Raw genomic sequence first — 144,179 nt, 5'->3', positions numbered from 1 at the left:
TTATTGGCTATTACTATCAAAAGTGAACCAAGCCCAGGCCTCTCAAATCTGTTAGCTGATATATTAGCGACACCCCTCCGTGAAGGCATAGTCCTGGGTGAGGGAGAAAGATAGTGAATTAAGTGAAGGGCTACTGGATAAGGACTGTCATTAGCCTATCTGGGTATTTTGTGCCTTTGGAACCTCCGTAAGCCCAGTCTTGCATTTACATGCTACATTATTGGTTGAAGGCATGCTGTATTTGTGGCTGGGAAGGTCAGGTAAAATTGTTCAAGATGGGTTAATGACATGGTCACCTGGTTTCCCTTGGTGTCAGACATTTGCCATCTGTCAGAACCTCATAGCCAGCTGGGAATTGTCTACTGAAAGAATGATACCTGCATAAAGGAGGCTGGCCTTGCTCCAGAATTTGGGGCATGCTCTGATTGTATAGAGACATGCCTCAAGCTATATGCAGCATCCTAATGCCCCAGGATCACAGGCAGTTGAGCCATACTACTGTAGCCTGTCCCACTTAGAGAGATTTCTCCTACTCTAGATTTTACTTGTAACTGATAGCTTTGCAGTTTACCCAGAAGTGTAATAACCATATGCCATCTCTAATATGTAGGAGGTGCTAGGGGTCAGCAAGCTGCCCTTCATTTTCAAGGGGTTCTTCCAACATGATGTAGATCAGGGCTTCACAGGCTTTTCTATAAAGGGCCAGAGTAAGTGTTTTCAGCTTTGCATGCCATCTATTCTCTGACCCAGTAGCAGGAAAACAGCCATAAACAATACATAAGCAAATGGTCATGGCTGTGTTCCAATAAGACTTTATTTACAGGCCAGGTGCAGTGGCTCATGCCTGTAATCCCTGCACTTTGGGAGTCCAAGGTGGGTGGATCACCTGAGGTCAGGAGTTCGAGACCAGCCTGGCCAACATGGTGAAACTCCGTCTCTACTAAAAATACAAAAAATTAGCTGGGCGTGGCAGTGCATGTCTGAAATCTCGGCTACTCGAGAGGCTGAGGCAGGAGAATCACTTGAACCCAGGAGGTGAAGGTTGCAGTGACCTGAGATCATGCCACGGCACTCCAGCCTGGGCAACAGAGTGAGACTGTGTCTCAAAACAAACAAACAAACAAACAAAAAAAGACTATTTACAAAACCAGCTAAGGGGGTGGATTTGGCCTTCAGGCCATAGTTTGCCAACCTCTGCTCTAGACCTAAGAACATCTAGGGACTCTGAAGCAATCAGCACTGTATTCTAGGCTAACTTATCTTCTGTCCTGTCAAGCAACATTTCTTACCAAGACATATAGGATCCTTTCCATTTTCTGGTCTCCAGAAATGGTTAGCATTATGCGCATCAACACAGGAGACCAGTATGTGACCTTGGGAAGGTGAGATGGTCCAGGATGCCTGCAGCTTAGATTATGGCATAGAGCTAAAGAGTCAAAGGATCCTTGAAGTCAGACCATGACATTTAAAAATTTTCCCTGCCAGCTGAAAAGGAATTCAATCTAATGATCTGGGTAGATAGAAACAGAAATATGCATTAGCCAAAGTGTTAGCTATATGGCAAGTTTTCCTGGTTATATTAATCTGATCCAGTAAGAAGACCACATCTGGCCCTCTTGTAACAAAGTTACCAGTCTCAGCAGTTCCTCCAAGGCAAGCAGTTCCTCTTATATTTTGGTAGAGAAAGAAACTTCCATCAGCTTCTGTTTCTTACCATAACACTTAACACCGTAACCCATAGAGCAAATATGCCACCAGATAGCAAAAACACCTCCCCAAGGAGGGAAGGATCAGGTTAGATTTGGTAATCACCATCATATTTGGACTGTCCCTATTGGCCCGCTCTTGGCTTAGACATCAATTTCTGTTCTATTCCTTAATCTCCAGAATATAGGCTGATTTTTTACCTACAGAAATCTGGCTTTCTCAATAGAAGACTGAGTGAGTAGCAGGTGCCGTGAGAATTCATGGCCTGTGTACTATCCAGTAAGCACAGTGTCCTCACTGTGAGGACACTGGCAATGGCTATTTGTGTTTTTTAATTTTTCAGGATCCTTTTGAGTGAAGAACAGGAAAATTATAAACTTTTTTTTCCCCAAACAAAAACTGAAATGATAGTTTAAATTGTAATTCTAGGCCAGGCATGGTGGCTCACACCTGTAATCCCAGTACCTTGGGAGCCCAAGGTGGGTGGATCACCTGAGGTCAGGAGTTTGAGACCAGCCTGGGCAACATGGTGAAACCCCATCTCTACTAAAACTACAAAAAATTAGCCAGGCGTCATGGCAGGTGCCTGTAATCCCAGCTACTGGGTGGAGCTTGCAGTGAGCTGAGATCACGCCACTGCACTCCGGCCTGGGCAACAAGAGAACAGCAACCAAAAAAAAAAAAAAAAAAAAAAAAAATTGTAATTCTAAAAACCATAGATTAATAATAATTACACCCAATTTGTTTCCCAAACCATAACTATGGTGTTCATTTTGGCAGTTAAAAAGGAATTAAGCCAAGTGTTGGTGGAAAATATTTTATTTTAAAATAAAGTAGATGGCTATTTTGGTGTACAGATGGGCAAGAAGAATTCTGAGTTCATTTAGGAGGCAGGGAGCACTGTTCCTAGAATAAGGCAAATGTGGGATGACTCTTAGCACTTTATTTTTAGTCTGTAGTTCTAATTCTTTCCTTGATTTTTTTTTTTATTGGACAGTTGAAAAGAGATGCATATTCTTCTACACAAGCCTGGAAGTGAGACTGTAACTTCAGAATTCTCATTTGTTGTCTTGCCTTGCTCTTATAAATGACTCATTCCTAATTGCACTCTGAAAATTTATGGGAAAATTCAAATAATTGAGGAATGAACTACCAATAAAAACATTTTCATTCCATCAATTATAGTTCTTGTATTTCATTGATGACAGGAGGCAAATATTTGTATTTATTGATGACTAAAAAGTTATAGCAAAGAAAAATCTTTTTTCTGAATATTGACAGAAAAAGAAGTCTTGGGTTGCTATATTGAATTGAAATGATATTTTTCTTGTTATCATGCTTTTATAAAGCCTGTTGAGCTGCCTCTTCCCATCCTGTATCTGTTTTTAAATCATCAAGTGCTTAGTGATTTCTAAAAGAGTTATGTATTCAGTGTTCTATTTATCCTAGTATTGGTGTTCTCAATCTGTAACATGGTAATGTCTTACGATATTGATACCTAAATAAAAGTTGACTTAACTGATCAGTTTTTATTTGGATTCCTCCTCCCAGTGAAATGATGAGCTGGGGCTTTGTAAGGATCTTGGCTTCATACGGTGGAGAAACGGGAGACTATGCCCTGGAGAAAAGGGGACTCTGCATATTCCCTACCAACAATAAACTAGTAGTAAGACTAGCAGGGCAAGGGCCAGAGCCTGTAAATTACTAAGGCAGAAAACCATGTGGCACCCTATTCATGGAACCACCAGGTTCAGAAGGTTTACCCTGGGTGCATTTTCATATTCAAAACTCTAAGGTAGACTCATTACTGAGCTTAGTGTCTGGCACAGGGTGAGTACTCAAGTTTATAAGGATGAATGAACCAATATAACTTTACATAATTTTCTCAGTTGGTTTTATAAGACTGGATCTAAATATAGAAGGCTCTAAATAAGAGAAAAAGAAGTTATCTGTAATTTGGGACACATTTTCCTGTCAGAAATATTTTATATTAAAGATACTGCAGTGCCTGTGTCATAGCCACCTTCCCTCTTTTATTAATTTTTTTTATTTTATTTTTTTTTTGAGATGGAGTCTCACTCTGTCACCCAGGCTGGAGTGCAGTGGCCCGACCTTGGCTCACTGCAAGCTCTGCCTCCCGGGTTCACGCCATTCTCCTGCCTCAGCCTCCCAAGTAGCTGGGACTACAGGTGCCCGCCACCGCGCCCGGCTAATTTTTTGTGTTTTTAGTAGAGACGAGGTTTCACCGTGTTAGCCAGGATGGTCTCGATCTCCTGACCTTGTGATCTGCCCGTCTCGGCCTCCCAAAGTGCTGGGATTACAGGCGTGAGCCACTGCGCCCGGCCAGCCACCTTCCCTCTTAAACAGGCCCTCCCTAAGGAGGAAACAGTCCCACCCTGTGATCATGGTGGAAATCAGCAGTTATAAATTGTGTATGATTTTAAAACATCATGTGCATAAACGAAGTATAAACCTTAAAGGAAAATAGTGTTACATCAAAAAAATTGAGAGTTTTATAACAGTATATCAGTAGCGTTTGTCACCAGCAAAGAGCTCTAGAAGTACTACACATAAGTAAAAATGTGAACACTGCTACAATGATCAGAAGCACCTACAGCAACAAAATATCTAAAATAGGCAACAATCATCCCAGATGAGGTGGACCTCTAGCTGCAAGCCCCAGCAACTGACGTTGCTGAGATGCAAGTTTGGGTCATCATGAGTATCCCTTAAGCTTCCTTAGTTGTCAGCATCATGGGCAGCCAGGGGTAAACAGTGTTCTCTGCAGTTTGTGCATGAAAGGTATTCTCCCTGATTCTTTGAAGGCAGTTTGTTAGACAGGTGGTCTTCATGTTCATGTAAAGAAGAGATTAGATCACATCCTGAGGTAAGTTCTCAGTTATATGCTCTGGTTTCCTAGAACGTCTTCCAAAATAGAAATATTGGGAGTCTCAATTTCTTTTCAAGTACCTCCATAATACACTGGTTGGTAGTTTTGTTCTAAAATCAACTTCACAGCCCCTTCCACCCCACCTTGGTATAGTGCCTGAAGTTCCCACCTTCAAAGATTTGTTTCTCTTTGTGTTATGTCACTGCATCTCCAAGAAACCCCCAGTGAAAATATGACTGGTGCTGGAAGTCATGACATCAAACTCATTCTCCATAGCCACAGCTGGCCTTAATTATCATAAATTAACAGATCACTCTAAAAAGGGTCAGGGAGAGTGGAAACAGCTGCACATATTCGATTGAAGGCTGTAAATGGGAAGAAATGAGGAAAATGGGAATGTTATCTCCGTGAAGTTGTGTTGTGTTGTGTTTTTGAGACAGGGTCTTGCTGTGTCACCCAGGCTGGAGTGCAGTGGCGTGGCCGTGACTCACTGCAGCCTTGACCTCCCAGGCTCAAGTGATCCCCCACCTCAGCCTCTCCAGTAGTTGGGACTTTGGGCACTTGCCACCACACCCCACTAATTTTTTTCATTTTTTGTAGCAACAGTGGTCTCTCTATGTTGCCAGGGCTGGTCTTGAACTTCTGGACTCAAGCAGTCCTCCTGCCTCAGCCTCCCAAACTTCTGGGATTATAGGTGTGAGCCACCACAGCCGGCCTGGGGTGGAGTTTTAAGGGACTCTAGCCTTTGGGAGGTAGCTAGAGAGCAGTGGGTCCATGAGCACAGGGCTAAAGGGATAAGTCAAGCTGAGGTTAACTAACGGAATTCACACTCTTTACTAGACCATGTCACCAATAATTAATATTGGTTACCTTTGGTAATTGTTCATATTTTGATCCAGAGCTGCATTAAGAGCCGTCATCTCAAAAGTATTAAATCATATTCGGTTAGATTTGGTATGGATTATTTTCTTTGAAAATTTGGTGATCCAGGTATAAAAGATAATTATCCTTTCCTGTTACTAACAACAGAGTGTGTTGTATGGCTAGCTGGTTGTAAAAGTATGTTTAAATAAGTAATATTTTAACATATATTCATGGTTCATATAGGATTTTAAATTCGTGGGTTGGACACCAGCCGGGGATATGAAAGACACATACAACAGGACCCTGTCCTCACAGAGTGCATGAGGTGTACACATAAGCACACAGCAGTTAGCACAGAGGTGGCTGTCAACACCTCAGCTGAACTTAACAGTTAATTGTCCTGATGTGTGATAGACAATGACTGTGTTGGTGGCATGGAAAGAAGAGAGCTCCCTGGGTTGGATTTGTCAACCAGGAAGCCTCTGTGAAACCTTCATGGAAGTTTTCTTGAGGGAGACTTACTCGTAGGGTTTGGGTAGGAAGAAAGAGAAAAGACTTAAAAGTATATTGAATCCTGGATATGAATGCATCTTGACTTGGTAAGTATGATTATTAAAATTTTTCATAAAAGCCCCCAAAAGTATTGTATAACTGAATGGAATCTAACTGGACTGCACTTTAAAATAAAAAGAAATTAGACATAGGTGGAAGAGCTGAAGGACTAGGTCATTGGTCTTTTGTCTTTTGTGAGATCTTTTTGTTGTTTTTTTAAAACAGAGTCTTCTTCTGTCACATAGGGTGGAGTATAATGGTGATCACTGCAGCCTCGACCTCCTGGGCTCGAGTGATTCTCCCACCTCAGCCTCCCAAGTAGCAGAGACTACAGGCGTGCATCACCTGCATGGCCATTTAAAAAAATTTTTTTGTGTGTGGAGACAAGGGTCTCACTATGTTGCCCAGGCTGGTCTTGAACTCCCAGCCTAAAGCCATCCTCCTGCCTTGGCCTCCCAAAGCACTGGGATAAAAGTACATGAACCACCAAGCCTAGCTGAGATCTTTTTTTCCTTTTTCCTTTTTTCTTTTTTCTAGATATGACCTTAGGCAAGTCAATTAGGATTTTCTTCTTCTTCTTTGAAAGAAGGTCTCACTCTGTTGCCCAGGCTGGAGTACAGTGGCATGATCTCGGTTCACTGCAGTCTCAACCTCCCAGGCTCAAGCAGTCCTCTCACCTCAGCCTCCTGAGTAGTTGGAACTACAGGCACATGCCACTACACCTGCTAATTTTTAGATTTTTTGTAGAGACAGGGTTTTACCATGTTGCCCAGTCTGGTCTCAACTACTGAGCTCAAGCAATCTGCCTCCCTCAACCTCCCAAAGTGCTAGGATTACAGCCTTGCACCACCATACTCCACCATCAGTTAGCCTTTCTAAACCAGTTTTCTGGTCTAAAGCCAAAAAGTTTAAATCTTCGCAGGATTTGTGTGAGTGTCAATTATGTTCATCTGGCTCTTTTTTTGTTTCTTTGCTCTCCTTCACTCCTCTGTCAGATTCTCCCTGTCACCCTTGGGTTTTCTAATCTTCCCATATTTAAATATAAAAATGCTTACCATCTTCCCCACTTTGTTTTTCCCTTCATCTTCTGAACTCTTCCAGACACCTGGGACATCTCCTGTACTCTGTACAAAGAGTAGATGTTTGTTTCATTGGTGAGAACGTTTTTATAAATGAGTATATGATTGCTTTGTGGGATTTGAGATAATTTAAAGTGTAGTATACCTTGCTGTGCCAAGATTAAAAATTGCATGGCAGAGTTCACTTAAAGGCAATCTTCTGTTTAGATAACTGGCAAGGTGCTAGCACAGGGATACTATATACTTCTCTTAATATGTTATTTCTACTTAAAGGAAAGTACTGTTATCAAGCATAATATCCATGTCATGCTTCATTCACCTTCAGACTGAGTTTTATTTAATGATTGACTTTCTGAGTAGCTTAGGTTTGATTTTGTTTTTTGGTGGTGTGGTTTTAATTTGAGAGTGGAGACGGGAAGGACATTTTGTGACTTTATAAAGCAGCAGTGATTCTCAATAATTCCCTTTCAGCTTGCCACTGGCCTCACTTTGGACTCTTTGCTAATTTTAGCTAATCATTAACAGCTAAGAAATGCCCATTTGTATATTGTTTGTTGCTAATTAAGCCTGATTTTATCTAGCAGCCTGCAATAGCACAATCTCCCTCCTCCTCCCCAACTGTGGAAGCTATTGAGCTACAATGTTACTGTTGTTGAAGAATTTGAGTTACAAGAGTATTTTTCATAATGGCTAATTACTAAATTTCTTTCTGGACTTAAGGAGGTTAATATGTTTCCAGTAATATTTGTGTGACTCTACTGAAAATGAGCGTATTTCAAAATATGGATACATCCTGTGAAATTACTTGACATAATCAAGTGTTTGCTTCTGGAAAACCAGAGTGCCCTTAAGAACGTGCTATTTGGAAGGAAAGCAAAGACTGCCTCTAATCTGTCCTATAGTTGAAATTTAGTCTCATAATATAATAGCTATTTGTGTTTCTCAATTCTTAAAGCCTTTAAATTAGTTTGAATTAAATTCCTGTTAAAACATTTAGCACTAATATAGGCTTCTGCTGAGAAAAGTAGTTGTTTTCTTGGTACCATATTTTTGGTACCATTCATTGTATTTTTGTTATTTTTTTAAAAAAATACATATTCTTTGTAGAAAATTCAAATATAGCAAGATATAAAGGAGAAAGCCAAAGCGCCCCCAACGTCCAAAGACAGTTCTCAGTAGTTAGTGAACATCATTTCAGTCTGTACATTTTACAAATATGGGATCATGCCTACGTGCTATTTCACAAAATGTATTTTACTCTCACCATTTTATTATGGAGATACTTTCACATCAGTGAGACTATCACCCTTTTGAAGGGCTGTAGAATATTCCATCACAAGGATACACCATAATTTAATACCTGTCTTCATCAAACAAATTTGGTCGATTTACAGTTTTTTCCTGTTAAAATACTCCTGCAGTGAATCACCTTTATATCTGCCAGCTTTGTACACTGTCCAGTTTTTTCTTTAGGATAAATTCCTAGGAGAAAAATTGCTGTAGCAAAGGATGAAAGTGGAAACTATTTGGATATACAAAAACAGGAGATGAAAGCCTGGCCCTCAACCCCAGGAACTGCCGGTTGGTTGGTTGGTTACAGGTCCCTCTGGTTTTCAGTGGTGTAGCCACCACAGAACCAGGAGCCATAGTGATAAGATGCCAGCTGGTGCCAGTGTAACATAAACATAGTGCTGCAATGAAGAACTGGTACAAACCAGGAGCAGAGTACAGCATCTACAGTCTCTGACATTTGCAAAGTCAAAAATGATGGTGGCCCAACTGGATGATATATACTTTTCTACAAATGTGAACTATCACTCAATGAAAACATTCCCTCAGTATGCTGAGCCCTGGGCCAAATACTATACAAACACATGGAGAAAAACTATTTTCACAGCAGCTGTGCTTTTGGTGGTTGAGCATTGTGCTTATAAGTGAAAAGATATGGAGATTGTGCAGGACCTCAGCAGCCATCCTGCTAACCTCCTGATTTTATAGATGAGGCTGTTGAGATCCAACAATGACAATTCAAGTGCGCAGAATCATTTTGCTAGAAACACAGCAGTGACAAGAGGAACCCAGATCACTCTACTCCCAGTCCTTTGTTCTTTCTAGTAGGCCATGAAAGACTTTTAGAGAAGCAGCGCAGGGGCTGAAGACATAGCTTTGGAGTCAGATGGATTTAGATTAAGATCTTGGGTTCACCATTTTCTATGTGACCTTTGATAAGTTACTTAATATCTCTTAGTTTTCTTATCTGTAAATGAGTATATTACCTTATAGAGTTATTAAGGAAATTAAATAAGATGATGTTTTAAAATATTTCAGCATAGTTCCTGGAAAGGTAAGTACTTAATAACTAATAAATTAATAGTAGCTATTTGGTTAGGGATACATCCTAAATCATTTGGATTCTAAGATCATTGGATGTTAGGACTGAAAGGGAAGAGACCTTTGGTCATCTAGTTCAGTCATTTTGTTGTACAGATAAAGTCCCTTAGAAGTTAAGTGACCCTAATTGAGATCCATAGCTCCTCCATACAGAGCCTGGCTTCATACCCAAGTTTCCCAGTTCCTTTGAACTACATTCTTTGTGTCCTCCTAAGATGAATGAAGCCAGAACTGTTTCTATGCGTTTCTCATGAAATTACTTCTAGGAATGTTCTGGCATCTGGCATAAACCTGCTTTTCATGTAGATTGTCACCATAGGTGTATGACCTTTTTTAAAGCCCTTAGAAACTAAGATATATCAAATAATGGCTTAAGAGAAAGTACTTGTAATTTAGTCATCTTAAACTCAAGTTGGGTTGATTCCCTGTGGTTTTTCTAAGAAATCTTAAAGTTTTGGTAATTTTGCTCCTTTTTTCCCTAAGACCCTGCCTTCCCTAAAATCGAGAAAATCCCTCGATTTTCTCTCAAAATGATCCAGAATAACTTTCTCAGGTATTAAAAATGAAAAGTATTTCATTTTGGATTGTGGTTGCCTTTTTACTACAGCATTTCTATTATTTGAGGATCTGTGTGTTTTCAGAATACATTATATAAAATCAGTCCTTACTTTGAAGGAAAACATCACACTGATCTTTTGCCTTGAGGCATTTAGAGAAAATATTTACAACTTATCACCCCCAAGAAGCTTTTACTCTTTTTGTTTGTTTGTTTGTTTGTTTGGAGACGGAGTTTCGCTCTTGTTGCTCAGGCTGGAGTGTGATGGCATGATCTCGGCTCACTGCAACTTCTGCTTTCCAGGTTCAAGCAACTCTCCTGCCTCAGCCTCCCGAGTAGCAGGGATTACAGGTGCCTGCCACCATGCCTGGCTAATTTTTTGTATTTTTAGTAGAGATAGGGTTTCACCATGTTGGCCAGGCTGGTCTTGAACACCTGACCTCAGGTGATCTGCCCACCTCTCCCTTCCCAAATGCTGGGATTACAGCCATGAGCCACCCCATCCAGCCCAAAGCTTTTACTTTTGTAGGAGCAATGAGAACTATTGTATTACAGCTAGAAAATCACACAGGGCAAGATACAATGGAGTGCTCAGTCATCAAGCCTGGACTTCAAATGGTAAGGATTCAGAAGAAAGAAATCAGGAAAACCTATAAAAAGGAAAGCAGTCCTGATCTTAGAAAAAAGTATAGCATGGCATATCACAGCAGAGGCAAGAAAGGCTGACTAGGACCAAGGAAGACAGGACTTTATACATGGATGTGTCTACATGTGTACATGTGTATAATGAGAGATATATCAAAATTTAAGAAATCTTTCTACCCATATCTTTTCCAGGCTTTCCAACTTTCCGAATTTCACATCTCAGCACCTAAGAACTTGCATGGAATAGATACTCAGTAAAACTTAACTGAATTAAATCATATTTTTAGGGTAACAGCTCCCTGACCCTGCCCACACACATACACCTTCCCATCTGTGACTCTAATGTTATTTGTCCATCTTCTTGCTAACATGGGAACTGCATATTCCTCTAGATTTCCCTATTGCAGGGAGCAAGAAATAGCACTGCCTTCAGCTGCAAGCCCAGGTTGGAACTAGTTTCATCACTAGGGTAATGCCCAACAGTCATACCCACTGAGCTGACAAGACTGACTTCCCTTCTATTCTTCCCGCACCACCCCCCCAACTACATACAGTATCTAGGTACTATAATCGGCAAAAAAAAAAAAAAAGTTTCCCATATAGCTCTCAAGTAATAAATGTCAAATAAATTAGGGGTAAGAGTGACAAGATTTGAGATTCACTGAGTTAATGCAGTTCATGAAATTGTATTTCTCTGCTACATAAACCTGATTAGATAGGAATTATGAATAGATATGAAGAACATTTAAGAGAATGATTTAGTTTATCTTTGAGGGATTGTTACCTGTACAATATGATCATTATTTTATCTCTTTATTTCATTCTGTGGTATACAGTTTCTGTAAGAGAACAAGTGAAAATATTTTCCCCCAGTTTTTCAAGTGTTTATTGAATGGAATTGAAGTTTCACCAACATGTTATGTTTATCACATTGTTTTGTGTGCCCACCACTGAGTAACCTAGGGGGATATTGATCCTAATTTGAGAATAAAATCCTAAGCTATTAAGGCTCTATTTTCCTGGTCACCTAAAAAGCAGAATGTTCATCTTTGTCAGGAGTCAAAGTGTTCTACATTAGGGGCTCTTGCTTTCCTAAGAGACCATTTCTGATGTTCTGTGATACTTTAATGAATGCCTGAAACACTGGATACGATCATAGGTTGTCAGTCATATTTTCTCAAAGGAAACTCAATAATCACACATACTGCTTTCCTTGGTGATATTGGGAATGGTATGAATTTCATCTGACTCTGATTATTTTCAGAAAATAGGAACGCTGTAGCTTCCTATCTCAAAAAAGGGGAGGGTCCGAGATACTGTAACTTTAGGGGCATCCCCCCCTGCACATACATGGAAGGGCAGCACAAGCATTCTTTGATGCTATCAAACATAGTGAAGAAACAGATGCTGTGAACAGCCCTTACTGTCAAGTACTGATAGGTGTATATTTCTAATTATTGGGGTGAAAAGTGAGTATCCAGAGTACTCAAAAGAGATTACTCAAGTATTTCCTTATAAACATCAACAGTTTTAAAGTCCAGCTGACTACACTGGCTCAACTCAATATAGAAAATTAATAAGTCCACAAAATACCTTCTGGCTTTAGATTATCAGTAGGATAATGGCAATTTGAGCTTTATATTATCCATTGATTACTTATATCACACTATATATCTGGCAGGGAAGGGATGGAGACCTTTACATTTGAAAAGAAGCTTTTTAAAAATAGTAAAACAACTTATTTTAGAATCTTCTTGTATTATCTTCAATAACAGAAGGAATGGAAGACAGGGTGGTGATGGTATATCCAAATATATTTAAGTTTATGTTAGAGCCAGAAAGGACCCAAAGCAGTCACGTGCCTGCCTTCTGCCCTCTGCCCCATCTAATCAACATTCTGCAGAAACCACACAAGATTAAACTGGTAATAGTCTCAAGCCAAACATTTGTATGTGTAGTCTAATAAATTAACATATTCTTATATTTTTTTGACTATGTCTTTGCATTGTCCTTTTCAGTTATGTTTTTTTTCCTTACTGAAAGCTTCCTGTCCTTTTCTGCTACAGGATTATAGCTGGACAGACATCCGCTGCCCCTTTGAAAAACGAAGAGATGCAGCATGCGTGTTTTGGGACAATGTAGTATACATTTTGGGAGGCTCTCAGCTTTTCCCAATAAAGCGAATGGACTGCTATAATGTAGTGAAGGATAGCTGGTATTCGAAACTGGGTCCTCCGACGCCTCGAGACAGCCTCGCTGCATGTGCTGCAGAAGGCAAAATTTATACATCTGGAGGTTCAGAAGTAGGTAAGGACTTCTTAAGTATTTTGGTTTGGGGCAAATGCTTTAAAGCCAAGTATCTTGGCTTTCATATTTAAATAAACAGGTGGTATTACTTGTCCAGATACTTTCTTGGTAATTTAAATATGTGTTTGTCACATTTTAGAGCTCATCTCCCTGAAGGTTTATGTCATTGCTTTACAAACCATTAAATTACAGAACTTTAGCTTCCTAGATTAATGGCCCATTTTTTATCATAATGGAGCATTAATTGACATTATCTGAATTATAGTTCTAAATTATTTGGGCTACATAATATTATTTGTCTTAAAGATTTCAGAGTTCAACTTATAGACTCTTTAAGAACTCATTACTATATTCAGGCTTTTAAAATTTGTATTATTTTTGCTTTTTATTAGAAAAAAGAATGCTCTTTTTCATTGTTTTATTCTTTAAGTTTTTAATGACTGTAGTGGTATTTATGCTTATTGAGCAGAATGGGATGTGGGTGTGGATATAAAAACCTTTCTTATTGGATAGTGTGTTAGTGTCCAGTAGTGCTCTTTTTCTAAATGAATAATTTTTCTAAATGAATATTCTAGGTGCAGACTAGACACATAATAGCTTTTGTATGCTTTCATTTTCAAGTAATTTCTTTAGCTTAAATAATGGGCTAATAAAGAAAACTAGGAAGACCAAGTAAACGGTTATACTTTTGGTGTGCATACTTATGTTTTTACCCCCAACTATATGTCAAATGAAAACAAGAAAAATCATTATTTCCTAAATGTAACCGTTTCCTCTCTTTAAAAGCATTCTTCACAGACTGTTATAATGTAGAATATTTCAAATACAATAAATCCTAAAGATGATAGAGGGTAACTGTTCTGTGGTACTGCAGAAAACTTCATTTCTTCAGACTTTGCTAAGTGTGTTTTTAGCTTGAATAATAGTTTTTTTTAATCTACTATATACTATATATTTTCCCATAGTGTCCACCCCTGAACCTACCAAATCAGGAATGTTTAAAAAGTTAAAAATAAGTTATTTTTGGTCATGACTATTGCTTCTTCTAGTTGTTATTTTCTGATCTTTACTTTTCACAGACCTTAGTTGCAACGGAGAATTATAAAGGTGTTGTTGTTTTTAAATCATTTGATATTAGCCCAGAATGGTGGGGGATGAGAAATAGTTTGGTAACTTCTAAAATTTTTTGTCCTTGGGAAGGAAAAAAAAGCACTTAATCTTTAATAATATCATTTCTAAAATTTTTTATTGAACTCCTACAGTGTGTAGAAGTTTCAAAACATGATGAATGTATGTTTTGCCTTTAAATTGTGTAATGAAAATACATCAGAAATATACATCAATATTTTGAGAATATACTCAAGCAGGGACCAGTGTGATTTCAGGATATACCACACTAACTGAGAATAGTTAGTAAGTATAGTTTTGTTAATAGTGCTGTAGCTATTCCAGAATATTAAATAAGAATATGATCAGAAAGTAGTTTTCATATTTTAAGGTATGGGTCTACCGTCTGTAAGGAACTATTATGCTTTTCCGCTTTATATAAACATTTGAAGTATGGATAATTCCCGTCATGCGTAATAGGGCTTGAAGACATATATAAGGCTTCTTCTTTAATTTTTCTTTTGAAATCAAATTTCTTTTTCTAAAGTTTAATTACCAATAAATAAGTATTTCCAACAGATCCTTCTAAGGATGTTTTCCAGGGTCTATACAAACAGGATTATTAGCATTTTCTTAAACTATTCCTACACTTCATTGTTGTTGTTGATTGAGTATGAAAATGGCCGTATGACTCTAAATTCTTCCTTCCTTAACTAATAAGATCTACAGTCAGTTCTCTCCAAACCCCTGCACACACTAAAGTTAAGCACGATGGGGCCTTTTTCTTTTACAGGAAACTCAGCTCTGTATTTATTTGAGTGCTATGATACGAGAACTGAAAGCTGGCACACAAAGCCCAGCATGCTGACCCAGCGCTGCAGCCATGGGATGGTGGAAGCCAATGGCCTGATCTATGTTTGTGGTGGAAGTTTAGGAAACAATGTTTCTGGGAGAGTGCTTAATTCCTGTGAAGTTTATGATCCTGCCACAGAAACGTATGTATCTATTTAAAACTTATTTTATAGTTAATTGTATCCTATAAGCTCTGTAGGAGATGTCAAAAGACCAGAGGAATCCAACAGAAGAATTTTGTCCTTGAGGTAAGAGTGTATATAAACTTTTGAGTGTGCTAGGGTCAGTGGCATGTTTATGACCTGGACCTTTCCTTATACCAGAAATGGCTTGAACTTACACCCCATGGGAACCTCTTTCTTTCTGGTTCTGCGTGCAATAAATGCCTATGAATGAGGTACATCTGATTGATTCATCAACTCATAAAATGTTTTTGTTTGAGCGGTCAGGAAATGTAGAGCAGGAGGGGGGAATTTATGATCAGCAATAAATTTTTCCTTAAGTAGAAATATTAGATATTGGCTCATGGCATTAATAAATCATGCCTCCCTAGTTCTTTTTAGGTGTAAACTTCCTAAGTATGTTTAGATTCATGTTTATTAAATAAAATTATTCTTAAATCAACTGCTTTTAAAAAGGCAAAGTGTGTCAAAAAGGTATAATGCTAAAGAAATAACTGGTTAGCCAGTTTTTCTTGTAGTTAATGATGGAACACATTCAGTGTAATTAATGATGGAACACATTCAATGAGGCCAAAGGAAATGTGCTAATCATTGAATAATGGAGAGGGGACGAGGGCATGGGTTGTGAGTAGTGACATTAAAGCTGATGAGGACATAAAACAGATGATACCCTAGTCGTACCTTTTATGGAAACATCCAAAGAGCTTTGATAAGAAAAGTCACTTGATCATATGGCTGGATTGCCCATTGTTCTTCCCTCACTAGAACAAGTTACTGGGTAAATACGTTCACTAAAATGTTATGCCAGAGTTGCATCAAAACTCTCGTGCTTGAAGTTTTATATTTAGGAAATATTGCCAAACTACAAAACATGGAAGTCTTCAACTCCAGCTACTGCTTTTTATAAAATTAAGAAATAAGAGGCCAGGCATGGCGGCTCACGCCTATAATCCCAGCACTTTGGGAGGCTGAGGCAGGCGGATCACTTGAGGTCGGGAGTATGAGATCAGCCTGGCCAACATGGCAAAACCCCGTCTCTACTAAAAATACAAAAACTAGCTGGGTGTTGTGGCACGTGCCTGTACTCTACTACTGGGGAGGCTGAAGCAGGAAAATTGCTTGAACCCGGGAGGCGGAGGTTGCGGTGAGGCAAGATTGTGCCACAGCACTCCAGCCTGGGTGACAGAGCAAGACTCCATCTCAAAAAAAAAAAAAAAAAAAAAAATTAAGAAATAAGAGCTTAATTATAAAATATGATTAATTATGTGCATTTATCTATGATTCCCACATATTTTAAAAGATTTAAGGAAGCATAATCAATAACTTCTTTCCAATGCAAATAATAGAAAAGCAAGTTGTCTTGAAATTTGTCTTTTGCTAAAGATGTTTACCAACTTTGCTCCCTTTTATGTGAACCTCTACCTTACTTCCCATAAACCCTAGGCTCAAAAAGTGTTACAGCATACTAGTTGGAAAACTGATTCATTCTGCTGTCTAATTATTTTTTATTTCTAAAAAATCTCTTAAAAGAGAAGCCATAACCATAAAAACTCCAGCTTTCTAAATTTTTACATCTTTATTCAGGCACTATCAATGTAAATTAATGTTGATTTTTTACTTACTTTTGTTCAAAGTAAAAATATAAAGGAGTTCTGCAGCTTCTGTATTTTTTAAAACTAGGTGAATATTCAGTTTCAGGAATATTTAAAAACTTACAAGACCTAGCATTTCTTTCATTTTATATATATTGAGCTTAAATTTGAATTCTCTATGTTCCCTTCAATGCCCTTAAATTTTCACAAATGAGAAGCTAGTGTGAATATAATTATCCAACTCTCAAAATAAATGTTATATTATTTCCTTTTAAAAATGTTACCTAGTCCAGGTGTGGTGGTTCACACCTGTAATCCCAGCACTTTGGGAGGCCGAGGCTGGTGGATCATCTGAGGTCAGGAGTTCGAGACCAGCCTGACCAACATGGTGAAACTCCGTCTCGTCTAAAAATACCAAAAAAAATTAGCCGGGAATGGTGGCGCGTGCCTGTAATCCCAGCTATTCAGGAGGCTGAGGCAGGAGAATCGTTTGAACCCGGGAGGTGGAGGTTGTAGTGAGCTGAGATCACGCCATTGCACTGCAGCCAGGGCAACAAGAGCGAAACTCTGTCTCAAAAACAAAAACAAAAACAAAAAGTTATCTAGCCAGCCAAGTTATTTTTTATAAGAATTTCTTCCCAATTTTGACATTTTAAGTGTTTTATAATTAGAATGTGTTTAATTGGAAGCTGAAAAACTAAGCCTTATGGACCATAGAAACACAAATAACACATGTTGTCACTCATGTGGGAGCTAAAAACATTGATCTCATGGAGATAGAGGGTAGAATGATGGTTACCAGAGGTTGGTTAACAAGTACAGAAATACAGTAGATAGGATAAGTTCTAATATTCAGTAGTACAGTAGGGAGACTATAGTTAACAATAATTTATTGTATATTTCAAAATAGCTAGAGAATTGAAATGTTTCCAACACAAAGAAAAGATATTCCTCTGCAGCCACATGGGAGGCCTGGGTTCCCTCCCTAGCCCAGAAAGAAACTAAAGGAAAGCTAAATGTTTCAGGTGCTGGATATCCCAGTTACTCTGACTTGATCAGTACACATTGTATACACGTGTCAAAATATCGCAGGTACCATAAAAATATGTACATGTATTATGTATCACATTTTTAAAATCAATTTTTAAAAAGATGGAGAGGAGCAGAAGCTCATAATAAAGTAACAAACTGAAGAAAGAAAGAAATTATGTCTGTGGAGACAATGTGACACAGTTTGAGCAGTCAGAATTTTAAGAAATGCTTTTTTCTTTTTTTTTTTCTTTTTGAGAGGGAGTCTCGCTCTGTCACCATGCTGGAATGCAGTGTCACAATCTCGGCTCACTGCAACTTCTGCCTCCCAGGTTCAAGCAATTCTCCTGCCTCAGCCTCCTGAGTAGCTGGGATTACAGGCGCATGCCACCACACGGGATAATTTTTGTATTTTTAGTAGAGACGGGGTTTCACCACGTTGGCCAGGATGGTCTCCATCTCTTGACCTCGTGATCTGCCCGCCTCGGCCTCCCAAAGTGCTGGGATTACAGATGAAAAAACGCTTCTAAACATTAAACTTCAGATTGCAGATAGCAGGGACCTAGTATGTACTTTGCATGTGAATTATAGGAGGAAGGGGAATTTGTGAAAATTTTTTTCTAAACCTTCAGGAGATTTAGATATACATAAAGACATGCTCTCGCTGGGCGCGGTGGCTCACGCCTGTAATCCTAGCACTTTGGGAGGCCGAGGCAGGCGGATCATGAGGTCAGGAGATCGAGACCATCCTGGCTAACACGGTGAAACCCCGTCTCTACTAAAAATACAAAAAATTAGCCGGGCGCGGTGGCGGGCGCCTGTAGTCCCAGCTACTCGGGAGGCTGAGGCAGGAGAATGGCGTGAACCCAGGAGGTGGAGCTTGCAGTGAGCCGAGATCGCGCCACTGCACTCTGGCCTGGGAGAAAGAGCAAGACTCCATCTCAAAAAAAAAAAAAAGACATGCCCTCTTTTTATATCATTAACATTATATTTGGAGAAGAAAGTGGTGTGTAAATGGAATTTTTCCAAGTCAAATGCTATGTTTAATGCATGATGATAGCTGAGTCTATGAATCTCACTACGTGCAGGGCAGTGAATAACTAGTTTTTACTGCTCTCCCACTTCCAAGCTGTATGCCGGTCATTTCACCTGGATGAGCGTGTGTGTTTTTCCTAAAAACAGGAGCCATGTGGTCCACCTCACCTTAATAGAGTCCTTTGAAAATGAGAGTGGTGACTGTCAAACCATTTTTAAAACAATACATAAATGTAAGACAAAAGAATTGTTAATATTTCAGAATTAATCATTGTGCCTTAATTATAAAGTTAATTTATAAAGTTAAATTCATCAAATTGTTTTTTGTTTGTTTGTTTTTTGAGACGGAGTCTCGCTCTGTCCCCCAGGCTGCAGTGCAGTGGCGCGATCTCGGCTCACCGTAAGCTCCGCCTCCCGGGTTCACGCCATTCTCCTGCCTCAGCCTCTCCGAGTAGCTGGGACTACAGGCGCCCGCCACCAGGCCTGGCTAATTTTTTGTATTTTTAGTAGAGACGGGGTTTCACCGTGTTAGCCAGGGTGGTCTCGATTGCCTGACCTCATGATCTGCCCGCCTCGGCCTCCCAAAGCGCTGGGATTACAGGCGTGAGCCACCGCGCCCGTCCGGCCATCAGATTGTTTTAAAGAAGAGATATAAACAATAATTATAGAGAGTTACACTTATGCCAAGTTTTCCTTTTGTTGTTGTCCTTACTGTTGTTTGGCGTCTCTTGGTTTAAGTTAGCTGCTAAAAGCACAAGCCTGTGTGCCAGTACCACCTTCACAATCACAAATGTCAGACTTGGGAGTGTATGCAGAAGAAGGTATTAAATCTCAGAAAAAAATAACTAAACTCGATTGTCTGTGTATATATGTATAATGCTGCAACCTGTGAATTAATATCCTTTAACACTTGGGTCCACATTTATATTCTCAGTTTCATTATTTGTATAATAGTGGCTGTGAACAGAGCAACATGAGGTGTTAAACTTGACAGAATGATAGTACTTCTTTGTTACCAGAGCAGCATAAAGTTCTTAGTGTAGGTTTAAAGATGGACATGTGAATAGTAACAGATACTATTAATTTCCTGATTGCCTGAGGCCCATTATAAGTTTGTGTTTTACTTACGCATATATAAATAATAATTAAAGCTATGTGTGATAGAACTAGTTCATATTTCCTGCCAGCAGAGGTGTGAAGAAAGAAAAAAGAATTATTTCTTTATCTTCTAAGTATCTTCCTCTTCTTTTTTGTTCCCATATTACAAGTTTTTACGAACCTTAGGAAATGGATTTCCTCTAAAAACATGTTTTTTAATAGATATCCTCATTTTCTTATATCCTATGAGAATTGAAAGGAATAAAATCCCTGTTTTCCCCATGTATTAATAAATTACCCATAATCATTGTTAAACTTTTGTTTTCTACCCTTCTAGACATTTTGTGTGTGTATGTACACATATGTGAGTAGTAAATGAGCACTTAATTAGAATAATAGACCTTTCTCATTAGTATGAGTTCTTTTACTTCCTGTAAACAAGCACACTAAAAACTTTAATTTTTTCAGATGGACTGAGCTGTGTCCAATGATTGAAGCCAGGAAGAATCATGGGCTGGTATTTGTAAAAGACAAGATATTTGCTGTGGGTGGTCAGAATGGTTTAGGTATGTGATGTTAATTCACTGTTCCACTTTCCTGATGAGTTTGCTGATACTTCCTTAAATTATTGAAGCATTTTTAAAAATCTAGATAGAAGCAGTTACCATGTATATTATTATATCTATTTTTATAGTTTCTGGGAATTAACATACTTGATAAAATATCTCAGGATGTTAAACATTCTTGTTTATGAAATGTCGCAGTGGTCACCAGTCATTGTGACAATTTTAGATGGCTCCTATACATTCCCAGATACCTCCTGGGGAATGATGTCACACCAGCTTAAGAACTATTGAGCAGGCCGGGCGCGGTGGCTCACGCCTGTAATCCCAGCACTTTGGGAGGCCGAGGCGGGCGGATCACGAGGTCAGGAAATCGAGACCATCCTGGCTAACATGGTGAAACCCTGTCTCTACTAAAAATACAGAAAATTAGCCGGGCGAGGTGGCAGGCGCCTGTAGTCCCAGCTTACTCGGGAGGCTGAGGCAGGAGAATGGCGTGAACCCCGGGGGGCGGAGCCTGCAGTGAGCTGAGATCCCACCACTGCACTCCAACCTGGGCGACAGCGAGACTCCGTCTCAAAAAAAAAAAAAAAAAAAAAGAACTATTGAGCAATAGAAATATTTGAACTTTAAAAAACCTTTAAAAACTTTTTAAATACAAGTTTTAAGGCTTGTATCCAGGTCCTAAATGGTAAAGTTTCCTAAATATTGCATGAAAATATTGCATGAAAATATCATTGCATGAAACATTGCATGAAAATATCAATATTGTATTTTTAAATGACTAAATTTGGCATTTTGTTTTCATAAATAATAATGTACTAAAGAATCTCAAATAATTGTCTTAAATGAAAGGGAATCGAAACTGAATCTAGACACAAGCTTCAATTTAGTCAGTACATTTAAGCATCACTTAAGTGTAACAGATAACTTATTTTCCTTCTTCTGTCCCTGTCCATTGCTATTTTCCATAAAGTGCTAAAAGATAGGAGGAAAAAGAAAGACATTTGAATAATTATAATCAAAGTTAATCAGAGGGGAAATCACTGATCGGTTTATTTTGCATTTTTCCAGAATAAATAAAACATGTTTAATTTTGTAGAAAAAAATCAATATTTAAAAAGAAATATTAAATTTCTATTGTGTTAAAATAAGAATTTAGGTGGTGGCTATGTGGACATTCACTGTAAAATTATTACAATTTTTCTGTGTGTTTGAAATTTTTCACAATAAAATATAGGAAAAATACAAAAAGTTATTACTTTAAGAAACCTTAGAATTGTCCATATAGTTTTTCATGTTGTTCATGTTTTATTCTTTTGAAGGTGGTCTGGACAATGTGGAGTATTACGATATTAAGTTGAACGAATGGAAGATGGTCTCACCAATGCCATGGAAGGGTGTAACAGTGAAGTGTGCAGCAGTTGGCTCTATAGTTTATGTCTTGGCTGGTTTTCAGGGTGTTGGTCGATTAGGACACATTCTCGAATATAATACCGAAACAGACAAATGGGTTGCCAACTCCAAAGTTCGTGCTTTTCCAGTCACAAGTTGTTTAATTTGTGTTGTCGATACTTGTGGAGCAAATGAAGAGACCCTTGAAACATGAAAAATAAGTGGACTTCAGACTCATCAGAGACTCTAAAATATAGCCACCAGTGCTTTGTTCCAGGAGTTTGGTGACAAAGTTTTGGTTTGGTGTTTTGGTAAAGAAAGTTTCAAGGGAAATAAGATTCCTATAAAATAGATGTTTCTTTTACATGGATTTCCTTAATTCAAAGATCATATTTTAGCTGGCCACAAGATCAAGAACATATCTAGCAAGAAAACTTGAAAAAGTATAAGCATTTGTTAAAAATATGAATTTCTTGAATGAATTTCACATATGTAACTATGATTTTGGCAGAATGGAAGATTGGCTCATCAGTGAAGCACAGTTATCTTAGCTCTAGATTCTATTTTCATGCATCACAGAAGTGCTATGTGGTTAGGTCAGGTTGTGCTCAGTCAAGAACTAAGAAATAGTATGAATTGTAAGTCAAGATGGGCAACTCAGATGGAGCAGCTTAGTCTCACATAGTTTGCTTGTCTTTATTTATTTTATTTAGTGCCAAATGTATTCCATTTTAAAAGTAAGCCAGAGTGAGTCAAGGCATATACACACTTTCTCACAAAACTTCCTAAACAGATGTGGGGGTTTAATGTGTCCAGCTCCTCATGAAATATATTCAATCCACTTAAATGTATTCCATCTTTTTAACATAAAATGTAAAGCTTAGCACCCATCATTAATTTATGTCTCTGTTTTATCCAGTGGGTAGAAAAGGATTCTGCCTCTTTAGTCCTCACTGTTAAATAAAATCCAATCATAGTAAGTGATTAACTAGCAAAAAGTAAAGCTATTTATAGCAAATTTCTAGGTCATTAGAAAAGCACTGGTAGTTGTACAATATCAGTGTTGACTTTGAACTTCTGTAAAGAGATCATGAATTCTTTTCCCTTAGCCAAAACATGAGATATTTAACCTAGTTGTCTCTAAAAGTTTTGTAATCATGAGTTAAATATATGTCATCTCCTATTCATTGCTTTTATGTGATCAATAAATCTTTTACAAACCCAACTACTCATTTCCTTCCTAGTAATACTTTGCCTTTTTTACTGTGTATGGAATGAACCATGTAAAGCTGTCACCATCACTGTTTTTATCTGATAATATTAAATATTTTTTAACTTAAAATAGGCAACTCAGTTTATTTGTTCTTCAGGTATGTTAGGTAATGGTTGTTTTTAGAATTTGTGAAGCAGTGTCTCTTAATTTTCGGTTTTCTTTATATAGAGGTTATAATAGTCTTAAACCCTAAAAATGTTTAAATCAAAAAGGAATTAGGAAAAACATAATGATAGGTATATTTCTATTTGTGTAGGGTTTTTAAATGTACAGCTTTATTAAGATATAATCTACATACCATACAATTCACCACTTAAAGTATACTATTCAAGCAAGGCACAGTGGCTCAAGCCTGTAATCCTAGCACTTTGGGAGGCCAAGGTGGGTAGATAATTTGAGGTCAGCAGTTCAAGACCACCCTGGCCAACATGATGAGACCCCATCTCTACTAAAAGTACAAAAATTAGCCAGGCCTGGTGGTGTGCATTTGTAATCCCAGCTATTCAGGAGACTGAGGCAGGAGGATTGCTTGCACCTGACAGGCAGAGGTTGCAGTGAGCCGAGATCGAGCCACTGCACCCCAGCCTGGGCGACAGAGCAAGACTAAAAATAAATAAATAAATAAATGTATTATTCAGTGGTTTTTAGTATACCCACAGAGTTATGCAACCATCACCACAATTTTAGAACATTTTCATCACCCCAAAAAGAAATCTTGTACTGATTAGCAATGGTTCCCTATTTCCCCCAACGCCCCTGTATTTCCTAGGGCTACCATAACAAACTACTGCAAACTTGATGGCTTTAAAGAACAGAAATTTATTCTCTCACAATTCAGGAAGCCAGCACTCCTAAATCAAGGTGTCAGCAGGGTTAGTTCCTTCTGGAGGGTCTGCAGCAGAAACCACACGTGCCTCTCCCCTAGCTTCTGGTGGTTGCCAGCAATCCTCAGCATTCTTTGGCTTGTAGCTGCAGCACTTCAATCTCTGTCTCTGTCTTCGCATGGGCTTTTTCCCTGTGTGTCTCTGTATCTTCACATGGTGTTCTTATAAGGACAACATAGGAGCCAGACACAGCGGCTCAGGTCAGTAATTTAAACACTTTGGGAGGTGAAGGCAGTAGGATCACTTGAGGCTAGGAGTTCAAGACCCTGTCTCTACAAAAAAATAAAAAGCAGGTGTGGTATATACCTGCAGTTCTAGCTACTCAGAAGGCTGATGTGGGAGGATCACTTGAGCCCAGGAGTTCAAGGATGTAGTGAGCTATGATTGTGCCACTGCACTCCAGCCTGGGTGACAGACTGAGACCCTGTCTCATTAAAAAAAAAAAAAAAAAAAAAAAAGGCTGGGCACTGTGGCTCACGCCTGTAATCCCAGAACTTTGGGAGGCCGAGGCGGGTGGGTTACCTGAGGTCAGGAGTTTGAGACCAGCCTGGACAACATGCCAAAACCCCGTCTCTACTAAAAATACAAAAATTAGCCAGGTATGGTGGTGTGCACCTGCAGTCCCAGCTACTCAGGAGGCTGAGGCAGGAGAATTGCTTGAACCTGGGAGGCAGAGGTTGCAGTGAACTGAGATTGCGCCACTTCATTCCAGCCTGGGTGACAGAGCGAGACTCCTCAAAAAAAGCAAAATACAAACAAAAAAAGGACAACATAGGGCCCCCAATCCAGTATGACCTTATTTTAATTACACCTATAAAGACCCCATTTCCAAACGAGGTCACATTCTGAGCTTCTGGGTAGACGTGAATTTGGGGAGACGCTGTTCAACACAGGAAACCTCCCAAACACCACAGCCCTAGGCAACCACTAATCTTTCTGTCTCTAGATTTGATTATTCTGAACATTTTTAGGAGGGTTTTCAATTTTGCACTCTATTGGAAAATGTGGCTAGTTTTTTTTGAGAGTGAAATATCCATTTATTATTTTACAATATAGCTCTATAATTTGACAATCTCCTATGTAGAATATACAGTACCTGTTTGAGATATTTTAAGTACACTAGCATTTCCTTTTAGGCTGTGTCAATTGACTAGAACACACTACAGTAAATACATACACAGGTTTGATGTGGATTATAATGAAGTGGTTTTTTTCCTTAGTAATCTGTATCATAATTCCCAATTAGTGTCTTTTTCTGCCTTGGAAATTTCTACAGAATTGTCAATATCAGGATAGTGGGTAAAAGTACACCCACCATACTGACAAGCACATTTTCTATTTTGTTCCCCAAAACTTCCTGTCCTGTAAAGTGCTCTGCTTGCTTTTTAGTAGACATTTGATAATGTTATATCCTTTGCAATGATACTATTTTGATGACAAAGTAATTAAGTTTATGCTTTCAAAAAGCACAATTTGGTCACAAAGGTTTAGCATCTTAAAAAAATTGTTGCTATTTAAAAAAAAAAACAAAAACATATACTTGTGATGTTGTGGCCCAGCTGGCAAAAACTTGACATATCGTCCCATGAAAATTTTGAGCCATGAATTATTTTGACATGACAATATTGCTAACAAAATCAAAATCAGCCGTTTAATAAACAATTATTCCACCAAGCAGTCTATATTCCTTTTGCCATATATACTGTTAACAGCAAAAATTTTGGATTTGCTACATATGCACGGGTAAAGGAGGTATTTAGAGGAAATTTTGCTTTCTAAGGTTATACCAAAGACTTGAGAAAATCCAATTTACTCCCCCATGGCACCAAACTAGCTCTCACTGAGAGTCATTATTTGGATTCTCAAGTCCACATAATCTGTCCTTTTAATGAAAGGACATTTTACAGGTAGCATCATTCAGCATTTGATAAATCCTTCCTTTAAATATCCTCCTCCCTCTTTACAGTTGCCTCAAAAGACTTTAAAAAGCTTGAATCCACTTTTATCTTCCTAACCTTCCTTCTTCCCAAGATGATTCACACTACTTTAGAAAAAATGAAAATTTTATAAAAAAAAAAAGTCTGTGCTGGGAAATTGTTTGAAATGTTGCCCTTATTAACTAGAAATCTTTTTACTCTCCAGAGCTTTACGCCCTCTCTCATAACAGATTTAAAATGGGGTTCAAGATCTACTTTGAATCTTACGGAAATTCCTTCAGACTTTATGTTCTAACCCTCTTTAATTTGTTCACACTATCTACGTTTTCCAAGAGTACTTTATTTCTATAATTGTTCTTTTATATAATATGCCGTTCTTGTTTCATGTTATCCTCTCTGACGATATTTTAGTTCAACTTTTGCAAATATTTTAGTGTTTTTGTTTCCTCTAACTTCTTTTTCTGTTTCTTTGCTTTGCTCTTTCCTGTTGGCATCTGCCGTCAAATGTCTAGTCCCTGACTGTGCATTTGTATTTAAAATGAGACATTTGAAAATTGATAATTCAGGGGTACAAGAGTGAGCTTAATCAATGAACTTCATTATATGAGGAGGAGACGGCCAACTATTTTTGTTGCTGGTCCATAAGAGATCCATAGGTATTTTTCTGGGATGTTTGACTCACCATTCAATAAGCATAAGCCCTCTCTGTACCTGATGTCCTAGAATCTGAAGTGTCTCTCATTCCTTTTTATTGGGGAGGAATCCTATCTCCTATCAAGTTGAGACAGTTGCCTCATCCAATTGCAAGGGGAGGCAGCGTATTTTTACTCTGCCATCTTGAAGAAATCAGAAGTTTCCTTCCTGTAACCCCACTCTCCTGATTTCCACCTATACCCATCACCAAACCGATCACCACCAAGTTCTGCAAGCCCTAGGCTCTCATTGTCTCACACACACTCCACCTAGACAGTCTCAATCGGCATTCTGGCCTTGCCCCTCTCTACCTTCACCAAGCACTGGGCTTACCCTCACTTAAGTTTCAGCCACCACTGGTATTATTTTAGGTATTTGATCCCAGCAAAGTCCTTACAAATGCTGACATTTGCAGGAATGACAAGTCAGTGGCTACAAAGCAATACTGGTTAACACAAGGCAATAATAAAATAAACATACTGAGGTTAATGAAAGCCAAGTTTCTTGTTATCAGTGGAGTTAAAAATAGAGGAAAATGAATCATGTGATTTTGGATTGAAATTGGAGATTATCAGTGTGAACTCAAGTTTTTTTCTTTTTTTCATAGTCTTTGACATAGAAGGCATAATAGTTTTAATATATAAAATATAGAAATGTTTGATGTAAATGTTTATGTTTGTTTATACATATGTATTTCCCAGCAATGTTCATGACAGCAAAGACATCCCAGTAGCAATAAGCACATTAAAGCTCAGATCTTGGTTTCTAAGCAGCACCAAAAGGACCCCTGGAGAAATAACTGATTTCAGGACTGGAGTAGAGAATGTAAAAATGAGCCTGGAACATCTCTGGACCAGAAAGTAAAAAAGTGCTCAAGTAATCACAGGGATTTTTTTTTCTCCTTTTTCGAGTGCAAAGGAGCTTAAAGGGGCTCCCATTGGCCAAATTGGAGATGATTTGAGTATCAAAATAAATAATGATAGTAATGGATTATAACCCATTGAATAACATTGGAAATCATGAGTCCATATTAATATGAATAAATAAGTGAATGAGCTAAAAGTTGGATGAACAATCAGATTTTTACATACTTTCGAAGTACCTCCCCACAAAATTCTTATTAATAACAAAAAGGAAAAGAATAACTTTATGGTAGAGCAGCTTGGCAGACACCACCTTAAGCAAGTAATCAATTGAGCATTACAGGTAACAGGACAAATTGAAATTGTACACAACCTGCAATGTGAAAACCGCAGCATCACTTCTGTGATAATCCTGACAAAGATGCATAATCTGAATCTAATCAAGAGAAAACATCAAACAGACCTGCACTAAGGAACTTCTACAGTATAACCAGCCTGTAATCTTTAACAGTGTCAAGATCATGAAAAGGAAAAACAAAAAATCTTCCAAATTGAAGGAGACACAAGAAATATGGCTAAGCAACAATGATTCCGAACTGAACCCTTTTCCTCTAAAGGACAATATTGGGAGATTTGGCAAAACATAAATGGAGTCTAAGGATTAGAGAGTAGTAGTGCATCAGTATCAATGTCCTAATTTTGTTGATTGTGTTTTGGTTATGTAGAATGCCCTGGTTTGTTTGTAGAAAATATACAATAAGTATTTGGATGATGGGGCATTAGGTCTGCAACATAGTCTCAAATGGTTCAGGAAAAAAGTTCTTTGTACTGTTATTTGTGACTTTTCCATAAATTTGTTTCAAAATACATGAATTGCATTGATTAAAGAAAATAAAAAAGTAGTTTGGACAAGTAGTTCCCGTCCTGCAGATTCTGCTGTCTTCAAAATCCAAACAAATTACATGAGCAAGAATGATGGCTCACTCCCAGCTCAATAATCCTAAAACCACCAGCACAAACCTGTAATCCAACAAAGTCAGATTTATTGACTTACTGCAATCAAGAAGACTGCACACCAGAGGAGCTGTGGGGTGTCTCACCGTACAAAATAAAAGGTAGTTATTTTATGTTTTGGCGAGGAGAGTGAAGTTTAGGTGAAATTTAAATGAAATCTGAAAGCATAGCTGTGTGTAAAGGCATTAACATCAGGTCTGGACGAGAATTGAATATAGGGCATGTTTCCTTGGAAACTGCAAAGTTAAGAAAATAATAGAATGTTTTCAGAACCATTTATCTGAAGCTCTACACCTGGGTAGAAACTGAGGCTGCTTCTCTGCGTCAAAGAGACTTAGATCCTCCAGGCAAGGATGGGACTTTTCACTCGTTCTGATATAATTTCAAATAGCAACGTTTATGTGGACTTGAAAGAACAAGGTTTCGGCTGGGCGCGGTGACTCACGCCTGTAATCCCAGCACTTTGGGAGGCCGACGCGGGCGGATCACGAGGTCAGGAAATCGAGACCATCCTGGCTAACATGGTGAAACCGTCTCTACTAAAAATTACTCTACTAAAAAAATTAGCCGGGCGTGGTGGCGGGCACCTGTTGTCCCAGCTACTCGGGAGGCTGAGGCAGGAGAATGGCATGAACCTGGGAGGCGGAGCTTGCAGTGAGCCAAGATCGCGCCACTGCACTCCAGCCTGGGCGACAGAGCGAGACTCCGTCTCAAAAAAAAAAAAAAAGAAGAAGAAAGAACAAGGTTTCTCAGTGTGTAGTAAGAATGTACTACTCACTAAAAGGGGTAATACTTTTCCGTTGCAGTATGTCCTAAGAGAAACATTGTTTCCTCTTAACGTCACGTCCGGCTTTATTTGACTCTGTTATCCATCCAGATGAAAGGTTGGGCAGTTTGTTACTTTCTCGACCGGAGCTAAGTTTTACTGTCTCAGCAAGAACGACTCAGTCTCTGAAATCATAGCTAATTCTCCTCTGAGGGCCTTGCTGAAGTTCTGCGTTTGCTTGCTCCGCTTTCCTCTCATTTTGGACCTCAAGCCTTCCTGTAGTCCGAGGCCCTGCACCGGGGTCAAACGCGCCTCCGGTCTTCACGTAACCGTTCAAGCATCCCGCCTTCCCAGGACACACTCAAAGCGTCAGAGCGGTCCGCTCTTCTCAAATCCTATTGGCTCAAGTCCACGCGTCTCATGGCACTTGGGGGTGAGGCGGAAAAAGGCCTTCCCCAGGCGCGAGAAGATGACGTCACAGTAGCCCGGCCGGGCTCCGAGGTTGCCTGGGGCTCCCTGCCCAGTAACTGGCATTGACCGGTGCCGACCGAAGACCCCCTCCATCAGCGACGCCGTCGCAATGGCCATTTGTCAATTCTTCCTTCAAGGCCGGTGCCGCTTTGGCGATCGGTGCTGGAACGAACATCCCGGTGCCAGGGGTGCGGGAGGAGGACGGCAGCAACCGCAGCAGCAGCCTTCAGGTGACTGTCCTCTGAATCCTCCGCGGTAACCGAGCCGGCAAGGGCCCGCCGGCGGGGACCGGGCGTCCCGCGTGTGTCCCGGTGCTGGTGACCCCAACGTGCCCGCATCGCGGCCTTGCCGGCCCCATTGGGCTCTGCACAACGTTTTTAAACCGAGGGTTTTATCTACATATTATTCAGGTGCTCCGTTTTTATTGAGCTTCTGAGGACCTGGGTTTGGGCCTGGATGCTTGTGCGAAACTGAGTTTTTAAATCGGAAGTACCTATCGAAACTACCTTGTAGGTAAATGCCGTAATTGAATATAATTTTTACTAAGTTGTTTTTTCGAGGGTGAGGCTAGCAGCTTGGGTCAGAATCAGGACTTCATTTTGGAGAAGTCGTGGACTTCTTTGAAAAAAATCTAATAAAACCGGCCAGGCGCAGTGGCTTACGCCTGTAATCCCATCACTTTGGGAGGCTGAGGCGGGCGGATCACGAGGTCAGGAGTTCGAGACCAGCCTGACCAACATAGTGAAACCCCGTCTTTACTAAAAATACCGAAAAAAAAAAAAAAAGCCTGGCGTGGTGGCGCGCGCCTGTAATCCCAGCTACTCATGAGGCTGAAGCAGGAGAATCGCTTGAACCCGGGAGGTGGAGGTTGCAGCGGGCCAAGATTGCGCCACTGCACTCCAGCCTGGGCGACAGAGCGAGACTCTCAAAAAAAAAGAAAAAAGAAAAAAAAGAAAATCTAATAAAACCTATAGAGCCATACCGCAAAAATGCACCTGCTCATAAATTTGGGGTAAAATTGGGAAGGTGGGACGCCCAGTTAAGGGCTCTCCGGGAGGTGAGGAAAGAAGATGTGGGGGCCACGTTGCTGGGCCTAGATCATTGTCAAAGCTTTTTATCTTAAAGGAAAGGAGAGATTAGACATGAAACCTTAGAACAACACAAGATTTTTAAAGATCGGCTTAATAATTAGGTGCTGTCTCCCTTCCTTCCCCTCCTTTAGGGCTATTCATCTGACCTTTATTTTTTTATTTTGAGACGGAGTCTTGCTCTCTCAGTCAGGCGGCTCACTGTGATCTCCGTCTCCCAGGCTCAAGCGATTCTCATGCCTCAGCCTCCCAAGTAGCTGGGATTACGGGTGCCCGCCACCACGCCCTTGATAATTTTTGTATTTTTAGTAGAGACAGGGTTTTGCCATGTTGGCCATACTGGTCTCGAACTCATGACCTCAGGTGATCCGCCCGCTTCTGTCTTTCAAAGTGCTGGGATTACAGGCGTGAGCGACTGCAGCAGGCCTCATCTAACCTTTAAACCTTGTATTGCATGATGGTTTCACATCTGATCCCACTTCAGGGAAGACAGTCCTTTTATTTCATCCACAATTAATCTAGTGAAATATTTCAGACCGAAAATTAGGACTCCGGTCTGTTGAATGTGAGTGTAAACAAAATTTGGCAGACAAACTGTGTATTTAGCTCCCAGAAACAAATGAATGTTTCTGGAATTGTAAGTATGAAGACCAAAAGCGATTAAAAAAAAAAAAAGGAGGAAGTGAGTTTCTTCAGTTGTATCATCCCCCAGTGAATGGAACTTTAGAAGAAGATACCATTAACTCCTACTTGAAGGATCTGGTCTAGCAGTCTCCACTTTTTGTTTGTTTGTTTGTTTGTTTATTAGGGTGGTTTAGAGTTGCAGGATGAACTTTCACAACTGGGCATGTGTGTCATTCCAACTTTGAATATATTTAATGGCTTATCTCCTAATTCAGTCAGAAAGAAGATGAATTACCTTAATCTTGGCCCCAACTAGGAAGTGACGAGTAAATGAGATTGCTGAAGTGATTTTAAAAAACAAAACAAAACCAATATATAAAGAGAGGAGAGATTCTTTTTGGCTCATTTTGATATTTATTAAATATTGGAAAGCTCACAGAGGAACTACCTGCATTTTGTTCACATGTAAATACTATATATAATCTCTCTGTGAAAATAGGTGTGTAGGTGTTTGCCCAGAGAAAAGACTGCATCAAATAGACTTAAGCATCTGTCCAAAAACAGAGGGTAGACTCTAATCTTTCATATTCAAGAAACTTTAATTCAATGTCCATTTTTCAGCCTTTACTACAATATAGGGCCTGGTGGGGGAGCAAAGAATGATAAAAACACAAGTTTTTATCCTGAAGGAGTTTATGATTTATGATGCATGCCTTCTATCAACTTAACTATCAAGCAGTTGTTTATTTAATAAGCTTTGTCAGCTGAATTTAGTAATAGATCACTATTTTTCTATATTATTTTCTTCTCAATCTCAAACAAAAATGCAATTGGCCACTATGTGATTTGTTGATATTATAACCTAACTACTGTATATAAATAAAAAATGAAGAGATTGTCATTTAAAATGAGTTTAAATGTAGTGCTTGTTGAATCTTTCTATAATGTCTAGACATACTAAGATATAATACAGATTTTTGAGATTTAAAAGGACAGTTGCTGGGCACAGTAGCTCATGCCTATAATCCCAGCACTTTGGGAGGCCGAGGCAGGTGGATCTCTTGAGCCCAGGAGTTTGAGACCAGCCCGGGCAATATGGCAAGACCCTATCTCTACAAAAAGTACAAAAATTAGCCAGACATGGTGGTTTGTGCCTGTGGTCCCAGCTACTCAGGAGGCTGAGGTGGGAGGATCAATCGAGCCTAGGAGGTTGAGATTACAGTGTGCCAAGATCATGCCACTGTACTCCACCCTGGGCAAAAGAGTGAGACCCTATCTCAATTAAAAAGAAAATAAAATAGAAAGAAAAGTTGCTAGTAAAATTATTTTGTTTTATTGTTTATTTTAGGTAATAATAGACGTGGATGGAATACAACTAGCCAGAGATACTCCAGTGTCATCCAGCCATCCAGTTTCTCCAAATCCACACCATGGGGGGGCAGCAGAGATCAAGAAAAGCCATCTTTCGGTTCTTTTGATTCTGGAGCTTCAACTAACAGGAAGGAAGGCTTTGGATTGTCTGAGAACCCATTTGCTTCACTTAGTCCTGATGAGCAGAAAGATGAAAAGAAACTTCTGTAAGTGAAAGCTTTCAGGAAAATTACTATCCATTTGCTTATGTTTTTTCAAAAGCACCTACAATCTTTGTTTTTTGTTTTCTCTTTTTTTGTAACATTTTTTCACAATACAATATTTTCTTTAAAAAAAGAAATAATGCATTATTTTTAAATCAGAGTAAGCAAAAAGAAGAAAAATCACCCACAATCCTATCACTCATAGATAGCCACTCTTTTGCTATGTATTACCCTAGACTTTATTTCACTTAAAAATATATCATCTTTCTATAATAGTAGAGTGCCTTCCTAGGGATAATTACGATTTTTCCACTTCGTGTTGATAACACTATATTGTGAATATCTTTCTAAGATTAGTCCTGCTTAAGTTCATTCTAACTTACAAGTCCTTTACAAAGTATGATGTAATTTAGAACAACTTGTGAACTTGGAGGTCATTATACCATCTCTCTTATTTATTTATGTTGAGACGGAGTCTTGCTCTGTTGCCCAGGCAAGAGTGCAGTGGTGCAATCTCAGCTCACTGCAGCCTCCGCCTTCTGGGCTCAAGCCATTCTTCTGCCTCAGCCTCCCAAGTACCTGGGATTACAGGCGCCTGCCACCACGCCAGCTAATTTTTTGTGTTTTTAGTAGAGATGGGGTTTCACCATGTTGGCCAGGCTGGTCTTGAACTCTTGACCTCAAGTGATCTGCCTGCCTCAGCCTCCCAAAGTGCTGGGATTATAGGCATGAGCCACCATACCCAGCCGCATATCTTATTTCTTTCTAAAACTTTTACTTGGATTATCCTATTCAAACTGATCTCATTTGATTTCCTACATTTATTGTGGAGTAGATACATGACATTTCTTGAGAATATTTATGGTAAAATTTATGGCTGGTGTCAAAACAATGCTTGGCTATCTGTAATGTTCTCTCAACTCATGGTGACCAGGATGGAATTTAAATGTAATTGGTTAGTCTTTTACTTCTCCTAATTAAATCAGAACCAGTTGTAGACATTTCGAGCCATGTACCATATACAACCGATTTTTTTTAAGTAAATGAACAAACAAAACCTTCCTTTCTGCATTTGTTACAATCTTAAATTTAATACAGTTTTCTCTGTGATAATTCTCCTTTTATTGACATAGTTTAAGTAGGGAGAAACTTTAATTTAGAGCCGAATCTACCCATGGCATTACCACAGATTAGTTGTATGGATGTGGGTCTGTTTCCCCTGTTGCAAAATGTGAGAATTAGATAAAATGATCTCTGAAGTCCTATAACCCACTTTTAAAATATTATGATTCTGTATCACGTAAGTGGTACTTTGTTCTTCCCAGTTAAATGATTATTGATGTTTGTGATAATTAACAAAGAAAGATTAAAGTTAATATTTTAGATTTTAATTCCTAAAAAAAGTATGGTATCTGTGATAGTATTTATGTAAGTACATTGGTTAATGGGTCAGTATATTGGAACGCCAAACTCATTAACTTCTCTGACATTATAATACTATTTGTAACCATGAAATATAGTTTACACTTCTATAAACTTGTGCTTTAAAGAACACTCTTCAGAAAATATAATGGAAAAGATTTTGAACTATGTATTTACTAGAATTTAACTTTTCAGTTGTGGAAAATCATTAACAATAAATTTTACCAAGCAGCTAAGAAGATCCTTTACTCTTTTTTTTTTTTTTTTCTTTTTTCAGGGAAGGAATTGTAAAAGATATGGAGGTTTGGGAATCATCAGGGCAGTGGATGTTTTCTGTTTATTCACCAGTGAAAAAGAAACCTAATATTTCAGGTAACTGAAAAATTGTGCATTTTTAAAATGTGTTCTAAAACTATTATTTTCTAAAACCAAAAGAATGTCAGATAAAGAAATCAACCACCAGCTTAGCTACAACTAGGAGAGTTTGGACATTGTTTAAAGTATTTGAGTATTCTAGCCAAACTTCATAATTTAGAGATTAAGGTTGGAGAATATAGTCTTTTAAGACATATAGTTCTTGGGAGAAAACATTTAAATAAAGCCCAGGAAGAGACTCTACGTTCTTGATTCCCTGTATGTACAACTTTGGAACCTCAGCTTCCTGTTGTGAATAGAAGAGTCACATCCTGCCTGTCATTAAGGCCTTGGCTGCCTGGTTCTGTTCTTTCTTCCCTGTCTTTCATTCTAAGAATAGTTGTGTTGAAACCTGTTCTGGAGATAATGTTTAAATGTGATGAGGCTTAGCTGGGCTACAGGGATAGCAATTTTTTTTTTTTTTTTGAGACAGAGTTTCACTCTTGACCCCCAGGCTGGAGTGCAGTGACGCGATCTCGGCTCACTGTGACCTCTGCCTCCCAGGTTCAAGTGATTCTCCTCCCTCAGCCTCCCGAGTGGCTGGGATTACAGTTGCCCGCCACCACACCTGGCTAATTTTTGTATTTTCAGTAGAGACGGGGTTTTGCCATGTTGGCCAGTCTGGTCTCGAACTCCTGACCTCAGGTGATCCGCCCGCCACAGCCTCCCAAAGTGCTGGGATTATAGACGTGAGCCACCACACCTGGCCTGGAATAGCATTTGCTTTAGAATATTCTTTTCTCTCTCTCTCTCTTTTTTTTTTTTGGTCCATAGTCCCTAAGCCCTTTCTGGGCTGAAACCTAGACTATCCCAAGCCCACTCTGGGTGCTCCTGGGCCTCCATCCTTTTGAGGAAACAGTGGGTACCTTGCAGATGGGAGCCCTTGCAATCAATATCGCAGAACCTTGGGATCTTTCCTCTGTCTCAGTTCTAGTTGCTCATTTTCTGTGAGCATTTGCATTACAGCGCTTCTTAGTTATTTATTCACTTGTCCATTTAACAAATATTTACTGAATTTCTTTTGTGCTAAGTGCTGGGAATATAGTGATGAGCAAGACAGACAAGATCCCTTCCTTATGAATCTTACATTCTTGAGAGAGGAAGACAATAAGTGATGCAAATAAACTAAGATAATTTCAGATAATGATTTTTCTATAAAGAAACAACAAAGTATTAAGCCCTTAATCAGCTTAAGTATTAGTACTTGAGTATTAATCCATTCCAAATTGAACCTAACGCCTGTTGCCCTAAAGCAGTGGTTCTTAAAATGTGGATTCCTGAATATAGTTGCCAGATAAAATATAGGACATCCAGTTAAATTTAAATTTCAGATAAACAGTATTTTTAGTATGTGTACATGCCATGTAATATTTGGGGCACATTTATACTAAAAAAAGTATTTATTGTATATCTGAAATTCAAATTTAACTGCGCATCCTGTATTTTTATTTGCTAAATCTGGCAACTGTATTCCTGAGGCCCTTTTAGGAGTTGCCTAAGTTCAAAAATATTTTCTGATAATACTAAGTGATTAATTGCCATTTTTCACTGTGTTGACATTTGCACTGTTGGTGCAAAAGCATTGATGAGTAGAACTACTTGCATCTTAGCATGAATCAAGGCAGAGGCAATAAATTACTAGTAGATGTCACAATAAAAAATGTTAATGCCATTTGAACTTAAGAACTTCCTTTATGAAGAGATAAAAAGTATTAATTTTGTTAACCCTTGACCCTGAGTACACACCTTTTTAGTATTCTGTATGACAAAATGGGAAGCACACACAAAGTGTGTCTGCCCCATGCCCAAGTGTGATGGTTATCTTGTGTGATTGTTCAAGTTGGACTGAGCTAGCCACTTTTTTCAAAGACAATATTTATTTGAAAGGAATGACAACTATGGTTATTTAGAAGAAAACAGTTGATAGTGTGTATTGCCAACGAAAAAAATTAAAACTTTCAAGCAAAAATTGGAATTATGGAAAACTTTGTCATCATGAGCATGATGGCTTCTCAATACTTAAAATCTCTTCTGATTAAACGGATGGCAACATTCACAAATGTGAGGGCCACACGCAGCAGCTCATGCCTGTCATCCCAGTGCTTTGGGAGGCTGAGGTGGGAGGATGGCTTGAAGCCAGGAGTTTGAGACCACCCTGGACAATATAGCAAGACCTTGTCTCTATAAAAAATACAAAAATTAGCCTGAGTATGATGGCATATGCCAAGACTCTTAGCTACTCTGGAGGCTGAGGTGGGGGGATCACTTGAGTTCAAGAGTTCAAAGTTATGGTGAGCTCCTATGGTGCCACCACACTCCAGCCTGGGTGACAGAGCAAGACCCTGTCTCTTTAAAACAATTTTTTGGCCGTGCGCGGTGGCTCATACCTGTAATCCCAGCACTTTGGGAGGCCGAGGTGGGTGGATCATGAGGTCAGGAGATGGAGGCCATCCTGGCTAACACGGTGAAACCCCGTCTCTACTAAAAAATACAAAAAATTAGCCAGACGTGGTGGCTTGCGCCTGTAGTCCTAGCTACTCGGGAGGCTGAGGCAGGAGAATGGCATGAACCTGGGAGGCGGAGCTTGAAGTGAGCCAAGATTGTGCCACTGCACTCCAGCCTGGGTGACAGAGCGAGACTCTGTCTCAAAAAAAAAATTTTTTTGTTGATGTATAATAATGTGCCAATGTTTGGAAGTTCTGTGCAACTCAGTGAACTGGCATTTTTCAAATGACTTATGTGTGATATTACAAAATTATGCATGGCTGAAAGTCCATTCTACATGCATGATAAACCAGTGGATGTTAATATAATGCCACAAAAAGTTCATTAGTATGGCTTGAGTCTATGTTATAGTTAACCTTTAAGAAACTACCACTTGTCAAGTTTTGGTGTAGTATCAAAGAAAAATGTCCACAGTTACTTGAAAAAGCCATTTAAGTCTTCCTTTTCCAACACATGTCTGTGTGAGTGCCCGTTGTCTTCATACACTTCAGTCAGAACAACATATTGCAACAGAATGAATGCAGAAGCATATATAAGAATCCAGCAGTCTTCTATTAAGCCAAACATTAAGAGATGTATAAACATAAAGCAAGGCTATTCATCTTACTAAATTTTCATTTTTTGTTTTGGAAAATAGCTTTTTCATTTATGTAGATAGGTAATTGGTTTCTTTTAAATGAATTAATACTAAGTTTCTCAGTTTTCATTTCAAATGTGGTAATTATCAATGTAAGTAACCCATGTAAACAAACATTCTTTGGGGTCCTTAATGATTTTTAAGAATGTAAAGGAGTACTGAGACCAAAAAGTTTGAGTACTTCTGTCCTTAGGCATCCATTGTATTAATGAATTAACTTTTTCTATGCAGCTATAATAGAATGATGCTACTTTTGTCAATTTTGGCTTTTGTTGCCATTGCTTTTGGTGTTTTAGACATGAAGTCCTTGCCCATACATATGTAGCAAACCTGCACGTTGTGCACATGTACCCTAAAACTTAAAGTATAATAAAAAATAAAAATAAAAAGAATGATACTACTTTTGCCCCATTTTGCAAGACTTGAGCAAACTGTCACTCAAATCATTTTCTGTGTTCTGTGGTTCAGATGAGGAATTCTGGTTGAGCACAGCTGGAAGGAATAGGAGGCAAGTAGGGGAACAATATTTCTTTAGATAGAGTGGTTATCTATTCCTGGGAGGCAGTATTGGAAATGAGTCCTGAATAAAGACAGGGTATCAGTTATGGGAAGATTTGGGGAAAACATTCCTGGCAGTAGGACTAGCTATTGCAAAGGCCCTGGGGTAAGAACAAGGTTGGCAGTGTTTACAGACTAGTGGGGCCTGAATTACCGGAGGAGAGTAAACAAGGGAAAGTAATATAACAGTAAGGCCAGAGAGATAGCCAGGGGCCAGATCATGTTGGGCCTAATTGCACTGGGCAGGCAGCCATGAAGAACTTTAAGCAAAAGAAGGATGTGATCTGATTAGAAAAAGCTAACTCAGCATGCTGTGTGAGGGGGAAAAAAGGTCTGTTGGGAGCAGAGGCAAAAGTAGAGATAGGGAAACAAGTTAGAAGACATTGCTGCTTGTGACTAGAGTTCATAGCAGTGAAGACAGAATTGGTCATATTTGGGTTCTCTGTTGGAGCTTGAACTGGCAGGATGCTGATTAATTAGATATAGGGAAAGAGAAATCCAAGGTGATTTCTAGGGTTTTTTGGCCTAAGGGGTCAGTAAAGATGGGGAAGACAAGTCATTAGAAGGAATCCAGGGTTCTGCTTTGAACATTTAGTCTTTCCTTTATTCTGAAGCAGGTGTCCTTGGAGTTAATAATAACTGGATTACCAGGAATTCTTTGTAGAAAATATCTTGAACATTTTTTGCCTTTCTTAGTAAGTTTGCCCAATTATAAAAGTTATAGCTTTTGGGCCAGGTATTGTGGCTGGCTCATGCTTGTAATCCTAGCACTTTGGGAGGCTGAGGCAGGTGGATCACTTGAGCCCAAGAGTTTGAGACCAACCTGGGCAACTTGGCGAAACCCTGTCTCTACCAGGGTGTGGTAGCACATTCCTATAGTCCCAGCTACTCAGGAGGCTGAGATGGGAGGATCACTTGAGCCTAGGAAGTCAAGGTGGCAGTGAGCCACTGCACTCCAGCCTGGGTGACAGGAATGAGACTGTGTCTCAAAAATAAAAAACAAGTTACAGCTTTTGCTTTAGAAAACTTGGAAAGTACAGAAATATATAAATAAAATAAAAATAACCTGATATCACAGAGATAACTACTACATTTTAGTATATTTCTTTCAAAACATATACACACACAAACATATTTCTTGTTTATGTATACAATTGACCCTTGAACAACATAAAGTTTAGGGGCACTGATCCTCTGTGCAGTCAAAAATCCACATATAAGCTTTGACTCCCCAAAAGCTTAACTACTAATAACGTACTGTAAGAGAAAAGAAAATGTTAAGAAAATTGTAAGGGGTCAGGTGCGGTGGCTCACGCCTGTAATCCCAGCACTTTGGGAGGCCAAAGCAGGCGGATCACAAGGTCAGGAGTTTGAGACCAGCCTGGCCAATGTGGCAAAACCCCGTCTCTACTAAAAATACAAAAAAAAATTAGCCAGGCTTGGTGGTGCATGCCTGTAATCCCAGCTACTGGGGAGGCTGAGGCAGGAGAATTGCCTGAACCCAGGAGGCAGAGGTTGCAGTAAGCCGAGATCACGCCACTGCACTCCAGCCTGGGCAACAGAGTGAGACTTCGTCTCAAAAAAAAAAAAGAAAGAAAAAGAAAAAGAAAATCATAAGGATAAGAAAATATATTTACCATTCACATAGTGGAAGTGGATCATCATAAAAGTCTTCATCCTTATTGTCTTTATGTTGAGTAGCAGAGGGATAGGTGGGTTTGGTCTTGCTGTCTCAGGAGTGGCAGAGGCGGAAGAAAATGCCTGTACGAGTGGGCCCTGTACAGCTGTGTGTACAGTTGACCCTTGAACAGAACTGCAAGGGTCCACTTGTACAGGGATGTACAAGTTGTTCTATGTGTGTCTATATGTATACCTGTACATATATACATATACATATATATAATTAGGATCATAATCTAGTTTTTCTTTGCTTTTTGTTTTGTTTTGTTTTGTTTTGTTTTTGAGACAGAGTTTCGCTCTTGTTGCCCAGGCTGGAGTGCAGTGGCACCATCTCAGCTCACTCCAGCCTCGGCCTTCCGGGTTCAAGCAATTCTCCAACCTCAGTCTCCCGAGTAGCTCGGATTATAGACATATGCCACCATGCCTAGCTAATTTTTGTATTTTTAGTAGAAACGGGGTTTCACCATGTTGGCCAGGCTGGTCTTGAACTCCTGGCCTCAGGTGATCCACCGGCCCTGGTCTCCCAAAGTGCTGGGACTACAGGCGTGAGACACTGCGCCCGGCTGTAATCCAGTTTTTTTGTTTTTGTTTTTGAGACGGAGTCTCGCTTTGTCGCCCAGGCTGGAGTGCAGTGGCGCAATCTCGGCTCACGGCAACGTCTGCCTCCCAGGTTCAAGCAATTCTCCTGCCTCAGCCTCCCGAGTAGCTGGGATTACAGGCGCATGCCACCACGCCCGGCTAATTTTTTGTTTTTTTAGTAGAGACGGAGTTTCACCATGTTAGCCAGGATGGTCTCGATTTCCTGACCTTGTGATCCATCCGCCTCAGCCTTCCAAAGTGCTGGGACTACAGGCATGAGCCACTGCGCCCGGCCCTAGTTTTATATTCTAGTTTTTGTTTTCAGTTTGTCTCTGGTACTAAAAATATTAGAATGAACACCCTTATACTTAGCAACCTTTGTTTACATATATAACTATTTCCCAAGGTTAAATCCTATAAATTGTATTATAAGTCACAGGATATGAATGTTTTTCAGGCTTGTGATGCTTATTAACAATTATCCCTCCCAGAAAACTTGTACCATTTTAATTCCCTTAACAGTAATTTAGGAAATGATACATTTCACCACATTTGGAACAACAGTAAATACCAGCTGTTAAGTTTTCTGCCAGTCTGATTGGTAAAGCATTTTATCTCTATTTTAAGTTGCATTTAACTTTATTTCATTTATTTACTATTTGATTTTTTGTGTGTGTGAATTGCCTGTTCATTATCTTTGCCCAAATTCGTTTACTTTTCTCATTTATTTGTAAGAGCTATTTATACATTAGGGCATTAGTTCTTCTCTTGTCATATATGTTAAAATTGTAATTTTCCTAGTATACCATTTGCCTTGTAATTTTGCTTAGTATAGTTTCTGGCAGAATTTTTTAAATAAAAGTTTGAATATAAATGTAGTCAAATCTTTCTCTTGTGTTTGTTGTTCATTCTACCCCACTTATCTTTAGAAAATCTTCCCCATTTAAAGATCAAAATAACCAACTATATTTTACTGTAATTTTACACTTTATTAAACATTAAGTAGAGTGTAGGCTTTAAGTTTCTTCCTTATGATTATGAAAATTTTCTAATCAACATTAGATATTTTCTTGTTTAGCACCTCTAGTTTTACTATCAAAATTATTGGCATTTATTTTAAAGATTCCAATTGGTTCCTCACTTCAGGTTTTACAGACATTTCACCAGAGGAATTGAGGCTTGAATACCATAACTTCTTAACCAGCAATAACTTACAGAGTTATGTAAGTTTGTTTCCTATTAATCTACCGCAATAACAGATGAGCTGTTAATTACTGCTTTATTGTGGCTTGTGTTTTGGCAAAACCCATGAGGTCTATGATCTTTTTTCAGGAGTAGGCTATTTTTCTTTTCTATAAATTACCCAACAGTCAGTCCCAGAAATGAAACCCTTTTATCATCTGACAGATATTTATTGAACATCTGTTAGGTACTGATCCAGTGATGAATGCTAGAAAAACAAAGTTAAATAAGATACAGTCTGTAATACAGATTAACATCCTCATATATTAAATATCAAAAAAATTAAAAATCTTGACTAGAATAAGTTGAGTACCTGAAGGAAACAGTTTAAATGCTGTATTTTTCTGTTTCTACAGTCATGATCATGCATTTCGACTAGTACATGTGTTCACCTCCCATCCAAATATAACTAACTACGTACTGCCAGGTACTTGTGATATTAACCAGGTGATACAAGGAGTTGAACAGGGAGAGGGAACTGGATCTGGAATATCTTTGACAAATAGGCCAAGTCAATGCAAATTTTGCAAGTCATGGGCCATAAAACTGTTACATAAACCTTTTGTGATTTTGGCAAAGAAATATGTGAAGTTTTTATTGAAGAAACTAACTTAAACATACAATATTGAACTGTTATTTTCCTGTCTTCCCTTTTTAGCTAAATTCTGTCCAACGTTTAATAAATCAATGGAGGAACAGGGTAAATGAACTGAAAAATCTAAATATATCAACTAAAGTAGCTTTGGTGAGTATCAGAGAGTTTTCTTGAGGGAAGTGTCTTACCTATTGCTTTTTTGCAGAGGATATTTTACTTTAGATTTGGAAAGCAAAACAAAAATTTTCTATCAAGACTTATGATACACACATTCCCAAAATAGCATCACTTAAGAGTCAGGGTCTTGAAATAGTTTTCTCTGTGTTCCTTGGTCAGAAAAGCAGAAATAGTTATGCTTTTTAAAAGCTTTTTAGGGTAAAGTTTTTAACTTTGGTAGTGCTAGTTTTGAAAATGGCAAACTATTACATACATTTAAGTATTTAAGGTTATCTGTATGTAAAAATAAATTACTTTGAACAATTATATGAATGCACATTTAGAATGTAATGTATCATTTTGCGACTGAAGAACACAATATGTTCCTTGTCTTAAACAGAAATGCCTTTGGAAGATATATACCCACCTGTCTCCAACGATCTATGGTCCCAACTGTAGCAAGTTCATTATCTTTGTAAATAAAGTTATGATATTTCTACACCCATTAAAAAGTTCTTAAGAATTTTATTTTAAAATAAGATATTCACATTTATAATTTTAATATTTCCAATTTCTCAGATGGTTTCTACTCTGTGTAAAGGATATGAGAGTACTATCTCCCTACACTTAGTGAATGGTTGACAGTCCCAACACCCCACCCCTTTCTTAAATATGTGTTTCCTGAATAACTAGACTCTTGTGCAAGCTAATTTCTTTCACCTTTTAGTTGTTGTAATGCTATTTGAATTTATTGGGACCTCTTGGAAGTAGTCTGTCCTTGTGTGAGATGTGGCCTACCATCACCATGGATGAGAGCTGATGGAGAAAGGATAACTGAGTCCAAAGAACTGTGGAACTTCCCTCAGGGCTGGAAGGTCCCTGCTCTTTGCTAACTGCCCAGGGCCCCTCCATAGGTGAGGATGTGGGACAACCCACCCATAGCTGACTTAACATGTATCAGGAGTTCATGCCTTCTTTATGCTGAATGGTAACCCATTGTATGGATATATTATAATTTGTTTATCATCTGCCTGTTAATGAATATTACACTGAGGGGAAGAAGCCAGACCAAAAAAAAAAAAAATAGTGTAGACCATGTGATTCCATTTGTATGAAACTTTGGAAAAGACAAGTCTCATTTGTAGTGATAGAAAGCAGAGAGAGTGGTTGTCAGGGACCAGGAGTAAGAATGCTTTTGAGGGCTGGGCACGGTGGCTCACACCTGTAATCCCAGCACTTTGGGAGGCTGAGGCAGGCAGATCACGAGGTCAGGAGTGTTAAGACCAGCCTGACCAACATGGTGAAACCCGGTCTCTACTAAAAATACAAAAATTAGCCAGGCATGGTGGCGCATGCCTGTATTCCTAGCTACTCAGGAGGCTGAGGCAGGAGAACACTTGAACCCGGGAGGTGGAGGTTGCAATCTCAAAAAAAAAAAAAAGCTTTTTTTTTTTTTTTGAGACAGAGTCTCGCTCTGTTGCCCAGGCTGGAGTGCAGTGGTGCCATCTCAGCTTACTGCAAGCTCCGCCTCCTGGGTTTACGCCATTCTCCTGCCTCAGTCTCCCAAGTAGCTGGGACTACAGGCACCCGCCACTACGCCCATCTTTTTTGTATTTTTAGTAGAAACGGGGTTCCATCGTGTTAGCCAGGATGGCCTCGATCTCCTGACCTCATGATCCGCCCACCTCAGCCTCCCAAAGTGCTGGGGTTACAGGTGTGAGCCACTGCACCGGCCAAAGAATGCTTTTGAGGCTTCCAAATGAAAGAAATCGCTTATGTTTGCTTTGGATGATTAAGAAAGTCTTCTTGGAAGGAAGAAGCAAGTACAAAGTTCCTTGAAAGTAGGATTAAGATTTCAGTAAGCAGAGATGAAAGACATTTCTAGAGAACAGAATAGCAAGAACATAAAGTACTTTCAGGGAATGGGAAATGTTTAATGGATTTTTACTCATAAGCTTTTAATTATATAATAGTGGATCTACTTCATTTCGAGTATTAGAGTAGACTGGGTATTCTATAAAGGTCCTTTTTACCTAATATCTAGATTTCTCCATAAATGCAGATCTAACCTTACAGACACTGAAAAAAATTTAAAAATATTTTTCTGATTATAATATCTGCTCATTGTAGAAATTTAGAAAGTATAAAAAAGCATAAATAAAATTTAAATCACCTGTAATTTATCAGCCAGAGATAATCACTGTTAACTTACTAAGGTACATTTTTTATGCGTATTCGTATCACTAGTTGTGATTATACTGTTTATACAGTATTATATCTTATCCTTTTCAACATCATATTATGGGCATTTTCCATGTTAAGCATTTAACTTTGCCTTTTTTAATGCACTTTTTTCTTCTCTTTTCTTTTTTTGAGTCAGAGTCTTACTTTGTCACCCAGGCTTTCCCAGGCTCAAGTGATCCTCCCACCTCAGGCTCCCAAATAGCTGGGACCACTGGCTAATTTTTTGTAGAGATGGGGGTCTCACTGTGTTGCTGAGGCTGGTGCCAGACTCATAGGCTCAAGCCCTTCATCTGCCTCAGCCTCCCAAAGTGCTAGGATTACAGGTGTGAGCCACCACACCCAGCCTTTAATGCACATTTTTAAAAATTGAATTTGTCCATAAAGTGTATAGAAAAGATACTGGAGCACTATTCATCAACCACTTTATCATTTGCACACTTTTTTTTTTTTTTCAGCTCTCTGATGTAAAGGATGGAGTAAATCAAGCAGCACCTGCATTTGGATTTGGCAGTAGTCAAGCAGCAACATTTGTGTCGCCAAGTAAGTGATAAAGTAATGAGGACTTCACTGATTTAGAAAAATTAGATTTTATAGGTTTCAAATTACAAGCCTGAATCACCATTTTAAATTACCTTCATAAATTCTACAACCTTCCATCATAGCGCCTCAAAGCATTTGACTCATTAGACATTTGTGAAAGGGAGGCCAGATTGGGCATGTTCTTTGAAAGACACTTAAGCTTTAGAAGTACATTTTAGGAATGAGTTTTCAGGAGTTTCGTAGAAGTACATAGCTATGATAGCAGCACCTTTGAGAACTTTCTTGTCACTGTGTATAACAGCATAGCATTGTCCTCAGGTAGCAGCTCTGGTGAGGTGAGTAGAAACCAAAGTGAAAGTGTATTCCCTAGTCCCTGTGGTTTCTCCTTGGGTGAAGGTCGATCAAGGTGAAAATGGGATTGTTAGCAGAAAAGACAGGCAGCAGGCTTTAGTGGGTAGTTCTAGCCTCTCATTTTTACTTTTCTTATCTCGTCCTTCCAGTAAGCTTCTCAACACTGAAACATGACATAAATAAGAAAAAAAGATAGGGGGAGGAAATAATTGTGACATTTTTGTGACTGTAATAGATTTTTTTTTCTGTTTTTTTGTTGTTGTTGTTTGTTTGTAGGCTTTCCAGTCAATAACAGCAGCAGTGATAATGCTCAGAACTTTAGCTTTAAAACAAACTCTGGATTTGCTGCTGCCTCTTCTGGAAGCCCTGCTGGTTTTGGGAGTTCCCCAGCATTTGGAGCTGCAGCCTCTACCAGTTCAGGTATCTCTACTTCTGCTCCAGCTTTTGGATTTGGGAAACCTGAAGTCACATCGGCTGCATCATTTTCATTCAAAAGCCCTGCAGCTTCCAGTTTTGGATCACCTGGATTTTCAGGACTTCCAACTTCCTTGGCAACAGGTCCTGTCAGAGCTCCAGTGGCCCCAGCCTTTGGAGGTGGCAGTTCTGTGGCTGGTTTTGGTAGTCCGGGCTCACATTCTCACACTGCTTTTTCTAAGCCATCCAGTGACACTTTTGGAAATAGCAGCATATCCGCTTCTCTCTCAGCCTCAAGCAGCATCATTGCAACAGATAATGTGTTATTCACACCCAGAGATAAACTAACAGTAGAAGAACTGGAACAATTTCAATCCAAGAAATTTACTCTGGGAAAAATTCCATTAAAGCCTCCACCTCTGGAACTTCTAAATATTTAAAAGGGCAATTTTAAATACAAAAAAGAATGATGTTTAAAATTGTTTTGAGTGATTCATATAGAGATGTATATATGCATGCATGTATATATTCATAAGGAATATAAGCTTCCATTAATAGTGATTTTAAATTTTATTTTTTTCTTAAGTCTAAATATTTAAGTAAAAAGTAACAAAAACTCAGCAAGCAAGGGAATTTTTTTGTACTGTAATTTTGAATGGAACTGAAAAATTGTGCACGAATAAATTACTTTTCTCATGCCATACCACTTTACTATCTCACCATTTAAAGTTTTAAACTTTTTTTTTAGGAAGGAGATAATTTCTGGAATTATTAGGGGGAACATGCTCAAATATTTAGCCTACTTTTAGAATAAACATTAGTAGCATGACTTCATGTTCAAGATTCTCTCAAAGAGATAAATACAGTTTGTAAAGAGTGACAAGCTTTTATTTTTAGAACCATAGGAGCATTTCCCCCCCATAAGTTTGGTTCCCTCTCAACTTTAGGGGTCTCATGGACCACCATTTGAGTTTTCTTCAACAATCTTAAGCTGCTTTTTATTTTGGCCTCACTTTTATAGAATTCTATTTATTCATCACATTAGTCTGTCAAATGGATGAGTTGTAAGAGAAACAAATTGTGATCTCATGTGAATAAATAATGGGTGTCGTGGGGTCAGGATTCACCAGTTTCTGTTTCTACATCTTCTCAGGCATGGCCAGGTACGGTAGGTAGCTCACATCTGTAATCCCAGCACTTTGGGAGGCTGAAGCAGGCAGATCACTTGAGTCAGGAGAGTTCGCGACCAGCCTGGCCAATATGGTGAAACCCTATCTCTACTAAAAATACAAAAAATAAGCTGGGCGTGGTGGCGGGCACCTGTAATCCGAGCTACTCGGGTGGCTGAAGCAGCGATACTCCATCCCCTCTCCTGCCTCCCCCGCAAAAAAAGAAAAGAATTATTGTGCATGTTTGGATCTCCCTGTGTCCTCAGATTGAGGGAGTAAGATTTAATCTTACGTATGGATGATCCAAGAAACTAAATGCCTGTCACGAGTTGAAGCAGGTATATCAGAATTCTACACTTTCTCAGGCCTCAAAAATTACATAGCTAGCACTGCCAGAGCAGTTACTAATACAAGTCTGGCATTCAGCTGATTTTTCCAAGTGAATATAAAACCTTACATAATAAAAGATAACGCACTCCAAATGATTTTAACGTATGCAAAGGATTCAGTCCTCAAAAGACCTGCATTCTCCATTACGCTTTGTTGTTGTTGTTGTGACGGAGTCTCGCTCTGTCGCCCAGGCTGGAATGCAGTGGCGCGATCTCGGCTCACTGCAAGCTCCGCCTCCCGGTTCACGCCATTTTCCTGCCTCAGCTTCCCGAGTAGCTGGGACTACAGGTGCCCGCCACCACGCTGAGCTAATTTTTTTGTATTTTTAGTAGAGACGGGGTTTCACTGTGTTAGCCAGGATGGTCTTTACCTCCTGACCTCATGATCTGCCCGCCTCGGCCTCCCAAAGTGCTGGGATTACAGGCGTGAGCCACCGTGCCCGGCTCCACTACGCTTTTTGAAGAGCTACACGACTCATCTGACAGTTCTGGAACCCCAGTGTTTGGGACAGAATCTATACTATACCCAGGGGACATATATTTGAAACCATGCTGGTGTAGGATGGTAAGTAGAGCATAAGTTCCTTTAGAAGGAGCAAGATTAAAACAAAAACAACATAAATTCCTTCTTTGGTCTCAAGCTCTACAGACTTTCCAGTATTCGAACTAATACTTGAATCTTAGAATTTTCCTTCTCCCGCTGGGATGAGCCCTACACCACCTTTAAATTGCATACAAGCTCCCTGAGATCTCAGTTGAACTTCCCAGTGTCCTGGAAGATCTCAGAGAATCCAAGTTTATTAAAAGCCCATTGTTTCCAACTGTGCCTGATTATAAGAATCACCTGGGATGTTAAATAATATATCCAGATAATATATCCAAATTACAGGGGCTGCCCATTGGGATGGGCTTGGGAATATGTCAACAGGTATTCCTTGTGATCCTTCAGGCAAGTTTGGGAAACAGGCCTATCCAGCTGGATTTAGGCTACTTAGTAATACCTGATTTGGGAGTTTTAATTGTTGAAGTCTGTTTTCTGTGCTCCCATATACACAAAAATGTGGGAATTTAACAGGATCCAAAGTTTTTTAAAAAGCACAAATAAGTGCTACAGGCTACTAAAAAATTTGAGAAACTAAAGCAGAGAGGCCCACAAAGTAGAATCTAGCACGATGCATGCATACTGGTGTCAGAAGTCAAGAAAACTGGTAACTCCCAGACCTAGCCTAAGGGGCATCGGGGCTTCAGAAAATCAGAAACAGGTAATAATGAGGTGGCAGCAGCTGGGCATAAAGGTAGGTTGAGTGTTCAGACCCCAAGAGGGAGGAAGTAGAAGGGAAAAGGCACCCACAGCAAGAGGATGTTGCAGCATCTTCTGGGTGGTATCTCCTAATCTCATATCCAGTGAGACTAGGAGAGCTGGACTAAGAGGCATACCCTAAAATAGACAAAAACAGCGTCCCTTCACAGCTGCTGCAATAGCTGTCCCTTTCACCTAAGGCCTAGAGCAAGTGACAGAATTGTAGATAAGGTATAGCAAATAAACTGATTTAACTTGCTTGATTATCACTGAAGGGGAGAACGGTAACAGCTGAGAGCTGATTAAAAGGGGACAGAAAGTGAGCTGATATTAAAACTAAAAGGTTGGCCGGGCACGGTGGCTCACGCTTGTAATCCCAGCACTTTGGGAGGCCGAGGCGGGCGGATCACGAGGTCAGGAGATCGAGACCATGGTGAAACCCGGTCTCTACTAAAAACAAAAAAATTAGCCGGGCGTGGTGGCGGGCACCTGTAGTCCCAGCTACTCGGAGAGGCTGAGACGTGAACCCGAGAGGCGGAGCTTTCAGTGAGCCGAGATCGCGCCACTGCACTCCAGCCTGGGTGACAGAGACTCCATCTCAAAAAAAATAAACTAAAAAATAAAAAATAAACTAAAAGGTATAAAATAATTTAGCTACACAATATTATTCATAAGAGTAAAATAATTCAACTTGAAGCATCAAACCGATTTAATTGTGGTAGATACATACATTGGAATACTAAACAGTCTTTCTAAATGACTTAATAGAGAATAACTTGGAAATGTTTTCATTCTGCAATCAGTGGACGAGAGTTTGCTATAAAAAGAGCATGTACAATGTGATCCAATTTGGAGGGAAATAATATATTCATGAGGGGAAGCCTAAAAGTTAACAATAATAGCTCAAATTTTAGTGAGTTTTTGCTATGTTCCAGACAATGTCCTAAGCATTCTGTATCTAGTATATTAGCAAATTGCCTCATCACAACCATATAATCTAGGTGCTATTATAACAATCCTCATTTTCTAAATGAGAAGAGCAAGATTTGGAGACATTAAATGACCTATCCAAAGTCACTCAACTTCCAAATAGTTGAGTTGTAATTCAAACACTGAACTTAAAGGGGCCATGCTTTAAACCACTCTGCTATACTACATACTAGATTATGAGGACACTTTGTCTTTTTTTTGTATTTTCTACAATCGCATTATCTTTATATGTTTCCCCCATTTTTCCTCATATGACTACAGTTTGCAGGTGCCACCCCAAACTTACTGAATCAGACCGTGTTTTAACAAGACCCACCAAATGATTTGTATGCATATGAACATGTGAGAAACTATTTCATGTGTAAAGGAGATGTACAAAAATGTACACAGTATTGTTTATATAGCAAAACAGAAAGCACCAGAAGTCCATCCAGGGGATAATGGATAAACTTTGGCATAATGGAATATAACTGTATAATGACTCAAGTTACTTGTATAAACCACCACCAAAAGGGGAAGGTACAGAATAGTATGTATGATATACCATTTAAAGTACAAAAGAGCAAAACAATAGTATTATTTATGGATACATAAACATAGGAATAATAGCATGTGGATAATAAGCACTGATATGATTTGGCTGTGACCCCACCCAAAATCTCATCTTGAATTGTAATAATCCCCATGTGTCAAGGGCGGGACCATGTGGAGATAATTGAATCATGGGGCTGGTTTCCCTCATTCTGTTCCCTTGATAGTGAGTCCTCATGGGAGCTGATGGTTTAGGGGCTTCCCCCTTTCCTGGGATCTTATTCTCTCTGCTGCTGCCATGTGAAGAAGGATGTGTTTGCATCTCCTTCTGCCATGATTGTTAAGTTTTCTGAGGCCTCCCCAGCCATGCAAAACTGTGAGTCAATTAAACCTCTTTATAAATTACCCAGTCTTTATTGGCAGTGTGAGAATGGACTAATACAAGCACCAAATTCAGAATAGTGTTTACCTAGGGAAAGAAAAAAGGAATGGGATCTGAAAGGCACAGACAGGGAGCTTTATATGTGACTTTAAAAAAAAAAAGCTTAATATGATAAGCATAAAATTTGACAGTGGGAGCTGGGCATGATGGCACAAACCTGTAGTCCCAGCTACTTGGGAGGCTGAGGCAGGAGGATCACTTTGGCCTGGGAGGTCAAGGCTGCAGTGAGCCATGATCACACCACTGCACTCCAGCCTGCATGACAGAGTGAGTCGCTGTCTCAAAAAAATTTTTTTATTTAAATTGCCACTGGGTGATGAGTAGTACATAGTAATACTCTGTTATTTTCTATACTTTCCCATATGCTTGAAATAAGTTTGCAAACTTTTAAATATTTGATTTAGGGGGAAAATACCTTTTTCCCCACCCTAAATTGTGTATTATCAAGTCACTTTCAGATTTCTGCAGTGATCACTATGAATCCACTGGTTTGCCAAATTGTGTCCAAGCCTGTTGGATTAAATATGTCATGCTGATGAGGCTTGTCATTCAAACACTGAAGCACAGGAGTAAAACTAGAGAACTGACTGTAGAGGTGGAAAATGTAATTTTTGCTATCAGACTAACGAAATATAAAAGGTACACATTTCTGGAACAAAATAAAAATCTTTGATTCACTCGTTGTGTATTTGTTTCTCTAATTACACTGGACGAGGAAAATAATATAGAATCAACGTATTAAGTAGTTACCTTGAGGCTCTTTTCTCAACCACACATCATCAACCACCTGGAAATCCGGTCCTGTTTCCTGGTTATTTACAATGCAAGTAGCTTTTAGCCCTGGCAGCACAGAAGCAGAGGAACTGAAGAATTCTCTGCCACTCCTGTAGTATCCTTTAACAGGTTAGTGGTTGTCAAGCTTCTTTTTTAAATTTGTAAACCTATTTGAATCAATTTGTGACTCCTGAGTTCCGGCCCGGCAGAGAGCTCGAAGAGAGCAGAGCGCGGCCCGCTCCCCCAGGGCCCTCCAGGCCGGCGGGTGAACTGTGGGGCCCGGGCCGGCGGCTGAGCTGGGGTCCCCGGCAGGTGAGCTGGGGTCCCCGGCAGGTGAGCTGGGGAGATGAGCTAGGGGGCCCCGGGCTGGCTGCGCCCACTGCCCTGCAGACACGGGAGGCCCCGCTGTGGCTGCCCACTGGCCGGGCGCAGGCCTTGAACCTCTGTTCCCCACCCCACCTCGGTGACTGACGGCAGCGGCCTCTCCCTGCCCAGACCCCGCCGCCGAGTCTCCTGCCCGGCCTCGACGAAATCCTCCGAGCCGCCGGGACGCAGCGCCTCTGCGTGGCGGCGGGAGAGGCGGGCCGGGAAGCATGGCGGACGCCCCAACACCGCGCGGCGGAGACCTTTAGGGTGTGCAGGGCCCGGGAAGGCGGTCTCGGGACGCAGGCAAGCTCGGCCGCCTCTTTAGGCCACGGAGCCGCGCAGGTCCGGGCCCCGGTGACCGCTCTATTCCCACTGGACGAGACCTACGGAGTCCTCAGGACATTGGACAAAGGCCTTAACGGGCTTGGGAGGTGAGCAAAGTTCCGAACGACCACGGGTGGAACGGTTAGCGGCCTTCGGGCGGTTGGTCTCGTTCTACCAGAGCTTCCTGTCGGAAGAGGGAAATGATGGAATGACAAGCTACGTCTGGCCCCTTGGAAATGCCCACCACCCTTTGGGAAGATTTACTGGCCGTTTATGGAAGGCCTGTGTATATAATATGAAAAAGCTGCTCTCAACACTACTCCAACCTTTTAATAGAAAACATTTGCCACATCTAGCCCTTCTAGATGGAAAGAGGTTGCTTGCTGATGATGATAAAGTTAGAAAATCACACATCTTGTAAATTCTCATTTGTTTAAAACAAATCATAGAAAATAAATGTCTTCTGGAGACGACTTTTGGAAATGGAGTTGTTAGACGGCCTCTGGAAGCGAGACGTCCACGTTTGTTAAGTGGTTTAGAGGACATGGAGCTAGAAGACCTGAGAAGGAAGACAAGAAGCTTCTGTGCTAGACTGGTTATATTTAGAAGACATTTTCATATTCTCTCCATTGTTTTGTGTGCATTTTATTCCTCCCTACTGTGTATATGGTTGACAATGCTAAGCTTTTTGAAATGTCTATTCTTTTTAGATATTCTGAAGTGCCTGATATATGTAGAAAAAAATAACCTTTTGTAAATATCTTTTTGTTACAATTCATATGAAATGTTTGGTGGGGGAATGGCCCAATCACCTGTTGAGTAATACTCATTGTGTTTGTGCACTGGTTCAGGGGATGAGGGGGAAGTGCAGAGAGCTCTATGCCACTGTGCTTACAGCGAGGCAAGATTAATCATTATCTCTGTGCATTTTGTTTTACTTGTCTGTGTATATAGTGTACATAAAGGACAGACAAGTCCTGATTTACAACATCTAGTCTTTCTAGATATTAAAGAGGTTACCAGTACATGATAAAAGTAGTTAGTAAACTAATATATTTTGTACATTTTGTTTTAGAAGTCCTAGGAAAGATTGTCTTCTGAAAATTTGAGCATTCTTGCCTGCTGGGTTGATGGAGATGGGAAGGGTTCTAGGCCAGAATGTTCGTATTTGGAAGACTCTTTCAAATTATAACTGTTGTTACATGTTTGCAGTTTATTCAAGACTGCTGTGTGCGTCGTGGACAAATTAACTCCTTACTTGAAACATCTAGTCTATCTATGTATGTTAAATGTAGAGGTAGTAAAATACCACTTTGTAAATATCTTTTTGCTAAAATTCATAGGGAATGCTGTCTTTTGGAAATTGAATTGCGAAGCCACCTTTGTGAGCAGTATAGTACTGTCTATACTTGTTCAGTGGTTTACAGGAGATGGGAGGGAAGACATTGCAAAAGATAATATGCCAGTGTGAGGCCAGGCGCGGTGGCTCACGCTTGTAATCCCAGCACTTTGGGAGGCCGAGGCGGGCGGATCACGAGGTCAGGAGATCGAGACCACGGTGAAACCCCGTCTCTACTACAAATACAAAAAATTAGCCGGGCGTGGTGGCGGGCGCCTGTAGTCCCAGCTACTCGGAGAGGCTGAGGCAGGAGAATGGCGTGAACCCGGGAGGCGGAGCTTGCAGTGAGCCGAGATCGCGCCACTGCACTCCAGCCTGGGTGACAGAGCGAGACTCCGTCTCAAAAAAAAAAAAAAAAATGCCAGTGTGTTCATACTTGGACATTTTCAGACACCATTTTTTGTATGTTTTGTGCATGTTGTTTTGCTCTGTATATAGTGTATAAAACGGACAAATGAGTCCTAATTTTGCAACATCTAGTGTCTAGATGTTAGAGGTTGCCAGTGTATGACAAAGTATTTAGTACAATTAGCATATCTTGTAAAACAAAAATTTGTGACTCTTTATGACTCACACCTCTCCTCCACAAAAAAAAAGAAGACATTACTTGAATTATCTGTTATTTCAGAAGTTTCTCAACTCAGAGACATTTACATAATTCAGTGGATTTGGCATATAGTCCAATATAAGGAAAAGGTTGCTTGATTGGTTAGATTGTTATTCCTCAATATTAAGGACCCATCAAATGCTACACTTAAGGATTTAGTCCTAACACCTACCCTATAGATTTGGAATCTGGCTCTGAAGGATCACGGGAAGTTCCAGGCAAATGATCAACGTTCAAGCAAAAGAGGGAGAGGAAAAGAATAGAAACATTGCATACAAATCCAAATGGTGACAGGTGCAAAGACCGAGAAAGGAGTGTATTAAAATGCTAGAGAGTAGAGTGAATGCAGTCACTAGGGGCTACAGCCTGTGGTAACTTCCTAGAGGAAATGGATTTGAGTAGTTTTGAGCAGGAAGTAAAATCATAATGGGAAGGAGAAATAGCCAAAATAGAAGTCACCTTCTCATACAGACAAAATGAGCCTGTGGAGATTATATTAACCTTAGATAGAGTTTGAAAATGTTCTTTAAAGAATATTTACTACCTCGCTGAAATTAGGCGGGTTAACTTTTCTAAGTATCACCTGTAGAATATGTAATACCCACCATCTAGTGATTTTGTTGATATTAAATGAAAAAATGAACTCTAAATGCTTAGCAGAGAAATTATGCTCAGTTCTATCATTGAGAAAAATAATGCTTGTTCACTATAGAGGATTCCAGTCACATAGAAATACATAAAATGGGTCGGGTGTGGTGGCTCATGCCTGTAAGCCCAGCCCTTTGGGAGGCCTAGGTGGGAGGATCGCCTGAGTTTAGGAGTTCAAAACCAGCCTTAGCGACATAGTGAAACTCCATCTCTACAAGAAATACAAAAAATTAGCCGAGAATGGTGGTGTGTGCCTGTAGTCCCAGCTACTTGAGAGGTTAAGGTGGGAGGATCGCCCGAACCAAGAAGGCAGCAGTTGCAGTAAGCCAAGATCACACCACTGCACTCTAGCCTGAGTGGCAGAGTGAGACTCCTGTCTTTTTAAAAATAATATTAATACAGAAAATTAAAATGATATTCTACCTTCCCAATAACAGTCTTCAATGTTTTGCACACATTTCTCCAATGTTTATACAGTCTCCTAGTTATTATCAATGTTATACTATTTGCATCTTCTCAAAGAACTTCCTCTGTCAGCACAAATAGATTAATGTGCCTGTTTGTTTCAGACAGAGGCTCACACTGTCACCAGGCTGGAGTGCAGTGGCACGATCTCGGCTCACTGCAACCTCCGCCTCCCAAGTTCAAGCTCTTCTGCCTCAGCCTCCCGAGTAGCTGGGACTACAGGCGCAAGCCATCATGACCAGCTAATTTTTGTATTCTTAGTAGAGACGGGGTTTCACCATGTTGGTGAGGATGGTCTCGATCTCTTGACCTCATGATCCACCCACCTTGGCTTCCCAAAGTGCTGGCATGAGCCACCGTGCCTGGCTAACATGCCTGTTTTTAAAGGCCATGTAGTATTCCATTATATTTCTGTTGTTTAATTGATTTAACCATGCCCCTAGTTCTGAGCCAATAATGCTTCAATAGAACTTTCTAGAAAATATATCTTTGCACAATGCAGGAACGTTTTGCAAGTGAAAATGTTGAGTTGGAAAGTATGAACAATTCTAATTCTAATATATTTGTTAAATTGCTCCCTGCCCCCATCCTCTCCATAGTGTACATCCTGAAAACAGAAATGGGGTTTTCACTCACATTTCAAAGGGGAGCAAGTAATGAGTTTGCTGTAATTGAATACATACAGCAATAAGAGCCATGGGGATGGGGGGTTTGATCAGCAATGTTTTCATAAGTCCCTTGCAGGGAGCCCCCTGGACCAGCATTGCATGGACATTGCTTTGGGTCTTCTGGACTTTTTTTTTCCCCCGTCAAAACCAGAGAAAATGTCCAGGCACATGGCCCATACCTGTAATCTCAGCACTTTGGGAGGCCGAGGCAGGTGGCTCAAATGAGGTCAGGAGTTCGAGACCAGCCTGGCCAACATGGCAAAACCCTATCTCCACTAAAAATACAAAAATTAGGCAGGCATGGTGGTGGGCGCCTGCAATCCCAGCTACTTGGGAAGCTGACGCAGGAGAATTGCTTGAACCCAGGAGGCAGAGGTTGCAGTGAGCCGAGATTGCACCATTGCACTCCAGCCTGGGCAACAGAGTGAGACTCCATCTAACAAACAAACAACAACAACAACAGATTTGGAGGGAAAGGACTTTCAGCTGCTCTGAAGATGCATTAGGCATTGATCTGCTCTGCAGACCAGTTTTTACAATATCTAATGGTACTGAATGTATGAGCCTGTCATTCACCCCAGAGATGAATCTCAACAAAAGAAAAGGAAAAAAAATTTTTACTTGTAGAAAGTAACACCTTACACAGCTCACTGGTCCCTACAGAAGTGGACAGAGGTGACTGTAACACAACTCCAGCTTTCTAACTAGCCAAGCAGCTTCTAAAAAACCAAACCTGAGAACAAAATGGGTACAAGCTGCAACAGGGAGAAGAAAACTCAAACGGGAAGACAGAACCATCCCCACATGATTTCGCCACCTCCTGGCCTTGCATATTTCTTTAGCCAAGATTCCATGGCCCATGGCTATAATCATTCTTTTGAAAATGTGTTAACTTCAACTCCTCTGTCTCCTCTTCCTCCAAGCACTTGGCTGGCCAGCCTGTGCTCCTGGGAGGCTGTCTCCTCTGCCCAGCCCACCTGTGGGGTGGAGGGCTGCACAGGTAAGTGCCCTGTGAGGTTGCTGCCTGCCACCTCAGTGACCCTGGGCTGCAGTCCACGTGGCATCTCCAATGGGCTCAGCACCTGTTCCCACAGCAGCAAGTCCATATCTTCACCACTGTCTTCTCATCTGTCCTCTCTCTGAGGAATGGCCCACCTCCTGCTTCACAGAGAAAACAGACGGCATCACAAAGGACACTGGTCACTGTCACCTGCACTCCAAGGCCAGCCCTCCACACATGCTGGGTGACACTCACAATCAACACCCTCTTCTCCTGCATTCCCTGGTCTCCCTCTTCACCGAGTCATGGAAGGACCCATGACCCTAGCTAGGCCAGAAAGCATCCTCTCTGGGACTTCCTCTCTTGTCCCCAGCCTTCACTGTTCCCAGCTACTTGGAAGGCTGAGGCAGGAGGATTGCTTGAGCCTAGGAGGTTGAGGCCAGCCTAGGTAACATAGTAATACCCCATCTCTACAAAAAATACAAAAATTAGCTGGATGTGGTGGCACATGCCTGTAGTCCCAGCTACTTGAGAGGCTGAGGTGAGAGGACTGCTTGAGCCCAGGAGGTTGAGACTGTAGTGAGTGGTGATCACATCACTGCACTCCAGCCTTGGTGATGGAGTGAGACCCTGTCTCAAAATAGAAAAGAGGATGGGGGTGGTGGGCTCATGCCTGTAATTCCAGCACTTTGGGAGGCCGAGGCAGGCAGATCACTTGCGGTCAGGAGTTCAAGACCAACCTGGGCAACATGGTGAAACCCCATCTCTACTAAAAATTCAAAAATTAGCTGGGCATGGTGGCAGGCACCCATAATCCCAGCTACTCGGGAGGCTGAGGCATGAGAATCGCTTGAACCTGGGAAGCAGAGGTTGCAATGAGCCGAGCACCACTGCACTCCAGCCTGGGCGATAGAGCAAGACTCAGTTGGAAAAAAATAAATAAAAAGCCAACTCATATAGATTTGGGAACAGCTAGACATAGAAACAGGTCTCTCTCACGCACCTCTGTCTCTCTCCCTTTTTCTCTCTATCTCCTTCTCTCCCTCCCTCTCCCCCAGCCATATCCCCCCACCTACTGTTAGCTTGCTTTCTTCTTGAGCAGCCTGGTGGTGGTAAATATGGGCACCTGGGCACCAACAGCTCATGGCTTTTGTTACTTTTACAGACAGCAATTCCAGAAGAAAGTGACTAGATCCAGAAGGCAGCCAGAGAGGAAGCTACCTGGCCCAGCTTGGGTCATGTGTGCTTCCCTAAAAGCCATGGTCAAAGTGACTCCGATTGGCAAGCCTAGGCAACTGGCCTAACCCTTGTAGTGGGAAAGGTGAGGGCCATCCTCTCCAGATCCGGTTCCAGAAAGGAAAAGGTGAGACCTGACAGAAATGACTAATTGTCTTCTGAGGCCTAAGGGACGTCTGCCATTCTTTTTATCCACCCAGTACTTTTGAACATTTATTCCTTGTGAGTCTCTATCTACCACCTGTGGAAGCCAGATCTTGTCCCCAGCCTCCCTTGCAGCTACAGCACAGGCATGTGACATACATGTTGCCAACCAGACACAATGGCAGATGGTGGATCTGGAAGCTGGTGGCCCAATGAAGGAGGCGAGCTGCAAAATCCATCCTGGCAACCGTGAGGGAAATGGGCCAGGCCCCTGCTGACTGCGTGTGAAGAGTGGCAAGAAAGAAGACTTGGACTTGGCTTAAGTTACTTTCAATTCATTTCACTTCCAAATCAGAAAACAAGCCATAAAAAAGGACACAAGTTGGTGGACATGGCTCCCCATGGCTGCATTAGTTTATTATGAAATGGTACCCAAAGTCTTTAAGTACAGGAGCCCATGAAAAGTGAGTAATCTTCTAGGGCAGAGATGTTCAGAACCAGGGCTCACTGACTTTTATGCTATTTTGGTGGAGGGAGAGGAGAGAACAACATCAGCACTTAAGTGTCTCCTACAGAGCCACTATGTCATGTGATCCCAGGGGCACAATAATACTGTGGTCTGTGGAGCCCCTGGAAATTGTGCTAAGTGGCAACTCTGTTCTACCCTATCCTTATGCAAGGAAAACTCTTGTTGCCCCAGTTACAGATGTCTGTGTTCTTCTTCTTACGACATCATTGACCTACTCAAAGCTTTAAGTACCACAGGCCTGGCCATGCCTACCGCAGAGGGCAGCTTCAGCCATCTCCAAGCTGGGAGGAGCAGCGGTACCTGCTGTACAGCTCATGTCCAAAGGTGGTGGGGTCAGCTCACGCCCAGGCCAGCAGCAGCAGTGGCACTTCCACCAGACCAGCTCTGTGAGGACGTGGGTGTTGTTCATTGTTGAAGTATAATTTACAAGGTCTAGTTCCTGGTTCTCCCGGAGAGTCTGTCTGAGAAATCAACATTCTCTAACCTGTTCCTTTTGGGTTATCTAGCAAAAGGTGAATTCCATTGTCGCACCTAAGAACCGCACCTGCTAGACCCTCCTTTATATATATATGTATTTCTTGAATTATCTCCTTTTGTTATTTTTCTCAGGTGAATAGACCCTCCTTCTTGAGGCACTCTCTTCTGTTGACTTCTGTCACTCTGCCCCCTCCTGGTTCTCTGTCCCCTCTTTGGACACTCCTTCCTGGCCTCCTTTGCCAAACCCTCCTCCCCTGCCTGGCCACTTTAAGACTGGAATCATTCAGGGCTCTGCCTGGGTGGTTTTCTCTTTATAATTCCTCCACAAGGACCCACTTTCACCCACTCAACTGAGTAAACTTCTCCTTCAAGTCTTAGCTCAAATATCACTTCAGAGAGGTTATCCCTTCAACTTCAATCTGAATGTGGTCCCCTGTTCCAGTCTCTCGACTCACTATTTTCCCCTACAGCATTTGTACTGAAGTGACCGATGCTAGTTGGCCCTATGTGGGCAGCCTGGACACAGCGTTGGGTTCTAGGAAACACACGAGTTCAAAGCCACTCTGATCTCTTAAAGAACTCTTTCTTTTCCTTGTCCCTTCTCTCCTTCCTTCTCTTCCTCCATTCTCTTCACTAACTTTTAACACTTTATTGACTTCAGGGCCAAACACTTGGTCAGTTAGGGAAGCCACCTTACTGAAGAGTAATGTGTCACAGTACTGCCAAGTGACTCCAGCCACAAGATGTGGGGAAGGGAGAGCATGTCTTTGCACTGCTACTGAGTGGGATACTTGCTTACTGACAAACAAGGGTCTCTTCCTTCCCATGCTGAATGGAAGCAGGCCAGGGCACAGGTTGCCATCTTGGCCAGGTGGCTGCTGTGGGCTTGTCCCACAAGAGCCAATAGACTGGCGAAGTCAGAGGCAAGAAGGCAGGGCATGCTGGGCATGGTGGCTCACGCCTGTAATTCCAGCACTTTGGGAGGCTGAGACGGGTGGATCACCTGAAGTGAGGAGTTTGAGACCAGCCTGGTCAACATGGTGAAACCCCATCTCTACTAAAAATACAAAAATTAGCTGGGTTTGGTGGCAGGCACCTGTAATCCCAGCTACCCGGGAGGCTGAGGCAGGAGAATTGCTTGAACCCAGGAGGGAGGCAGAGGTTGTGGTGAGCCGATATTGATGGAGCCATTGCACTCCAGCCTGGGCAACAAGAGCGAAACTCTGTCTCAAAAAAAAAAAAAAAGAAAAAGAAAAAAGAAAAGAAGAAGAAGAAGGAGGCAGAGCGAGGCCATTCTCACCATGAGTTTCATTAAACTTGATTTGGCCACCATTACCACAAATATGCTCCATATCTCTTCCAAACACAAGGATAGTATTTTTTTGATTACGTTGTAAGGAGAATCAAAGTCAGCAAACCCATTCCATTCTGAGCTACAGAAGAGACAAGAGTACAGTTCCATCTCTTGCTTCTCGAGTAGAACTGGGTTCTTTAGAAATAATAGTCTCTTCCTCTTCCTATTCCTATCCCTACCAACACTCTCCACTGACAGTACTTTTTTTTTTTTTTTTTTTTTTTTTTGAGGCAGAGTTTTACTCTTGTCACCCAGGCTGGAGTGCAATAGTGTGATCTCAGCTCACTGCAACCTCTGCCTCCCGGGTTCAAGCAATTCTCCTGTCTCAGCCTCCCGAGTACCTGGGATTATAGATGCGTGCACCACGTCAACTAATTTTTGTATTTTTAGTAGAGACAGGGTTTCACCATGTTGGGCAGGCTGGTCTCGAACTCCTGACCTCAAGTGATCCACCCGCCTTGGCCTCCCAAAGTGCTGGGATTACAGACGTGAGCCACTGCGTGGCAACAGTGCTTATTTTTAAATTAACTTCCCCCTACAGACTCTATTCTTTAAATAAATTTGACTGATATAATTTACATACAGTAAGTTGTAATGTGTACAGTTTGGAGGAATTGGTGGATTGTGAAAGCCCCACCAACCTCAAGATCCAGGATATCCAGCTCCCAAAGTTTCCTCAGGACCCCTGCAGTCAAGGCTCCTTCCCTACGTCCCTGGGCAGTCACTGACCTGCCTTTCTGTTACTATAGATTAGATTGCATTGTCTAGAACTTTCATATGAAAGGAATCATGTAGCATGGAGTCTTTTGGCCTGGCTGCTTTCACTAGGAATAACTGTTTTGAAAGTCATTTGTTTGGTTCCTTGTGTCAGTTGTTTGCTATTTCTTTTTTATTGCTAGTAGTGTGCCATTTTATGGATTTACTCTAATTTGTTTATCCATACCTTTGTTGATGAGCCTGGGTTGTTCCAGTTTTTGGTACTTGTGAATAAAGCTGCTATAAACATTTGCATGCAATTCTTTGTGTAGACGCTTACTCTTTTACAAACTTGCACCTAAGTGAAAAAAGACTTGTCCTTACAATTCTTCTGCTTTGCCCTGGACTCTTTGGGTGCCCCACACAGGCCCTTCCTCTCCTCTTGTCCTTGCCCCGCGCCTCCCACCTAAGCTGAAACCCACTATTGGGGCTGGGAATCAGGGCTATGGTCTCACTGGCCTTCAGTAATAGGGAAAATGTCACCAGTATGCTGGCAAATACCAAGCTGGGCCGAAGGCATGGCTACAGCTGTGGCTGAGTGCAGCCCCATTTGCTGTGGACGCCACCAATGGGCACCTGGGTGAGAGCAGCACATTTTAAAGACCTCTTGCCCCATTTCCCTCATTTTTCAGTATTTCTTACATCTTGAGGCTGTCCACGCCTTGCCTCCGACCTCTCACCAAAAATCCCTCTCCTTACCTAGCCCTTGACTCCTTCGCGCCCCACCCAGACTTGAATCAGTTCTTTTCCTCTCTCACTAGTCACTCTTGTCTCCAGGCCTTCTCCCATTTCACCTCCCCCCAACCATCAAGAACTTCAATTTACAGTGTAAGACTCACCGGTCAGGCCAGGCGCAGTGGCTCACGCCTGTAATCCCAGCACTTTTGGAGGCCGAGGCGGGCGGATCATGAGGTCAGGAGGTCGAGACCATCCTGGCTAACACGGTGAAACCCCGTCTCTAATAAAAATACAAAAAATTAGCTGGGCGTAGTGGCGGGATCATGCCACTGCACTCTAGCCTGGGCGATAAGAGCGAGACTCTGTCTCAAAAAAAAAAAAAAAGACTCACCAGCCAAACAGGTAGACCCGAACCCCTCTGCATCAGTTAGGCTTGGCTGAATGTAATAGTGAGATCTGAAATAACAGAAGCTCAAGCTACAGAGTTTTTTTTGTCTCTCCCATCATGGGGTCCATAGGTAGTGGTCCAGAACCAGAATGATGACAGCTTCTTGAACACCAGCAACCCAGACTCCCTCTGTCTTCTGCTCTGCCATCTTTGCACACAACATCCATCCTTAAGGATGCCACCTGATCCATAATGGCAGCTGAAGCTCCAGGCCCTTTGTACCATCCACCTTCCAGGAGGAGGGATAAAGAGCACAAGGGTTAAAAGGACACGCTCCAGCAGCTTGAAACTACCTTGCTGAAAGTCACTTCCGCCCTCTCACCTGGGAGAACTGACAGGGGCTACCTCAAGCTGCAAGAGAGGCTGGGGACTGCGTGAAAAGGCAGTCTCTGAGCTGTGGGTATGGCTGCCCCAAAGAAAGTTAGGAAGAGAGGCATGAATAATGGTGACTCTCAGCTTCCACCCCCACAGATGAAGGTAGAAGATGGCATGGAAGGGCCTGCGTGAGCTCTCCCTTAGGAGAGCAGGAGGAAGAAAGAGGCACTCCAAAGTCTGGTAATGTAATGCTGTGTCATTTATGCCCATGACATTTACATGTTTATTTGTTTAATGTCTGTCTCCCCCTCCCCACACTGCTCAGCCATCAGCCGCATGAATCGCCAGTAAATCTGACCGCAGCCTGGCGTGAAGCCCGGCCCAAAGAAGACAATTAATACATAGTTTGTGGACTGAAGGGAGATTTCTCATTGAACAAAGTGAGCCTTTGTTGGTATGGACAATTCTCAGTCAAATAAATTTAGTGGGATCTAGGCTATAAAACTATCAGCTCTGGACAAATGTGACAAAATCTGAAAGGTGAAAGAAGAAGCATGTCTTTATTCCAATTTATTAAACTAAATAACACTGTTGATTGTCAAATCCACTACCAAGCACATGCTGATTGGAGCGCTAAACGTATGCTACTAATTCACTGCTATTTGGTGCAAAATTTATGTCCGTATTCTTTGAATCCCTTATTGTTGAGGTATAATTTATGAGCAGTAAAATACACCTATTTCCAATGGGGTTCAGTGAGTTTTGACAACTGTATACACCTGTGTAAACACTGCCACCCTCAAGATATAGGACAATTCCATCACTCAAGAAAGTTCTCTCTTGCCTCTTTGCAAGCAGTCCCCCAGCCTCTGGTCCACAGCACTCGCTAGTCCGCTTTCTCTCGCTATAGATTAATGTTGCCTGTTCTAGAAGCTCACAGTTTGAGTCTGGTTTCTTTCACTCAGTGGAATGTTTTTGAGAGTCCTGCATGTTATTATCATGTATCAATAGTTCATTAATTTTTATTGCCGAGTAGTACTCCTATGTTTGGGTGCCATAGTTTGTTCATCTACTCACTTGTTGACAGGCCATTCCTACTTTTGGGTTCTTATTAATAAAGCTGCTATAAACATTTGCATACAGATTTGGTGTGGATATATGTTTTCCATTCTCTCTAGTAAACTCTTAGAAGTGGAATGGCTGGGTCATATGGTCCGTGTATGCTTAACATTTAAGTTGCCAGATTCAGCAAAAAACAACAGAACACTCAGTTAAATTTGAATTTCAGATAAACAATGTATAATTTTAGTATAAGTCCTATGCAATATTCGAGACACACTGACACTAGAAAATTATTCACTGTTTATCTGACATTCAGAGTTAACTGAACGTTCTGTGTTTTATCCAGCAACCCTGTTTTAATTACTCCAGCAAAATCACCAAGTTTGGTTACAGCCTGGCTCTATCATATTTATTGAGTAATGAAGGCTTGTAACCATAGTTTTAAACAACACAGAAAAGTACATAATTAAAAGTGAACGCTCTGGTGATAGTTGCAAAAGCCTATGAACATACTGAAAAAATTCTGTACTGCACACTTTATGTGGGTGAATGCTATGGTATTCAAATATATCCCGACAAAGCTGCTTAAAAATAAAGAAGTGGGTCGGGCACGGTGGCTCACGCTTGTAATCCCAGCACTTTGGGAGGCCGAGGCGGGAGGATCACGAAGTCAGGAGATCGCGACCACGGTGAAACCCCGTCTCTGCTAAAAATACAAAAAATTAGCCGGGCGTGGTGGCGGGCGCCTGTAGTCCCAGCCACTCGGAGAGGCTGAGGCAGGAGAATGGCGTGAACCCGGGAGGCGGAGCTTGCAGTGAGCCGAGATCGCGTCACTGCACTCCAGCCTGGGCGACAGAGCGAGACTCCGTCTCAAAATAGAGAGAGAGAGAGAAGTGATAGCTCTCTCTCTCTTCATAGCCTCTTCTCCCTTCCTATTTGAAATGCCCCTCCCAAGAGGTCATCGTTGTGAAGTCTGGTGGGCATTCAACCCTTTTCCTCGCAGCACGCTCAGGCTGCACGGGCAGTCTGCAATTAACTGTCCATCACCGGTACCCACTCTGCGGGCTCCCAGGTGAGACACCGGACCTACATTTCCCAGAGTCCCTTTCATCCCATGGTTCCGGGTTCAAGTTGGCCTGCAAAAGGTTCCTGCTGAATATCTGCAAGAAGGAAGGAGAGAGGCCATTCTCCTCTGGAGGCCGCTCCCTCTAGGCAGGTGGCAGACATGAAGTTCCAGCAGCCCGCCACAACCTTGTGTGAGATGGAGCACGGACCCTCCCTTTTTTAGAGGCCTGTGAACCGTATGCATGGAAATAAATCTTAAGTTCCTTCAGGGGAAATTCCAGGCGCCTAGCCAGCCCTGAGAAGTAAGTAAATAACTTGTTAAACAAGAAGGTGATAGTAGCCTAAAACAATAGCTAAAGAAGTTGGAGTCCCAGAGATGTTTGCTTTCCCTATAGAAATTAAAGATAGTATCTTCACGTATGTCCCTGAGTTGTCTTTCAGAGGCTTGGACCCCCAACTGAGGACCCCCCAAACTGATCAGGGGCATGGCAGGTAGACCCCAGATAAGGGAGAAATGAAGACTAAACTTTATTGTCCTTTGTTCTAAGTTTTTTTCCTGAAGGGCTTGGAGAAAGTCACTCCTCCTAACCAGTTAAGTCTACTGACTTCATATTTTTAAACAAAGCTTCTCTTCGTTAGCCAATTGCAAACCAGAAGATGTTTAAATCTACCTATGACATGTAAGCCCCTTGCTTCAATATATCTCACCCTTTTCGGCCAAAACCAATGTGGAGCCTCCATGTATTGATTTATGATTTGCATGTAGCTTCTGTTTTCCTGACATTTACCCCTGCCCTTAAAAACCTTACTTTCAAGCCATCAAGGAGTTAGAGACTTAAGCATAAGCTGACGATTTCCCTTGCTTGGCATCCTGCAGTAAATGCCTTCTTTTCTATCACTGCAAAAACCTCAGTGTGAGTATCTGGTTTTATTGCACTGGGTGAGCAGGCCCCAGTTCACTTCTATAACCTGTGTGAACCTCTCACATCGGTCCTTCAGGCTGAGGTCACCAGCAGCAGCTTCCCTGACCTCCACTCTTTCAGCCTTTCCAATAACTCCCTACAGTAGAAGCCTCCTAAATGGAATACACAGAGGCTCTTCTGATATCCTGACCCAACTGTGATACAGAGATCTACCTTGGTCTTTTTAACAGCTGAATAGTATCCCAGTGCCTAACTGTCTTATAATGAATTTAATCTCTCCCTTAATGATGGACACTTGGGTTTTTCTAGCAATTTACTAACACAATTAATGTCAGGATGAACTTTCTTTCTTGCACGCACATACACACATACAAGTTCTTTATTTGCCACCCTCAAGCACATGACTGCTGAATTGTGCTTTAAGGAACTTGCCATCACACCACAAACATGTCACATTGTTAGGATCCTGTGATCACTGTGAGGAAGAGGAGTGGGAGGGGACCACAGAGGCTGTAATGTCTAGACTCTTTCTTCCCTGTCTTCAGTTCACCAAATGTAGTTCAACCGTGGACAAAGGGGCTCTTTGAAGCATCCTCTAAATTTTTTAAATTTTGTTTTTAGAGATAGGATCTTGTTTTGTTGCCCAAGTTGGTCTTGAACTCCTAGCATCAAGCGATCCTCCCATTTCATCCTCCCGAAGTGCAGGATTACAGGCATGAGCCACCACACCAGGCCTATATTTATTTATTAGTTTTTTGAAATAGAGTCTCGGTCTGTCACCCAAGCTGGAGTACAGTGGTACGATCTCAGCTCACTGCAACCTCCATCTCCCAGGTTCAAGCCATTCTCCTGCCTCAACCTCCCGAGTAGCTGGGACTATAGGAGTATGCCACCACGCCCGGCTAATTTTTGTACTTTTAGTAGAGACGGGGTTTTGCCATGTTGGCCAGGCTGGTCCTGAACTCCTGACCTCAAGTGATCCTCCTGCCTTGGCCTCTTGAAGTGCTGAGATTACCGGCGTGAGGGATTACCGGTGTGAGCCACCATGCCCTGCCCCGAAATTTATTTTTTAATTGTTAAATTGTTACCAGCAGTGAATCCATACGGGTCTGCAACAACCTCAGTTCTTGCCTCCTCAGAAGAAAAATTTCGACCAAGGAGGCATAAGGTAGAGTGAGAGACCAAGGCAAGTCTTACAGCAGGAGTGAAAGTTTATTAAAAAGTTTTATGGCGGGAATGAAAGAAAGTAAAGTACACTTGGAAGAGGGCCAAGCGGACAACTTGAGAGAGTCAAGTGTGCTGTTTGACCTTTGACTTGGGATTTTATATGTTGGTATGCTTCTGGGGGTTGCATCTCTTCTCCCTGATCCTTCCCTTGGGTTGGGCTGTCCGCATGCGTGGTGGTCGGCCAGCACCTGGGAGGGGAGCACATGCGCAGTATGTTTACTGAGGTTGTACGCATGCTCACTTGAGGCGTTCTTCCCTTACCAGCGCGGTGCTCCTAGAGGAAGCTAAACCAGTTAAACTACGTCATTTTGCCTCTTAGTGGGTATGCTTGAGTCCACTCACCCAACTCCTCATATCTTATTGGTAAGTTGCTAATCACCAATTTCAGATGTTTCTATCTATTGGGAGACAACCTTTCCCTGGCGCTGCGACCAATTATTATTTTAGAGAGACAGCTTAACAACCGCTTGACCATCACCTGATGGTCCCCTGACATTCCTGGTGAGGGCAGGGGGCCTCTCCTGCCCTGCTCGTATATGCCTGACTAACTACCGTAACAAAATTTCTATGGAAGCCCCATTGCCTTCTAATCTCCCTTGGTCACCTGGGGCAGGCGCACCTCTTTCTTAGCTCTACCCCGTAGCCCCTGCTTCCACCATAACAGTTCACAGAGAACTGGCAAATCCCTTGAAATTTCCAATTTCCCTTCTTTTGCCATTTTCTGTAGGCTGCTATGATTCAAGCCAGAGAAAGCTGCTGCCTTAGCCCCCACCTCCATCGCCACGGGGGTGAGTCCCCAGATACCTGCCTGGCTTCTTCAGCCCTCACCTTGGCTCCTGGCTTTGTGCTGAATGGTCCTGCCTTCCCACAATGCCCTTATCTCACCAAATCTTCACCCTGAAGCCATGAATTAGAACTTCTAGCTGACTAACTGCAGTATCTCTCAGAAATCCGTCATGTGTCCTTTCTGCCTCTCATGCCCAATTAAATAATTGGCATCACTTTACAAACTTCTCTGGGCTAGCTCTAGAGCCCAGCTCTAACACCACCCAGGTCTCCAGGTAAAGCCTGGCTATACCTCCTATCCTTGTTTTTTGCTGATAAATAAGCTTTTTATTGATCTTGCAGAAAAATTATTTTTCTAATTTTTTTTCTCTTTTGCCTTCGTATCTTGAGTTGTGCCATGACAAAACACCACCAACTCCATTTTCCAACCCTTACATAGAGGTCCTCTTCCCCCTTCTCCCTGTGTGCCCAGCGTGGTGTGAAAACACAGCCTGAAAATATTCTGTCCAGCTTCTTTCTGTCAGGTTCCCCACCCTTCTCCATCAGCATTCTTAACGCCGCAGGGATCCCTTACAGCCCACTTTGGAGTACAGTTTCCCTCAGGCCACAACATTTGCTGTTATTTTATGAATAAAACTTTATTTTACTGGCGGTTGGTAAACTGAACAAACAAGTACTATTTATAAAATAAATACAGAACATAATACAACAGCCAGCATTGTTTCTTTTTTTCTTTTTCTTTTTCTTTTTTTTTTTTAATTGAGATGGAGTTTCACTCTTGTTGCCCAGGCTGGAGTGCAATGGCGCGAACTCGGCTCTCTGCAACCTCCACCTCTTGGATTGAAGCGATTCTCCTGCCTCAGCCTCCCAAGTAGCTGGGATTACAGGCATGTGCCACCATGCCCAGCTAATTTTTTGTATTTTTGGTAGAGACAGGGTTTCTCCACGTTGGTCAGGCTGGTCTCGAACTGCCGACCTCAGGTGACCACCCGCCTCGGCCTCCCAAAGTGCCGGGATTACAGGCATGAGCCACTGCGCCCAGCCCACTGCCAGCATTGTTTCTAAAGGGCATTACAAACATTGCCCTATTGGCATTAGTAAACATTTGTTTTAAAGGCTCAATTTTATCAGAAGAAACCTAGAAACAGAAACTGGAATGGTGTAAAAGGCTCTACCCTATGATTATTTGGTTTTCCCAAACCTAATTTTTTTTCTAGATCTACATACGTTAGCTATTCTTTATTCTTTGAAAATAGCACTTTAACTTAGTGTAACTACCTAATCCCCATTTACTCATGAGATTTAGAAGAGAGAAGCTCAGAAGGAAAAGTTATTCAACTTAAAACAAAATCTCTAAGTAAATGATGCTTGAAGCAGATGAAAAACCAGCTGACCTACTTCCATTACTTAATTGAGAAGGTGGAATCAATATACAAGTGTTTGCTAATTTTACTCATTTTTTGGTCAATTACATTTATGATATTCAGTGATGTCTGTTTACAATAATGTATGTGTGTGTATATATATATATATATATATATATATGCAGACCCTTTTAAAGAACAGTTTCTATAATCCCCAAATCCCAGTATGGCCAACAGCTTCCTGGGTCTATGAGACCCAGGATCAAGTTTCTCGTTTGATGTGTCTCAGAGTGTGGCCCATCTAGTAGTATGTAAGATGACATTAGGAGGTACGTGAACACATTTTAAAATTTTTAATAGGCAAATGTTTATGATAGATTAGGAAAAAACATAGCTAGCATATAGAATTCCTGATTTCATAGGTACTGTTGCCTAGAGTGAGATTAAAGTGTAGCTAGTAGATTCAAAGATAAATATTAAGTGGAAAATATAAGGGGTAAACAGGTATGACAAAAACCATAAGGATGGTACAAGAATGTCTGAAATTGAGAAGGCCCTGCTCTCCCTTTCATGTTGCCTAACACATCATGATTAAATAATGTGATGCCTCATCCTCGTCCATCCTTCCTGCGTGTTTGTTTTGTATTTTTTTTTTTTTTTTTTTTTTTGGAGACTGAGTCTCCCTCTGTTCCCCAGGCTGGAGTGCAGTGGCTCAATCTTGGCTCACTGCAACCTCCACCTCCTGAATTCAAGCGATTCTCCTGCATTAGCCTCCCGAGGAGCTGGGACTACAGGGGTACACCACCATGCCTGGCCAATTTTTGTATTTTTAGTAGAGACAGGGTTTCCATGTTGGCCAGGCCAGTCTGGAACTCCTGACCTCAGATGATCCACCCACCTTGGCCTCCAAAAGTGCTGAGATTACAGGCATGAGCCACTGCGCCTAGCCGGTCCTTCATGCTTTGTGTCAAATGGTCAGCCACAGGTATAGCAAGTTAACTTTATGGCTGGCTCGCTGTGCCCCGCTCTTTCCTGCAGAGCTGGAGCAGTGAGGCAGAATCCACCTGCTAGACTAATTGCACTGTGTTTGGGTATCAGAAAAGGCCATGGAGCATTTATCTGTCCAGTGGCCAGTGAGTTGATTTGAGTTTGTTTTGCTTTTAAAAAAAGAGGAAGAGGGTGGTAGTGATCTCCTCTCCAAGAGCCCTGAGCAGCTGACTTCAGGGTGTCACGGGGTCTTGCCGGCCTGGAAGCATTTCAACACCAGGCTCAGGTCCCTGCAGAGCAAATCCCATGACTCCAGTCACTGTTGTGCCAGAATTCTGTTGTGGGCAATTCAGTTTAAGTGAGCAAGTCTTGAAACATCTTTTTATGTTACAGGGATTTTATGGGAAGAGAGGCTTAATTCTGCAGGATTTGATTTATTTTAGTATTAATAATTTTTGATTATTTTTTCTAGAAAGGGTGTGAGATGACTTATGAAAATATATACAGGCTGGGGGTGGTGGTTCACGCCTATAATCCCAGCACTTTGGGAGGTCAAGGTAGGCGGATCACTTGAGCTCAAGAGTTTGAGACCAGCCTGGGCAACATAATAGCTGGGCATGGCAGTGTTCGCCTGTAGTCCCAGCTACTCAGGAGGCTGAGGTGGGAGGATCACTTGAGCCCAGGAGGTGGAGGTTGCAGTGAGCCAATATCATACCACTGCCCTCCAGCCTGGGCGACAGAGCAAGACTCTATGCAAAAAAAAAAAAAAAAAGAAAATATACACAATAAGATAAAACTTTAGACAAGTGGATGAGAAAACAGAGGCAAAAGGGAAATGAGGACAGGAAAGAGAAAATGGAGGCACAAAATGTGTGCTCTGTGGGCTCTATGCTTACTGACAGTGCTGGCAGAGTTGGTTCTTAGCTTCCTAATAGCAAGATAATGAAGGTAACAGTGAGCTGTGTGGCTCACAGTGTCCCTAATTTCTTTTTTTTTTTTTTGAGACTGAGTTCTGCTCTGTCACCCAGTCTGGAGTGCAGTGACATGATCATGATCTCGGCTCACTGCAGCCTTGGCCTCCCGGATTCAAGTGATTCTTGTGCCTCAGCCACCCAGTATCTGGGACTACAGGCATGCGCCACTGTGCCTGGCTAACTTTTGTATTTTTAGTAGAGACGGGGGTTTCACCATCTTGTCCAGTCTGGTCTCGAACTCCTGGCTTCAAGTTATCCACCCACCTTGGCCTCCCAAAGTGCTGGGATTACAGCCGTGAGCCACCGTGCCCAGCCGCTAGTACTATTTTTCTGAAAAGAGAATACAACTCCTCAGGAGAAGGCTAAGCATTCTGTGTGCTGAGATCAGAGAGAAATTTCTCACGTACGTGTAATGCCTTCAAAAGGATCCTCAGTGAATTCCTTTGGATGGACCACAGTGACTTTTCAGGGCTGTTTCATATGATGTCCTCTTGCAGAATAGGGTGCTTCAGGCCAAAGTGAACATGGGAAATCAGTTCTACAGGGAGCCAAGATGATGCCCTTTAGGTACACATCTCAGCTTGTTAGCTGAGTGGGTTTTGGAGGGCCCGATGGGTGGTCAGACCTATTATCACTGAGCAAGCCCTGCAAACTCGTCAGCATCAGTGAGTTCAGGAAAGCATATTAATAACTGTTCTGGGCTTCAGTGCTGTGTGCTTAAAGGTGCTGAGCGAGAGGCAGGGTCAGGACTGGCTGCATGAATTGTGAGGTCCAGGGCAAAATGAAAATACAGCGTTCCTTGTTCAAAAATTAGGAATATCAAGATGGTGACAGCAGAGCATTAAACCAACCGAAGCTCCTTTCTAAGATTAGGGCCCTGTGGGACTGCACAAGTCACACCTCTATGAAGCTGGCCCTAGGCAGGAGAGATGTCCTCAGGAAAAGTGGAAGAACCTGGTGAGGACACAGCCTGAAGAGAAGGTCAAGCCAACCTGCATTCTGCTGAGCCCCAGACTGCAAACAGTTTCATGAAGACTATGTCTCTCAAATCCCAAACTCGGGTGTGGAAAAAATACTAGTTTATTTCTCGTAACAAGTTAATTTTTGGCTCCACACCTCACATTACAAGGCTGACAGAAAAGTAAATGAGTAAACAAACCCCCACCACCAATCACATCCTAAAGCCCAGTACCCCCTGCAGTTTTTGCATAGAAAGCTTTATTATTTGAGTTATTCAGGGTGTTTCCCCATAACGATCTCCTGCAAGAAATATTGGGGAGAACAGGGACAGTGGCATGTAGCCTCACTTGATCTAACAGAGTGTTTTAATGAGAGCTGGAGGAGGAAGGTCAGTCTCTGGGTGACAGGCAGCCACTGGTGGGAGGATCCTGCCCCATTAGATGCTTCTCTGCCACCTCAGACCCAGGTGGGCCCAGCTCCACCTCCCAGGCTAGATGTAGCCAGGCCCCAAAGCTCAGGACGTTTACAGGAGGTTTAGAGCAGGAACCACCAAAGAATCAGAACTGTTCGTTCATTCAGTGCATGTTTATTGAATACCAGCTAGGTCAGGCACTGCTCTTGGGGCTAGGGAGACAGTCAAGAATAAAAGAGACCCAAATCCCTGCTCTTGTGGAGCTCATATACTACTTATGGAAGACAATCTGTTTTTAAATGAGTCAACCATATTGTATCTAGGAAAATAATAAGTGCTATGTTTAAAAATAAACGTGAAAGGAAATAGGTTATACTAGGTGTGGATGTTGCTATTACCAATAAGGGTGTCAATGACGATCTCACTGAAAAGGAGCATTTGGGCAGAATACGAAGAAGTCAGGAAGCGAGCCAGGCAAATTCCTGGGGGAATGGTGGCTAGTGCACAGGCACTGAGGTCAGAGAGCCTGGTGGGCTCGAAGCCTAGCAGGAGACCGTGGGGACCTCAAGCAGAGTGGGGTTGGTGCTAGGGGGTGAGGTCAGGGAGGGAGCAGTGGCTACAGCAGGACTTGTGGAAGGATTAAGTGGCTTATTAGAGATAGAGAGGAATGAAAATTGGAGTTTAATTTTGGACACTTGATAGTTGAGATGTTATTATATATCCATATAAGTTAAGGTTAGGTTACCCATATGGAAAAAATGGACATCAATCAGAAGTTAACTCTAATTGAATCATGGACCTGCATGAAACTAAATACAAAAGCTAAAATCACTATTAAAATTCTTGGAAGAAAGATGAAAGTCTTTGTGACTTGGTAGAAGGCAAGGAATTTTTGTACTAATTTGATAAATTGGACTTTATTAACATTTAAAACTCTTGCTCATTGAAAGATACCATTACGAAAACAAAGAGACGGGCCAGATGCGGTGGCTCATGCCTGTAATCTTTACACTTTGGGAGGCTGAGGTGGGTGGATCGCCTGAGGTCGGGAGTTCAAGACCAGCCTGGCCAACATAGTGAAACTAAAAATACAAAATTAGCTGGGCATGGTGGTGCACACCTGTAATCCCAGCTACTGGGGAGACTGAGGTGGGAGAATTACTTGAACCTGGGAGACAGAGGTTGCAGTGAGCCGAGATCGCACCACTGCACTCCAGCCTGGGCGACAGAGCGAGACTGTCTCAAAACAAAAAACAAAAACAAAAAAAAAAACAAGAAAACAGACAAACCAGAAAATGGGAGAAAATATTCACAACATAGAAAACTGTTACATCTTCATAATAAGACAAGCCATTGTTTTTAAATGGGCCATCTATTTGAACAGACACTCACACAAGTATGTATAAAAATGGCCAATAAACACATGAAAAGATGCCAATATTATTTGTCATCAGGTGTCTGTACTTAAAACCACAATGTGATACCATCACCCATTGATAAAAATGGCTAAAATTTTAAAATTTACCAGTACCAAGTGTTGATGAGGACGTGGAATAAGTAGACATCTAACCATTGCTTGTGGAAATGATATGGCTGCTTTGTAAAAGTTTGGTGGTTTTGTAAAAAGTTAACCATGCACCTACCTCCAGTAAGACCCAGCCATTCCACTAGGTATTTATCCAAGAGAAATGAAAAGATATGTTCACACAAAGACTTGTACACAAACGTTTATAGCAGATTTATTTGTAATAGCCAAAATCGGGGCAAGGGTGTGGACCCATCAACAGGTGAATAGATTAATAATTAGATATACCCACACAATGCAATACTATTCAGCAATATGAAAGAGCAAACTTCTAATATACACAACAACATGGATCAATCTCAAAATGATGCTGAGTGGAAGAAGCCAGGCACACAAGCATACATGTGGCACTACTTCATTTGTGTAAATGAAAACCAATCTACAGTGACAAAAAGATCATTGGTCCCTGGGGCTGGGAGACCCTGTGCAAAGTGACACAAAGAATCTTTTGGAGGTAATAGAGATGTTTTCTATTTTGATTGTGGTTGTGGTTTCATAGGTGTGCACAATTATCAAAATGGATTGAATGTATGTTTACTGTATGTAAAATAATCCACAATGGAGTCAATGAGAAAAATAGCCAATTCTATAGGCCCCTTCATGACCTCTCCCAGACATGCTTTTACCCTTTTCACTCCAGACCTTTTGCTAATAGGCTAATGGGACCATAGACAAAGGTCTCCCTTTGGATCCAAAAGGGAGTATAATAAGCTGGACAGTGGCTCTCAAGTGGCTGGAGTTTTTTTGTTTTGTTTTGAGTACATCTAGGAACATTCTACTGCGAGATCTGAGAAGGTTGTATCCTAGCCTAGAACACAGCCAGAGGCAAAAGCTTGCACGCTAATGTCTTACTGAAATATACAATCCAAGAGAGGCAGGAGTGATAGAAAAGGAGAGATGGGGGCCGGGTGCGGTGGCTCATGCCTGTAATCCCAGCACTTTGGGAGGCTGAGGCGGGCGGATCACGAGGTCAGGAGATCGAGACCATCCTGGCTAACACGGTGAAACCCCGTCTCTACTAAAAATACAAAAATTAGCCGGGCGATTAAAATTAGTAGCACCTGTAGTCCCAGCTACTTGGGAGGCTGAGGCAGGAGAATGGCGTGAACCCTGGGGGGCAGAGCCTGCAGTGAGCCGAGATCGCGCCACTGAACTCCAACCTGGGCGACAGCGAGACTCCGTCTCAAAAGAAAAAAAAAGGAGAGATGGGTCAGTGAAGGAGGGAGAACAAAGAGCAGGGGAGGGACTGCTGAGCTTGTCACAGCTTGCAACAAACGGCAGATTGCTCATTCTCACAGGACATCTCAAGAGAGGCCAGAGAAACCTACTGCATTTGAAACAGTCTGTTGTTGGGGAGGAAAGGCGAGTCACTTATCTGCTGGCTTCTTCCCATCTTCTCTCAAAATCCCCATAGGGCGTCAGCTTCCCAGTACTGCTCCACGTTGTGGAAGCCGAAGCCTCTGTCAGTGGGCTGTGCATATAGGCACTCCTTGGTCTGTGGTGGCCGAGTCTGTGGCCAGGGCTTTGCCACTGTGGGAGGAATGGGAGCTTTCACCGAGACCACTCAGACTAGGAGGGAAGGTCACTAGGGTCAGCAGGTCTGGGAGGATGCCAGGCTGGTCTGGTAGAGTTGGGTGCCTGCAGTCTGTGCACAGAAAGCTCCCTGTATCTGGTTTAAGTGTGGAGTTTCCAAAAAGGGTGATGGAACCAGAGGGACACTGCTGTGGGGGTGTTTCCAGACCCAGCGAAACTGACAAGGGTAGGTGCACTAATTGGAAACAACTTTACCCTCTTTTGAGTGTTACTAATTCTACTGGGTTGAATATTGGCCCTCCAAAATTCATCTTCACCCAGAAGCCTGTGAATGGGACCTTATTTGGAAATAACGCCCTTTGCAGAAGTAATCAAGTCAAGATGAGGTCAAACTGGATTAGAGTGGCCCCTAAATCCAATGACTGGTGGTGTTACAAGAAGATAGAAATTTTGGCCAGGCACGGTGGCTCACATCTGTAATCCAGCACTTTGGGAGGCTGAGGTGGGTGGATCACCTGAGCTCAGGAGTTCGAGACCAGGCTAGCCAACATAGTGAAACCCCCTCTCTACTAAAAGTATAAAAATTAGCTGGACAAGATGGTATACACCTGTAGTCCCAGCTCCTTGAGAGGCTGAGGCACAAGAATCACTTGAACCTGGGAGGCAGAGAGAAATTTGGACAGAGAGACACAGACACCCAGGGGAGAGGGCCATGCGAAGCCAGAGGTAGAGATTGGAGGGGTACATATACAAGCCAAGGAACACTACAGATTTCCAGGAGCCACCAGAAGCTTGAAGAGGCAAGGAAGAATTCTTCGCTAGGGGCTTCAGAAGGAGTGTGGCCCCGCCAGTGCCTTGATTTCAGACTTCAAGCCTCCTTGAAGTCTCCTTGAACTAGGAGAGAATAAATTCCTCTTGTTTTAATTCACCAATTTGTGGTGTGTTATAGCAGCCCTAGAAAAACAACACATCTACCACTACCACTAGTGTTGCATCCCCAGTGTGCTGGCTTACATCATCGGACAGAAGCCAGAGGACATCCCACAGGCTTCAGTCTGCAGACTCTAGGAGGAGGTGTAAAAAACTAAAGATGGATCATCTTTACTTTGGGGATTCTTGTTACCCGAGGAAAGAGGTCTAAGGCAAAGTAGAGCTAGGTATAAATGTTCTCCCTTCCTAAGGGTTCTGGATCTGGGCTTGAGAGAAGAGCAAAGGAGAGACAGTGGAGAGACAGAACCCTGGATGCCAGGAGGGCCCCTGTCCAAAGTAAAAGACTCAAGGGGACTCCTTGACTCAGGAACACCTAAATACCTTACCAGAAACCTGCAGCTCAGAGGATGCACTCTGTAAGAAATCAGGGAACGTTGGGATGTGTGGATTACAGGACCCTGAGCAAATGACTAAGATCGAGCATTGCACCCTGGCCAGAGAATGTGGACACCCAGTAGGGCCAGGAATGTACAAGCTCAGAGCCTCAGAGTGAGTGCACACCACCAGGTGGCTTAGCAGAGAGGGAGAGGGAGAAAACAGCCCACCCCACTCCTACCCTGAGAGCTTTGCCAGGCCAAGAGGCTTCTTCAGGAGTGGACAGAGAAGATGGCCTGGGGTGAAGATTATTCAAGAGTAATTTGGATAATAGAAGTGTTCAGGCCGGGTGCAGTGGTACACACCTGTAATCCTAGCACTTTGGGAGGCCAAGGCAGGTGGATCACATGAGGACAGGAGTTTGAGACCAGCCTGGCCAGCATGGTGAAACCCCATCTCTACTAAAAATACAAAAATTAACTGGGCATGGTGGTGCAACCCTGTAGTCCCAGCTACTCAGGAGGCTGAGGCAGAAGAATCGCTTGAATCTGGGAGGCAGAGGTTGCAGTGAGCCAAGATCTTGCCACTGCACTCCAACCTGGGTAACAAGCGAAACTCTGTCTCAAAAAAAACAAAAAAACAAAACAAAAACAGTGTTCAGGGAAACCTTGGATGTCCTCAGGAAGTAGACTTCTTAAAGGGTGCTTTCCCTTGAAGTGGGAAGCATAAATTCTGCTCACATCAGGCAAATATGTGGGGAATATTTTCTTCCTGTGAACAGTGAGTGCAAAGCTAGAAAAGATTCCCACACTTGCCCACTGGCCCCATCCTGCCCACGTCTGAGAACACAAGCTATTTTCAGAGCTCAGTAATACTACAAAGATTTTGTCAATAAGTAAATCAGAAACTCTAAACCTCTCAGCAACTTGTCAAAAGCATCAGCCAGCACTGGAACACTGCCCCCCCACCGCCACCCCCCATCCTGCAGAGGGCAGCTGGGAACAGCCATGGACAGGGAGGACCTGGAGAGCCCCTAACTGCAGTGCATTACAGGCTCCGAGCTTAGAGCCCATGGCTTTGTCAAGGGTCTTCAAAAATATTCACATTTAGAACCCTGAAAAAAATATAGAGAGACTCCAAATACAAAGAGACAACTGGATAGAGGCAATTAATAAATGTTTGGTGAATATATTCCAACTTCATCACTGTTACATTTAGTATTTACAAAAATTTCCTTCCATTTGAGGTGCGTGGTAGGTGGGATGGAAGGAGCCCTACCTGGGGGTGGGGGTATACATCTCCAGAGGCCCAGGTTCTTCCCAGGAAGAGTAGCCAATCGATCTAACTGATGGACAATGGTCCTGTGCACAGGGTCCTATAGGGACCCTCACTGGGCAGTGATAGGAGGTGATACTGGCTCAGGAACCATGCCCTGTGGGGCTGTGGGCATTGAGTGCTCACTGGAAAGGGAAGAAACGGCAGTGCTAAGCATAGCTCAGTTTTTTCTGGTCCACGATGGCCCCAAGTGAAAGAGATATTTCTGCTGATACATTTAGCCAAAAATATTGCTCACTAAAACTACCTATTCAGAAATTACTCAGACAGGCATTCCCTCTGATTTAGATTCCATTAATTATTTTGTCTTCTGGAATGAGCCATCCAGCCTAGGGCAGTGTTATGGCTGAATTGTGTCTCCCCAGAATTCACATATTGAAGTCCTGCCCTGCAGTACCGCAGAATGTGACTGGGTTTGAAGATAAGATCTTTAAAGAAGTGATTGAGGTGAAATGAGGGCATATGGGCAGGCCGTAACCCAGGGTGATTGGTGTCCTTATAAGAAGAGACTAGGACACAGGCATGTGTGTACATAGCAAGAAGGCGGCCATCTGAAAGCTAATGAAAGAGGTCTCAGAACAAACAAACCCGCCAACACCTTGATCTCAGACATCAGCCTCCAGAACTGTGAGAAGTAAACTTCTGTGATTCAGGGTTCCCAGTCTGTGCTACTTTGTTATGGCAGCCCCAGCAAACTAGTACAGGAAGCATCCTGGTGGCAAGAGATCACTTCGTTGGGAGCATCAGACATGCCTCAGGATCAGAAGTGGCACAGAGGCTTAGGGCTTGGGAGTAAATGATTTTTAGTTTTCAGTTTCCCTGCTCAGGTCTATTATTGGGAATGAAAACATCTAGGATCACTTCTTAGGGCTCCCAAGGACCCTCTCCCGGAGGGATTTAACAGAATAGAACCCAGGAGAGAAGAGGCAAGGGACAGCCAGGGGGCATATTATTCCACACTCGTGGAGCTCAGGAGCAGTGCCACCTATGGCACTTCCTATTGATTGATATTTGAGAAGAAGCCTAGGCTGCCCTTTGACCTCTGTTTTTCGTCCAGAGAAAACGGATGCAGCTAGGAAGCCTTGCTCAGTGTGCAGCTAAATTGAGGACACATTCCAAGATGCTTATTGGCCAGTGGCCAAGGCCCCTCAGCCAAACCCCACATACCAAAAAAGGAGACCATGACCCAAGTAGTGTGCCCAGAGCAACAGCTGGGCAATTGTGTCTGGCTATGAAATTCGAGTCCCAGGTCAGCACTGGCCAACAGGCTGCTGCACTTAGATGTTATAGCCAGGCAGGAACCAAGTCAAAGTACTGTTACTTGGTGAGGGGAGCAGGAGCCAGAGCTTGAGTTACTCTGAGAACATATCCCCACAGCCTCTTATCAGCGGGGGTACTGGAGAATTGGTGGAATCCACCCAGCCCCCAGACAGGAGCAGCCTCTATCAGAGAGCTGACAATGTTCCAAGTTTACCCCCACCCACTCACCCCTAACCTCTGCAAAGAGAAGGTTTGGGACAATTAGTGGGTGGAGAGCCCAGTGACACCCAGTTTTGGCTAGGAGTGGATCCCCTTCCCATAGAGTATCAGGGGCAACCAACCTCCTCCCCTAGAATCCTCAGAGGGCTGACTTCAGGAAGAAGGCAGCAGGGCCGGGTCAGTGATGAGGCTAATGTTGTCATGGAAGGAGAGGGAAGTTTTCTGAGCAGAGAGGACCCCACTATGCAAAGTATAGGAGCCAGGGACAGCTCCTCACAATGTGTATCCGGAAACCATCTCATTGCAACTGACCTATGACTGGCTCAGTGCATTCCAGGAGACCACCTCTCACATAGCCCAGCAGGACCACCAGCTCTTCTCTGTCACTAAACATGGGGGCAGGGGCAGCCCCACCCTTAAAGAGTGGCGAGCTTGGGGCTAAAAGGAACTGTCTGTCTCTTTGCCCATTTTGTCCCTCCACCTCCTCCTCTGTCTGCTGGTGGGATGAGCATATCTTTCAGGATAATAATCTATAGGAGGTTACCACTATTAGAAAGAGGTTTGTTGATGTTGAAGCTACTCCAGTCTGAAGAATGGGAATATCTGTGTGGTCACCAGCCTTGGACACAAGGGCACCACATGAAGCCAGCACTGGATGAGACAGAAGATGGGGGTTAGAGGAGAACGGAAGGGAAGGGATTACAAGCATTTGATGGACACAGACTCTCTCTCTATGGATTTGCCTCTTCTGGACAGTTCATATAAATGGAGTCATACAGCGTGGGTCACAGTGCCTAGCTTCTTTCATCCAGGGTAATGTGTTCTGCTTTTTGTTTTTTGGGTTTTTTTTTTTTTGAGACGGAGTCTCGTTCTGTCACTCGGGTTAAAGTGCAGTGGCACGATCTTGGCTCACTGCAACCTCCACCTCCAAGGTTCAAGTGATTCTTCTGCCTCAGCCTCCCAAGTAGCTGGGGCTACAGGTGCCTGCCACAACACTCGGCTAATTTTTGTATAGTAGAGACGGAGTTTCTACTAAAAACCCATGTTGGCCAGGCTAGTCTTGAACTCCTGACCTCAGGTGATCCACCCACCTTGGCCTCCCAAAGTGTTGGGTTACAGGCGTGAGCCACCATGCCTGGCCTCACTCAGGGTAATGTTTTCAAGGTCCACCCTTGAAGCTCTTCATTCCTTTCTATGACTGGAAAATAGTCCATGGTGTGGATATGCCACATTTTGTTTATCTATTCATCCGTTGATAGACATTTGGGTTGTTTCTACCTTTTGGCTATTGTGTGTAGTGCTGCTATGAACATTCATTTACAAGATTTTGTTTAAACTCCTGTTTTCAATTTATGGGGGTATAGGAGTGGAACTGCTGGGGCATGTGGTAATTTTATGTTTCACTTCTTTTTTTCTTTTTTTTGAGACGGAATCTCGTTCTGTCACCCATTCTGGAGTGCAGTGGCACAATCTTGGCTCACTGCAACCTCTGCCTCCCAGGTTCAAGCAATTCTCCTACCTCAGCCTCCCGAGTAGCTGGGATTACAGGCATGCACCACCATGCCCAGCTAATTTTTGTATTTTTGGTAAAGACAGGGTTTTGCCACATTGGCCAGGCTGGTCTCAAACTCCTGACCTCAGATGATCCGCCCGCCTTGGCCTCACAAAGTGCTGGGATTACAGGCGTGAGCCACCATGCCTGGCCTGACAACTGATTTTTTTACTAAGGTGTGAAAACAGTTTAGTGAAGAAAGGATGGTCTTTCCAACAAATTGTGCTAGAACAACTGGATATTTATATGTATAAACTGAACTTCGAGCTACACCTCACATTATATATAAAATGAACTCAAAATCAATTATATTTTAAATAGCTCTGTTGAGGTATAAGAGATAATAAGCCACACACATTTAAAGTGTACGGTTATATCCACACCTATGAAGAATGGCATTGTCACTCAGATAAGGAAGACTGCAGTTGCAGAGAACAGAATCCAGTTGAGCTACACTAAGCAGTAGGAGACATTTTTGAATATAAAATGAATTACAAGATCATTAAGAGGGCCAACAATATAGCTGCTAGACTCAGTATCCAGGAACAACTCTTGGAGACACATCATAAAGCTTGTCGCCAAGGGAACTGCTGTTCCTGCCACAATCAGCAAGCTGCCTCTGCTAAAGTGGGAAGCCACCACTCCCTCCACCAGCCTCAGAGCTGTACCACTTCTGGTGGGGTTTTCACTAACAAAACAGATGCATATGTCTTGCCTCTCTTCCTCATTAAATCAGTTCCAAATTGAAGTCTCACATCTGATTGTCAAAAGCTAAATGACAGGCGAGGCGTGGTGACTGACACCTGTAATCCCAGCACTTTGGGAGTCCAAGGCGGGTGGATCACCAGGGGTCAGGAGTTCGAGACCGGCCTGGCCAACATGGTGAAACCCCCGTCTCTACTAAAAATACAAAAATTAGCCGGGCATGGTGGCGGGCGCCTGTAATCCCAGCTACTCGGGAGGCTGAGGCAGGAGAACCGCTTGAACCCGAGAGGCAGAGATTGCAGTGAGCCGAGATCGTGCCATTGCACTCCAGCCTGGGCCAAAAGAGTGAAACTCTGTCTCAAAAAAAAAAAAGAAAAAAGAAAAAAGAAATAAAAAGCTAAATGACATCTGGAACCCTGGCATCAAGGAAGTCTGGAAAATGTGTTTTTTTTCTGGCCTCTGCAATATTGAAAGGCATTCTTTTTGTTTGTTTGTTTGTTTGTTTGTTTTTTGAGACAGAGTCTAACTCTGTTGCCCAGACTGGAGGGCAGTGGCACGATCTTGGCTCACTGCAACCTCCACCTCCTGAGTTCAAGCGATTCTCCCGCTTCAGCCTCCTGAATAGTTGGGATTGCAGGCGTGCACCACCACACCTGGATAATTTTTGTGTTTTTAGTAGAGACAGGATTTCACTGTGTTGGCCAGGCTGGTCTTGAACTCCTGACCTCAGGTGATCTGCCCACCTTAGCCTCCAAAAGTGCTGGGATTACAGGCATGAGCCACCACGCTTAGCCGTGGAAGGCACTCTTAGAGGGTGGTTGGGACAGACGTTGAGCGAGTCAATCCACAATATCCATCACACTGTGGATGGAATCGATTTGGGAGAGAAAATCAGGAGTTCAGTTTTGAACACTATAAATTTAAGGTGTCATTTTGATATATGACTAGAGCTGAGTAGTAGGCAGGGAAATAAAATGCAGTGTAATGTAGTGGTAAGAGCACAGATTCTGGAACCAGTCTGCTTGGTTTCATATCATAGCTACCTCATTTATTAGCTGTGTGACATTGAGCAAGTATCTTAACCTCCCTGTGCCTCAGTTTTACCAGCTGTAAAATGACAATAATAATGTTATTTAATAACCATTTATTTCAGTATCTTCCCGAGTAGTGTTGTTATGAGAAATTAAATGCGTTAATATTTGTAAAGCATTTAAAACACTGCCTGGCACAAAATAACCAATGTATATGTGTTTGCTATGATAATAATAATAATAATTTTAATTAATAATGGTTTGTTTAATTATTATTATTTTAATTAATAACCTAGCAAATACATATACACAATACACAAATGCACTGCTTATTTTATTGTTGTTACTATTATCTATATATCTGAAGTTTAGGAAGAAAGACTAGGCTGGAGATACACATTTTTGGGGTCACCAGCACGCAGCAGGCTTTTAAAGCCATGATACTGGATGAGCTCACCTAAGGAGTACATGTAGCTATAGCAGAGAAGAGATTGGAGCACTGTGACATCCAGAGGTCAAGGAGATGGGAAGGAACTAACAAGGAGACTGAGCAGGAGGGACAAGGAGAAGTGGGTTCAAGAATCCAGGAAAAAGGATTGCAAGGAAAAGGGTGACCAGCAGTGCCTGATGGTACTCTTAGTTGAAACAAGATGAAGCCCAAGAATGGACCATCAGATTTGACACAATAAGAAGGTCATGGTGACAAGAGCTGTCCAATGGGAAGGTGGAAAAGAAACCCTGATTGCAATGGTTTCAAAAGGGAATCAGGAAGAGGGAGTGAAGGCAGCAAGTGTGGCCATTCTTTTGAGGAGCTGCACTGCAAAGAGGAGCAGAGAGCTGGGAGAGTAGCTGACCAGCAAGAAAATGGAAACCTCAGTCCTACAACCACCAGGAACTGAATTCTGCTAACCACGATATGTGCTTGGAACAAGACCCTGGGATCTAGAATGAACACAGCCCAGCTGACACCTTAATCACAACCTGTGTGATGCTGAGCAAAGGACCCAGTTGAGCTGTGCTCAGACTTCTAACCCATGGAGATTGTGAGATAATGAATTTGTGCATTTCCAAGCCACTAAATTTATGGTAATCTGTTATGTAGCCCCGGGTAACTAATACAATGACTAAGTATAATGCAATATTAAGGAATTATTGTTAACATGTAACTGTTGTAATTTGGGGTTATGAAAAATGCTCTTTTTTTAGTGATCCATATGAAAGTGCTAAGGAAGTACCTGTGATTTGTTTAAAAATAAAGATGAAGGCCGGGCATGGTGGCTCACATCTGTAATCCCAGCACTTTGGGAGGCGGGCAGATCACCTGAGGTCAACAGTTTGAGACCATGTTGGGTTTCACCCAACATGGTGAAACCCCATCTCTACTAAAAATACAAAAAAAAATTAGCTGGATGTGGTGGCGCAGGCCTGTAGCTCAGGAGGCTGAGGCACGAGAATCACTTGAACCTGGGAGACAGAGGCTGCAGTGAGCCAAGATTGCACCACTGCACTCTAACCTGGATGACAGAGCGAGACTCCATCTCAAAATAAATAAATAAAGATAAAGAAATAAGTAGGGTCGGCCAGGCGCGGTGGCTCACGCTTGTAATCCCAGCACTTTGGGAGGCCGAGGCGGGCGGATCATGAGGTCAGGAGATCGAGACCACAGTGAAACCCCGTCTCTACTAAAAAAATACAAAAAATTAGCCGGGCGTGGTGGCGGGCGCCTGTAGTCCCAGCTACTCGGAGAGGCTGAGGCAGGAGAATGGCGTGAACCCGAGAGGCGGAGCTTGCAGTGAGCCGAGATTGCGCCACTGCACTCCAGCCTGGGCGACAGAGCGAGACTCCGTCTCAAAAAAAAAAAAAAAAGAAATAAGTAGGGTCAAGTGTGGTGGCTTACGCCTGTAATCTCAGCACTTTGGGAGGCTGAGGTGGGTGGATTACCTGAGGTCAGGAGTTCAAGGCCAGCCTGGCCAACATGGTGAAACCCCGTCTCTATTAAAAATACAAAAATTAGCCAGGTATGGTGGCGCACACCTGTAATCCCACCTACTCAGGAAGCTGAGGCAGGAGAATTGCTTGAACCCAGGAGGCGGAGGTTGCAGTGAGGCAAGATCATGCCATTGCACTCCAGCCTGGGCAATAGAGCGAGACTCTATCAAAAAAAAAAAAAAGAGAGAGTGAGAGAGAGAGAGAAATAAAGAAAATCTGAAGAAATATGGTAAAATGTTAATAATTATTAATCCAGGTGATGGATATACAAGAATCATTGTACTGTTTTATGTCTGAAATTTTCATAATAAAATGTAAATATATACATAATGATGTGTGTGTGTGGGTGTGTGTGTTAGAGAGAGAAAAAATGAGGGCGTAGTCTTAAGGCCCCTTTCTCCTCCTCCTCCTCCTTCTTTATGTTGTTTCCTGATTGCCCTTTTAATCTACCTCCCTTACAGGGCTGTCCCCTTTTGGCCTGCTGTCTTTCTGAAGATTGTACCTTCGAGAGCATATTTTTATAATCCCCTCCTCATAGAAGCTGTTTTGAGCCTTTAATATCCAGCCCTGTGTGTCATGGAATCTGGTGTGAGCTGACCCAGAAGGACAGCCACCTCCTCTCAGTAGGTCTGGGTGAGCCCCTGGGGGCTGAAGTGTCATTGTACAATGGCCCTTATTCACAGCAGGGCTGCCTTTCAGGGAGCCTGGTGTGCTCTCCTGGTGCCAACCCCAGCTGTCTTTCTCACCATTCTGAGCTCTCCTCTGCCACCTTGGCCCAGGCCTTAATTCTTTCTCAGAAACCCAATTCCTTCGGCAGAAGCCACGTGTTCCGCTCAGGCCCCATCTGACAGCTGTGGCCCCTGGCCCAGCCCCATAGACGTTCAGTGTTCCCTTTCACAGGCCCTGGTGTGTTCCTGCCAGAAAAGTCCACTTCCTTTACGATTCTCTTTTTCATGGTGTCACTTTTTTTGGCCTTGTGCATCATGCCAATTCCTTGCACACTTGATGAAAGGATTCAGAGGCAGAGAACTTGAATCAATGGGGTCTTTTTATTTTTGAACATCAGTAAACAGCACAAATCAATTCAATGAGTTCAGCCCCCTCGGTTATTTTCGTGCTTACTGCAGTCTATGCCCGGCATTAAATCCCACTGAAAATGCCTCTTGTTATTGCCAGCTAATGAAGAATGTCGCTCTTTTTTCTGGGTTTGAACACACTCCAAATCATTGGCCTGAAAGATCAGTTTAACACTGGAAAGCCCTGAATGTAAAATCTTTAACTTTCCCTCTTAAACAGTTCATTGACATTATTCTAATCATTTTCTTTCCTCTGCGTTTTATTGTACTCACTGGCAGTATTTTGATCTGTTTGGTAGTGCAAAATGCAGTCATTTATTTTCGAGACTTAGGAAGATATACCAAAATCTTTCCCACTGATTAAGTTACAAATTATGTAATTAGAGACTAAAAGGTACAGTTAACCTGTTGACTTGTCATAGTTGTACTTCCATCAGAGTGGCTCCTTTTCACCTTTTTTGGTCATTCTCAATATCCAGGCCCAGAAGGGACAGTTCACAGCATGTTTAGTGTCACTAGCAAAGAACGTAGACTGGCTGGGTGTGGTGATCACCCAGTGATCACACCCTTGATCCCAGAAGTTTGAGAGTCTAAAGTGAGAGGATCTCTTAAGCCCAGGAGTTCGAGGCCAGCCTGGACAAAAAAATTTAAAATAGTGAGACCCTGTCTCTACAAAAAGTGAGCTCTGATTAATATGCCACTGACCATTTTAAGTCAGAAATGTGGAGGGGCATGTTCTTTTTTTAAAAAAAAATGCATATATATATATGTATATATATATATATATTTTTTTTTAGAGACAGGGTCTTGCTCTATTGCCTAGGCTGGACTGCAGTGGCGCAATCATGGCTCACTGTTGCCTCCACCTCCTGGGCTCACGTAATACTCCCACGTCAGCCCCCCAAGTAGCTGGGACTATAGGCGCACACCACCATGTCTGACTAATTTTTAAATTTTCTGTAAAGATGAGGTTTCCTCATGTTACTCAGGCTGGTCTTGAACTCCTGGGTTCAGGCAGTTCTCCCACCTTGGCCTCCCAAAGTGTTGGGATTACAGGCATGAGCCACTGTGCCCAGTCTATACCAATTACTTGAGAAATAAAACCACAAGAAAAAAAATCCTAAAAAACACACTCAAAACAAAATCTGTATATTGTCCTCTGTAGTACGGAGTGCCTTATTTTATTTATTTATTGTTTATTTATTTATTTATTTTTGAGACAGAGTCTCACTCTGTTGCCCAGGCTGGGGTGCAGTGGCGTGATCTCGGCTCACTGCAGCCTCCACCTCCCGGGTTCAAGCTATTCTCGTGCCTCAGCCTCCTGAGTAGCTGGGACTACAGACATGAGCCCCCATACCCGGCTTATTTTTGTATTTTTAGTAGATACGGGGTTTCACCATGTTGGCCATGCTGGTCTCGAACTCCTGAACTCAGGTGATCCACCCACCTCGGCCTCCCAAAGTGCTGGGATTACAGGCGTGAGCCACCTGGTGGGCTGCCTCATATTTAAGAAAAAAAAAAAAGACAAAAAAAAAACCCACTGAACTTTTATTTCCATTTGAAATATCAAGACATGAATTAAGTGGTGCAGGCAGGTGGCTTCACCAGATACTGCTAACATCTAGTGAGGCCCTCTGCACAGTGAGAAGATTCAATGGCAGATTCTGGAACCAGACAGTAGGGATTCAAATGCCAAATCCAGTACTTACTAGCTGTGTGATCTTGGGCAAATTACTTCTCTCTGTGCCCTAGTCTGCTCATCTGTAAAATCGGAACAATTAGAGTACCTACCCCAGGGGGTTGTTGTGAGTGTGTAGAATGCTTCGATTACTGTCCAGCATATGAAAAGCAATCGTCACAGTCATCATTATGTCCTGGGTGGATGACAGTGACTTTCCGGTGCAGCCTTCACAACGTTGCCAGAATGGTCTTCCTGGAAATCTGCTCCTGTCCTCTCTCACATTCCTGCTCCGTAACACAGGATCTGCCTCTCCCCCTAGGAGGAAGTCACCAGGTGATAAATTACTTTCACTCAGAAGGCAGGAATGAGCAGGAAGACCCCAGGTCACAACAGGAAACTGAGCTGCTTTTTCAAGATGTTCTTCAATTTTTTTTTTTTGTTTTGGTTATTAACCTGGGTGAGGAGAGTTGAGTTCATTTCATTCCTCAGTTCAAGGCACATGCTTGTCATTAGTCAGCATAAGTCCCTCCCCTTGCTTTATATTTTATTTATTCTCTTTTATCCACTTTTCTTACTCCCACATCCCCCTACCCCACCATTCTGTTTCCAAGTATTTGTGTAAAGGGAGTGTCGTGGTGGTGAATGCCTGACTTCAAGTTACACAGCTGATGAATGGAGTGTTCCCCACACAGTCTTAAGATCTGTGTTGCCATGAGGACCTCTCATCTTCTCTTCTGACATCTGCCTGCGACCCCCTGGTGTGCATCCTTACATTTCATGCTCCACTTCCCCAGGTGACAGACACCCAGGTTGACTCCAGTCATCCTCTGCAACGAACCAGGGAAAAGAAGGATTTCTCGGAAGATGGTACCAGGAAATCTTGCTACTATGTGGATAAAAATACAGCTGGATCCCCACCTAACACTCCATATGAAGTGAACTCTAGGTCAGGTCCATTAAAGATCAAAATATAGGGCATGGTGGCTCACACCTGTAATCCCAGCACTTTAGGAGGCCGAGGCGGGTGGATCACCTGAGCTCAGGAGTTCGAGACCAGCCTGGCCAATATAGTGAAACCCCGTCTCTACTAAAAATACAAAAATTAACTGGGCGAGGTGGCATACACCTGTAGTCCCAGCTTCTTGGGAGGCTGAGGCACCAGAATCACTTGAACCTGGGAGGCAGAGTTTGCAGTGAGCCGAGATCATGCCGCTGCACTCCCACCTGGGTGACAGAGCAAGACTCCATCTTAAAAAAAAAAAAAAAAAAAAAGACCAAAATATAAAACAATGAGATTACTAGAAGGAAATGTAGGTGAATGACTGTCTCAGTGACCTAGGGAAAGAACCTCTCAGGCAAAACTTGAGATACATACAATTCCTTGAACATTTCTTCCATTCAGATTGGTTTTCCAGTTCTCTCTCACCTCTTGGTCAGCCCTTCTCAACTGCTGAGAGATTATCTTTTGTTTAAGGATAAAAGTGGAAGAAAACCAAAACCTTGAAGGCTGCATTTTCTCTACCTTCAGTTTTGTGTCTGTTTTTGTTTGTTTGTTTGTTTTTTCTAGATTTCTTCTTTGCCCAGAACAGAGGTCAGCAAACTATGGCTGTGAGGCAAATCCAGCCTACCGCATATTTTTGTACAGCCTGCTAAGAAAGGCTTTTACATCTTAATTGGTTAAGTCAGAGAAAACAAAATAAGAATAATATTTTGTGACACATTAACATTATGTGAAATACAACTCTCACTATTCATGTGTTTCATTGGAACACGGACTGTGGATGGCTGCTTTCTCACAACTGCAGAGTTAAGTAGTTATGACAAAGACCATATGGCCCACAAAGCCAAAAATATTTTCTACCTGGCCCTTTGCAGAAAAAAAAAAAAAAAAAAAATGCCAACCCCTGAACTTTTGTGTGCCCCTTGAGGATGGAAATCACATCCAATATTTGTTTTGTTTTCCTGACTGCTCAGCACAGGGCCTGGCAGGTAATCGGTGCTATTTCTACCACTTTGGACTACTTTTAGTTTCAAGTAACAGAATACCCTACCGAAAGGGTTTTCGTTCTCACATAACAAGAACTCTAGAGAGAAAACTGGCACTGCTTCAAGCTCAGTGACGTTGCATCAGGGACTTGGGTCAATGCCTCCTCCCCCTGCCCTCATGGTTTCAAGATGGCCACAGCACCCACCTCCTTGGATCATTTTCTCGTACAACCTTTGTTGAAAGACAGAACATGCACAGCAACATATGCAAATAACTTGACCTAGTAAACAAGTGAAGGAGGAAAATAATCCTTGGAGCCCCAAAGCAGACTTCCCCTCATGGCATTAGCCAGGAGTGGACCACATGCTCCCTCACGCTAGGGTCTGGACCCCTTCCCTTGAGAACTAGAGATTTCCACCCAAAACTCCAGCAGCATCAGGGAATGAGGAATCAAGAAATGTCTTTGGGGTCGCCAAAGAAAAGTATCTGCCCCAAGGCTGATTAATAGGGAGGCTGATTTCTGACTTTTGAAAGACAATCCAGAAATTAGAACTATTTTTTATGTGCAGAACCAAATTTAATTCCAACCTTTCCTAAGATAGGTAACTCATTTTAAAATAAGATAATTTCTTGGGGGGGCGCAGTGGCTCATGTCTGTCATCCCAGCACTTTAGGAGGCCGAGGTGGACTGATCACTTGAGGTCAGGAGTTGGATACCAGCCTGGCAAACATGGCAAAACCCCGTCTCCACTAAAAATACAAAAATTAGTGTGGGATTACAGGCATGGTGGCACAGACCTGTAATCCCAGCTACTCGGGGGGGTGAGGCAGGAGAATCATTTGAACCCATAAGGTAGAGGTTGCAGTGAGATTGCAGCACTGCACTCCAGCCTGGGCAACAGAAAAAGATAATTTCTTCAAGTGGTTTCACATGGTTTTCAAACCATAGAAGCACAAAATTTAGCTGAGTAGCTTTTATAAGTTCTGGGTGGCCTTTTGGAATCAAATTCAATGTTCCACAGTCAGGACTCTTCTGCTGCTGGACAGTCATGTGGTGCAAGGCTCTAAGTTGAAGAGTGTCCCATAGGCCTTGTGCAGTAAAAGCTCTGCTCTTCATCATAATGGTTGGCTCATCAGGACCATAAGAGTGATCTCTTGCAATAGTTAAACAACCAAACAGAGCTATAGTAATGGCTTATAACCAAAGTACACAATCAGTGTCAAAAAGAAAGACAGGGATGTGAACACACAGGTTCCCAGGAGACGCGGAGCCAGAACTTAGCATGGGATCCCAGCCCTGGTGAGTCAGAGCCCACGAGCATGCCCTGGCAGGTGGCCCGTTTGATTCTTCTGGCTCACAGGTTGCATGCTCTGCCTGTGACCCTCTGCCTACAAGACTTAGCAGATGAGCAAATGAAGGTCCAATCAAACAAGAACTAACAAGAAACGCAATATAACTTTTAAAATTAGAAATCGCGAAATGCATCCCAGCACTTTAGGAGGCCGAGGTAGGTGGATCACTTGAGACCAGGAGTTCGAGACAGCCTGGCCAACATGGTGAAACTCCATCTCTACTAAAAATACAAAAATTAGCTAGGTGTGGTGGTGGGCGCATGTAATCCCAGCTACTCAGGAGACTGAGGCAGGAGAATCGCTTGAACCTGGGAGGCAGAGGTTACAGTGAGCCGAGATCATGGCACCGCACTCCAGCCTGGGCGACAGAGCTGTGGAGAGAAAGAAAGAAAGAAAGAGAGAGAGAAAGAAATAAAAAGTGCCAACTTTACAGAGAGCTCTGAGATGATGGTTTTTTACACCTTTTTAAAATTTTCTTGCTTTTCTTGTTCCTTATCAGCATTTCTCAACTTTTTTTCAGTCTGTGACTTCGGTGGGATCTGTCTCCCCACTCTTTGCCTGTCCTGCTCTGACCATCCCATCTGACCCAGGTATGAACACAGAGTCCATCCACACAGTCCTCCCCAAGAGGAGCTTAGAGGAACTAGGGGCCATGGTAAGAAATTACAGTCATCTGTGGGGCAAATAAAATACTATTTGCACAAAGGCAATTGCTTTGGCCAATCGAGTGCGAAGTCCTGACTTGGTAGATGTTTCCTAATGTCAGAAGACTGCGAAGAATTGCTCAAAAGAGCAACAAAAAACATCTAAACTTTAAAACATCAACTACTGCTATGAACCAGAGTCTATCCATACGTCCAGAAATTTAAATATAACCAAGAGGGTGCTCTCTGTGTCAGTCAAATAGTGCACCTTTTGTGACCTCTTGTTACCTGCTGCCCAACCCACACACTCACTCACTCAAAAATCTTAATAGAATTTCCATTTTGTGGAGAATGGGTGGAAAGGAAGGGAGTCAAGAGAGCTGTGTCAGCTTCCAGCCATAGCCCTTTCCACCCTATCTGCAGGTTCCTGGAAAGAATGACGGTGAGATTTCTGATGCTGGGCCCTAAATCTAACTCTGCTCAGAGGTTTGGCTCTGGAACGTCATCCTGTTTCATTTTACACAGCTGTGCACACTCGTTACTGCATTGTATTTCTTTTGCCTCTATTTCCATATTTAGCCTTTAGTTAGAGGTTCTGAGCAAAACTTCCATTTCATTTGCAGTCATTCCATCGTAAAGAATTAGTGAAAATATACCATTTAGCTATAAATATTTGAGCTTTCGAATTCACATGATTAATAAAAGGAAAGTAAGTAAATGTGCAAGAAAGTTATTGTCCAGGCCCAGTGAACCAAGAAAACTCTGAAGGTAGAGGGCAAGATGGAAAACTTCTGGAATGTAGCCTCTTCTAAAAAAGGATCTGCTATAATAAGAAAGAGTGTGTTATTTTATATACATATATTTTAAGAGTGTTTTTATATAGGTGAGTTGAGGTATATATCTCATTACATTTATGTAAATATTCTCTATGAGAGCATGTTCTAAACATTTTTCAGAATTTTCCCATATAGACTAAAATCAGAGAACCTTGCTGCTGTTTATGTACATGAAATTTTAATTTGTTTTATAAATTTCTTGTGAGAATAGGAACAGCCTCCCTTACTGACATAAGGTCTCCAAGCCTCAATCAATTCATAAGAATGTTTCAGAGTCTACTCTATGCCTGGCCCTGTTGTGAGTCTGTAGATATTTCTGTTTTAAATCATATCTTCTTTAATTTAATGAATGGAAAGTTATTGGAAGATGTGATGCACTGAAAAGGAAGTAATATCAGGTATATGGTGTTCTTATCCAAAACACATAACCTGAATCTACATCATACAACTCCAAAATGAGGAGCACTCTATTAAAAACCAGCCTATGTTCTTCAAAAATATTAATGTCATGAAAGACAAAGTTAGGAATGTTCCAGATTAAAGGAGACAAAAGAGATATGACAATAATATATAAAGCATGATCCTCAATTGGATCCCGAATTAGAGGGGGAATTGCTATAAAGGATGTTATTGGGATAATTGGCAAAATTTGGTGATTAGATAGTAGCATTGTATTGATGTTCAATTTCATGATTTTGATAACTGCACTGTACTTACATTAAGAGAATGCCATTGATCTCTGGAAATAGCAGCTGAAGAAAATAAGAGTAAAGGAGTATGATGTCTGCAACTTATAGTTCATTATAAAACTAGTAAGTATATATGCTTACTACACATATATGTAAATTAGATATCGTGCAAATGTGGCAAAATTTTAACATTGGTAAATCTGGGTAAAGGATACATGATAGTTCTTGTACTATTCTTAAACTTTTTTTGAGATGGAGTTTCACTCTGTCGCCCAGGCTGGAGTGCAGCAGTGAACCTCAGCCTCCCGGGCTCAAGCGATTCTCCTACCTCAGCCTCTTGAGTAGCTGAGATTACAGGCGCCCACCACCATGCCAACTAAATTTTGTATTTTTAGTAGAGACAGAGTTTTACCATGTTGGTCAGGCTGGTCTCAAACTACTGACCTCGTGATCCTCCCGCCTCAACCTCCCAAGTGCTGGGATTACAGGCATGAGCCACCACTCCCGGCCCTCTTGTACTATTTTTGTAACTCTTCTGTATGTTTGAAATTATTTCAAAATAAAATTAAATTTTATGAAATTGTTGGTACATACACTACACTTGTCCTGAAATTAGTTGCCTTGCGAGATTTTACTCTTGGCTAACACTTAAACATTATCTTGAGCAAGGCACTGATGACTAGGTTGAGATCAAAAAGTTTTACAACCAAGTTTTGCAAGATTTATTTCTACTTTGAAAAGAAAGCTGGAGACGGACAGTCGGGTGTGGGGAGTAGTCATTAAATCAATTATGTGTAATGGGAACTCGGCCTCTACATTTCCACTTCTTTATTGCCACTCCTGGGAAATCGGTCAGAGAAAAAAATACGAGATGCACATGCAAACATCTTCCCTGTGATACTCACTTTCCATAAAAATCAGGCACAACCCTGTACCCTTGCCCACTGGAGCATGTCACCCTCAGGGCTGGCAGGTCTCAGCATTCTCCTGGGCCAGGGCTCCCACGCCTTTCCCCACTTAGAGAGGCCCAAGCTGTGGCTCCTCCAGAAGCCTTTTGTGTCCCTCCAGAACCGTACCGTCCAATACAGTAGCCGCTGGCACATGTGGCTGCAAGCTCCTGTGATGAGCTGGTCTGAACTGACATGTGCTGTCAGTGCAAAACCCACACTGGGTTTCAAAGACTTTGCACAAAAAAAATAAAATAAAAGATCTCGATAATTTCATATAGTGATTACATACTAAAATTACAATGTTTTAAATATATTGAATTGAATAAAGTACATTATTTAAATAATTTCAAGTGCTGCTTTTTACTTTTTATTTGATGTGGCTACCAGGAAATTTAATATCATTCACATTTCACTTCCACTATGAAATAGTAAAAAAAAAAAAAAAAAATCATATACGTGGTTCACATTATGTGTGTATTAAGCAGCCCTACCCAGATGCGGATGAAACTGCACAGCCCCTTCCTCACGCCCTGGCTGCGCACCCTGTCATGCTCTGAGAGCATCTCCCCCTGCTTCTCCAGCTGGCTGCTCCCTCCTACAGCACTACAGGCTCTACAAAGCCAGGAGCCTTGTTCTTGGTCCCTCAGTTTCCAGCATTGTGCCTGCCGTAGCTGATCAAGGGTGTTGCTTAGCCAATTTAACTCCTCATTTAAGAACTAGGCCGGGCATGGTGGCTCACAGCTATAATCCTAGGGCTTTGGGAGGCTGAGGCAGGAAGATTGCTTGAGACTAGGAGTTTGAGACCAGCTTGAGCAAGAGAGTGAGGCCTCATCTCTACAAAAAAAGAAAAAATTAGCAAGGCATGTTGGCCCACACCTGTAGTCCCAGCTGCTCGGGAGGCTTGAGCCCAGGAGCTGGAGGCTGCAGTGAGCCATGATCATGCCACTGCATTCCAACCTGTGCAACAGAGCGAGACCTTGTCTCTAAAGCAAAAACAAAATAAACCATATATGTATATATGGTTTTACAGTAACTAAGTCAAGTTATACTTCTTCCATAAAGACCTCTCTGTATCCTCCATCTCTCTGTACTCCTGTAGTTCTGTCTTTATGACTTAGTTTGACTGCCACATGATGTTTAGGATTCATTTTTAAATACTCCAGTAGATAATGTTACTGCAGAAGGTGGACAAAAGATTGGCCATATATTGATGATCACTGAAGTAGGTGAGGAGTACCTGGAAGTTCATTATGTTAGTCTATTTTTGTGTACGTTTGGAAATTCCTATAATAAAAAATGTAAATAATGTCTCATATTAGGCCTACTTTGAGGGTTAATGTCTCATCTTCACAATGAGCGCCTATGCTCCTAAGACTGTTGTTCATGACTTGTAGATGATGGCTACTGTAGAAAAGAGGACCTACATCGGTACTTGCTGAATTAAACTGTATTTTAGGTGCCAAAAATTCCATTGAGAAAAGCTGGATTTAGGTGTGAGAATAAAGATACAAGGTGCTATTCTAGCTTTTGTTTTCTGGCCTTTATTCTACAGTCAACCTCCTTTTTGATTTCTGCTCTAGCTTCTTCTCTCATGGGCTTATGATTAATCTTCAGTGAATGCCTGCAGTGCCCCTGCTCCAGTGTTCTGAGTCACTTCTGGATAGCCCATAGTTATCATAAAACTAAGAACCATCTGGGTGTAGTGACGCAAGCATCTAATGCCAGCTATAAGGGAGGCTGTAGCAGAGGATCACTTGAGCCCAGGCCTCCCAGGAGTTCAAGGCCAGGCTGGGCAGGGTAGTGACATCCCATCTCTAAGTTAATTAATTAACTGGAAGCCAAGTTTGCATTCAGATTTCTATGTCGGCCCCTCCTTTTTTCTTACTCCATAGATCCCATTCTGCTTCTCTCACTATGTCTCCCTGTTCTACGGGTACTAAAGGTAGAAAAGAAAAGAGCACATTTGCCATTGCTTTCACATCTGCACAATAAGTGTTCATGTCTTACTCTCCTTCTATACTGTAATTCAGAGAAAGTGGTCTAAAAACAATACTAGGACGAAATATTGTGATCATCCACATTTTTATTTTTTTATTTTTATTATTTATGTATTTATTTATTTATTTATTTATTTGAGATAGAGTCTCGCTTTCTTTCCCAGGCTGGAGTTCAGTGGCTCAATCTCGGCTCACTGCAACCTCTGCCTCCCAGCTTCAAGCACTCCTGCCTCAGCCTCCTGAGTATCTGGGATTACAGGTGCCTGCCACCACACCCGGCTAATTTTTGTATTTTTAATAGAGATGGGGTTTCACCATGTTGGCCAGGCTGGTCTCAAACTCCTGAACTCAGATCTGCTTGCCTCGGCCTTCCAAAGTGCTGGGATTACAAGCGTGAGCCACTGCGCCCGGCCATCATCCACATTTTTCTATACCTACTGCTCTTTGTCATTTCAAATGGAGCCAGTAATTCCATGAGAAGAGTCCTTTTTTAAAAAAAGTTTGCAACCAGCACTCCAAGAAGAAAACCCTTTGCCTGCATCCAGTGTCAAATTCCTCTAGGTGAAAAAAACAGGCTAAAAACACAGTAGCCATTGTCATTGCAAAGGTGACTGAAAAGTATGCACTAACCTTTGTGATTCTTTTTTTTTTTTTTGAGACAGAGTCTCACTTTGTCACCCAGGCTGGAGTGCAGTGGCTCTATCACAGCTCACTGCAGCCCCGACCTCTGGGCTCCACTGATTCTCCCACCTCAGCCTCCCGAGTAGCTGGGACTATAGGCATCCACTACTATGCCTGGCGAATTTTTTTTTTTTTTTGTAGAGATGGGGTCTCACTATGTTACCCAGGCTGGTCTTGAACTCCTGAACTTAAGCGATCCTCCCGCCTCCACCTCTCAAAGTGCTGGAATTACAGGGATGAGCCACCACACCTGGCCTGTGATTCACTTTCTTTTCTTTTTCCAAAAAGCTAGGGAAACACATTTTGGTGGGAGAATAATTTCAAAGCTTAGTAAACCTGGGAGCAAGGGATTTTGATTACCCATTCATGCAGAGAATACCCAGACAGGAGAGACCAAAGAACTATACACAAAGCAGAAGTCTCTGAGTCATTGGCTAATGCTTAAATCTGAAAACCATGACTCTGATTATGACATGTTAAAACACCCACATTGGGACAGGGCAGTCACATGAGCTGTCTTTCTCTTTGAACTGATTCCTCTACCTGTAGTTTGTTCTTGCCTTTCTGTTCTGCCGAATATCGAAGCTTTGTTTCAACAAGTCTGTAACCTGTGAGAGGTACTTTCCATCACTGCTTCCATCACATGCTTTCTTCAAAAATAGAATTTGTTGAGCTGATGCAATGGTGTGCACCTGAAATCCCAGAGACTTGAGAGGCTGAAGAGGGGGAATTGCTTGAGCCCAGGAGTTCGAGTCCAGCCTGGGCAACATAGTGAGACCTCATCTCTAAAAATAAAAATTAAAAAAAATTATTTTTACCATGTCGTCTGCTGTATAACTGTGCTAGACAGAATAATGGCCCCTGAAGACTTCCACATCCTAACCCCCAGGACCTGTAAATATGTTATACTGCAAGGAGCAGATGAAAGGTTGCTAATCTGCTGGACTTAAGGCAAGGAGATGATTTCAGATTATCTAGGTGGGCCCAGTATAATCACGATGGTCCTTGTGAGTGGGAGAGGGAGACGCGGGAATCAGTGCCAGAGGGCTGCCAGAGACAGAGAGGCCAACGAGCCAGGAAATGTGGGCAGCCCCTAGAAGCTGGAAAGGCAAGAAAATCAATTCTGCCCTAGAGCCGCCCTGCAAACACTGTGATGTTAATCCAGTGAGGCCATTTCACACTTCGGCTTCCAGAAATGTAAGATCATAAATTTGTGTTGTTTTCAGACTCCAAGTTTCTGACCATTTGTTGGGAGAAAAGGATCTTAACTAATTTTTATGATCTTGCTTACAAACACCAGTTTGAATTGAGCAATTCCTAAAATTAAATATGTTAATTCCTTTTTTTCTTTCCCTGAAAAACTAAGGAAAACATTTTGGTAGGAGAGTAATTTCAAAGCTTAGTAAACCTGGAGACAGTTCAAATACCAGTTTAAACTGAGCAGTTCCTAAAATTAAAGATGTGAATTCCTTGGCAGCCTGCTGGGATTCCTGGGTGTGGCTGCTGCCTGCCATTTCCAACGTCTCCTTTGGGGTGGCTGCCTCAGTCCTCACAGCCCAAGTATCGCTCCTCAAGTCGGAACTGTGGCCACCAGGAGGAGTGTCAGAAGCCAAGAGGAGGCAATTTGGGGCATTTCTCAAAAGTTGACTATTCTTTGCTTTCCTCCACATCATTTCCTAACAGAATAATTGTATCTGTAATTCCAGATAATTGAGATGTTTCCCTTTTCATTTCTCAACTGCCTTAAGGCGAGTTGATTAGCAACCTTCATCCCCCCCTCCCAAGCTATATAATATATATACCAGACCTGGCCATTAGGATCTGAAGGGAACAATTTTTCTTTCTTTCTTTCTTTTTTTTTTTAAAGAGATGAGGTCTCGCTATGTTGCCCAGGCTGGACTCAAACTCCTGGGCTTAAGCAATCTTCCCGCTTCAGCTTCTCAAGTCACTGGGACTTCAGGTACACATCACTATACCAGCTCAAAATATTATTTCAACAAAATATTTCAAACTTTCTTTACAGTATAATTTTATCTTTCCAAAATAAACAAGCTTGAGAATATTCTTTATCCAAAATGGCCCCGTCTCTGAGTCCTACATAGAGTTAACTACTTTATATATTGTCAACCATTGATTATCAAGAGACAGATTATCCAACTTGTGGTTCTTTGGAATCAAGATCTTTCTCTTATTCTCTTATTCACCTCTGTCCAGCTGCCTACATTTTGACTCTTGTCCTATCAGTGTCCCTTCTCCTTGATGGTGCAGGGAAGGAAAAAAGACATAAAAGTTGATTTGATCATTGTGTCTCCCTAAACAAAACAAAGGTTTTGTTACAAAAGAGTTTAAAACTTCCAATTTATTTAGAGACAGGGTGGCTATCTGGCCAGAAATATGAGCCAGAACTGCGTCTGCAACAAAGGACAATAATACCTTTAAAAATGTTAATAGTAGCTTTTCCTTAAATTGAAAAGATTTTTTTAAATTATAAAAGTTACGTGTTTGTCATAAAAAGCAAATAGTGCTGTAGGCAGCTGAGGTGGGAAGATCACTTGAGGCCAGGAGTTCAAGACCAGCCTGGGCAGCATAGTAAGATTTTGTCTCTACAAAAAATAAAAAGCAAATAAAAAATTAGCCGGGCGTGGTGGTGTGTGCCTGTAGTCCTACCTACTTGGAAGGCTGAGGTGGGAGGATCACTTGAGCCTAGGAGTTCAAGACTGCAATGAGCTATAATCATGCCACTGCACTCCGGCCTGGGCAACAGAGTGAGAGCCTGTCTCTAAAAAAAAAAAAAAAAAAAAATGTTTTTAAGTAATTTAAAAAGCAAATAACTATCTACATTATTCACTTTACATTACATGAAACTAATATGTATTTTCATTATTCCTTTATTCATCTATATTTGAAAATTGTTTTGTTTCAATCATGAATAATGTGCTCCCTTCGTTGTTTTCCCCTTCATATTTGCTACAAAGGCTGTAAAAGGCACTCTACAGAGTTGTGTGCCGCCTTAGGGATGGAAGTCAGCCACTCCTGCTGTGTGGATTTTAGCTTCATAGGCTATTTCCATTCCTCCTTGACACACTGAACCATAAATCAATACCCCAAGTTTTACCCTCACCTGCAACCAAAGTTTCTACTGCACTGAAAATGGCCATGTGAATGTGAGTTTGAGAAAGGTCACATATGGTAAAGTTGTCATGTTGCCACATTTTCTGCATATTCTGTAACCAGGAATGATTTGACTGTATAAATTTATGCTACAGACACACTTGTTTGTACATTTAATGTCCGCTTTCTATAATATGAAAAAATACACAGAACGTTTTATGCAATTGGCCCTGAGTAACGCAACATATAAATGCTTTGAGAGCAGTTACCAAAAATTATGCAGATTATTACAAAAGTTATATGGAACTGCACAGATATTCTAAATGTGCTTTTGAGTAAATTTCTCAGCTACCAGAGGGCTGGGCAGCTGTTTCCAGCACATCCTGGCACAACATTCATGTTATCATCCACTTATTTATTCCACAATTTCAAATGATTGATGAGACACCTCCCCCATCTTTGCTTCCTCTTGGAGGAAAAAAAATATACAAGTAATCACGAGCACAGGAGGAGGTGGACATACTACATCATAGGAAAGAATGCGTAACTGTGAACTCTAAACATGAGCTGGGTGCCTGATGCAGTGTAGGAACCACAGTAAGTTGATAATCAGTGAGGCTGGAGGATTGAAATTTTATTTGGTAAAGAATCTTGAGCCAGGTGCAGTGGCTCACGCCTGTAATCCCAGCACTTTGGGAGGCCAAGGCGGGCAGATCATGAGGTCAGGAGTTCGAGACCAGCCTGGCCAACATAGTGAAACCTGCCTCTACTAAAAATACAAAAAATTAGCCGGGCATGGTTGCAGGCACCTGTAATCCCAGCTACTCGGGAGGCTGAGGCAGGAGAATGGCTTGAACCTGGGAGGTGGAAGTTGCAGTGAGCTGAGATTATGCCATTGCACTCCAGCCCGGGCGACAGTGTGAGACTCCATCTCAAAAAAAAAAAGAAAAAAAAAAGAATATTGAAATAGAATCTATAGGAAAAAAATGTCCTTGAGTCTAGTAAATGTGGAGTCACAAAATTGAAATAATGTGTATCTGAAAAGCGAATAAATAGATGCCAAGAAGGAGTGAGTCATAAGCACATGAGTTGTAAGACGTTGAACTTGAGAGACCAGATCAGGCAATGCCGCTTAATACCATCACATGATCCTCCCCGAGGCCCTGTATTTAATTAAAATAGAGAGGGAGGCACCACAGATGCCAGAAGAACATTGTTGCTCTTGGTGGATGGGCCCAGAGGAATACAGAGTTAAACCTTGAGTGCCTGCGTCCGTGAGAATTCAGCATGGAATGTCTCTACTATTTCCTGGGATTTCTGCTCCTGGCTGCAAGATTGCCGCTTGATGCCGCCAAACGTGAGTAACCCTCAATTTCTATGTTTAACCCCTTCTCTGGCCATTGGCTGAAATGATGGCTAATAATATCCTCTGAACTAGAGGTTGGACTGAAGTTCTTCAGGAAGCATTCATCTCTGGCTCACTCATCTCTTCTGCAAACTGTTGGGAAGGCTGAAACTACAGCAAAATGCCTCCAACTCCATTCTTTGCTTTCGGCTCATGGAAAGTAAAAACCATGCAGCCCTTCTCTTGTGAAGCTTTTTTTCCATTGCAATTGCAACCCATTCTTGCCAGACAGTGGTTGGGGGAGGGTTGGACAGCCTCCAGCCACAGAACGAAGCAACTCCACCAACTAAACTATGTCCAGCTTCCAACCAAAAGGGTGGAGACCTCACATGAAATGGAGTCTCCAATCTGGAGACAAACTTACGAATCTCCCCAGCCCAGAAGCTATTGCTCCTCCTGCGGGGCTTCCTCACAGACCTGCAGGAGCTTGCTGGGAGAGGAGCTGAAGCCCGGACTCTCTACCCTGGTCAGGCAGGAGAGGCCAGGGCATTTTTAACAATACTGATACCCACACAATGAAACCGGAATCTTTGGGAGTGGGGTCAGAGGATCCTTGTTTTAAAAGTTCCTCTTGGGATCTGCCTATGCAGCCAGGGTCCAGACCACTAAAGCAGTGTGCAGATTTCGCGAAAGGAAGAGAGCTGAGCCGCTGTAACCCTGGGCCTGGGATTGCGGGGACGGGACGGGTGGGAAACTGCCAGAGGCGCAGCGGCTTCTGGTTAGAGCCACAGAGGCCTGAGACGTGGGCCGCGCCCCGGCCCAGGAGACCCCGCGGCCGCGCCCTAACCCTCGGTCTCCCTACTGCGACTGCGACCCGGGAAAACGCCTGCGTTTTTGGAAAGGAAGTCCCATCACAGGGAGCTGACCTGGTGTCAGCGCATAGCACGTGCCGGGCCCGCAGTGCGCCTCGCGTCCTCCTAGCAGCCCTCGGAGCCCGGCGCTGTGATGGTCCCGCTTCCCACACGAGGACACGGGCCACAGAGTGGGCAAGGAACTCGCCCCAAGCCACACAGCGAGTAAGTTGAGGAGGCAGCCTTCCATCCCGACCTCTGTCCTTCCTGCCCGGGTTTGGGGTTGGACAGGCTCGGGCTCCCCGCCAGCCTACAGGCTGGGTCTCCAGTGGCTTTGCTCCGTTTCCTCATTTCCTTCAAAAAGAGGAGTTTTCGTTTCCTCATTTGCAAAACTGGGTAATTGTGTTCTTGTGAGATCAGCTGCTTGGCGTGGGAGACATGCATGGTGGGGATTGTTCCTACGGAGGCAGACCTGCACCCACCCTCAGGATACCTCCCAGGACAGGCTCCTTTAAAGACGAAGGAACACAGAATAGACCCGATGGAGGACACCTGCCCTTATTCCGGCCTCTTTCACCAGTCCATTTCGCTCTGCTCAATAAAACAGATTAGCAGGAGGCTGAATCCGCGCTGTCAGCTCAAGAGGAGTCCTCAGCCTCCTGGGCAGTGTAACAAACCCCAGGCATTCACCAGGTTCACCTTGCTTTGGACTAAATATTCTGCCCAGAAAAAAATAAGGGCAGGCAGAATGTAACAGTGTATCAAGCACTAAAGATTTCTTGCCATTTTCCATTCGTAGCCCTGAAGGAAGGAGAAGGTGTGGACAAGGTAGCTGGCGGCAGCGCAGCCACCGCCTTTCTGCTGGTGGACACAGCAAGGAGGCCAAACTGTGGAGGGAGAGTCAGCTGCAGCAAATTTGGGGTTGGACAGGTTCGGTCTCCCCCGCCAGCCTACGGGCTGGGTCTCCAGTGGCTTTGCTCCGTTTCCTCATTTCCTTCAAAACGAGGAGTTTTCGTTTCCACATTTGCAAAACTGGGTAATTGTGTTCTTGTGAGATCAGCTGCTTGGCGTGGGAGACATGCATGGTGGGTGCGAGCTCACCCACCATTGATGGGTGATTCTCCTTTGAGCTACGACCTCAAATTTACCTTCGCATTTATTGCCCCCAAAACCCACCCCCACAGGCTTTTATTTTTCTTTTAAAATCTGCTTACTATTGGGGTTTCTTTTAATCAATTTTTTTAGAGACAGGGTCTTACTCTCACCCAGGCTGGAGTGCAGTGGTGTGATCACAGCTCACTGCAGCCTCCAACTCCTGGGCTAAAGGTGATCTTCCACCTCAGCCTCCTGAGTAGCTGGGACCACAGGCACGTGCCACCACACCCAGCTAATTTTTGTATTTTTTGTAGAAAGGGTATCTTACTACGTTGCCCAGGCTGGCCTCAAACTCCTGGGCTCAATCCTGCCTTGGCCTCCCAGAATGCTAGGACTACAGGCGTGAGCCACCTCATCCAGATGGGTTTATTTTATTTTTTAAATTTTTGTAGAGACAGGGTTTTGCCATGTTGCCCAGGCTGGTCTGGAACTCCTGGGCTCAGGCAATTGCCCACCCTCAGCCTTCCAAAGTGTTGGGATTACAGGCATGAGCCATTGCATCCGGCCTTTATTTTAAATTCAACTTTTTATTGTGAGGTATTTATAGATTCACATACTGTTGTAAGAAATAATACAGAGAGATCCCCTTGCACCCTTTACCCAGTTTGCCCCAGTGGTACCATCATGTAAAACACGACATCACAGCCCAGATATTGACACTGATACAGTCAAAATACAGCAGAGCTCCATCACCAAAGTATTCTCATGGCTATAGATGTATAGCAAAATCTACTTCCCTCTTTCCAACCCTCACCCAGTCCCTGGCAACTGCTAATCTGGTTTCCATATTTATCATTTTGTCGTTTCCAAAATTCTATACAAATGGAATTTTCCAGTATGTAACCTTTTGAGATTTGCTTTTTTTTAAACCCAACATAATTTCCTGGAACTTCATTGATTTATTGAAGTAACTGCATCAATAGTTTTTTCCTCTTTGTCACAGAGTAGTATTCCATGGTATGGATGTACCACAGTTTGATTAACCGTTCACCCATTAAAAGATATCTGGGTTATTTCAGTTTGGGCTATTATGAATAAGGCTGCTATAAACATTCATGTGCAGATCTCTGTGAGAATATCAGTTTTGTTTCTCTGGGACGCATGCCAAAGGGTACAATTTCTTGGTTGTATGATAGTTGCATGTTTAGTTTTGCAAGAAACTAACAGAGTGGCTGTACCATTTTACATTTCCACTAGCAATGTGTGAGCAATCCAGTTTCTCTACATCCTTGTAAGCATTTGATGTTGTCACTGCTTTTTAGTTAAGTCTTACTGATAGGGATATAGTGATATTTCACTACTGGCTAATGATGTTGAATATCTTCTTGTGTGTTTATTTGCCACGAGATGAATGAAATGGTGAAATATCATTTCATTAATTTTTACCAATTTTTCTAATTGAATCCCATGGTTTTCTTATAGTGAGTTTTGAAAATTCTTTATATATTCTAAATACTAGTCCTTTATTGGAAGTGTAGTTTACAAATAATTTCTCCCAGTCTGTAGCTTGCCTTTTCATCTTCTTTCATACCATGTTTCAGAGAGCAAAGGTTTTTTATTGTAATGAGTTCCAATTTCCTGTTATGGGTTGTGTTCGTGTCAAGTCTTAGAATTCTTGCCTAGTCCTAGATCCTGAAGATTTCACCTATGCCTTTTGCTTTTTACAGCACCATATGTTGAAAAGCCTATCTTCCCTCCATTGGATTGTTTTTGCATCTTTGTCCAAAATCAAGCCGGGCACTGTAGTGCTTTCCCGTGGTCCCAGCTAATCGGAAGGCTGGGGCAGGTAGATCACTTGAGCCCAGGAGTTTGAGTCCAGCCTGAGCAACATAGTGAGACCCCCATCTCTTAAAAAAAAAATTAGTAGAGCATGCTTGTGTGGATCTATTTCTGGATTCTCTTTTGTATTCCATTGACCTATGTGCCTATCCCTTGTAACTATCCTTTTAAGTTTGTACTTTTCCTTGACTTCTAACATTTAAAATCAGAAGAGAAATCTGTGTTCTGATTATGTTCCTGGAAATAATAACTTTCTTTCAAGATCTGAGGAAGAGGAAGACTCTCTGGAACAGTGGAAAGAACTTGTCCTGGGAATCAAAAGATGTGAATCTTGATTTCTACTAAAGATGACCCTAGGTGAATCATATCATTTCTCTAGGCCTGAATTTCTTCATATATAAAATGAAGGGATTTGAACTAAATAATCTTAGTTCTTTTCATATGACTCAAGTGAATTTCCAATTACAAATATTTATTGATAAACACAAATGTCCTCCCTTCACTTAATATCTATTTCCAAATAGGATCAATCTCATAGAATCACAGGACATTTGGCTTTTGTCAGATTTGAAGGCCCAGAGAAGACACATGGCCTGAGGTCACACAGCCTGTTTAATAACGGAACCAAGGCTAGAAAACAGGTTCCATGACTCCGACTTCACTGCTCTTTCCCATTCTCTCTGCCTCGTGGAGAAGAAGGGAACGTATTGCTCCCTTCTCCTACCAGAGAAGAGGAATAGAAGAAATAGGTCAGAGACATGCATCCAATATGGCTTCTCTGAGCACCCACTCAGTACCACACCTCATGGAGGATCTCTCCCAGGATTTAAGAGAACAAGATAGAGTTTCTCTCTTCCAAGAGTCTATAGCCAGGCCAAGACATAGAACCATAGAAATTAATGGGAGAACAATTTAAGACCATTGGCTGAGGAATACAGACAATTGAGTTTTGGGCTGTAACAAAATAGGCTAAGACATTTATTATCTTAGTCAGTCCCGAGGTAAGCAGGACTAGAGCAACAGCTCAACAGTTTCATTGAAGGCTCCATTTCTTTTCATCTTTCCACTCTGACACCCTTAATGTGTTGGCTGTTTCCTCAGATTTGTGTCCTCATGGTTAAATATGGCTGTCATAGCTCTGGGCATCACATCTTTACACTACCATCTCCAAAATCAATTCTGAGGAGGAAAAAATTGAATTTGTTCTCACATATCTCTTATTATAAAGGAGGAAAACCTTTCTCAGAAGTTCCCAGAAGACTGCTTCTCAGCTCTCATTGACCAGGATCAAATCATCTATCTGCTCCTGCCCAAATTGTAGGGAAAGCTAGGAAGTGATACTCTGGAATTTTGAACTGTTAGAGTGGAAACTCTGCCAGCAAGGGGAAAAAAGGAGGAGGGGTGCAGGCATGAAACAGTTTATTGGAGGCAACCAGCCAGTCTGCTACAATTCTCAAAAGAAAGAGACCATGTGACCACCAGACTGGTCAGGCAAGGCAAAAAGGAGACACTAACTCAAGATTAGAAAGAATTTTAAAAGAACTGTAATATTATAAACCTAGAGCAACCACTTAGAACAAAATAAGTGAAAGAGGTATCACTAACAAGCTAGTTGTAGAGGTAAAATGGAATCCAAATATACCTCCAAAGAGTATAGGAAAAGAAGGAAAAAAGAACAAGTGGAACAAATAGAAAACAAATAACAGGGTAATACACTTAAATTTCATCATATTGATCATTACATTAAATGTGAATTATCTAAACACTCCAACTAAAAGGCAGAGGTTGTCAGACTGGATTCTTAAACATCCAATTATATGCTTTCTATGAGAACCTCTCTTCAAATATAAAAATGCATACAGGTTTAAAATGTAAGGATGAGTAGAAACATACATCAATCTAAACATTTTTAAAGTAAAAGAATGGAAAAAGATATACCAGTTAAACACTAAACATTCATATCAAAGTATTCTTTAGAACAAGGGATATTACCAGGGATAAAGAGCATCAATTCTTATTGAGAAAAGGGTCAGTTCATCAAGAAGCTGTAACAATTCTAAATGTATAGTATGCACCTGACAACAGAGCTTCAAAATACATACAGCAAAAACTGGAAGAAGAAACAGGCAATTGGAAAAACCACAATTATAGTTGGAGATTTCAAGATTTCTCACTCAGTAACTGAAATAACAAGTAGAAAATCAGTAGGAACACAGAAAACTCAAAAAACACTATCAACTAGCTTGACATAAATGACATTTAAAAAGAAAACACTCTACCCAACAAATGTAGACTACACAAAGTATATGGAACATTCACCAAGACAGACCATTAAAAAGCTGTTTATCAGTCAACTTCCTGGTACTAGTACGGGTCGCTTGGAATTTTGAAGGCATTCCTGAGCCTGGCATTCCTTTAGCCAAGTGAGTAGTTCAGAATGGGGAAAAAAATTCAAAAATCTGAAGATTACTGGCATCAGTGTTTTCCTAATAATATTGTATCAAATTTAAATATTCAGAGGATGTGTATTGAGAAGCCAAGTGATGGCTAAAAAACATTGACTTTCAAAATTTTTCTTTGATTCATTTGAAGTTCATAAAGACATAGGGTCTGAATGCTTGTAATCAAGGTATTTCCAGGAGACTTCCTTTAAAAAACAAATCACCCTCTGTTTACTTGATTCACTGAATATATTGTGTATGTGCTTTTCAACAGTAAGACATAAAAAGTTTCTTTAACCACTGTGAGGTGATTACTAAATGAAGAATAGAATTTGTTTTTCAAATATTGATACAGGATTTCATGATGTGCTGGGCAGTGAAAGACCTTCTGCTTACATGAGGGAGCACAACCAGTTAAATGGCTGGTCTTCTGATGAAAATGACTGGAATGAAAAACTCTACCCAGTGTGGAAGAGGGGAGACATGAGGTGGAAAAACTCCTGGAAGGGTAAGTCAAAAGATTCAACCCAAACACCTGCAATTTCCTACTTCAGTAAGTCTTATAGATGGTAAAGCCTTTTAGATCACACGGCTCACGTCATTTCCACGAATGACAGTGCTCTCATTACCAGGTGGGGAGGCACCTGGACTTCGCAATATTTTCTTTAGCCCAACACTATCACTCCCTAAGCTACAAGTAATCTCCTTAGAAATTTCCACATTGGGCCGGGCGCGGTGGCTCACGCTTGTAATCCCAGCACTTTGGGAGGCCGAGGCGGACGGATCACGAGGTCAGGAGATCGAGACCATGGTGAAACCCCGTCTCTACTAAATATACAAAAAAATTAGCCGGGCGTGGTGGCGGGCGCCTGTAGTCCCAGCTACTCGGAGAGGCTGAGGCAGGAGAATGGCGTGAACCCGGGAGGTGGAGCTTGCAGTGAGCCGAGATTGCGCCACTGCACTCCAGCCTGGGCGACAGAGCGAGACTCCGTCTCAAAAAAAAAAAAGAAATTTCCACATTGGTAGCTCTTGGAATACTTTTGAAGAGCGAGCAGATTTAGCTTTAAACCTATTTAACCAACCTGGGAATGATCATCTTCAGAAACCCAGTCACCCCAAAGCCATTTTTACTTGTCTCAAAGGTGTGGCTTATCAGAAACGGAAAATCTTTCTTTTTAGATAAAAGAATACATCCTTCAGCCATTGGTTTTGAGATTTAAAAATACAAACTTCTAAAACTTGTCTCCTTAACCCAACTGAGCTGATTTGTTTTATTATCGTAGGTAAATGTTCTTGCTGTGATTAGAGCATTCTTAACTGGTCTGATTTATTTTTTAATTTATCTTCTAGAGTGTTGTACTCTGAAAACTAAAGTAAGGAATACAAAATATAAATATAATATATTATAAAGAGGCATATGGGTCCTTTGGTCCTTATTAATAAAGTTATCTCTAAATGTTTATGAATGAAAGGAGAAAGATGCTGGATCATCAAGCCCCACTTTTTTATACCCTAGGAGGCCGTGTGCAGGCGGTCCTGACCAGTGACTCACCAGCCCTCGTGGGCTCAAATATAACATTTGTGGTGAACCTGGTATTCCCCAGATGCCAAAAGGAAGATGCCAATGGCAACATAGTCTACGAGAAGAACTGCAGAAATGGTAAGAACACAGTATTCTCCTAAACTACTGGAGACCGAGTTTCTAAACCTTAATGGTCACAGGTGCTCCTGTAAGTGCCAGATGCTGCTCTCGTCCCTTGCCACTGCACTCCATGAGCTGGATGACAGAGACGGTGAGTGTGTGGTCCTACGCAGCACTTTCATCAACATCAACGGCAGCCAGACCTACTGCAGCAAACCGGTGGCTCTCCCCTGCTGGGAGCCCTCTTCAAAAGCCACATCACCACCCCCTGCTTTTCCTTAGTGTCCAGTTGATTGGATAGAGAATACCTTGTTGAGTCTCAGATTTTGCTTTTATTACTTGGAACTCTTTTGGCTACTCAAAAATAGCCAATTTGACAGATGTTTGCTGATCAGTCTAATTTCGGCCGACAAGGATTTCTTAAGCAAATGCTGTGTAGCTGGCACAAATGCTAAAATGTGTATTTTGGTTTTGCTTTGCTCTTAGTGAAAGAAATAAGCTCTCTGTCCATGTTAAAGAGGACCAAAGGCGCAAATACATCAAGGGAAATTATCTTGTCAGAATGGTACATGCTCAAAAAACAGAGCTAATGGCCGGGTGCCATGGCTCACGCCTGTAATCCCAGCACTGTGAGAGGCCAAGGCAAGCAGATCACCTGAGGCCAGGAATTCAAGACCATCCTGGCCAACACGGTGAAACCCTGTCTCTACTAAAAATATAAAAATTAGCCGGGCGTGGTGGCAGGTGCCTGTAATCACAGCTACTAGGGAGGCTGTGGCAGGAAAATTGCTTAACCCCAGGAGGCGAAGTTTGCAGTGAGCCAAGATTGCGCCACTGCACTCCAGCCTGAGCAACAGAGCAAGACTCTGTCTCAAAAAACAAAACAAAACAAAACAGAGCTAATTATTGATATTCTTCAGTCAGTAACAAAGCTATTTAATAATGAACTTATGATCTGATTTTATTATTTAGAACTTTTATTAAGCTGTCAACATATTCATTTTTTATTAATTTTTTATCTTCCTGTGAGGAAAACATTCAATTCTATATGGAAAATATTTTATATTTAACAAGAATTAAGCATTTAATATTTTGTAACATTTTTTTCTCTTCTTTTTTTGAAACAATTGATTTTTTTTTTTTTTTTTTTTTTGAGACGGAGTTTCACTCTGTCACCCAGGCCGAAGGGCAGTGGCGCGATCTTGGCTGGCTGCAACTTCCGCCTCTCAGGTTCAAGCGATTCTCCTGCCTCAGCCTCCCAAGTAGCTGGGATTATAGGCGTGCACCACCATGCCTGGCTAATTTTTGTATTTTTAGTAGAGACAGGGTTTCACCATGTTGGCCAGGCTGGTCTTGAACTCCTGGCCTCAGGTGATCCCCCTGCCTTGGCCTCCCGAAGTGCTGAGATTACAGGTGTGACCCACCGCACCCAGCCTGAAACACCTGATTATTAGGAAGTTCTCAAATGATAATCTGGTCCTCTCAGTATTTTGATGTATGAGTCCTCCTTATAAAAATTTTTATAAAATATCTATCACCACTAGAAGGAACTAGCCATCTTTTAAGAAATGACTGGTTCCAGGTCTAGGGCAAGAAAGTACCAAGTGAGTCTGAGGCACTTTGTTGTTAAAACGAGGAAGAGCTCAAAGCCTAGTAGGATTGTGTCAAAAAGACACAGGAGCCAGCTTAAAGAGGCTTCTATTGGCTATCTTTGGGACAGGTGAAGAATAAAAAAGAATAACGACTATAATAGATTGATAAATAAAAAGGGTCTTCAAAAATGTCAGTGTGAAAAAAAGAAAATATGAGAGAGACTGTTCAAGATGAAAAGATATTGATCATGGCTTCTTTAAAATGAAAAATTTCATACATACAGGAAAGCTGAAAGCAGGGTACAGTGAGCACCCAAATACTCTCTAACTAAACTTTGTTCTTTCTTTTTTCGTTCCTCTTATTGATACATAATAGTTGCATACATCTTGGGGTACATGTGGTATTCTGATACATGCATAAAATGCGTAATGATCAAATCAGCATAACTGGCATATGAATCACCTCAAACATTTGTCTTGTCTTTATATTGGGAATATTCCACTTTCTCTCTTCTGGCTATTTTAAACTATATGTTATTGTTAACTATAGTCACCCTACTGTGCTATCGAACACCGGACCTTATTCCTTCTATTTAACTATATGTTTGTATCCATTAACCTCTCTCATCCTCCCTCCCTGCCTCTCCTTCCCAGCCTCTAGTACCACCAACCTTCCCTCTACCTCCATGAGAGCCACTTTTTAGTTTCCACATATAAGTGAGAACATGTGGCATTTGTCATTTTTGTTTGTTTGTTTGTTTGTTTTGAGGCAGAGTCTTGCCCTGTCACCTAGGCTGGAGTGCAATGGCACGATCTCGGTTCACTGCAACCTTCCGGGTTCAAACGATTCTCCTGCCTCAGCCTCCCAAGTAGCTGGGATTACAGGCACCCACCACCATGCTCAGCTAATTTTTGTATTTTTAGTAGAGACGGGGTTTCACCATGTTGGCCAGGCTGGTCTTGAACATTTGACCTCGTGATCTGCCCACCTCGGTCTCCCAAAGTGCTGGGATTACAGGTGTGAGCCACTGCGCCCAGCCTGCATTTGTCTTTCTATGCCTGGCTTATTGCACTTAACATCATTACCTCCAGTTCCATCCATGTTGCTGCAAATGATGGGATTGAATTCTTTTTATGACTGAGTAATATTCCATTGTGTATATATACCACATTTTCTTTATCCATTTATCTATTGATGGATACTTCATCTGGTTCCATATCTTGGCTATTGTGAATAGTGCGGCAACACAGGAATAGATACATGTCTTTGATAGATTGATTTCCTTTCTTTTGGATATATTCCCAGCAGTGAGATTGCTGGCTCATATGGTAGCTCTATTTTTAGTTTTTTGAGGAACCTCCATACTGTTTTCCATAGTGGTTGTACTAATTTACATTCCTACCAACAATGATATACTGTTGGCGATTTGTATGACTTTTTTGAGAAATGTCTATTCAGATCTTTCACCCATTTTTTGATTAATTTTTTATTGATACATGATAATCATACACATTTCTGGGGTATGCGTGTTATTTTGATACATGCATACAATTTATGGTGATCAAATCAGGGTGATTGGGATATCCATCACCTCAAACATTTATCATTTATTTGTATTGGGAACATTCCAAATCTTTCTCTTTTTTCTTTTTTCTTTTTTTTTTTTTCTTGAGCTAGAGTTTCACTCTGTCACCCAGGCTGGAGTGCAGTGGTGCAATCTCGGCTCACTGCAACCTCTGCCTCCCAGGTTCAAACAATTCTCCTGCCTCAGCGTCCCGAGTAGCTGGGATTATAGGCGCATGCAACACACCTGGCTAATTTTTGTATTTTTAGTAGAAACGTGGTTTCACCATGTTAGCCAGGCTGGTCTCGAACTCCTGACCTCAAGCGATCCACCCACCTCGGCCTCCCAAAGTGCTGGGATTACAGGTGTGAGCCACTGCACCCAGCCCAAATCTTTCTTCTAGCTGTTTTGAAATATACAACAAATTATTGTTAACTATAGTCACCTAGATTCAATAATTTTAGCACTTTGTCATAACTGCTTCTTTCCATATATCTATAGCCATATGTAGATATAAGAATAGCTATATATATCTATCTACTTCTAGAGAGAGAAAGAGGGATTTTAAAAATCATTTAAAGCATCAAAAACAGCCAAATATAATATACAAACCTTGATTGGGGTGATAATGGTGTCAGGGCTATGTAGGAAAATGCTCTTATTCTTAGACATGTGTGCCAGAGTCTTTATGAATAAACAGTCATGATGTCAAGTGTGTCAGGAAAAAAACCTACAGATAAAGTGTGCCAAAATAAAAAGATAAAGTATCTCTGTTTGATTTGAATAGGATTGTGATTTGAAAACCCGATAGGAAGAAAAATACTTTAAATGATATCTCTACGTTGGACTTTTCTGAATAATTGCTTTGTATAAAACCTTCATTGAAATACAGCAAATTCAGAAAAGTGCACAAGTCGTAAGCATACTATTGGATGAATTCTACATATTAAGTGTTTAGTTGTCTAACTACTTTTAAACTAGTTATGAAAAAAATACGAAAAAGTGTTTAATTCAGTGATGCATGCACGTTGGGTTTTCTGAGCCCAGATAACACTCATGGCTGTTTTCTATCTCTGTTTAGAGGCTGATTTATCTGCTGATCCATATGTTTACAACTGGACAGCGTGGTCAGAGGACAGTGACGGGGAAAATGGCACGGGCCAAAGCCATCATAACATCTTCCCTGATGGGAAACCTTTTCCTCACCACCCCGGATGGAGAAGATGGAATTTCGTCTACGTCTTCCACACACTTGGTTGGCTTTTACAAACCCTAAGCTTCTTCTTTACCTTTCCTTAAAATTTCAACCTTCTCTTTTCTTACTCTATAATTGAGAATGATAACACAGAGAGTTAATAACAGTCACCCTGCTAACTTTCCTTAGCACGAGTGAACAGTGAGAGATGAAAATGAAATCTTGGTTAACCTTGCCAAATCTCCAGGACACCAAAGAGTTAAAAAGAGAGAAAAACAAAAAGATTAAGCTCTTTTTCAAAAAAACAAAACCACTTAATTTTTTCTACCTAAAACCATAACAAGAAAAAATGCTAACACTTATTTCTTTGAATGGCACATGGAAGCCGGGCATGTGACTCACACTTGTAATCCCAGCACCTTGGAAGGCCGAGGTGGGTGGATCACCTGAGGTCAGGAGTTCAAGACCAGCCTGGTCAACATGGTGAAGCCCTGTCCCTACTAAAAATACAAAAATAAGCTAGGTATGGTGGTGCGCACCTGTAATCCCAGCTACTCAGGAGGCTGAGGCAGGAGAATCACTTGAACCTGGGAGGTGGAGTTTACAGTGAGAGGAGATTGAGCCGTTGCACTCCAGCCTGGGCAACAGAGTGAGACTCCATCTCAAAAAACAAACAAACAAATGAAAAAAACAGAATGGCACATGGATGAGCATTCATTGATTGATTCTTTAGTTTTTTTATGTTCTCTAAAGAATTTTTAAGATTTAAAGAAGCATGTGCTATTTATTTGTAGGAAATCCTCAGAAAAGGTATAAACAAAAAATAAAAATTATCCATAATTAACACCAGAGATTATCATTGTTAATTATTATGGTGTTTTCTTTGCTAGTATTTATTAAGATCATTATTAAGATCACGTACACATTTTTGCTTACTATCATGAGCATTTGATGATATGATTTTTAAAATTTTTATGCATTGTTTTAATGGCCGCACAGTATTTCATTGTGTAGAAATAAAATAACTACTGTTCCGCTTTGACCTAGCCCATTCTGTCTTTTTTTAAATTACAAATGGTATTCATTTTGCTTTATTATTGGGGAAATGATTACTTTTAGAAGGAGCAAATTTAGCTTATTATTAATTAGGCTGCCAAATTCTTAGTTTCAAATGTCACTAGGTGCCACCTGGCACTGAGTATTTGAAAAACTGCTACCAATCAAGCAGCCTCCAGATTACTAAATGTTTCATCTTTTTTTTTTTTTTTTTTTTGAGACGGAGTCTCGCTCTGTCGCCCAGGCTGGAGTGCAGTGGCGCAATCTCAGTTCACTGCAAGCTCCGCCTCCCCGGTTCACGCCATTCTCCTGCCTCAGCCTCTCCAAGTAGCTGGGACTACAGGCGCCCGCCACCACGCCCGGCTAATTTTTTGTATTTTTAGTAGAGACGGGGTTTCACCATGGTCTCGATCTCCTGACCTCGTGATCCGCCCGCCTCGGCCTCCCAAAGTGCTGGGATTACAAGCGTAAACCACCGCGCCCGGCCAAATGTTTCATCTTTCATCACAGATTAGAGAGAGCTCCTCTTCCTTCAATTAACTTATTTACAAATCAGGACAAAATATTAACAATACGTATCCATTGAACAGACTATAAGCTATGTCAAATATTATGCTCATCTATATAAATCAATTGCCTTAAAGCTAACTTATTTTTCACTGCCATTATGACCCCATTAGCCAACTCACCAAACATTTCTTTGACTTGTCACTCTCATGACAGAATTCTGACATTTTGCATGGAGTCACTTATGTTCACTAACACTCCCAGACTCTTTAGCCTAGTAAACATTCCAATAACTTAACCAGATCAAATGTCTGTATTTAAAATCAACCTTCAGCCTAGAACTTGCTCTGTTTGTCTAACAAGACTGCCTTGAATTTCTGTCTTCCACTGAGGTCTCAGAGTTAACTGATACTCTCCCTCAACTAAGTATGGTCTCACCTCTCAGAGCTGAAACTAACATTTTCCTCACGAATAACCCCTGAGAGACATCCCTTCCCCTTATAACTTCTGATGGAACTACCCCTGCATCTCAAAGTGAAGGAGGATTCCAAATCACACATCCCCCGAGAGACCAGTGTGTTTTTCTCACATGTTTGACGATGTGATAAACGGGGTCTTGAAACAACCCGGTCTCGAAAGCATTCAACCTAAGATACCCAGTCAGTGACAGGTCTAAACCAGGCACCCTGGCAGGATTAGAAAAGTTCTTGATTAGGCGGGGCGCGGTGGCTCACGCTTGTAATCCCGGCACTTTGGGAGGCCGAGGCGGGCGGATCACGAGGTCAGGAGATCGAGACCATGGTGAAACCCCGTCTCTACTAAAAATACAAAAAATTAGCCGGGCGTGGTGGCGGGCGCCTGTAGTCCCAGCAACCTGGAGAGGCTGAGGCAGGAGAATGGCGTGGACCCGGGAGGCGGAGCTTGCAGTGAGCCGAGATCGCGCCACTGCACTCCAGCCTGGGTGACAGAGCGAGACTCCGTCTCAAAAAAAAAAAAAAAAAAAAAGAAAAGTTCTTGATTTGGGAATGATAGTAAGAGGAGTTACAGAGTTTTAAAATTTGTTTAAATATCCTTGAGCCCTGAAGGAGAGGAATTACTTCCACCTGTTAGCGAGCAGCCGGGAGGGTTGGAGAAAGAAAAGGAATGACTCAGGGGTGTCCTAGGAAAGTGCCTGTGGAACCATTCCATTCTGTCTTATGTCTGCCATCCTCTATTTCATCACTTACTGGATTTTTATTTTTATTTTTTTGAGACAGTCTCGCTCTGTCGCCAGGCTGGAGTGCAGTGGCACAATCTCAGCTGACTGCAATCTCCACTCCAGGTTCAAGCAATTCGTCTGCCTCAGCCTCCTGAGTAGCTTGGATCACAGGCTCGCACCACCACACCTGGCTAATTTTTTGTATTTTAGTAGAGACGGGGTTTCACCATGTTGGCCAGGATGGTCTCCATCTCCTAACCTCGTGATCCACCTGCCTTGGCCTCCCAAAGTGCTGGGATTACAGGCATGAGCCACTGCGCCCGGCCACTTCCTGTATTTTTATATACAAATACTATTAGGAGATGGAGGATTCCAGTCCCCTTTTAAAAATCCACTTAATAATATAGTGGAAATAATAACAAAAATAAGGTAGGTTATTGGATAAATATTTTTTTTAAATCTTCTGGACACCTCATCATTATATTAAATGTATTTTCTATGGGGAAAACATGTATTTCAAGTGCCAAATTACTCCACACAAAAAGCATTTATTTGTAAACTAAGGGCTAACTGTATTATGCCACTAAACAGCTTTTTTTATTTTAAACAACTATATACAATTACATGTATATAACTGTGGGTTTATTTTATAAGATTTTACATTAAAATGAGCACCATCTCCCTTTCTGAAGCAGCACCATAGGCCCATCCTATTTTCCCTCCTCAGAGCAATCTATAAATGGTGGTAGCTAGTCTTTAAGGAACAGCTTCCTATAATGATGATGTAATGCAGCAAATACCTAAAAATTTCCATCCTCTCAAAGGTCAGTATTTCCAGAAATTGGGACGATGTTCAGTGAGAGTTTCTGTGAACACAGCCAATGTGACACTTGGGCCTCAACTCATGGAAGTGACTGTCTACAGAAGACATGGACGGGCATATGTTCCCATCGCACAAGTGAAAGATGTGTACGTGGTAACAGGTGAGTGGTGTGAACTCTAACTGAGGATGAGGCACTTCATTCTGTTGACATCAATGGGTTAAAAAAGAGTTAAGGCCAAGTGTTCGGGGTTGGGTTACGATTCATCTGGCCCACCTAAGCTTGTATATTTAATTAGTTGTAGTTCATCTGTTTTCCAGAATAGCTTAGGGAAACCCCAGAAAACTTGCATGTGAAAAGGAAAATAATGCTAGATTATCCCTCATTTTAATATTTTAACCTAAAACCATTGTCGAAGCCCGCCACTTACAATCAAGCAGTCATGCATTCTTTCTTTCTTTGGGGGATGTATCTTTTAGATCAGATTCCTGTATTTGTGACTATGTCCCAGAAGAACGATCGAAATTCATCTGATGAAACCTTCCTCAAAGATCTCCCCATTATGTTTGATGTCCTGATTCATGATCCTAGCCACTTCCTCAATTATTCTACGATTAACTACAAGTGGAGCTTCGGGGATAATACTGGCCTGTTTGTTTCCACCAATCATACTGTGAATCACACGTATGTGCTCAATGGAACCTTCAGCCTTAACCTCACTGTGAAAGCTGCAGCACCAGGACCTTGTCCGCCACCGCCACCACCACCCAGACCTCCAAAGCCCACCCCTTCTTTAGGTAAGGTTTCGCAATGATCTTTGAGGGGCGCTCCTTAATGGCTAACAAAATATTCACGTAGGTCATATTATTAAATCCCTCCTTAAGGGGATATTGTAAGGACTCTGCGGTGATTCCATTTTCTACCTGTTGATTTTTTAAAGCAAATTTATCACCATTTTACACCTATAGAACACAGAAGAAGGAAGAATGTATTTAAAGTCACTTTGCAAATAGAATTCAGTGACTTGTAGAAAGCTCTTTGACCCTCCTCATTTGCACTGGCCCCTGCTATGTGTACACACTCTCCCCTCTTCTAACCTGTCACATTTTTGTTTATCTCCCATTTTTTATGGCTATGAGAAGGCACACTGGCTCCTTGTAAACGATCAGGCCATTTCTATGTTCCTTCCTCTTCCCCAGTAATTTCTTTCCCTACCCTTCCCACACCCACCCAGTGTCCATGAAAAGACAGCTGTACTTGAAAGCAATTTCCAAATGGTCCAAGAAAGAATGCAGCTTGAGAGTGTCTGGGTTAGCAAGCTGCAGTGACTCCTGACATTAAAATTGTGCTGCATCATATGTTTATTGCGGCACTATTCCCAAGAGCAAAGACTTGGAATGAACTCAAATGTCCATCAATGATAGAATGGATTAAGAAAATGTGGCACATCTACACCATAGAATACTATGCAGTCACAAAAAAGGATGAGTTCATGTCCTTTGTAGGGACATGGATGAAGCTGGAAACCATCATTCTGAGCAAATTATCACAAGAACGGAAAACCAAACACCGTGTGTTTTCATTCATAGGTGGGAATTGAACAATGAGAACACTTGGACACAGGGCAGGGAACATCATACACCAGGACCTTTCGGGGGGTAGGGGGAGGGAGGTGGGATGGCATTAAGAGAAACACCTATTGTAAATGACGAGTTAATGAGTCATGTATACATATGTAACATATGTATGGCACATGTACACATATGTAACAAACCTGCACGTTGTGCACATGTACCCTAGAACTTAAAGTATAATTTTTTAAAAAGACAAAAATAAATAAAAATAAAACTGTGCTGCATATAAGGCATGATTAATTCAATACCACCCTGTATTAATAGTCTGGGGACATTCAAGGAGTCCTTAAGAGTCCACTTTGGGTAGCACTGGCTTCCATCTGATTCCCCACGCTACCCCATGCCATCATCACCCTTTCCCCACTGGGCCAGGTGCACTCAGCACCCCAGGATCCCGGGGATAGCAATAGGCTGACATCCTTTCACTGGTCACAAGAGGGCGCCATGGACCAAGCCCACGACGGTCCATCATGACGTCTGGGGTTTCTTGTTTTTACAAAATCCTGTTTGTTATAAATGAAAAATTTTACAATAAGATATTAGTAATAAAATGAGAGCCTGTTAAATCAAGCATATCTAAATCAAGACAACACAAGTTATCACTGATTTTGATTATCTCAAAAATGTTTTAAATTGCAAAGTTTATGCATGTTCCTTATTAAAAATTAAAACAATATAGATCTCTAGAATAAAAAGCAAAAGTCCCCACTCAGACTCTCCTCCCAAGAGTTAAACCCTGTTAATAATTTGGATTATTTCTTTCCAGATCTTTTTCTATGCATTTATACACATATACTGTATATACACATAAGGTTTGTTGTCTTGGTTGTGCAAATGGGTTCATTTACACAAGAGGGCTATTCATATTGCTTTACAATTTGTTATTTTTCTAATTTAACAGACATTATAGACATCTTTCCATTGCTAATACATGTAAATCTATCTCACTTTATCCAGTGGCTGCCTCACAGTGTATCTACTGTCATTTATTTCACCATTCTTTTTTTTTTTTTTTTTTTCTTTTTGAGACAGGGTCTTGCTCTAACACCCAGGCTGGAGTGCAGTGGCACAGTCTCGGCTCGCTGCAACCTCCACCTCCTGGACTCAAGTGATCCTCCTGCCTCAGCCTCCCAAGTGGCTGGGACTACAGGCATGCACAACCACACCCAGCTAATTTTTTTATTTTTTAGTAGAGATGGGGTTTTGCCGTGTTGCCCAGGCTCGTCTCCAACTCCTGAGCACAGGTGATCTACCCACCCCAGCCTTCCAAAGTGCTGGGATTATAGGCGTGAGGCACCATGCCTAGCCCACCATTCTCTTATTGATGGATGATTAGATTAATCCTAATTGCAACTACAATTATAACTGTACTGAACAACTTTAAATATACAGCTTCATTCTAGTAATCCTTTAGGAGAAGCAATTTTTTTATCTACAAGTATTAATGATCTTCCTTACAAATAAGAGGACCAGGTATAAAATTCAAAATAAATTACAGATGCCTTTAATATTTAAGTTCCAGAATGGTAAAAGACTTAATGTTAGGTTGTTTAATGTTAGTCTACTTTGAATTGCATTTTTATTAAGGTAGCTTGTTTTGGTTATAAACTATTTATATCATAGTATGTTTTAAAAATATATTTGAAGCCAATGAAAAGCTATTTAAAATTTCTGTTGTAATTTCTCCCTAGGTGAGACCATAAGATATAAACTAGTGGGCCGGGCGTGGTGGTTCACGCCTGTAATTTCAGCACTTCGGGAGGCCAAGGCAGGTGGATCACCTGAGGTCAGGAGTTCGAGACCAGCCTGGTCAACATGGTGAAATCCTGTCTCTACTGAAAATATAAAAATTAGCCGGGTATGGTGGAGAGTGTCTGTAATCCCAGCTACTCGGGAGGCTGAGGCAGAAGAATCGCTTGAACCTGGGAGGGGGAGGTTGCAGTGAGCCGAGATCGCGCCATTGCACTCCAGCCTGGGCGACAAGAGAGAAACTCTGTCTCAAAAAAAAAAAAAAGATATAAACTAGCAACCCCTACAAGTTAGTTAAGTTTTATTGCGAAGGAAAGCTGCCTGGCTTTATCTAAAAATGTTAGATCAATCATAATCAACCCCAAAATGCCTTAAACCAGCATCTCTCTTAGGGAGAGCGAGGAGGGACGTTTCTAAAAGGGGTCTCTTCTAGGGAGCATTTCCAGCTGTGCAGGCCATATTAAAGGGCTTGGATAACCGAGTATTATATTATTGTTTGGCCTAAAAGATATGTTCTCTCTGCTTTGGTAACTGGCTTCTTAATAATACACAGCCGAAAATAGAAATCAAATGCAAATGCAGGAGTGAGGCAGAAGCCAGTTGAAGAGGTGGCCCAGGTAGATGGGTTTAAATCCGAGGGCAGATGCATGTGTGCTATTTTTAAGTCACAGAATTCTCTTCCCTTAGCTAACAGTGCTATTATTTGTTTTTCAGACTTGTGAACAAATCTGAAAAAAAAAAAAAAAAAAACCTTTTGTAAGACCAATGCTAATTACTGTAATACTCTCGCTATATATAAAATAACATCATATCATAGAGAACTTTCCCAGAGAATCAAGAGCTCTCACACCATTCTCTGGGCAACAGGGACATAAATACCGAATTAAGGATGAAGTTGACTTTCTTTCTCATCTGTCTTTTAAGGTGTGCATTTCTCTCCATTAGCCCTTGAATCATACCTTAACTTTATAGACACAATGTTTGCGAAGCTCCATATGCTTTTTTATTTTTTATTTTTTTGAGATAGAGTCTTGCTCTGTTGCCCAGGCTGGAGTGCAGTGGTGCAATCTCAGCTCACTGCAACCTCTGCCTTCCGGGTTCAAGTAATTCTCCTGCTTCAGCCTCCCTAGTAGCCAGGACTACAGGCATGCGAACCACCATGCCCAGATAATTTTTCTTTATTTTTAATGGAGACTAGGTTCCACCATGTTGCCCAGGTTGGTCTCGAACTCCTGACCTCAAGTGATCCGCCTACCTTGGCCTCCCAAAGTGCTGGGATTACAGGTGTGAGCCACCATGCCCGGCCTCTATATGCATTTTAAAAGCATTCTATCTAAGGTAGAATCACTGACTTTTATTATTTGGTCATTTTTTAAGAAAATAAGCTTTATTTCATTTTTAGCACTAAAGTATATGCAGAACAAGAGAAGTTTTATTTTAAAATATGCAGGGTCGTGATTCCATGCTCTAACTTGACAACTAAATTCTGCCTGTCAAGAACTTTCAAAAGAAGAAATTTTATGGTTTTCTGGAGAAGAGCTACTGAACTCGAATGCCCTGCACAAACAATCCTATTGCTATAGAGTAGATCATCTGAATCTCAGGACAGAGAGTACAACTGTCTTGTCATTTCCAGAGGACTAATATGAAACTCAAGGGACATTCCCAAGAGGCTGCCACAGCCCTTCCTGCTGGTAAACCACTGCATTCGATCTAACACAGTGTCCGGGCCTTTCTGGGCTTTACCTGAGCAGCATTTCCCAAAGTGTGTGCCATGGAGCAGTCATTTCTGGACCTGTTCTGAGAACTGCTCTGAGAAGCCTGCTCTGGGCACAGGAAAATCACAGGGATGTTCGCCCGCTGACAGTTCTGAGAAGCCCTGGAGAAATCTCCCAGCTGGCTTCACTCACATGTCACTGCAGCTCTTATGAGGCTTTGATGTCCTTCCCCAAGACTGAGTCTACTTGACATGTCTTTTGAAATTAAAAAGAAGATTGTATTTTCAGTATCGTTATTTTCTTTCTAGACTTTTTATCTTGCTAAAGGAGCAGCGATGTCTTAATTAGAGCCTGTTAAATTGTAACTAATAGGGCATTAGATTCTTTGCTCTAATTATATTCGAGGCTTATTTTTCAAAAATGTCTTGTATTCCCTCCTTTCTTTCCTCACATCTCTGATCATCACAGTAAGACTTTTAGAATTTAAGCTTTGGAGCTGTGAGACATCCAAACAGGGAAAGAATGATCTTTTCCCATATTACTGGAAGAAAGAAACTGTGATTTATTAAGTACTCCCTCTGTAGCAGTGATGAGCAGCAGGTTTTATATACTTTATCTCATTTAAGTTTCATAGTTCAGATCCCAGAGGATAGCAAATATTGTTCTTATTTTACAGATGAGCAAATAGAGGCAAAAACAGATTAAATGATGTGCCTATGGTCTCAAACAGCTAAAAACAAGGGAAGCTGGAATTTGAGCCCAGAATACCTGCTTCCAAAATTAAAATATAACTTCATCTAGTATGGCCAGGTTTATTTCTTCATGACCATTGTATCACACATTTTAATACAGTTTCAACCTTTTTTTTTTTTGAGGTGGAGTCTCACTCTGTCGCCCAGGCTGGAGTACAGTGGTGCCATCTTGGCTCACTGCAAGCTCTGCCTCCCAGGTTCATGCCATTCTCCTGCTTCAGCCTCCTGAGTAGCTGGGACTACAGGCGCCCGCCACCACGCCTGGCTAATTTTTTGTATTTTTTAGTAGAGGCGGGGTTTCACCGTGTTAGTCAGGATGGTCTCGATCTCCTGACCTCATGATCTACCCACCTTGGCCTCCCAAAGTGCTGGGATTACAGGCGTGAGCCACGGCACTCAGCCAGTTTCAACCTCTTATTTGCTTCTTGCGTTTACACAAAATGTGGGATTATGCTTCCTTACATAATTTAGCAATTATAATACCTTATAGCTCTCACATCTGTGTAAATTGTGACACATTTAGTTCAAATTTCTATGGTAATTTCATAGCATAGCATTCCTGATATTTTTCTAAAAAGCAAATGGCAAATGTTTAGATTTTTTATTATATCACGTGTATCTTTTATGTTCATAGCAACTACTCTAAAATCTTATGATTCAAACACCCCAGGACCTGCTGGTGACAACCCTCTGGAGCTGAGTAAGATTCCTGATGAAAACTGCCAGATTAACAGATATGGCCACTTTCAAGCCACCATCACAATTGTAGGTAAGGCTGAAGATGAAGACCGGTGAGGAAGGATGCTAGACTCCACCTAGGGTCACCCACTCTCTTTGCTAACTCTGAAGGGGTGGAGGTAGGTGGTAAGGGCACCCCTCTGCTTATCTAAGATGACACCACACATGTAAGAGCAAAGACCCTACTCATTTCTAGATTCCCACCTGCCTCCCCGGCCTTCCTTCCACATCCTGGTGGAAACAAGCCTTCTGTGAAGGCCACATGCTAATGAGCCTGCCCTGGGCCTGTATCCCGCCTCTGCAGCCCAGCCATCTGAATGGGGTATGTAGGGTAAAGGAAGGCTAACATCGAGTTCCTACAACTTCCACTGTCTTCCCCTAGTTAATTTTCACAAAGTCAGACTTGTATGTGAAAAGGGGAAAGAGCAGGCCACCACACATGGCTGTGCATTTGGGAACAGCCCTAAGGCATACAACAGAGAAGACAGAGGGGAACTGAAGCCCAACCTGTGCTCACTGGTTCTGGGAGTGAGGATGGAGGTGGAAGCCCAAGCAGTGTCCCCCGAGTCCAAGCCACTTGAGAAGCTGGCCAAGGCCTGAGCCTGGGGCTGCATCTACCCAGGATTACCTTTTCCTGAAACACCTTCCAAGATGGAGTGCTACTTTCTGATGCACACAAAGGCTCTAGAAACAAAAATCTAGGTTGGACTGAAAAACAGTTCAGTTTGACTTTGGAAATGCTGCATGGATATGTATCCTAAGCTATGGGGGTAGATTGCCAGATCTGATGTGTTTCTGTATGGCAAGAGGGCTGTCTTCCTTTTTTAATTTTTTTCACTTTCTGATGTATTAAGAGCTGTACCTTAGTCCATTCAGGCTTCTATAACAGAATTCCATAGACTGGGTGGCTTATAAACCAACAGCAGGAATTTATTTCTCGTAGTTCTAGAGGCTGGGAAGTCCAAGTTCAAGGTACCAGCACATTCGGTGGCTGGTGAGGGCTCGCTTCCTGGTTCATAGATGGCAGGTGGCAGTCCTCTTGCTGTGTCCTCATGTGGTGGAAGAGGCAAAAGGGCTCTCTGGGGTCACTTTCATAAGGGCATTAATCCCACACATGAAGGCTTCACCCTCATAACCTAACCACCTCCCAAAGGCCCCAGCTCCTAATGCTATCACCTTGAGGGTTTCAACATATGAATTTCGGAGGGACACAAACATTCAATCTATACCAAAGTGATTGTTTGGCTTTGTTTGATTTCTGTTGTATTTTGATGTGTTTTTCTCTGGGGGTTATTTTGTTAGAGGGAATCTTAGAGGTTAACATCATCCAGATGACAGATGTCCTGATGCCGGTGCCATGGCCTGACAGCTCCCTAATAGACTTTGTCGTGACCTGCCAAGGGAGGTGAGTATATTATCTCCAACAGAGTCATGGTCAAGTGAGGACCTCAAGTCTGAACAAAGGCATTGACCACCAGTTACCCTTTTTAAGTTGATTTGAATTCCTATTTACTGGTAACCCTAGACAGGAAGGGCCCTAGGAGGTGCTATCAAGCACACACATGTTTTGCTACAGTTGAGCAATTGAGAAACCTTTAACAATTAAGTTGAATAATAATTATGATAACTGTTTGAACACTTAACTGAATTTTTTAACACCTTATACCTGTTCTCATATTGAATCCTCACAACAATCCTATGAGCCTCCCCATTTTACAGATGAGGCAACTGAGGCCACCAGTGATCACAAAACTTGCCTACCAATGGAATGCTGATAGCCAGCAGAGTGCAGCTCACAGGAGCGCTCTTAAGCTCCCAGGAAGTTGTCTATGCTAACATTAATAGCAACGCCTGATAATCCTCTCTGTTTAGAATTTACAAAGCTCTTTCCAATGCATTATATAATTTGGTTTCCTATGATTTGGTCATGACCATATGTAATAAACTAAATATAAATGAATGAATATATAAATACTATATCGATTAACTAAATATACATTAGCAAATCATTTGCATATAATATATAAATGACCTGATTAAAATGTATATGTATGTAAATACATAAATTAATCAGGAGAATGAGGTGATATGAAGATGTGGCCTTATTTGGTAGAAGAGAAGAGCTAAGAAGCTCTCCACCTTGGGGAGAGGACCAGAATGAGGGTAAGGGTGGCAGAAAATAGAGTGAAAGCTGACCCAGGGAGTGAAGCTGCTGCAAGAGGCCTGGCTGGTGAGAAGAGGGACTGTCCCCATCCCAGGCCCTGCCCCATGAGCCCAGCATCAGAGCCTGGTCTCTCCATCCAAGAAGGCTGCCATGAGACAGTGGTCAGGACAGCAATGGCAGGTAGCCCAGCATCAAGGACAGATGAGTCAAACCTCTTCTGTTCAAGTCCCAGCTCCACCCCTGGCTGCTTGTATGACCTGGACTCGTTAATCTCTCTCCCTGAGCTGCTTTGTCATCTTTTAAACTGGGGTAATGTTACTTTCTTCAAAAAGCTATTGAGAGAGGCTGGGTGCTGTGGCTCACGCCTGTAATTTCAGCACTTTGGGAGGCCGAGGCGGTTGATCACCTGAGGTCAGGAGTTCGAGACCAGCCTGGCCAACATGGTGAAACCCCGTCTCTACTAAAAATACAAAAATTAGCCAGGAGTGGTGACAGGTGCCTGTAACCCCAGCTACTCGGGAGGCTGAAGCAGGAGAATCTCTTGAACCCAGGAGGCGGAAGTTGCAGTGAGCCGAGATCATGCCATTGCACTCCAGCCTGGGCAACAAGAGCAAAACTCTGTCTCAAAAAAAAAAAGAAAGAAAGAAAGCTATTGTATTGAGAGGAATAAGCAAGATCATGTCATATATCTAAAACTCACTCAGAACAAAGGTCTCTGAGGAAAGATAAATAAATAAATAAAACTCAGTGTCCAGCACATCATAAGTCCTGCAAAAACAGCTGCTGCTGTTGCTGTTACACTTCTACAGGAACCTAGGCAGGGCCAACTATGGCATTTAATAATATGTCTGCCTAACACCTAAGCTATCTGCACCTTCGAACATTCTAAGGATGTAGAAAGAATGTAGAGGGAGTGAGCTGGGCTTCATGTGGTTTCCATCAGCCCCTTCCCCTGGGGGAGATCTTTTTTTTCTCCTCCACCCCAGGGCCTCACTTTCCTGAGGATGCAGAGAAAGGCATAGCTCAGCACACAGGCTTGCTTAAGAGCAAATTATAAGATTAACAGTTCAGCATCTTATAGTTTGAGTGACAATGAGGTGGAATTCAATTTCATAGAAATGTAATCACTTTCCCTTTGTAAAATGGATCTGACCTTCCTCTCTCCCCATCTCTGTGCCCTGTGCGCCCTCACCCACCTCCCCTGTCACAGCATTCCCACAGAGGTCTGTACCATCATTTCCGACCCCACCTGCAAGATCACCCAGGACGCAGTCTGCAGCCCTGTGGATGTGGATGAGATGTGTCTGCTGACTGTAAGACGAACCTTCAATGGGTCTGGGACGTACTGTGTGAACCTCACCCTGGGGGATGACACAAGCCTGGCTCTCACGAGCACCCTGATTTCTGTTCCTGACAGAGGTGAGGTTTGTTTTATGGCCATATGAGCATTTCATACTGCAGGTAAAGTGTGTATCCCATACTAAAGCTATTTAGGTCTTTGTTTTCAATGTTTAATTTTATTTCAGTACAAAATTCATTGAACTCTTATTAATAAGGATCTGAGGACTGGCATTACAATCCAACAGCAAATCTACTTAGGGAAGTGATGAGACATCCGGTGAAATAGTGGCCAAAGAAAAGCCTTTTGATGAAAAAAAATCAGCTGTGATCATGGACCAGTAACAATGGGATATGATCACTGCATGCTTGAATAGATTTGTATTTCAAGGAGAAAGTGTAAAGGCCAATATCAAAAAATAGCAATGTTCTCCAATGAAACAACAACAAAGGAGAGGCTGATATCACATTTTCATGAAAATCCACCTGAACAAAGATACGAAGCCTGGAAGAGAAATGAGACACAAGCTGTTCTCCTCGGTCCCTCCTAACTTACCATGCATCCTCTCTTTCCCTTCCCAAACTCCACCGAGCATTACAGAACACAGTAACAAACCAACTTATTATTCCTCACATCTTCACCAGAAAAACTACTCCCTTCCCTCTGATTGCTTGGAAAGGTACAATGTTAACAAAGAAGACAAAGGAATTTCATTTAGAAATTTGCATTTACTGGTGGCATCCAACTTCCCCCAACCTCCAAATTAGGGCTCTACCCTAATGGCCCTAGCTGACTGTCACTGATAATCAACTTTGTTGTAAGATATTACTTGTGGCTTAGAAGAAGTGCTACGTGGTAGGATGAAAGGGAAAGATTAAGCTGTGTACATATTACAGCAGCAGTCCCCAACCTTTCTGACATCAGGGACCTGTTTTGTGGAAGACAGTTTTTCCATGTAGTGGGGATGGTGGGGGATGGTTTCAGGATGAAACTGTTCTACCTCAGATCATCAGGCATCAGTTAGAGTCTCATAAGGAGCTTGCAACCTAGCTCCCTCGCATGTGCAGTTCACAATAGGCTTTGCACTTCTATGAAAATGTAATGCTGCCACTGAGCTGACAGGAGGCAGAGCTTGGGCGATAATGCTCAGTCGTTGGCTGCTCACCTCCTGCTGTGCGGCCCAGTTCCTAACAGGCTGAGGACCCCTACCGGTACTGGCCGTCGGTCTGGGGGTGGGGGATCCCTGCATTAAAGCACTTACTTCACTCCTTAATTTGAGAATTGTCAGGTACAATCTAGTAGCTCATTCACTTATAACTCCTTTGAACTTGAAGCCTATCTCATTAGGTAATATGTTTTTAAACATGTATTTCCAGCCACAAAAACAAACAAACAAATAAAAACATATATTTCCTGCCGGGCGCAGTGGCTCACGCCTGTAATCCCAGCACTTTGGGAGGCCAAGGCAGGCAGATCACTTGAGGTCAGGAGTTCCAGACCAGCCTGGCCAACATAGTGAAACCCCATCTCTACTAAAAATACAAAAATTAGCCAGGCATGGTGGTGGGTGCCTGTAGTCCCAGCTACTTGGGAGGCTGAGGTAGGAGAATCATTTGAACCCGGGAGGCAGAAGTTGCAGTGAGCTGAGATGAAGACGCTGCACTCCAGCCTGGCCAACAGAGTGAGACTCCATCTCAAACAAACAAACACAACAAAAAAACTAAAAAAAATTTTTGTCATTAATAATATAAACGGCTGTTTTAATCCCATTAAAAGAAGAGATTTAATCGCATTAAAGGAAAATAATCACACATCTAATTATTTGTGTGAGGGCTTATTGTTGGTGATATCCAAGGTGCAGATTTAAAAGCAAAACCAACGATGCAAGGGTGCCCTGCTTCCTGCCCAGGAAGGTGGATCAGGGCCTGGGTGGAGAGCCGGGGAGGGTGGGAACTGGAGAAGGGAGCCAAAACCTCTGCATCCGAGTGGCCATGGACTTTAAAGTCACCATCAGAATCTGCTAATGTTATTCCTCCAGTGCTGCCACAGCTCAAAGTTTGTTTAGAATTACCTTTAGAGTCTTAATTCATTCTATTAAGCTTCCTCTGCACTGGCAAACCACTGATCTCTTATGTGAATTAGATGTTTAGACATTTGCTTTCCTTTAATTATTCTTGTAGTGAGTGATAACTTTAGGTGGGACCTGAGTCATTTTCAAAAGCCAAATAAAGAAAGCTCAGAATGCCAGGCACAGTGGAACATACCTGTAGTCCCAGCTACTCAGGAGGCTGGGGTGGGAGGATCCCTTGAACCCAGAAGTGCAGCCTGGGCAGCACAGCAAAACCCTGTCTGAAAGAGAGAGAGAGAGAGAGAGAGAAAAAGAGAAAATGAGAGCTCAGAAGGAAAGTTTTTAATTTAGTGGGGATTGTAGCTTAATAGCTTGGGTTTCAAAGGCAGAATTTCAGAAATAGATCATTCCTTTAAAGGCAAACCTATAGACTTTTAGCTGAAGTGACTTTTATGTATCGATTCAGTGGATATTCTTGAAGCACCTGCAATTCTTTCAACAAATATCCCTGAGCATCTACTCCATGCTCAGCACAGTTCTAGGCAGAAGATACAGTTCTAGATAGAGTAGAAACCAAGACAAAGAAGTCTCTGCTTCTGTGAGCAGTGACAGATGTTACATGGAAAACTAAAGGTGGTGATTTTTTTTTTTTTTTTTTTTTTTGAGGCAGGGCCTTGCTCTGTCACCCAGGCTGGAGTGCAATAGGGCAATCATGGCTCACTGCAGCCTCGACCTCCCGGGCTCAAGCAATCCTCCCACTTCTGCCTCCTGAGTAGCTGGCACCACAGGCATATGCCACCATGCCAGACTAATTTTTTAAATTTTTGTAGAGATGGGATCTCACTATGTTGCCTCAGCCTCCCAAAGTGCTGGTATTACAGGCATGAGCCAGGGAAGGGCACTCCTGTAAGGGGGCACGGAGGTCTGAAAGAGCACAGGGAGTATGGCCAACTTTCAGGATGTTTAGCACAGCTAGAAGGTAAGTGGTGAGAGAGGAAGCTGGAGGCACGGCCGCCTGATCACAGGAGCCCTTCCCCACGGTGGCGCTGCTGGGTCACCCAAGACCTGAGCAGCTGTCTCCAGGACGTGACATCTCTCCCCCGAGCCCTTAACCACAGTGTTCCAGACATGCTGACTCATTCTGTAAATAGAAGATAAGCTGACCCAAAGACTATGTATTATTTAATAGAAAAGATTACTGAAAGCCCAGAGGGAGCCATATATCTTCTGTGACGGCTCCCTTCCTCATTTATTTAATGGCATTATAAGTGGCATGTCCTCTAGGTGAAAGACATAACTAATGTGCTCTTGCTTCTGTTTTAAGACCCAGCCTCCCCTTTAAGGATGGCAAATAGTGCCCTGATCTCCGTTGGCTGCTTGGCCATATTTGTCACTGTGATCTCCCTCTTGATGTACAAGTAAGTTTTTGGTTCCTACGCTTTATATCACTGTAGTTTATTGTCAAAAGTGAATATATCTCTGTGTAAATAGGCATTTTCCCCTTTTTTGCTTTTAAACATTTTTTGTGGGGGAGGAAAATATTCCATTGAATGATGAATACCAAACTGGCCTGTTAATCTTGCTGTGGTTTGTTTTTAATCCTAAAAAATGCCACCAGGTCTCAGTAACTTTACAAAATTATGTCAGCTTAATTTTAACATGATAATCTCAAATTATAGTAAGCAGGCACATTTCTTGCATGAACAAGAGTAAATAAATGTACTTTCATAAGACACCAGTGTCTTGCAAACTGTTGATCATGTTGAATGGAATGAATCCTTTTATACCTGGCATGAAAAAGATTGTAGAAAGTAGTGTATTTCAACTGAAGATCTTTTAAAAATAACTAACCAACAGATTGTTTTCAGAAAACACAAGGAATACAAACCAATAGAAAATAGCCCTGGGAATGTGGTCAGAAGCAAAGGCCTGAGTGTCTTTCTCAACCGTGCAAAAGCCGTGTTCTTCCCGGGGAACCAGGAAAAGGATCCGCTACTCAAAAACCAAGAATTTAAAGGAGTTTCTTAAATTTTGACCTTGTTTCTGAAGCTCACTTTTCAGTGCCATTGATGTGAGATGTGCTGGAGTGGCTATTAACCTTTTTTTCCTAAAGATTATTGTAAAATAGATATTGTGGTTTGGGGAAGTTGAATTTTTTATAGGTTAAATGTCATTTTAGAGATGTGGAGAGGGATTATACTGCAGGCAGCTTCAGCCATGTTGTGAAACTAATAAAAGCAACTTAGCAAGGCTTCCTTTCATTACTTTTTATGTTTCACTTATAAAGTCTTAGGTAGCTAGTAGGATAGAAACACTGTGTCCCAAGAGTAAGGAGAGAAGCTACTATTGATTAGAACCTAACCCAGGTTAACCGCAAGGAGAGGCGGCATGCTTTCAGCTTTCCATGTAACTATATGCATAAAACCAAAGTAGTCCAGTTTCTAAGATCATGTTCCAAGCTAACTGAATCCCACTTCAATACACACTCATGAGCTCCTGATGGAACAATAACAGGCCCAAGCCTTCGGTATGATGTGCACACTTGTTAGACTCAGAAAAAATACTACTCTCATAAATGGGTGGGAGTATTTTGGTGACAACCTGCTTTGCTTGGCTGAGTGAATGAATGATATTCATATATTCATTTATTCCACGGACATTTAGTTAGTGCCTTTTTTTTTTTTGAGACGGAGTCTCGCTCTGTTGCCCAGGCTGGAGTGCAGTGGCGCAATCTCGGCTCACTGCAAGCTCCGCCTCCCGGGTTCACGCCATTCTCCTGTCTCAGCCTCTCCGAGTAGCTGGGACTACAGGCGCCCGCCACCACTCCCGGCTAATTTTTTTGTATGTGTAGTAGAGACAGGGTTTCACCGTGGTCTTGATCTCCTGACCTCGTGATCCGCCCGCCTCGGCCTCCCAAAGTGCTGGGATTACAAGCGTGAGCCACCGCGCCTGGCCTAGTTAGTGCTTTTTATATACCAGGCATGATGCTGAGTGACACTCTTGTGTATATTTCCAAATTTTTATACAGTCGCTGTACATATTTGAAATCATATATTATGACTTTCCAAAGGATGAGGTCCCTGGTTTTTCATGGCAACTTGATCAGTAAGGATTTCACCTCTGTTTGTAACTAAAACCATCTACTATATGTTAGACATGACATTCTTTTTCTCTCCTTCCTGAAAAATAAAGTGTGGGAAGAGACAAGACCTTGGTATTGTAATTATTTTTCTGATTCATCATTTGCTTTTCAATTTCACTTACAGTTGTTTCCTTTTTTAGATGAGGGTCTCCCTATATTGTCCAAGCTGGTCTCAGACTCCTGGCCTCAAAGGATCCTCCTGCCTCAGCATCCCAAAGCACTGGGATTACAGGAATGAGCCACTGTACCCAGCCTATTTCATTTATAGTTTTTGACAAGTAAAAAGTTGTTTAACAATGTCTCATAGAGCATTGATAATCTCATAAATATTTTTTACCTAACTACATGTATATATATAGGGCTAAGCACAGTAGCTCACACCTATAATCCCAGCACTTTGGGAGGCTGAGGCAGGCAGATTGCTTAAGCTCAGTAGTTTCAGACCAGCCTGGGCAACATGATGAAACCCCATCTCTACAAAAAATACAAAAATTAGCCGGGCCTGGTGGTACATGCCTGTAGTTCCAGCTACTCAGGAGGCCAAGGTGGGAGGATCACTTGAGCCCGGGAGGTCAAGGCTGCAGTGAGCCGAGATGGTGCCACTGCACTCCAGCCTAGGAAACAGAGCCAGATTCTGTCTCAAAAAAAAAAAAAGATATATATATATATGTGTGTACATATATATATATATATCTTTCAAATATCTATATATACACACAATCACATCATATGTGAAACTTCAAATAAAAGTTTAATGTGTTAATGTATATAATCAGATCAATCTAAAATAAGAGATTTTCTATAAGCAATTGTCCTGGACTCTTTGAGTAATCAGTATCATATTAAAAATAAAGGCATGGGGTGGAATTCTAGGTCACAGTTTAGTAAACTTTTTCCATAAAGGGTTGGGTACTAAATCTCTTAGGCTTTATGGGCCACACAGTCTCGATCACAACTACTCAACTCTCTCATTGTAGCGTGAAAACAACCATAGACATTACATAAATTAAAAAGCCTGGCTGTGTTCCAGCAAAAATATATTTACAAAAACAGGTGGTAGGCCAGATTTGGCCCATGGGACATAGTTTGCCTGTTTTACACTAATAGAGACAAAATAGACATAGCAACCAAACGCAATTTGAGAACCTACATTGGATCCTAGCTTGAAGAAAAAACAGCGATGAAAGATATTCGTGGGACAACTGGGGAAACTTGAGTACACACTGGATACCAGATGATATTATAGAATTGTTAATTTTCTTAAGGAATGGTAAACGTATTGTGGGGATTAGCATTTAGTCTAGGTTCTTCATTTCCTGGAGACCTAGAGGCCAAAAAAAAAATACAGCTATTTGTTCTAAAGTCACTTCCAAAGAGTGTAAAATTTGCAGAACAAGAATTGAGATTTCTCCCCATTTACATGATGACTGTAGGGCCATGGTTCTCAGTCAGGGGTGATTTTGCCCCCAGAGGACATTTGGCAATGTTTGGAGACATTTGTGGTTGTCACAACTAGGGTGGGATACAACTGGCATCCCGTGGTTAGAGGCCAGTAATGTTGCCCAACATCCTACAATCTACAAGACAACCACCACAACAAAGAATTATCTGGCCCATGGAGGGCACAGTGGATCCTGCCTGTAATCCCAGCACTTTGGGAGGCTGAGGAAGGTGAATCACCTGAGCTTAGAAGTTTGAGACCAGCCTGGTCAACACAGCAAAAACCCCGTCTTTACTAAAAATACAAAAATCAGCCAGATGTGGTGCCGCATGCCGGTAATTCCTGCTACTCAGGAGGCTAAGGCATGAGAATCACTTGAACCCAGGAGGCAGAGGTTGCAATGAGCTGAGATCGCACCACTGCATTCCAGCCTGGGAGACAGAAGGAGACTCCATCTCAAAAAAAAAAAAAAAAAAAAAGATCTGGCCCTGAATGTAGAACCACCCTGCTTTGTAGTGACTACTGAAGCTCTGGGCATGGACGTGAAGACAGAAGGCTTTATTTGAATCCAGCCCTGCCACTGAAGTCTGAGTAACTCTGGGCAAGTTGTTTGCCCCTTCCTGAGCCTCTCCTTTCTCAGTCTCCTCATCTGTAAAGTGAGTATGTCTGCCCTCCTTGGCTACTTCACAGGGCTGTGGCACATCCATCTGCCCGAATGAGTAGGCATGGAAGCACCCTGTTTATGGCATCGTGGTATGCACTCCATGTGAGGCCTGAGGATGGAAGCAGTGTGGAGAGGCTGTATCATCTTTATAATGACTAGGAGGCCAAGACATTAGTACCTAAAGCAGAAAAGTAATTTAAAATTGCAGCAGAATCACCTGAAGTTTGGTTAAAACACATATTGCTGGGCCCACCCCCAGAGCTTCGAATTCACTTTTCTGGGGTGAGGCCCCTTAATGCTTTCTAACAAGTTTCCAGATAATCCTGCTGCTGCTGGGTGAAAGGAATTAACGTTGAGAAATTTGGTCTTGAAATCCACTCTTCCCTTCCCTTATCAACAGGGGGTAGCAGAGAGCAGCAAATAGACAGTCATTCGTTGAGGAAGCAGGTCAAAATCCTCATCAAACCTCCCTCAGTTTCAATCTAACAAGTGGCAGGAGGGCTGAAATAGTGAATTATTTAGATTTATATTATCCCTATGACCCCAGCAACAAGTCATTTAACTTGTGCAGAATCACAATTTGTGAAACGGGGGAAACAACCTAAAAGATAGTGAGATGACTTGATTAATGTTTGTTGAGAGAACTTCCAAAGAAAATTGAAATGTGTAGGTAATAAATTATTCTGGGAATTTCTTATTCTTGGGACTTTTTCTAAGTGTCTGCATTTTAAACACTTCTGACTCATTTATAAACATTGGTTGCCCTCATTGAATTTTCAATTGTTTAATAGTTTACGGGGCAATACGTTCAATGTACTCATTACATCCAGAATGTATAGCAACTTCAAACCGGAGTGACAGTGTAAGGGCAGATGAGAAGATGGTCATCCAGGGGTGATGGTGACCACATTCTGATGGGGCTTTTGGTGGGGGAAAATCCTTTAAGGTTTTTTAAAGAATGGTTCCAAAGCTGCCGGAATAGTTATCTTAAAAAATCAGAGTTCAGGCTGGGCGCAGTGGCTCACACCTGTAATCCCAGCACTTTGGGAGGCCAAGGCGGGCAGATCACCTGAGGTCAGGAGTTCAAGACCAGCCTGGCCAACATGGTGAAACCCCGTCTCTACTAAAATTACAAAAATTAGCTGGGTATGGTGGCAGGTGGGTGTCACCCCAGCTACTTGGGAGGCTTGAGAATCGCTTGAGCCCAGGAGAAGGAGGTTGCAATGAGCTGAGAGTACACCATTGCACTACAGTCTGGGTAACAGAGTGAGGCCCTGTCTCAAAAAAAAAAAAAAAAAAAATCAGAGTTCAGCTCCCAGGAATCACCCCTTGCAGACTGATTTCAATTATTCAACTATCATTAACTGGGCGCCAGTATGTCCCAAGCTCTTGTCTAAGAGAGGACTCAATAGTGACAAGAGAGACAAGGACTCTGTTCTCATAGCGCTTGGATTCCAGACTAATGTAACATGTCACCGCACAAGTGTCACTGCAGGGAGAGCGCTAAGCTCTGACCCGGAGTCCCCCATCTTGGTCAACCCCACTGGCCTCAGCTTAATCTTCAGGGACAGTTCCTCTGCTGCTTAGAACTGAACAGCCATTCCTATTGTCCTTGAAATTCTGGAATAAATTTTTTCTTTGGAGCTCTCCCATAGGCATTTTGGAATTTGGGTGCTTTAATGGTATGTTAGTATTTAACCAATTTTCATTCTATGTATAATTTTCTCACAAATGTCATGTCATCTCACTAATGAAAATGTTTCTCCAGTTTACAATGTAATTGCCATTATTAATTTCACTGTATGGGTGTGTTGTTTTGTTTTATTTTGGTTTTGAGACAGGGTCTCACTCTGTCACTCAGGCTGGAGTACAGCGGTGCGATCTCAGCTCACTACAACTTCCGCCTCCTGGGCTCAAGCGATTCTCCCACCTCAGCACCCCAGAGTAGCTAGGACCACAGGTGTGCACCACCACACCGGACTAATTTTTGTATTTTTAGTAGAGATGGGATTTTGCCATATTGGTCAGTTTGGTCTCAGACTCCTGAGCTTAAGTGATCCACCTGCCTCAACCTCTCAAAGTGCTGGGATTACAGGGATGAGCCACCATGCCTGACCCATTGTACAGGTTTTAATGATGCAAATTAAGTATCAAGATTTGGGCTTATTGAGTCCTTAATTTTAAAATGTTTATTTTTTATTTTATTTTTTGAGACAGAGTTTTGGTCTTGTCACCCAGGCTGGAGTGCAATGGCACAATCTCGGCTCACTGCAACCTCCGCCTCCTGGGTTCAAGTGATTCTCCTGCCTCAGCCTCCTGACTAGCTGGGATTACAGGTGCCTGCCACCACACCCAGCTAATTTTTGTATTTTTAGCAGAGGCGTGGTTCCACCATGTTGGCCAGGCAGGTCTCAAATTCCTGACTTCAAGTGATCCACCCACCTCGGCCTCCCAAAGTGGTGGGATTACAGGCATGAGCCACCATGCCCGGCTAAAATGTTTATTAAAATAAATTCCTTTAGAGCAAAAAAAGATTAGCCATTGATGAGAACGTGGAAGAAGGATTTTGTGGCTGTGGATATGGTTTCAAAATTTGATTTTTGGAATTGAGTAGAGGAAGATAACTAGGACTTACATTGAGAGACCTGAGCCACAGCAAGATGTCTTAGCTAGGTGACCTGAAACCAGTCATTCTCCCTTTTCTCTACTGCAGCCTCCTCATCTGCAAATTGGAGGCAAGAAGGTGGAGAGGGAAATTTAACGGGGTGAACTCTAAAGTCTCTCCAGTCTCTAATGTTCTACTGTGCAAAATGGGGAGGATAATATTACTCAGTTTCCTTATAGAGATGTCAGGAGGATTATATTCTAAATCAGGGGTTGGCAAACTGCAGTTTACCGGCCAAAGCCAGCCCTCTGCCTATTTTTGTATGGCATACAAGCTAAATATAGTTTTCATGTTTTTTAATGGTTTGGGGAAAAAATCAAAAGAAGGATACCATTTTGTGACATAAAAATGACATAAAATTCAAATTTTGGTGTCCATAAATGAAGTTTTATTGGAACACAGCCATGTTTATTCATTACATATTGTCTCAGCTCTGCTTCTGCATTGCAACAGCAGAGCTGAGTAGTGTGACAGAGACTGCATGGCCTGGGAGCCCTAAAAATATTTACTATCTGGCTCTTTACAGAATGAGTTTGCTCATCTGTGTTCTAAAGCATGCTGGACTCCGCTTAGAACTGAATTGGGCAAACAAGATTTATTCAGAGAACTTCAATTGTGGGAGACATAATTTCCTTTCTTTTTAGATTTAAAAAAAAATTTTTTTGTTAGGGGTTTCACCACATTGCCCAGGCTGGTCTTGAACTCCTGGGCTCAAGTGATCCACCCACTTTGGCCCTCCCAAAGTACTGGGATTACAGGTGTGAGCCACTGCACCAGGCCAATTTTCATAATAGAGCACTTTGATCTCTTACCCTCAATTTCATGTCACATTCATTATTCTGAAGTGATGACAAATGTTGTATTATGTGCCATAGTAAGCTAAGTGTACATTGCTAATGAATTGCCATCCTGGGATGTCATAAAAGACCTTTCTGAAGAAAAAAAATTCTAAGAATCCTCTCAAGAGCTTATACAAATAGGAGAATTATAACACGAGGAAGCAAGTGATTTGGAGAGAATTTCACACATCCCCAAAAGCACCAACCATAAAGAAAAAGATTGATATATCTGATTATGTCATCATTTAAAAGTATACAAAGGGCCAGGCGCTGTGGCTCACACCTGTAATCCCAGCACTTTGGGAGGCCAAGGCGGGCGGATTGCCTGAGCTCAGGAGTTCGAGACCAGCCTGGCCAACATGGTGAAACCCTGTCTCTACTAAAATACCAAAAATTAGCCAGGTGTGGGTGGTGCATGCCTGTAGTCCCAGCTACTTGGGAGGCTGAGGCAGGAGAATGGCATGAACCCAGGAGGCAGAGCTGGCAGTGAGCTGAGATCACGCCACTGCACTCCAACCTGGGCGACAGAGTGAGATTCCGTCTCAACCAATAATAATAATAATAAATAAAATAAAAGTGTATGAAAAAGACATTACAAATTTCTTGTTTGAAGAAAAGAACCACAGAATTCTCATTCACTGCTGGTGGAAATGCAACATGGAACAACCACTTTGGAACAGTTCAGCAGTTTATAAGGTTAAATATACACATACCATAACTCCTAGGTATTTACCCAAGAGAAATAAGATATACGTTCATACAATGACTTGTACTCAAATGTTGACAATAGTGTTATTTCTAATAGCCACAAACTAGAAACAATCTTAAGTTTCCACCAACTGGAGAATAGATAAATAAATTGTGGTATATCCGTATACTGAAATACAGTCACGCTCTGCATAAGGATATTACATATATGCAACAGTGGTCCCATAAGATTATAATGGAGCTGAAAAATTCCTATTTCCTAGTATTTACAATATTATACTTTGTATCATTTATTTTAGAGTGTAGAGTGTATCACCTATTTTATAAGTAAAGTCCTTCTACTTATTAAAAAAAAAGGTTAACTGTACACCAGCCTCAGGCAGGTCCTTCAGGAGGTATTTCAGAAGAAGGCATTGTTATTAAAACAGATGACAGTCCAGTGGGTGTTATTGCCCCTGAAGACCACCCACTGGGACAAGATGTGGAGGTGGAAGACAGTGATACCAATGATCCTGACCCTGTGTAGGCCTAGGCTAATGTGTGTGTTTGTGTCTTAGTTTTTAATAAAAAGTTTATTAAGGTCTCTTGGCATTGTGTTTTCTTTTTGTTTTTGAAATGGAGTCTCTGTTGCTCAGGCTGGAGTGCAGTGGCATGATCTTGGCTCACTGCAACCTCCACTTCCCAGGTTCAAGTGATTCTCCTGCCTCAGTCTCCCAAGTAGCTGGGACTACAAGTATGGGCACCACACTCAGCTAATCTTTGTATTTTTAGTAGAGATGAGGTTTTGCCATGTCGGCCAGGCTGGTCTCGAACTCCTGGCCTAAAGTGATCTGCCCACCACGGCCTCCCAAAGTGCTGGGATTGTAAGTGTGAGCACTGTGCCCAGCCGCTTGATGTTGTTTTAAAAAAGTTTAAAAAGAAAAAAATAAAAATCTTTAAATAGAAAAAAGCTTATAGAATAAGAATAGACTTTTATAATATTATAATATTATTTTACAATACTTACAATATCGTAATAATTTTATTATTACAAAAGAGTCAAAAAGGACCAGTTGTGGTGGCTCATGCCTATAATCCCAGCACTTTGGGAGGCTGAGACAGGCAGATTGTTTGAGCCCAGGAATTTGAGACAAACCTGGGCAACATGGTGAGACCACATCTGTATAAAAAATACAAAAATTAGCCAGGCATGGTGACATGTGCCTGTAGTCCCAGCTACTCAGGAGGCTGAGGTGGGAGGATCGATTGAGCCAAGGATGGAGAGGCTGTGCTGAGCTGTGATCACACCACTGCACTCCAGCCTGGACAACAGAGTGAGACTCTGTCTTAAAAAAAGAAAAAAAAAAAAACTGTTAAGAACTGTTCTTTGGGAGGCTGAGGCAGGTGGATCACGAGGTCAGGATTTCCAGACCAGCCTGGCCACGATGGTGAAACCCCATCTCTACTAAAAATACAAAAATGAGCCGGGTGTGGTGGTGGGCACCTGTAATCCCAGCTACTCAGAGGCTGAGGCAGAGAATTGATTGAACTCAGGAGGCAGAGGTTGCAGGGGGCCAGGCTCATGCCTATAATCCCAGCACTCTGGGAGGCCAAGGCGGGTGGATCACCTGAGGTCAGGAGTTCGAAACAAGCCTGACCAACATGGTGAAATCCCGTCTCTACTAAAAATACAAAAATTAGCTAGGTGTGGTTGTGGACACCTGTAATCCCAGCTACTCGGGAGGCTGAGACAGGAGAATCACTTGAACCCAGGAGGCGGAGTTTGCAGTGAGCCGAGATCATGCCACTGCACTCCAGCCTGGGTAATAGAGTGGGACTCTGTCTCAAAAAAAAAAAAAAAAAAAAAAGAACTGTTAGGGAAATGCAAACTACCATACAATGAGACATCATTTCACACCCACCAGATTGCCAAAGATGAAAAAATATCCGACAAAATCAAGTGTTGAAAGAACGTGCAACTTTGCTGTTGGGATTTTAAATTGAAACAATGGCTCTGGAAAACAATCTGGCATCATCTGGTGAAACTGAAGATGCACATGCCTAGGATCCAGCAATCTCACTCCTAGGTAGGTAATGCCCCCAGAGAAACCCTTGCACATGTGTTCCAGGGGACACACATAAGAATACTCAGAGCAGTAGGAGGAATAACCCAAATGTCCATCAACAGCAGAATGGGTAAATCAGTTGTGATATGCAATGGAATATGTTTTGTTTTGTTTTGTTTTTTTGAGACAGAGTCTTGCTCTGTCACCCAGGCTAGAGTGCAGTGGCGCCATCTCAGCTCACTGCAACCTCCACCTCCCGGGTTCAAGCGATTCTCCTGCCTCAGCCTCCCAAGTAGCTGGGATTACAGGCATGCATCACCACGCCTGGCTAATTTTTGTATTTTTAGTAGAGATGGGGTTTTACCATGTTGGCCAGGCTGGTCTTGAACTCCTGACCTCAAGTAATCTGCCTGCCTCAGCTCCCAAATTGCTGGAATTACAGGCGCCCAGGTGATATGCAATGGAATATGAAGACATATTCTAGTAAAAACGAATGAGATGACAGCTATAAGCACCAAGAGAGAAGACACTCACCAACATAATGTAGACAGAAAAAAGCAAGTTGCAAAAGAATGCATACAACATGATACCATTTATATAAAGTTTTCAAACTCCAGGCTGGAGTGCAGTGGTATGATCTTGGCTCACTGCAATCTCTGCCTCCCAGGGTCAAGTGATTCTCATGCCTCAGCCTCCAGAGCAGCTGGGATTACAGGTGCCCGTCACGACACCCAGCTAATTTTTGTATTTTTAGTAGAGACAGAGTTTCACCACATTGATCAGGCTGGTCTTGAACTCCTGACCTCAAGTGATCCACCCACCTCGGCCTCCCAAACTGCTGGGATTACAGGCGTGAGCCACCGCACCTGGCCTCTGTAACATTTTATTTCTAAAGGATAAAGTAATTAACACAAAATAAAAATTCGCTGGGCTGAATTTTTAATAATTTTTTAAAAGAACAAGTTAATGACTATCTTTTCATTCCTTGTGAGTCTGAACAACCTAATATGAATAAAACGTAAACAATTCCATTCAAGGCCAAGCATAGTGGCTCATGCCCATAATCCCTGCACTTTGGGCAGCCTAGGTGGGTGGATCACCTGAGGTCAGGAGTTCGAGACCAGCCTGGCCAACATAGTGAAACCCCCATCTCCACTAAAAATACAAAAATTAGCCTGGTGTAGTGGCACATGCCTCTAGTCCTAGCTACTCGGGAGGCTGAGGCAGGAGAATCGCTTGAACCCAGGAGGCAGAGGTTGCAGAGAGCCAAGATCGCATGACAAAGCGAGACTCTTTCTCAAAAAAAAAAAAAAAGAAAGAAACAGTTCCATTCAAGACTGTCTAGACCTTCTTGGCCTTTTCCTGTAAAATCTACCTTCCAACTTAATGACGTTATTTCTGGTTGGTGACTGTTGGTGGCTGACTCAGAAAATTTACTTGGCCTCATCTCTAAAATGAGAAGACTGGACTTCTGCAACCCTGAAAGCTCCTAACAAGAGGTAGCCGAGAACATTTTGCACTTATGGGCTACTCGGAGGGCTACAGCAGCAAGCTTTGCTTTGGCAACAGAAGGCTGCTTCAGCAACAGAAGGCTGCTTCAGCAGGTGAGCTGCGTTTCAAAGCTCCCAGCTGCTGCCTTCCTTCATTTTAATGCTGTATGAAAATAGCTGCTAACCCATTGGTCCTGGGCCCCATAGATATCAAACATGTCCTGAGGGAACATTTGGCTCAAAAGCCAGTGACATTTTGATTCCACTCCCAGCCTAAGTCTTCCCTAAGCAACTCATAAGGTTATTGAGGAGAAAAATGCAAATATGTTCACCAATACCATTTCATCCCCTGAGGACTGGGTTAAAAATGCTCTTAAATCAAACTTGTCCAATCCGTGGCCCACGGGCCACATGTGACCCAGGACAGCTTTGAATGCACCCCAACACAAATTTGTAAACTTTCTTAAAACATTTGACTTTTTTTTGTGATTTTTTTAAAACTCAGCTATCATTACTGTTAGTGTATTTTACGTGTGGCCTAAGACAGTTCTTTTTCGAATGTGGCCCAGGAAAGTCAAAAGACTGGACACCCCTGTCTTAAATGATGGACTCTTATGAGACCTTTAGGTAATAAGTCCCTGTATGTTGTGTTTTTCTTAACAAAATCTCTTTTCTCGACAACATTCTTCCATAAGGCTATCAATCCAGATCTGGATTATATAGTAATGAGGCAGGAGAACAGGGAATTAGGGTAACCAAGGGTTAAGGTATAAGCAAAAGACCAGCAGGTGCAGCCAGTTCTAGGCAAGATTGGGCAGCAGACAGGCCACATCCTCACTCCTGTGATGAGACAGAAGTTTCCACTTCGGCCTCTGATTAAGCGCGGATGAATCTCCACTTTAGCCTCTGATTGGTCACAGGCCAATCCTTCATAGAGTGTAACCAATTGGAGCCCTCTAATGGGCACCTAGGGGTGTTACCAAATAATTTTAGCTTAATAAAAACCCTGGAAGAAGGCCGGGCGCGGTGGCTCACGCTTGTAATCCCAGCGCTTTGGGGGGCCGAGGCGGGTGGATCACGAGGTCAGGAGATCGAGACCACGGTGAAACCCCGTCTCTACTAAAAATACAATAGCCGGGCGTGGTGGCGGGTGCCTGTAGTCCCAGCTACTCGGAGAGGCTGAGGCAGGAGAATGGCGTGAGCCCGGGAGGCGGAGCTTG

General features: G+C 42.1%; 3 protein-coding genes across 15 annotated transcripts in view; all 3 read left to right on the top strand.

Moving 5' to 3' along the window:
• Positions 1-24,459, top strand: part of KLHL7 (kelch like family member 7) — a 72,318-nt gene extending 47,859 nt beyond the window's left edge. For 7 of the 8 annotated variants that reach the window (XM_058446486.1, XM_032759419.2, XM_058446492.1 and 4 more), the window contains 4 exons: positions 12,751-12,991; positions 14,892-15,093; positions 20,355-20,452; positions 21,775-23,186. In XM_058446486.1, the coding sequence (XP_058302469.1) occupies positions 12,751-12,991; positions 14,892-15,093; positions 20,355-20,452; positions 21,775-22,058 (825 nt within the window). In that variant the 3' untranslated portion in view covers positions 22,059-23,186. Of the gene's footprint in view, positions 1-12,750; positions 12,992-14,891; positions 15,094-20,354; positions 20,453-21,774 lie in introns of all 8 variants that reach the window. The other variant, XM_032759409.2, reaches the window with a different exon arrangement.
• A 5,158-nt stretch (positions 24,460-29,617) lies between these two features.
• On the top strand, positions 29,618-47,074 carry NUP42 (nucleoporin 42). Of its 2 annotated transcripts, XM_032759484.2 has the most exons (8): positions 29,618-29,975; positions 32,806-33,034; positions 34,731-34,825; positions 41,973-42,049; positions 42,727-42,813; positions 43,220-43,294; positions 45,519-45,603; positions 46,231-47,074. In XM_032759484.2, exons 1-8 carry the CDS (start codon positions 29,855-29,857, stop codon positions 46,806-46,808), a joined length of 1,347 nt encoding a protein of 448 aa, XP_032615375.1. In that variant the 5' UTR covers positions 29,618-29,854; the 3' UTR covers positions 46,809-47,074. The 2 variants fall into 2 exon arrangements, with proteins under 2 accessions (XP_032615375.1, XP_032615340.1); XM_032759449.2 differs by lacking the exon at positions 43,220-43,294 and having other exon boundaries at positions 29,622-29,975.
• A 20,810-nt stretch (positions 47,075-67,884) lies between these two features.
• Positions 67,885-132,216, top strand: GPNMB (glycoprotein nmb). 5 transcript variants are annotated; one of them, XM_058434602.1, is made up of 13 exons: positions 70,036-70,133; positions 92,269-92,338; positions 93,952-94,040; positions 108,583-108,735; positions 109,744-109,887; positions 114,108-114,281; positions 117,807-117,965; positions 118,283-118,600; positions 124,291-124,425; positions 125,697-125,799; positions 127,769-127,977; positions 131,290-131,383; positions 131,834-132,216. In XM_058434602.1, the coding sequence occupies exons 4-13, from the start codon at positions 108,624-108,626 to the stop codon at positions 131,991-131,993; spliced, it is 1,608 nt and encodes a 535-aa protein (XP_058290585.1). In that variant the 5' UTR covers positions 70,036-70,133; positions 92,269-92,338; positions 93,952-94,040; positions 108,583-108,623; the 3' UTR covers positions 131,994-132,216. The 5 variants fall into 5 exon arrangements, with proteins under 5 accessions (XP_058290495.1, XP_058290476.1, XP_058290585.1 ...); XM_058434512.1 differs by lacking the exons at positions 70,036-70,133; positions 93,952-94,040 and adding an exon at positions 67,885-68,017 and having other exon boundaries at positions 124,327-124,425; XM_058434493.1 differs by lacking the exons at positions 70,036-70,133; positions 93,952-94,040 and adding an exon at positions 67,885-68,017.
• The last annotated feature ends 11,963 nt before the right edge of the window (positions 132,217-144,179 follow it).

This window comes from Hylobates moloch, unplaced genomic scaffold (genome assembly GCF_009828535.3).
Source record: "Hylobates moloch isolate HMO894 unplaced genomic scaffold, HMol_V3 SCAFFOLD_1, whole genome shotgun sequence".
Taxonomy (NCBI): Eukaryota; Metazoa; Chordata; class Mammalia; order Primates; family Hylobatidae; genus Hylobates; species Hylobates moloch.
This window is presented reverse-complemented; position numbering and strand designations above follow the sequence as displayed.

Bases quoted from the DNA above. Each gene is read 5' to 3' on its own strand.
- NUP42 (XM_032759484.2), top strand. From the start codon at position 29,855: ATGGCCATTTGTCAATTCTTCCTTCAAGGCCGGTGCCGCTTTGGCGAT. The intron at 29,976-32,805 runs GTGACTGTCCTC...TGTTTATTTTAG, and splicing joins ACCGCAGCAGCAGCCTTCAG to GTAATAATAGACGTGGATGG. The intron at 42,050-42,726 runs GTAAGTTTGTTT...TTCCCTTTTTAG, and splicing joins GCAATAACTTACAGAGTTAT to CTAAATTCTGTCCAACGTTT.
- GPNMB (XM_058434493.1), top strand. From the start codon at position 67,979: ATGCTTGAGTCCACTCACCCAACTCCTCATATCTTATTG. The intron at 92,339-108,582 runs GTATGAACACAG...ATATTGATACAG, and splicing joins GACCATCCCATCTGACCCAG to GATTTCATGATGTGCTGGGC. The intron at 131,384-131,833 runs GTAAGTTTTTGG...GATTGTTTTCAG, and splicing joins ATCTCCCTCTTGATGTACAA to AAAACACAAGGAATACAAAC.